A 143,803-nucleotide genomic window follows, 5' to 3' on the forward strand; every position below is an offset into this window, starting at 1 on the left:
ACTCCCAGGGCAGGTACAGCACGGGTTAGATACAGAGTAAAGCTCCCTCTACACTGTCCCTTCAAACACTCCCAGGGCAGGTACAGCACGGGTTAGATACAGAGTAAAGCTCCCTCTACACTGTCCCATCAAACACTCACAGAGCAGGTACAGCACGGGTTAGATACAGAGTAAAGCTCCCTCCACACTGCTCCATCATTGTGTTTCAGCCCCAACACTAGAGTAACACCTCGTATTGCCCAATGTAACATCATCCCATCCTATGCTGCCTGAGTGAGATTGTCGATTGGTGCTGAATGAGAGGGGGCGAGACCTCTTGAAACGCATTTCCCATTTACAGCCAGCTTTTCCCCCCAAATCCTCAAATTTAAGTCTAGCTGTCAAGTCCGCCGAGGTAAACGGACACTCGAAATGGATCCTCTTAATAATAGTACGTGAAGCAGTGTGTACTGTCCACGGTGCTCCCTAACGGCATCGAACGAACGGGTGCTGGGGCAGTGGGACTGGGACGTGTAAAATGTCAGCAGGAGATCAGCCGGTCCCTGTACCGGCCCAGGCAGCTCGGCACGGGTGCAGTCCTGAATCAGAACACCGAGGGCCTCCTGCCGAGCTCACACCAAGGGCAGGAATCTGATCTGTTACGAATTGCAACTCTTTGTGTGGCATCAAATAAAACCATGTCTGTGCTATTCATTATTAACACAGCGTCGCTGAGGATTTGTGCGTCAGAGATTCGGATATCGCCGTCGGGTCCAACGGTGCAGTTGAGATTAATTGACGGTGGGGGGGGGGGGGTGTCTGGGGGAGGGGGGGGTTGGTGAATGATGGATTCTTTCTCCCAGTTCCCTGAAGGGAGGGAGGAAGGAACGACAGCCAGGGAAGTACTTTTGAAGCGTAGTCACTGTTGTAAGGAAAGGCGGCTACCAATTTGCACGCAGCAAGGCCCCACAAGCGGCAGTGAGATAAATGACCAGATCATATGTTTCCGTGATGAAGTAATTTAGCAACGAAGGCAGGAGGCGGGGGATGGGAATCAGCTGCGCTGCCCCCCATGGTCGGACAGCCGGTCAACACTCTCTGTGTCCAGGCTCGCCCTGAGCAAGCTGCGGGAGAGGGACGCTGGCAACAAGAGCCAGCAGTTTCAAGGGAGGAACACAAGCTTTCCCTCTTGCTGCCCGTTTGCGGTCACTGGATGTATTGTGAAACACTTCTCTCCGAAGTCAGTCTCCCTGAAAGACGTTGAGCAGCCCCTCTGGCACTCTGCAACGTGTTGGAAAATGAAGGGAAAAAAAAACAAAAGATATTTTAACTGGTTAAGTGCCCCGTGTTATTCCCGGGGGGATGGGGAAGAGCGCAGGAGCACAGCCAGTAGGATTGCAATTCCACCTTAGAAAGGCCTTCGTTGTTACCACGACAACAGGAACCAAGAGCTGCGAATCAAAGATGGAGGCCTCGTTCGACGTGTGTCACTACAGAAGTTTCCTACATTACGGGGTTAAATTACGAGGACAGGTTGGATAAACTTGGTTTGTATTCCCTTGAGTTTAGAAGGTTGAGGGTTAATCTAATCGAAGGATTCTGATAGGGTAGATACAGAGAAACTATTTCCTCCGGTGGGGAGGGTCCACAACAAGGGGCCATAATTTTATAATGAGAGCTCGGCCATTCAGGGGTGATGTCAGGAAGCACTTCTTCACACAAAGGGGAGTGGGAATCTGGAACTCTCTCCCCCCAAAAGGCTGGGGATGCTGGGGGTCATTTGGAGCTTTCAGGACTGAGATCGATGGATTTTTGTTGGGTGAGGGTATCGAGGAATAGGGAGCACAGGAGGGTAAATGGAGTTGAGGTACAGATCAGCCATGATCTAATTGAATGGCAGAACCGGCTCGAGGGGCTGAACGGCCTCCGCCTGTTCCACTCCTCATTACCAAACGGGCTATTCTTCAACCACGAACCCGGGCAGTGAGTGCCAACAGTGTATTCGGCCGGGGAGGGCATCGCAGTTTGACCTTACCCCGGTCCCAGGTTCGACCCCCGGTCAGTGCCGAGTCACCTGATCTGAGGAGGGGCTTGGGGAGGAAAAGTAAATAACCAGCCAGGGTTCCTGCTCCTGGCCGCTGTCCAGCGATGCCTTCCACGGTTGAATACTCTGCTGACACCTGCCTGGGCTCAAACCACGAGTGAGGTACCCGAGTGCGGAACGGGGGCCTCCGTTGAACCCGGAAAACGGACCCAGTCCTTCTGGAGAGAACGGGAGAAAACCAAAGCAAAGGCGGAAGTTTTCTCCTCATCTCACCTCTGGCTCTTTTGCCAATGACCTTGAACCTGTGTCCTTTGGTTACCGACCCTTCTGCCATTGGAAAGAGTTCCTCTTTATCTACTCCATCAAAATCCTTCATGACTTTTGAACAGCTCTATCAAATCTCCCCTTAACCTTCTCTGCTCTAAGGAGAACAGTGTTCATGGACCTATCTCATTCCACGCCCCTGCCCCAGAAGGAGCCAGGCCCAGCCTGGCCTGACCTCCTTCCTGCAGAGGGACAGATGAAAGTTCTGACCTCAGAACGAAGCAGTGAACTTTATCAGATTTGATACCTGTTTTTACGATCTGGAACGCGCTGCCTGAAAGGGCGGTGGAAGCAGATTCAGTAGTAACTTTCAAAAGGGAATTGGATAAGTACTTGAAAAGGAATAAAATTGCAGGGCTGTGGGGAAAGAACGGGGGAGCGGGACTAATTGGATTGCTCTTTTCAAAGAGCCGGCACAGGCACGATGGGCCGAATGGCCTCCATCTGTGCTGATAGATCCGGTGCTAATATTTGGACGTTTTCCAGTTCCAGGTGTCACCACCCGCTTTGCGAAATGTCGCCTTTTCTTTTCGTGCGAATCTGAATCGTCTCAACTTTATCTCGTTCGAGCTCCCCCCACCCTCCCAGCGGCCCCTTGAGTTTATCCGGTCAGCGGTTGGGCAGTGGGAACGAGCGGGTTGGACCCCCCTCTTCTGCGTTGAGTTGGCTGCTTGCAGCTGGGTGATGGGGGGTCGCATATCGGGGGGGGGGTCTTCGCTGCCCCCCTGGGGTCTCCCAGCTCCTGATTGCCACCCAGCTGCTGGAAAAGTGCACCTGCCCGCGGAGTACGGACGCGAACCGGGCTGGGGCGGGCCGCGATGTCGAGTGGCCCGCCAAGGGCTCGGACCTGAGCAGCGGCCGCCTGGGCGAGGTGGTAGAGTTGGGTGGGGGTGGTGGGGGGGGGGGGCAAGTGGCCCGTAGGGAGCTGTAGCCCCAGTAAAGGGTTAACACCATCGCTCTGAGGAGGAGGGGCGAGGAGGAGGGAAACTCAGCATTTCAAACAGGCAAGGTATTCCGTAGCCATAAAAATATGCTGTTGTTCGTACACTACAGTCAGGAATTCAAAGGTTAAATTGCTGGAATTTATTCAGCCGAGCACCAAAGGCGCTTAATCCTGTTTTCAATTTTCTCAGGTGAAGTAAATCCAGAATTAAGACGTTCTTTACTGGTTACAATGCACCCCTGTCAACCCCGTCAGTCGCCACAAAATCCGCTGGCTCCTGGGTTGCTGTTTCACGGTTTAAGGCCTGAGACGTTTCCCTTGACACTCCCTCCCCCACCACGGCCCCGTGGGTAGAGGGGCACGGGGCTGGCGGGGGGGGTACTGAGCCACACATTGATTGGCCTGAGCGGGTTAGGGTTAGAGGGAGAGAGGGGAAGCAAAAATGCCAGGGCTCCTGCCCCCGATTATTTTCCAGTGATACCTGATGGAAAGTGCGTGTGTGTGTGTGTGTGTGTGCATGTCTGTTTTTGTGTGTTTGAGTGTCTGTGCGTGTGTGTGTGTGTGTGTGCGTGTCCTTATGTGTGCGTGTGCTTGTGCGTGTGTTTATGTGCGTGTGCTTGTGCGTGCACATCTGTTTTTATGTGTGTCTGTGTGTGCGTGTATGTGTCTGTGTGTGCGTGTGGTGTGTGTGTGCGAGCGTTTGTTTGCATGTGCGTGTGTGAGTGTGAGCGTGTGCTTATGTGTGAGTGCGTGTCCTGTGTCTGTGTGAGTGTGTGTGCGTGTCCTCGTGTGTCTGTCTGTGTGAGTGTGTGTCTGTGTGTGAGTGTGCATGTCCTTGTGAATCTGAGTGTGAGTGTGCGTGTCCTTGGGAGTCTGTGTGTGCTTGAGTGTGAGTATGTGTGTCTGTGAGTGTGAGTGTCTGTGTGTGAATGTGAGTGTGTGTGTCTGTGTGTGAGTGTGAGTGTCTGTGTGTGAGTGTGAGTGTGTGTCTGTGTGTGAGTGTGAGTGTGTGTGTGTGTCTGTGTGTGAGTGTGAGTGTGTGTGTCTGTGTGTGTGTGTGTGTGTGTCTGTGTGTGTGAGTGTGTGTGTCTGTGTGTGAGTGTGAGTGTCTGTGTGTGTCTGTGTGTGAGTGTGAGTGTGTGTCTGTGTGTGAGTGTGTGTGTCTGTGTGTGAGTGTGAGTGTGTGTGTCTGTGTGTGAGTGTGAGGGTGTGTGTCTGTGCGTGAGTGTGAGGGTGTGTGTCTGTGTGTGAGTGTGAGGGTGTGTGTCTGTGTGTGAGTGTGAGTATGTGTGTCTGTGCGTGAGTGTGAGGGTGTGTGTCTGTGTGTGAGTGTGTGTGTCTGTGCGTGAGTGTGAGGGTGTGTGTCTGTGTGTGAGTGTGTGTGTCTGTGCGTGAGTGTGAGGGTGTGTGTCTGTGTGTGAGTGTGTGTGTCTGTGCGTGAGTGTGAGGGTGTGTATCTGTGTGTGAGTGTGTGTGTCTGTGCGTGAGTGTGAGGGTGTGTATCTGTGTGTGAGTATGTGTGTCTGTGTGTGAGTGTGAGGGTGTGTGTCTGTGTGTGAGTGTGAGGGTGTGTATCTGTGTGTGAGTATGTGTGTCTGTGTGTGAGTGTGAGGGTGTGTGTCTGTGTGTGAGTGTGAGGGTGTGTGTCTGTGTGTGAGTGTGAGGGTGTGTATCTGTGTGTGAGTGTGAGTATGTGTGTCTGTGCGTGAGTGTGAGGGTGTGTATCTGTGAGTGTGTGCGAGTGTCTGTCTGTCGGGTGAGGACGGGATCAGGTGCTAGTGAACAGCCGGTCCTTGTGGATCTGTTTCCGAGGATTGACTCAGGAAGAAAATTAGAGAGGACTCAGTAAATTAAAATAAAAGATACTCAGTCGTATTATAATGACGGGAAGTTATACTATTTAATGTCAGCCTCAGCTCAGTGGGTAGCCCGCTCACCTCTAAGTCATGAAGGTTGTGGGTTTTAGACCCACTCCACAGACATGAGAGAAATGCTCCAGGCAGTACTGAGGGAGTGCTGCTCTGTCGGAGGCGCCGTCATTGAGAGGAGGCGTTAAGCCGAGGGCCCCGTCTGCCCCTCTCAGGTGGACGTGAAAGATCCCACGGCCACTATTGCAAAGAAGAGCAGGGGGGAGTTCTCCCCGGTGTCCTGGGCCAATATTTACCCCTCAACAAACATCATTCAAGAAACAGATGATCTGGTCATTATCACATTTGCTGTTTGTGCTGTGCGCGAACTGGCAGTCACGTTTCCCTACGTTACAGCACTTCGCAAAGTAATCCATTGGCCAAGAAGCTCCTTGGGATGTCCTGTTGGGCACTGTGTTATTGCAAGGTCCTTCTTTCTCCGACCTGCTGGCAGACGGTGGAAGTGGCAGCGCTGTGTGAGGCGACCAACGTCGGCTGTTGGTCGGGGAGGCGGCGGGGGAGCAATCCATTCGAGCCAGCGTCGTGTCGCTAAGCACCGTTGGTGTCGGGGTGGGAGTCGGGGGCGGGGTGGCCAGCGGGCGCCACATCGCCAGCTACGATTAGGATCAGCTGTTTCTCCATCCCCTTTGCCTTACACCAGCTGCCGTTGGATCGGATTAACAGTGTAAAGAGGGCCCTTTTTAAACCCAAGCGAAAATAGCTCAAGTGCCGACTTAATTCTCCCCTGAGCACTTTAACAACGATCTTACAACAGTGACTCCTGACTTGCAGTACTTCTTTCTTGAAGCACCTTGTAACCAGGGGGATAGTTTTTCCAGCCCAGAGAGACTCTGTTGTGATATATATATATATATATAAAAAATAACAGTCCTTGCGAAGAAAGAAAGCCAGTCGAGGAGGGGAGTTCAGAATGGACGGGCCAGACTGGTTTGATCTAGAGTTTGACTATCGAGGACGGGTGATATAAAAAGGGATTAACCAATAACTAGCAGCACACCTCCGGCTGCAAAGGCAGCGAGTGGAATCCAGGCCCTGAGCCAGGGTAAGGGGCCAGTCACGGCGAGAAACATAATCCCAGGCCGCCTGCAGATCGGAGATGCCTCCTTATTCGGAGAAGCAAGACTTGGACAAGGACGAAACGAAGGAGGAACCCGAGGTGACCGGCAGCCCGTCCCGGGCCAGCGAGAGGGCGAGGGGGGGTGGTGAGCTGGAGCAGGAGGTGGCCGAGGAGGGTCGTGGCCCTTACAAGCGCTGCTTTGCAGCAGACGAAGGGCAGGGTGCTGCCAGGAAGACGGCGCAGAGAATGCTCGAGATCTTAAAACGTAAGTGAGGCACTTCACGGTGCATCGAACGAGTTAAGAGTTTAGAGGTTCGCAGCACAGAAGGAGGCCATTCAGCCCATCGTGTCGTCCGTGCTGGCACTTTGCTACAGCAATCCCGAACCAATCCCACGGCCCCGCTCTCTCCCCATAGCCCTGTATCAATCCCAAACTAATCCCACTGCCCCGCTCTCTCCCCATAGCCCTGTATCAATCCCCAAACTAATCCCACTGCCCCACTCTCTCCCCATAACCCTGTATCAATCCCAAACTAATCCCACTGCCCCGCTCTCTCCCCATAGCCCTGTATCAATCCCAAACTAATCCCACTGCCCCGCTCTCTCCCCATAGCCCTGTATCGATCCCAAACTAATCCCACTGCCCCCCTCTCTCCCCATAGCCCTGTATCGATCCCAAACTAATCCCACTGCCCCCCTCTCTCCCCATAGCCCTGTATCAATCCCAAACTAATCCCACTGCCCCGCTCTCTCCCCATAGCCCTGTATCGATCCCAAACTAATCCCACTGCCCCGCTCTCTCCCCATAGCCCTGTATCAATCCCAAACTAATCCCACTGCCCCGCTCTCTCCCCATAGCCCTGTATCAATCCAAAACTAATCCCACTGCCCCGCTTTCTCCCTGTAGCCCTGTATCAATCCCAAACTAATCTCACTGCCCCCCTCTCTCCCCATAGCCCTGTATCAATCCCAAACTAATCCCACTGCCCCACTCTCTCCCCATAGCCCTGTATCAATCCCAAACTAATCCCACTGCCCCGTTCTCTCCCTGTAGTCCTGTATCCATCCCAAACTAATCCCACTGTCCCACTCTCTCCCTGTAGCCCTGTATCAATCCCAAACTAATCCCACTGCCCCGTTCTCTCCCTGTAGTCCTGTATCCATCCCAAACTAATCCCACTGTCCCACTCTCTCCCTGTAGCCCTGTATCAATCCCAAACTAATCCCACTGCCCCACTCTCTCCCTGTAGTCCTGTATCAATCCCAAACTAATCCCACTGCCCCTCTCTCTCCCCCTGTAGCCCTGTATCAATCCCAAACTAATCCCACTGCCCCACTCTCTCCCTGTAGTCCTGTATCAATCCCAAACTAATCCCACTGCCCCTCTCTCTCCCCCTGTAGCCCTGTATCAATCCAAAATTAACCCCACCGCCTCCACGATTGGTAACATCATTCGTAGCCTCACAGTTCACTAAATCTAATCTTAGTTTGAGGCTTAATGTGAAGCGAGGGATTCTGTCTGTTGTGGAATTGGCTTATATTCTGACGCCTGTTCACCAATCTAAAGACAACATAACACGACTGGATGAACTGAGTGATCCAAGTACTGATGATTAAACTCATTGTTGGATGGATCCATTCACGTTAACAGGAACCCGCTCAGCTCCTTCGTGCCGCTGAGGTTCTGGGAGTCTAGCCTGGGGCTGATCTGTCTCTTTGATTGCAGCGTTCATCCTGTCTGTACGGAAGCAGATCCTGAAGTTTGGAGAGGACTGGATTTTCCTCTTTCTGCTGGGTATGTTCATGGCCACCATCAGCTTCAGCCTGGACGTCATCATTTCCAAGTTCCAAAGAGGTATCACAAAGGATTTTTCTTACGGACGAGATGCTGTTTCATTTGCTTTCTGTTTGTAAAGCGACAACTAGGAAAATACAAACCCGGAAACTAACATGATATTCGAGAGCGAATTCGCTTCATTCTGACACAGAATCAAACAGCACAGAAGGAGGCCATTCGGCCCTACATGCCTGTGCCGGCTCTCTGTAAGAGCTATCCATTTAGTCCCACGCCCCCTGCTTTGTCCCCCACAGCCCTGCAACTGTTTCCTTTTCGAGTATTTATCCGATTCCCTTTTGAAAGTTATTATTGAATCTGCTTCCACCGCCCTTTCAGGCAGCGCGTTCCAGATCGTAACGACTCGCTGCGTTAAAAAAAAAATTCTCCTCATCTCTCCCCTCTGGTTCTTTTGCCAATTATCTTAAATCTGTGTCCTCTGGTTACTGACTCTCCTGCCAGTGGAAACAGTTTCTCCCTCTCTGCTCTATCAAAACCCCAATTAAATTGGAATACCTCAATTAAACCTCCCCTTAACCTTCCCTGCTCTAAGGGGAACAATCCCAGCGTCTCTTGTCTCTCCACATAACTGAAAACCCTTCGTCTCTGGTACCATTCTGCTAAATCTCCTCTGCACCCACTCAAAGTCCTTGACATCCTTTCCAAAGCATAGTGCCCAGATTTGGACGCGACACTCTGGCTGATTAGACATGGTAACTGTTTGCCCTCTAATATTATACAGAATAATTTCTAGGCTTCCAGTCAATCTCCCGGTGCGTTGCACACAGAGGGTTAAGATCAAGCATAGTCCTCAGGTGAAACGGGACCAGAATGCGGGGAGGTTAATTGGATCAAAGTGGCCAGATGTAATTCAGCCGCCTTTTGAAAAGTCATAAATTCTGTCCTTATTTTTATGTAACACTTTGATTTGATCTTATGACTTGTAGTTAAATAGCGAAACTTAGGGCAATTTGGAAAGCAGAGTCAGGTGGGGCGCATGAGATTCCCCACAGTACAGCTTGAGTTGCTGGGAGGTGCTACAACATCACCAGTGGCCGGAGGATGTAATTGCAGTGTGACATGTTTACATGAAAAAAAGACTTGCATTTATATCGCGCCTTTCACGTCCTCAGGACGTCACAAAGCACTTTCTAACCAATGAAATTCTTTTGAAGTGTAGTCACTGTTGTACTGCAGAGAAACACGGCAGCCAATTTGCGCACAGCAAGGTCCCACAAACAGCAATGGGATAATAACCAGACCATCTGTTCTAGTGATGTTGGTTGAGGGATAAATATTGGCCAGGACACTGCTCTTCTTCGAAATAGTGCCATGGGATATTTTACATCCACCTGAGAGGGCAGTCGGGGCCTCAGTTTAACGTCTCACCTGAAAGACAGCACCTTTGACAGTGCAGCACACCCTCAGTACTGCACTGGGATTGTCAGCCTAAATTTTGTGCTTAAGTCTCTGGGGTGGGTCTTGAACCCTTCTGACTCAGAGAGTGCGACCCACTGAGTCACTGATACCTGTGACATGTAGGAAATGGGGAAAAAGTTGACTCAAAAATGCCACAACAGGATGTAAGATATTGTAGACAGGTAGTGTGCACAGACAGTAATAATAAGATACATAGATAGGGCTTGCAATGTCCAGGCATAGACAATTTAAAAAAAAATTTGTTCATGGGATGTGGGCGTCGCTGGCGAGGCCGGCATTTATTGCCCATCCCTAATTGCCCTTGAGAAGGTGGTGGTGAGCCGCCTTCTTGAACCGCTGCAGTCCGTGTGGTGACGGTTCTCCCACTGTGCTGTTAGGAAGGGAGTTCCAGGATTTTGACCCAGCGACGATGAAGGAACGTCCGATATATTTCCAAGTCGGGATGGTGTGTGACTTGGAGGGGAATGTGCAGGTGGTGTTGTTCCCATGTACCTGCTGCCCTTGTCCTTCGAGGTGGTAGAGGTCGCGGGTTTGGGAGGTGCTGTCGAAGAAGCCTTGGCGAGTTGCTGCAGTGCATCCTGTGGATGGTACACACTGCAGCCACGGTGTGCCGGTGGTGAAGGGAGTGAATGTTTCGGGTGGTGGATGGGGTGCCAATCAAGCGGGCTGCTTTGTCCTGGATGGTGTCGAGCTTCTTGAGTGTTGTTGGAGCTGCACTCATCCAAGCAAGTGGAGAGTATTCCATCAGACTCCTGACTTGTGCCTTGTTGATGGTGGAAAGGCTTTGGGGAGTCAGGAGGTGAGTCACTCGCCGCAGAATACCCAGCCTCTGACATTAGGACATTACAGAGCAAAGAAAATAACCCAGTGCACAAATAATAACTGCAAATGCAGGAAATAAACAGCAGGCCCATCAACTCCTGTGACGAGATTAACTTTTCCAATGGAGAATGTGGACTGCCTTTTCTCTTTACAGTTGCTGATGGACCTGCTGGGGGTCAGTAATGGGGTCTTGGCACAATGGCTGCCAGGGCTACCGCCAGTACCTATGCTCAGCGTGACGTGGCCCCTAAATACGAGGTCATCTTATGGCATCATCCGACCTCCCCATCCGTAGTACCTCACGTGTCGGATGATCGGTAATATCGCACGGATCGCAGTGTCGGACACCAGCAGCTAGTAAAGAGGCGCAGGCTCCGCTGATAGGAACGTCTGGTTTTGGGACCCAGAAGAATGGGTTTTGGAGGCCATGGCACAGAAAGTCCAGGAGAGAGGGTTTCCCTGTATTGTGAGGAGGGGCCGCTCAGAAAGGCACAATCGGCAGGTTGAGGCAGGTGTTTCCAAAGGGAGAAAGAGTTCTGGGCACAGTTCTGGTCTCCATAGCGTAGAAAGGACATGGAGGCACTGGAGAAGGAGCAAAAAAGATTCACAAGGATTATATCAGAACTGAGAGGATATAACTTATCAGGACAGACTGAACAGGCTGGGACTCTTTTCTCTAGAAAAGAGAAGACCGAGAGGTGACCTGATAGAGGACTTTAAAATTATGAAAGGGGTTTGATAGGGGAGACGTAGAGAAGATATTTCCACTTGTGGGGGAGACCAAAACAAGGGGCCATAAATATGAGATAGTCACTAATAAATCCAATAGGGAATTCAGGAGAAATTTCTTTACTCAGAGAGTGGTGAGAATGTGGAACTCACTACCACATGGAGCGGTTGAGGCGAATAGCGTAGATGTATTTAAGGGGAAGCGAGATAAACACATGAGGGAGAAAGGAATAGAAGGATATGCTGATAGGGTGAGATGAAGTAAATAGAATGGGAGGAGGCTCGTGTGGAGCGTAAACACCGGCATAGACCAGTTGAGCCGAATGGCCTGTTTCTGTGCTGTAAAATCTGTGTAATCCAATGTAAGGTCAGCTCCTCTGGAGAAAGGCGGCCTCCTTACTCTCCACTCCTCTGCGGAGTGCAGGTACATTGTCCCGGGCCTATAACCCCAGTTGGGAGAGGTAAGGATTCCAGCGAGCTCTCCTCCTGCAAGCTGGTCTCCCTGCCGCCAAGGCCTCGAGTGATCCTCCTCCTGCCGCAAAGAGTTACACGTTACCTGGAGCCTACAGCACAGAAACAGGCCATTCGGCCCAACTGGTCCATGCCGGCGATTATGCTCCACACGACCCTCCTCCCGCCCCTTCTTCATCTCACCCTATCAGCATATCCTCCTATTCCTTTCTCCCTCGTGTGCTTATCTAGCTTCCCCGTAAATGCGTCAACGATCGCTGCTATCCCTCGTCTTCCTGCCAGAATGGGATTAGTGGAAGGATGCCCATTTTGAAAAAAAGAAGTGCCCTGCTGGTAGCCCCTCTAAGATTTCAGAAGGTTGCCCAGCCAAATCAACTAACTTGCCGAAAAGCACGATGAACTACCGGCAAAATGTTTCCCAAAACTCTAGCTGTGTTTTGTATTGGAGCGGCTGAGTATCCCTTTAAGTAGCGCTGGAAATGGCCGCCTCCTGCCTCGTACTGCCCGTGATTTGTGGCCGGGTTGAGGAAGTGGATTCTGATTGACATGAGCTGCGACCTCTGACCCCCCTATTTAAATATATTCTTTAGCCACTCCTCACCAAAACCGCCCCCCCCCCCCCCCGACCCCCATTTCCAACGGGAACGCTGGCCGCTTAAATCGGGATCAGCCTGAAAATTCACGTAAACGGGGGGCCGTGGCGGGTCGGGAATCTGCCCCAGTGACTCCCTCGATTTTAAAATTCTCGTCCTTGTTTTCAAATCCTTCCATGGCCCTCGCTCCCCCTTCTCCCTATCCCTGTAACCTCCTCCAGCTCCTACAACCCTCCGAGATCTCTGCGCTCCTCCAATTCCGGCCTCTTGCGCATCCTCCGATTTCCATCGCTGCACCGTTGGCGGCCGTGCACTCAGCTGTCTGGGCCCCAAGCTCTGGAATTCCCTCCCTAAACCTCTCCGCCTCTCTCTCCTTAAAACCTCCCTCTTTTGTGCAAGCTTTTGGTCACCTGCCCTAATATCTCTTTCGGTGGCTCGGTGGCTTGTTTGAAATTTTGTGTCAAGCGCCTTGACGTTTTACTACGTTAAAGGCGCTATATAAATGCAAGCTATTGTCAGTGTTGTCAATTGCCCCGGAGTCATTAAATACTTTCATGTCCCATATCTATCTCCCTTTTAAACACGTCAATTGATTCTACAAAAATGGCATTCCGGGCCATGTTCTTGGCTGCCTTTTGTGTGGTACAGTTTTCACGGGTTGGCTTATAATCAGCTTAGCTCTCCTTTTAAGATTGCGCCCAATCCCTCGGTCACCCCACTCCCCTGTGAATCGTGGGGTTCCCAGACAAAGGTCCCTCGAATTCCCTGGTCGGTCAGTGAGAGGATCCCAGGGAATCTCAAGGTTATCAGATTTTTGCCCGTCTGTGTTTTTCTACTTTTGTTGACTACACTGACGTTATCTCTGTTGCTGCAGACGAATAAAAACATGTTTTTTTTTTGTTGCAGTGATATAACTGTTTTAATTTGGGGCAGCTGACGCTGTCTTTTTGGACGGTTGTGGGGAGGGTGGGAGTCGCTGGGAGGTCGGTCAGAGTTCGCAGGATGACCCCGGGCAGGTGTTAACATTTGCAGGGCATCTGCCACAGATACGCCCCCTATATCCCATTGATTCTCTTCATTGTTTTTAAAACACCTCCATTGGAAAACCCCTTAACCTTCACATCCCCAGGGAATATAAGAAAGGCTGAAAGGAAGAACTCGCATTTCTACGGCGTCTTTCACAATCTCAGGACGTCCCAAAGCGCTTTACAGCCAATGAAGTACTTTTGAAGTGCAGTGTGGGAGACACAGCAGCCAATATGTGCACAGCAAGATCCCACAAACAGCGTTGAGATAAATGATCAGATAATCTGTTTTAACGATATTAGTTGAGGGATAAAAATTGGCCCAGGACACAAGGAGAATTCTCCTTCTTCCCTTCTCTTCTTCAAATAGTGCCTTGGAATCTTTTATGTCTGCTTGAGAGGGTAGACGGTTTAACATCTCATTCGAAAAACGGTACCTCTGACAGCGCAGCACTCTCTCAGTACTGCACAGAGAGCGTCAGCCTGGATTACGCGCTCATACCTCTGGAGTGGGGCTTGAGCCCACGGCCTTCTGACTTAGAGGAGGGATCGCTACCCAATGAGCCATGGCTGACGTACACCCCAAGTATAGCCAGCCTCTCATTGTAGCTCGGTCCCTTCATCCCAAGTAGCATACCAGTGAACCATCTCTGGACTCCCTCCGAAGGCCAGCGTATCGTTCCTCTGGCAAAGTGCCCAATACTGGAGGCAGTGCCCCACATGAGATCTGACCAGTGGTTGTACCTCTTGGAGCCTCCTCAAGTGGCTGAGATGGAGGCCAAGACTTTCTGCAGTGGTAACTACATGCAAATGAGGGCTATTCAGCAGAGGCCACATGAACTGCCCTTTCCACTCTTCCAACGCTGGACGCGGGGCGCTGCCGTGTACAGGCCCCATCATCCAAACAAAAGGTTTACGTCAAACAGCTGCCTCTTTCTCCCACAGTGGATGGGCCCTTGAGGCCTCTCTACGCAACCCACTCCCAGGTTAGCCTGACTCCCTAGCAGATGCCAGGAAGCCTGCTTCTTGTATCTAAATGACTCCGGGGCTGGAAATGTGCCAGGGGGGCATGAGGCGGGGGTGGGAATGTGTGTCAAAAGTCCCGGCCCACTAGTGACGGGGGAGGGGGTGATGGCGGGGAGGGAGTGGGGGGGGGGGGGGTGGGAATGTGTGACGTGGGGGGAGGGGGTGATGGCGGGGAGAGGGGGTTTGGATGGACACCCTATCGCTAAGCAGATGTTACCTTCATATAAAAGAAGCCATTGATTTTCACTTTTTCTTTCTCGTTTCCCCCCGCCCCCCCTCTTCCCCGCTCCAGCCAACCTGTGGGTGTACGACACTCTGGAAAACTACCGCTACCTCCAGTACTTCTCCTGGGTCCTTTATCACGTCCTCCTCACCATGGTGTCCGCTGGAGTGGCCAAGTACATCTCACCCCAGGCAGCAGGTACGCGATCTCCGCCGCTGTTCGTGTCTTGGTGCGTCGTGTGGGCGCGAGAGTGTCGCCAATGCCACCTGGGACCTTGGAGGTGCGTCGTGGGGGGGGATTTATTGCACTGTTTTGCTTCCCACTAAAGGGTAGTGCGGTGGGCAGGGGGAGTGGACTTCAAAGAGCAGGAATAGCCAAGGTTCACAGCCTTGGCTCAGTGGGTAGCGCTCTCACCTCGGTAGTCCGAAGCTCTTGGGTTCAAGCCCCATTTCAGAGACAAAGTCTAGTCTGACGCTCCCAGTGCCAGCACTGAGGGAGCGCTGCACTGTCGGAGGTGCCGCCTTTCGGATGAGACGTTAAACCGAGGCCCCCGTCTGCCTTCTCAGGTGGACATAAAAGATCCCGTTGCACTATTTCGGAGAAGAGCAGGAGAATTCTCCCTGGTGTCCTGGGCCAATGTTTATCCCTCAACCAACATCATTAAAACAGATTATCTGGTCATTATCACATTCCTGGTGGTGGGATCTTGCTGTGCGCAAATTGGCTGCTGTGTTTCCTACATTACAACAGTGACTACACTTCAAAAATACTTCAATGGCTGTAAAGCGCTTTGGGACGTCCTGACGACACTGTCTAGGGTGTCAGCAATGGCTCACTGGGCAGCTCTCTTGCTTCTGAGTCAGATGGTTGTGGGTTCAAGTCCCACTCCAGAGACTTGAGTACAAAATCTAGGCTGACACTCCCATGTGTAGTACTGAGGTAGTGCTGCACTGTCTGAGGTGACGCTTTTCGGCTGGACAGTGCGCATGTGTGGATGTTACGAGGGGGGAGGGGGTTGGGTTCAGCTGTGATGGCACCTCGGTCGTGTAGCCTGCCGACACATGAAGGATGGCCATTTGCATCCGGTATCTCGTGCAAGACTCAGTGCGGAGCAGAGAACAAATTAGTTCGCCGAAATTAGAAGTATGAACATATCACACTGGCTTTGAGGTAGTGCTTGTGTTTAGTCCATTACATTCCAGAGTTTATACTCCATACGTCACAACCCAGATGTCACACTTTGTTACAGATGTAGAACAGGCTTACAAGAAAGAGAGAGCTAGTCATTTCCGATCTGTTGAGAAAGTTTGCAATCAAGAGAGAATAGTTCCTAATTACTTCCAGGAGTCACTCTTAATAGTATTACAAAAAAAGAAAGATGGTGTGAGCCAACACCGATTGACCTCTAATTGACCAGAGGATCCGCCAACAGCGATTAACCTCCAATTGACCAGAGGATCCGCCAACAGCGATTAACCTCTAATTGACCAGAGGATCCGCCAACAGCGATTAAGCTCCAATTGACCAGAGGATCTGCCAACAGCAATTAACCTCCAATTGACCAGAGGATCCGCCAACACCGATTAACCTCCAATTGACCAGAGGATCCGCCAACACCGATTAACCTCCAATTGACCAGAGGATCCGCCAACAGCGATTAACCTCTAATTGACCAGAGGATCCGCCAACAGCGATTAGCCTCCAATTGACCAGAGGATCTGCCAACAGCGATTAGCCTCCAATTGACCAGAGGATCCGCCAACAGCGATTAACCTCTAATTGACCAGAGGATCCGCCAACAGCGATTAACCTCCAATTGACCAGAGGATCCGCCAACAGCGATTAACCTCCAATTGACCAGAGGATCCGCCAACAGCGATTAACCTCTCAATGGCCAGAGGAAGGCACATCAATTACACTTTGTGATTTGAAAAGGACACTCCAAGTTACACATAACTCTGCCTGAGCAGCAGAATAATAAATTGTGAGTCACAAGATGTAATCTTCCTCTCCTTATAAACGAGAGTGTCGTCCACCACAGATGATCTGTTGAAAAACAGTAGAAAGCATAGAATGGGAAATTGCCATTTGACCCATCAAGCCCCCTCCTTCCATAAACCACGTTCAGTCTAGCCTCTCAATTCAGGGAGCATTTACTCTACAGTTAGAGATCGGTGCTAGATGGTCTCGCTTCACGCCGATGCTGCACTTATAGTGTAAATGCAAGCTAAATCCGGAGCAGGGATTCACTCCGGGTATTAATACCCAAGTTGCACAACATTACGTGGGGCCTCGCACATAGTGGGTGGAATTTCGCAAAATCTCGGGTTTATACATTATACATCCCGCATTATATATCTTACATTATACATCCTGCACTATATATCTTACATTATACATCCCGCATTATATATCTTACGTTACACATCCCGCATTATATATCTTACATTATACATCCCGCATTATATATCTTACATTATACATCCCGCATTATATATCTTACGTTACACATCCCGCATTATATATCTTACATTATACATCCTGCACTATATATCTTACATTATACATCCCGCATTATATATCTTACGTTACACATCCCGCATTATATATCTTACATTATACATCCCTCATTATATATCTTACATTATACATCCTGCATTATATATCTTACGTTACACATCCCGCATTATATATCTTACATTATACATCCCGCATTATATATCTTACGTTACACATCCCGCATTATATATCTTACGTTACACATCCCGCATTATATATCTTACGTTACACATCCCGCATTATATATGTAACAATATACTCCCTACATTATACATCCACATTATATATCTTACATTATATTCCCTACGTTATACATCCCGCATTATATATTTTACATTATACTCCCTATGTTATATATCCCGCATTATATATCTTACATTATACATCCCGCATTATATATCTTACATTATACTCCCTATGTTATATATCCTGCATTATATATCTTACATTATCCATCCCGCATTTTATATATTACATCCTACAGCCTACATCGTGGGGGACTTTAATCTTCATATAGACTGGACAAATCAAATTGGCAAAGGTTGTCTGGAGTTTCCTAGAACAATATATCGTGGAACCAACCAGGGAGCAGGCTATTTTAGATCTTGTCTTGTGTAATGAGACAGGGTTAATTAATAATCTCATAGTAAAGGATCCTCTGGGGAAGAGTGATCATAATATGATAAAATTTCACATTGAGTGAGATGGATATACTTAAGTCTGAAACTAGAGTCTTAAACTTAAATAAAGCTAATTACATAGGTATGAGGGACGAATTGGCTAAGGTAGATTAAGAAATTAGATTGAAGGGTATGATGGTAGATAAGCAATGGCAAACATTTAAAGAAATATTTCAAAATCCTCTACAAATATACCTTCCATTGAGAAATAAAAACTCCACGGGAAAAGTGATCCATCCGTGGCTAACTAAAGAAGTTAAGGATAGTATTAGATTAAAAGAAGAGGCTTATAATGTTGCCAAGAAGAGTAGCAAGCCTGGGGATTGGGAGGGTTTTAGAAATCAGTAAAGGATAACCAAAAAATTGATGACGAGGGAAAAAATAGAATATGAGAGTAAACTAGCAAGAAATATAAAAACAGATTGTAAGAGCTTCTACAAGTATGTAAGAAGGAAGAGAGTAGCGAAAGTAAACGTTGGTCCCTTAGAGGCTGAGACAGGAAAAATTATGATGGAGAATAAAGAAATGGCAGAGATGTTAAACAAATATTTTGTATCTGTTTTCACAGTAAAGCCACAGAAAGCATACCAGAAATAGTGGGGAACCAAGGGTCTAAAGAGAGTGAGGAACTTAAAACAATTAATATCAGTAGAGAAAAAGTACTGGAGAAACTAATGGGACTAAAAGCCAACAAATCCCCTGGACCTGATGGCCTACATCCTCGGGTTCTAAAAGAGGTGGCTGCCGAGATAGTGGATGCATTGGTTGTGATCTTCCAAAATTCCCGAGATTCTAGAACGGTCACAGCAGATTGGAAGGTAGCAAATGTAACCCCGCTATTCAAGAAAGGAGGGAGAGAGAAAACAGGGAACTACAGACCAGTTAGCCTGACATCAGTCGTCAGGAAAATGCTGGAATCCATTATTAAGGAAGTAGTAACAGGGCATTTAGAAAATCATAACATGATTAGGCAGAGTCAACATGGTTTTATGAAAGGGAAATCGTGTTTGACAAATTTATTAGAGTTTTTTGAGGATGTAACTAGCAGCGTAGATAAAGGGGAACCAGTGGATGTGGTATATTTGGATTTTCAAAAGGCATTCGATAAGGTACTACATAAAAGGTTGTTACACAAGATAAGGGCTCATGGGGTTGGGGGTAATATATTAACATGGATAGAAGATTGGTTACTGGACAGAAAACAGAGAGTAGGGATAAACGGGCCATTTTCAGGTTGGCAGGCTGTAACTAGTGGGGTGTCACAAGGTTCAATGCTTGGGCCTCAGGTATTTACAATCTATATTAATGACTTAGATGAAGGGACCAAGTGTATTGTATCCAAGTTTGCTGATGATACAAAGCTAGGTGGGAAAGTAAGCTGTGAGGAGGACACAAAGAATCTGCACAGGGATATTGACAGGTTAAGTGAGTGCGCAAGAAGGTGGCAGATGGAGTATAATGTGGGGAAATGTGAGGTTATTCACTTTGGTAGGAAGAATAGAAAAACAGAATATTTTTAAATGGTGAGACACTATTAAATGTTGGTGTTCAGAGAGATTTGGGTGTTCTTGTACAAGAAACACAGAAAATTAGCATGCAGGTACAGCAAGCAATTAGGAAGGCAAATGGCATGTTGGCCTTCATTGCAAAGGGGTTGGAGTATGAGAGTAAGGAAGTCTTGCTACAATTGTACAGGGCTTTGGGTGAGATCATAGCTGGAGAGCTGCGCACGGTTTTGGTCTCCTTATCTAAGGAAGGATATACTTGCCTTGGAGGTGGGGCAATGAAGGTTCACTAGATTGATTCCTGGGATGAGAGGGTTGTCCTATGAGGAGAGATTGAGCAGAATGGGCCTATACTCACTGGAGTTTAGAAGAATGAGAGGTGATCTTATTGAAACATATAAGATTCTGAGGGGGCTTGACAGGGTAGATGCTGAGAGGTTGTTTCCCCTGGCTGGAGAGTCTAGAACTAGGGGGCATAGTCTCAGGATAAGGGGTCGGCCATTTATGACTGAGATGAGGAGGAATTTCTTCACTCAGAGGGTTGTGAATCTTTGGAATTCCCTACCTCAGAGGGCTGTGGATGCTGAGTCATTGAGTATATTGAAGACAGAGCGATAGATTTTTGGACTCTAGGGGAATCAAGGGATATGGGGATCGGGCTGGAAAGTGGAGTTGAGGTTGAAGATCAGCCATGAACTGATTGAATGGCGGAGCAGGCTCGAGGGGCCGAATGGCCTACTCCTGCTCCTATTTCTGATGTTTCTTATATTATACATTCTCGGCCAATTGCCTTTATTGACCACCATTCTCCTTGGGCCCAGTAGCTCAGGCACACACGTCAATAATTATACTCAATTCTGTTGTTAACTGGATGTCCAGCCTGTTCTTTGTGTGTGCCTTAATCAACACAGCATTAAGCGTTTTAGCTGGGAGTCTATTCCACAAAAACCACTGCTCTGTGGGAAAGCTAAATCCTTGTAATCTCAAGCCTTGCTTTCTGAGACTTGCCGACTTTGTACCCACGTCCTCTCGATCTAGGGTGGCAACGGTCCTTCTGAATGGGGCAACTACAGCTCAGAGCCCCAGTGCACGATTGTGCGCGGGACTTTAGTACTAACTTCGTTCAAAAAAGAATTCACGAGGAGTCACCAGATAGGATTTGAGATTTTCTTCTGTGGATGGGTAAGGCTGCTCTGGCTAAGTAGATTTTCCGTCAACTTTTTAAGCTGGTGCTGGTGATCCGCAGCGGTGAAAATGTTGTTGAGTTTGGCTCCCTCTTCGGCCTGGGGTGATAGCAGTGTGCAAGCGAGCCGTTCGATTTCTGCTCTGTGCTGATCTCAGCTGAAGGGACAAGTTGGGATGTCACAACTGGACCGCTACGTCCTGAGCTACGCAGTCGGTGGGAGCGGGGGCGGGAATCAGACAAGACCTCCGCTCCGCTGTCTAATGACCTCTGTTGGAAAGTGCAAGTGTGGGGACTGTGGGCAGCTTGGGGATTGACTGCGATGCCCGCCACAGTTGAATAGCCCGCCGACACAAACGCCTTCTGAGCTTACAAATGATAGACAGCCACTTGGGCCAAGGTACTGTGGGACAGCCGGCACCTTTAGGAGGGAAAGGGGGGAAATTTCCAAAAAAAAAGTAATTGGTGCATCTAAATGGTGCTGATACTGAACTGCTCTTATCTTGTATCGTGCATATTTAAATTCTCCGGTTTGTGCATTTAGAGATATATATATATAAATATAAATCAATAAAAATGTTTTACAACAAAAAGGAATCCAGGCAGTTTTTATTTTTAAATTCAGAATCATAGAGCACAGAAGGAGGCCATTCGGCCCCTCGTGCCTGTGCCGGCTCTTTGAAAGAGCTGTCCAATTAGTCCCGCTCCCCCCTGCTCTTTCCCCACAGCCCTGCAAATTTTTCCTTTTCAAGTACATCTCCAATTACCTTCTGATACTTTAATTCCCATCTCAGATTCTTTCTCCCTGCCCCCAGTGGGATTGACTGAGCCTCAGTACCTTTGCTTCCCAGTCCTCCAGTGCCCTGCCAAGTAAGCCTCTCTTCCAGCCTGTACCTCGACCGTGAGTATTGGAAGGATAGGTTGGAACGCAAGAACCATCAAAGTCCGTCCTGAGCCTACCCTCGCCCACATCCGCACCTACATGGTTGTCCAGCAGGGGTTACTGGACAATGTTCAGCAGTACGAAAACACCTTTGTTTTCCCCCAGTTCCTTAGCCCACCACACTGACTCTGATCGTGGGGCCCCCCTCAACCACCCCGCCCTCCATCCCACGTCACTCAAACTCAGATCAGCTACCGACGACGCCTTACCATCGAAGAAATGTTTTGATATAGAGTAAATAGGGAGAAACTGTTTCCACTGGCAGGAGGGTCGGTAACCGGAGGACACAGATTTAAAATAATTTGCAAAAGAACCAGAGGGGAGATGAGGAGAAATTTTTTTTTAACGCGGCGAGTTGTTCTGATCTGGAATGCGCTGCCTGAAAGGGCGGTGGAAGCAGATTCGATAGTAACTTTCAAAAGGGGAATTGGATAAATACTTGAAAAGGAAAAATTTGCAGGGCTGTGGGGAAAGAGCAGGGGGAGTGGGACTCATTGGATAGCTCTTTCAAGGAGCCAGTATAGGCACGATGGGCCGAAAGGCCTCTTTCGGTGCTGTACAATTCTATGATTCTAAATGCTGTTGACTTCCAGAACTCCTGCCAATTATATCCTAACCTGCACTAAGTCACCTACTACCCCGATCTTGCCCAGGGCTGCAATAAGAATTATTGGGGCCTTGGGCACACCATTGAGGCCACTACCCCCTCGCCCCACCCCCCACCCCTTGAGGTAACAGCTCTTAATATCATTTCAACGAAGAAAAAAGCTAACATCAGCTCAATGAGAAGGGTGAAATTCTTGTATATATGAGAAGGAGTTTTTCTTCTGTGCTCCCCCCACCCCCCAGTTAGATTTTTATCAAGATAACAGGTAGTCGGCTGTTTTGTATACAGTGTCGATGTAGCTATATGTGATAATGGATCCTGTTTTGGTTCGCTGTCTCCTATTTCTGTGCCAGGGTCCGGTATTCCTGAGTTGAAGGTTACCTTGCGAGGTGTGGTGCTGGACGAGTTCTTCACCTTCAGGACCTTTGTGGCAAAGCTCATCGGCGTCATCTGCACCTTGGCGGCTGGTAGTACCATTTTCCTGGGGAAAGTGGTAAGTGGGCACTGGAAGGTGAAGTTTGGGGTACCTTAATGAGATCACCGTGACTTATGTGGGTTTGTGTTCAGTGCCCGTCATAAGTAAGAGTAGGAATAGACTAGATGTTGGGCGGTTCCTCTTTTCCCGGAGAGTAGGTGAGCCTCTGGAGTACGTTGCCGGCTGGTGTGGTGGGTGCTGACACTCTGCCTTCAAGAGGGAGCTGGACCCGCTCTTGACTGGGGCAGAGATCGCATCATAGAGAAGGTAAATGGTCTTTATAGATATAGATGGGTATAGAGGGATATGGGCCAAGTGCAGGCAATTGGGACTAGCTTAGTGGTATAAACTGGGCGACATGGACATGTTGGGCCGAAGGGCCTGTTTCCATGTTGTAAACTTCTATGACTCTATAACACTTGATCCATGTGATTTCCTGGACTGGTTTCGATCGCCCGAGAGGGTCGGAGAGGAATTTTCCAGAGTATCGTTTCCCTTATCCGCCCTGGGATTTTTCTCTTTTTTTTGCCTCTCCCAGCAGATTACATGACTGTGGAGGGGTGGTGTTGGAGGGGGGGGAGAGGGGCAGGGATGGAGGAAGTGTCAGTCACGATGCCCCGGCCATCATGGCGAGTGGGGCAGGCTTAATGGACCAGCTGGTCTTTTCCTGCCCGTTAGTTTCATACTGGCATTGCCAATGGGTGCCACCGTGGCCCATCTAACCATCTAATTTCTGAGCTCTGCGTCAGGTCAATCTTTGCAGATTGCTGCCCACGACTTCTCGACATGCACTGCCAACGGGCAAGCCAACGCCCGCCAACAATGGGCATTTTGTAAAGTTAGCCCTTGTGTCTCAAGTCACGACTGACGTGGGGTGGCCTGAGCAATAGTGGAAATAGTGGGTTTTAATTGACTTTAAAAAGGGGGAGGGGCATTTTTTAGCCAATCAGAAGCAGCACGGTAATGATTGACATGGACTCCGATGCGTTTGATGCCTCATTTGCCAACCGCCTTTCTTCCTGGCTCAGCATTCATTCCCAATCACCATCAGTGATGTTCCTTCGGATGCTTCTAACATTAAAGGTGCTACAGTTTTCATCGCACCACCATTGGCGGCCGTGCCTTCAGCTGCCTCGGCCCTAAGCTCTGGAATTCCCTCCCTAAACCTCTCCGCCTCTCTCTCCTCCTTTAAGACGCTCCTTAAAACCTACCTCTTTGACCAAGTTTTTGGTCGCCTGTCCTAATATCTCCATATGTGGCTCGGTGTCAAATTTTGTTTGATAATCGCTCCTGTGAAGCGCCTTGGAACGTTAAAGGTGCTACATAAATGCAAGTTGTTGTTGTTTATAGAATGATACAGCACAGAAGGAGGCCATTCCCAGGGTTCAAAGCAGGAAGGGGTCACTGGCAGACAAGTAAACTCATCAATGGCATATCGTTACCGCTCCCCTCATCCTACCCCACCCAGCCACCCGCCATTCTCTTAGTACTGAAGCTGGCTTTATGGCTTATGGGTGATAATATCTCACTGAATGATGTTCTTATTCTTGTTCGCAGGGTCCCTTCGTCCACATGGCGACCATCCTTGCCACTTTACTAGGAAAAGTCATGGTCAAATTCGCAGGAACCAAAGAGGTAAACTTGGATTGAGAAATATTCGCTCTGTAGTGGATGCAGATAAACACATAGCAGATCCAAGGCAGACAGTCTCGGCAGAATGAATCTTTTCTCAGTTGCTTCAGTTGTGTGGAATCCCAATGGCCCAAATTGCTCCCAATTCAACCCTGTTGCAAAAAATCCCATCAAAATTCCCACCACTCCCACTGACGTTACCCTCTGGCTGACGTTGACCACTGGCTGACGTTGACCTCTGGCTGACGTTGACCTCTGGCTGATGTTGTCCTCTGGCTGATGTTGACCTCTGGCTGATGTTAAGTGTCTCTGATGACTTCTTGTGCAGGCGGCCCACGTGTTTCCTTTTTGTCCTGCATGCAGAACAAAGGACGCAAGTATGAAATGCTGATCGCTGGTGCGGCAGTGGGTGTTGCCTGCTGCTTTGTGGCCCCTGTTGGAGGTAAGGACCTTCTGCCTTGCTTCCTCCCTTACCCTTCCCTGTCCTTTTTAAAAATCTGTCACCCATCTGGTCTTAAATTAGATGGTCCGCTTGCGTTTGAGAAGGGTTCGGAGACGAGTGAGCAGGTTGATGCCAGGTTTTAGACGGAGAAGTTTTGAAGCAAAGCTTAACGCGACCAAACTTATCCTTGCTGGAGGGAAGGCGACTGAGGGGAGATGTGATGCAGGTCTTCAAAGTGACGCAAGGTAGAGTTAAGGTCAACTTAAGATGTATAACTGGGACAGTGAGCATGAGACTAGATCGGGGGAGGAGGAAGGGAGTCATGAGACTAGATCGGAGGCGGGGGGAGTCATGAGAGTAGATCGGAGGCGGGGGGAGTCATGAGACTAGATTGAGCGGGGGGGAGTCATGAGACTAGATTGGGTGGGGGGGAGTCATGAGGCTAGATTGGGGGGCAGTCATGAGGCTAGATTGAGCGGGGGGGAGTCATGAGACTAGATTGGGTGGGGGGGAGTCATGAGGCTAGATTGGGGGGCAGTCATGAGGCTAGATTGAGCGGGGGGGAGTCATGAGGCTAGATTGGGTGGGGGGCAGTCATGAGACTAGATTGAGCGGGGGGGAGTCATGAGGCTAGATTGAGCCGGGGGGGAGTCATGAGGCTAGATTGGGGGGAGTCATGAGACTAGATCAGAGGCGGGGGGTGTCATGAGACTAGATCGGAGGCGGGGGGAGTCATGAGACTAGATCGGAGGCGGGGGGAGTCATGAGACTAGATTGGGCGGGGGGGAGTCATGAGACTAGATTGGGTGGGGGGAGTCATGAGGCTAGATTGGGGGGCAGTCATGAGACTAGATTGGGTGGGGGGAGTCATGAGACTAGATTGGGGGGAGTCATGAGACTAGATTGGGTGGGGAGAGTCATGAGACTAGATTGGGCAGGGGGGAGTCATGAGACTAGATTGGGTGGGGAGAGTCATGAGACTAGATTGAGCGGGGGGGAGTCATGAGACTAGATTGGGGGGAGTCATGAGACTAGATTGAGTGGGGGGGAGTCATGAGACTAGATTGAGCGGGGGGGAGTCATGAGACTAGATTGGGGGGAGTCATGAGACTAGATTGGGGGGAGTCATGAGACTAGATTGGGTGGGGAGAGTCATGAGACTAGATTGAGCGGGGGGGAGTCATGAGACTAGATTGGGTGGGGAGAGTCATGAGACCAGATTGGGCAGGGGGGAGTCATGAGACTAGATTGGGTGGGGAGAGTCATGAGACTAGATGTGGGGGGGAGTCATGAGACTAGATCGGAGGGGGTGGGGGGGAGTCATGAGACTAGATGGGGGGGAGTCATGAGACTAGATCGGAGGGGGTGGGGGATAGTCATGAGACTAGATTGGAGGGGGTGGGGGGGGAGTCATGAGACTAGATGTGGGGGGGAGTCATGAGACTAGATCGAAGGGGTGTAAACTGCAGCCTGTGGCCCCCCCCCCCCCGAGTACAGGCTGACCAGCTCACAGGGTCCAGACAGCGCGGTTTCTTTAGGGCTTATTTTCCACTCGCTGGTTTGTGTCGGAAGTTTGGAAAGGACTGTTTCCGCATCGGTGCATAAATGATAAATCTAAACACCAAGAGCGACTGGAGATACATGGGGATTAATGGGAACTTAGACCCCCCTCCCAACACCCCCCGAGGCTCCATGGGACCCAACTAGACTTGTATTCTCTTGAGTTTAGAAGGTTGAGGGGTGATTTAATCGAGGTGTTTAAAATGATAAAACGATTCGATGGGTAGGTACACTTTAACCCAGTGTTGTCCAACTGTAATCACTGACTAGCCACAGATGTGGCTCCAATGGCACCATTTTAGCCTCCTGCAGTAATTTTAGTAGAAAACGCCATGCACACAATACAGGTAAATATACCTCACGTGTGTGTATTTATTTAAACATCCATCACCATTCAGTAACCAAAAAAGCAAAGCAGCCACAAGGATCAAACAACACTTGCACAGGCTGCTTCTCGTCATACCAACAAACGCACAAAAAGGTTAAAGGTCATCCACTCACGCCATGCGACTATGAGTATTGAGATCACACGCCCAACAACGGTGTCTATTAACTCATTGTTTATTTACTCATCAGAAATGCAATTATCCACATCTGGATCCCCATTTAGCCACATGTGGCTAGCGGCGAATGTACTGGGCATTAACACACCCCTAACACGCTCCCCAACACACACAAGCTAACACACCCCCAACAGCCCCAGAAGACAACCCCTAACATACTCCCCATAACACAGCCCTAACACAGGCCCTAACAAACATTCCCTAACACACAACCCTGAACACATCCCCAAACACACCCCCCGAGAAAACACCCCGAGCACACACCCCATCCCCCAATGCACACCTCTAACACCCCCCCCCGAAACAGACTCCATGACACAGCCCTTAAAATGTTTAACACAGCCCCAAACTAACCCTAGCAAACCTCCTAACACCCTCCCCCCCGACACATCAACTGGTGTAACCCTAAAGTACCCCTTAACGCACCTTTACGCTGCCCAGTTTTGGACTTGCAAACAGAGGCAAGCCTAGTCTTACCATTTGTGGGCACAAGGCACTGGGGCCCTTCGTTATCTGAAGAATTATTCACGGCTGCTCCAAGGCAAAAACCCACGTTGTTGATGTTCTTCCCCCCCAGGTGTCCTGTTCAGTGTGGAGACAACAGCCACGCATTTTGCCGTGCGGAATTACTGGCGAGGGTTTTTTGCTGCGACCTGTGCTGCCCTGATATTCCGGGTGCTGGCCGTCGTGAATAACGAGCAAGGTACTGCATTGAAGTTACTCAGTGCCTGTGCAGTGAATACAACGCAAGGAAGATTGCAGCATGCCACGGGGCTGTACAGACCAGGAAAGTCCCAGGCTCAATCTTCGGCCTGTGCTGATCTCAGCCAGGGCAGCAGTGAGATATCGGGCCGTTCGACCCCTGTTGGATATATTCCTGGAGGTTTCATCACATGACCTCTCACCCCTAACCTCCCCACCCGGTCAAATAGCCTCTTATCCCATCTCCAATCTTTAAAGAATTAATAAACGAAAGAAAATGGGGGGGAACAAAAAAACACGCTTTTATGATTTATCTCTTGGTTTGCTCGCAGCAGTGCCCAGGAGATTAATCTGCAATTCCTTGGCTGAAGTACTTCATTGGTTGAAGAGCACTTTGGGATGTCCCGAGATTGTGAAAGGCGCTATATAAATGCAAGTCTTCAAGTCTATCAGATTTCTTCTTTTCCTTTTATGTTCTGATGAAAAAAGCCCCAATTTCTCTGGTCTCTTCTGAAATTTAAGTCTCTCATCCTTAGGATCATCCTCTTGAATCTCTTCTGTACCCTTTCCATGGATGCTACATGGAGGATTGAGTGCTTTATTGTAGTGTCGTGGTTATGTTACCAGGCCAGTAATCCAGTAGAACGTGAGTTCAAATCCTACCATGAGAATTTGAATTCAGTTTTGTAAATAAAAAGATGGGATCAGTAAAAGTGACCATGAAGCTGTTGGATTGTTGTTAAAAACCCAACTGGTTCACTAATGCCCTTTAGGGAAGGAAACCTGCCGTCCTTACCTGGCCTGGCCTGTATGTGACTCCAGTCCCACACCAACGTGGTTGACTCTTAAATGCCCTCTGAAGTGTCCGAGCAAGTCACTCAGTTGCATCAAAACCGCTAGAAAGTAGATGTAAGACTTTCAACATATTATATAGATTGTGTTGATGTAGCGCTTGAAAAATAAACTCTGCAACACTGCCTCTTCCTGTCACACTACATTGTCCTGATTGTGAGCAGGACCAAAACTAGGTGCAAACAGCAGCAGAAGGTGCCAGATCAATAAGTAAAACTTGCTACTGAGTGAACTGAACACAAGCCAGAAGGTTTATGCATTTTAATAAAAATGGTAGGTCTATTGGGTTATTTGGTACAAGGCTGTCACATGGTCATTGGGTCCAGATAATGTCTTAAACCACAAGAGAGGGGCTCAAGTACTTTCCAACAAAAGTGAGCAGGCCATTCGGTCTCTAAAAATTGTCCATTTTTTATAGATCTCCCCGCCATCCCCCCCCTGATCTACTTCCTCACTGTCTGCCTCAACCTTTCTCTCTCCAGAAGTGCATCCAATTGACTCCTAACCTCACTTATACTGTCTGATTCAATATTTTTCCCAGTTCTATTACCGAGGAGGACTGCGACAAAATAAACTTGCAGAATGGGCGTGTAACTGGCAAATGAATTTCAATATAGATAAGTGTGAGGTGGTACATTTTGGTCGGAAGAATAAGGAGGCCACATACTGCTTGGATAATAAGGGTCTAAATGGGGTAAGGGAGCAGAGGGATCTGGGGGTTACAGATACACAAATAGCGATGTAGGTTAATAAGGCCATAAAAAAGCAAACCAAGCTCTGGGGTTTATTTCTAGAGGGAGAGAATTGAAAATTCAGAGAAGTTATGTTAAACTTGTGTAGAACCTTGGTTAAACCACACTTGGAGTATTGTGAACAGTTCTGGTCTCCATATTATAAAAAGGATATAGAGGCACTGGTGAAGGTGCAAAAAAAGATTTACTAGGATGATACCAGAACTGAGAGGTTATAACTATCAGGAAAGACTGAACAGACTGGGGCTCTTTTCTCGAGAAAAGAGAAGACTGAGGGGTGACCTGATAGAGGTCTTTAAGATTATGAAAGGGTTTGATAGAGTAGACGTGGAGAAGATCTTTCCATTTGCGGGGGAGACCAGAACTAGGGGGCCATTAATATAAGATAGCCACTGATAAATCCAATAGGGAATTCAGGAGAAACTTCTTCACCCAGAGAGTGGTGAGAATGTGGTAATTCGTTACCACAAGGAATAGTTGAGGCGAATAGCATAGATGCATTTAAGGGGAAGCTGGATAAACACGTGAGGGAGAAGGGAATAGAAGGACACGCTGATATGGTTGGATGAAGTAGGGAGGAGGCTCGTGTGGAGCATAAGCCGAATGGCCTGTTTCTGTGCTGTCCATTCAATGTAATTCCATTACCCTTTGAGTGACAAGGATCCTCTTTCTTACTCCTAACTTACTCATCTTCAACTTGGGTTCCCCTGGTATTTTAACCCTTCGCCAACTTACCTGGATCAACTTTTCCCACAATTATTTTAATTGAAGTCTCCTTTCTTCTTCCCAAAGCGAACAAGTCCAGCTTCCCTGACCTTTTCTCGTAACTTGAATTCCTGACACCCAGAATCACTTTCATTGCCCCCTCAGTCTCCTCTCCAAGGGCAGCAGTGTTCTCCCCTGCTTCACTGGCCCTAAGTGCTGCACTGTCTTTGTGATAGAATTCCAAATCTGCGGCAGCACCGACATCCAGGCTCACCATCCACTCCGGCGTACTCTGCTCACACTGGCTCGGCAGCTGCAGCCGGCTCGGACTGTCGTGTCCCCTCTCTCGCCTCATCATTTTCACGCCGTCCGCTCCCAGCTTAGGGCCCGCACTGACACTTGTACATCAGGTTTGGGCTGGCTGTCTCTCCCCGTCTGACGCGCTGCTCCTTTCGATCAGATCGGCAACCCAGGTACTGAAATCGCCTGTGTTGCGTTACTCCTTCTCAGAGTGGCGAGAATGTGGAACTCGCTACCACAAGGAGTAGCTGGGGCGAATAGCGTAGATGCATTCCAGGGGAAGCTAGATAAGTGCACGAGGGAGGAAGGAATAGAAGATTATGCTGAAAGGGTGAGATGAAGTCGGCAGGGAGGAAGCTCGTGGGAAACATAAACACCGGCATAGACCAGTTGGGCCGAATGGCCTGTTTCTGTGCTGGCTGTAATTTCCATGTAATTCTACATGATACGGTAATTGTTTTTTTTTTATTCCCTCTTGTTTCTAAGCCCTCCCTTATCAGACCCACATGCTACATGCCACCTGAAGTCCTCCCCGTCCACTGTTCCCACACCCCAGGTAAAGCTCCTGATGCTCAGAAGCTGCCCATCCTCTGACTCACCATGAGCAATGCCACAGGAGATCCAATAGTGCTGGTTATTTTACACCAGCCCATATTTTAACTGCCATTTGCCACCTGTCACATGAAAGATCTAAATCTGCCTCATTCTCGATGGGTTGTCACCCATTATTTGCCCTGTGTTGGTATCGTCTGTCCCTGATAGAAGGTGACTGCCCAGGATGTTTGGGGCCCTCTGAGAAGGGTGAACCATTGCACCAACTCTTTTGTGCCGTTTATTATTTCCTCAGAAACAGTCGCTGTGCTCTTCACCACCAACTGGAAAGTGGAGTTCCCCTTCGATCTGCCAGAGTTCCTTTCCTTTGCTATTCTCGGGTAAGTGAGAACCATATTTACCCTGTCCAACAGAAGGAACAATCCATCTACCCGCCTTCGCTCCATACCCCTCGTTGCCCTTACCTCGTAAAAATCTGTCGATCTCAGTCTTGAGAATTCCAATTGACCCCCAGCATCCACAGCCTTCTGGGGGGGCAGAGTTCCAGATTTCCACGGCCTTCTGTGCGAAAAAAGTGCTTCCTGATTTCACTGCCGAATGGCCTGGCTGTGATGTTAAAACTGTGCCTCTTTGTTCTGGATTCCTCCCGCCAGACCGAGAATTGAATCTGGGATCTCCTGAACCCATGCAGCTGAGAATAACTCCCCCTCCCCTCCCCCCCATCCGGGGACTGTGTGACGCAGCGGGTCAGACACTGACCTTTCACCTAGGGAACCAAGGTACAAACGTAGTCCAGACTGATAGAATGAAAGTCCACCCAGTCAGCCGGTTGTAAGAATCCTCTATGAAATGAGATGGACGGCCCCAGCCCATTCTGACTGGGCATCGGCCAACAGCAATAATTTGGCAATCTCTCTCACAGTGACCACAAAATGGTTATAGAAAGAAAGAACCTGGATTTCGACAAACTCGGGACGTCCCAAAGCGCTTCACAGCCAATGAAGTACTTTTGAAGTGCAGTCACTGTTGTAATGTAGGGAAGCACAGCAGCCAATTTGCACACAGCAAGATCCCACAAACAGCAATGAGATAATGACCAGATAATCTGTTTCAGTGATAATGTTTGAGGGATAAATATTGGCCCAGGACAGTGGGGAGAACTCCCCCCCAGCTCTTCTTTGAATAGTGCCTTGGGATCTTTTACGTCCACCTGAGAGGGCAGATGTGGCTCCGGTTTAACGTCTCGTCCGAAAGACGGCACCTCCGACAGTGCAGCACTCCCGCAGTGTCAGCCTGGATTATGTGCTCAAGGCTCTGGAGTGGGGCTTGAACCCAGAACCTTTAGAAGGCAGAGGAGCAAATGGGACCGACTGAGCCCACTTAGAGAGAGTGGAAATGGGGTGAGGACAGGATTGTTTTCGGATACGATGCACCCCAAGGTTGACCAGCCTGCCGACACTATCTGCCGAGGCTCACACATGATTGAAAGCCTCTTGGGCAAGCTATGGGGGAGTGAGTGGCCCCTGTGGAACTGCACACGGAGCTGACACCTTCAGGACTGGAGGGGGAAGGGGGCGAAAATTGGTGAAATAAGACAAAGCGAAAATCCGCATGGCGTGAGTAACCTGCTGCCTCGAACTTTTCCAGGGTTGTCTGCGGATGTCTGTGCTGCGTTTACCTGTTTTGCCACCGGAACCTCACCATGTTCATGACCAACCACAAAAAGATCTCCAAATTCATGGCTGACAAGTGAGTATTTCGGAGAAAAGGCAGGATCATTACGCAGAGTCAAAGCAACGTGGCGTCACTCCTCGTACACAGTCCTCCTCCCCTCGCCCTTGCTGTGCTGAAACCAAGAGGGAAGAGCTTGCATTTATATAGCGCCTTTCACATCCCAAACTGCTTCACAGCCAATGGAGTAGTCCTCAAGTGTGTTATATAGAATTACACGGAATTTTACAGCACAGGAACAGGCCATTCGGCCCAACTGGTCTATGCCGGTGTTTATGTTCCACACAAGCCTCCTCCCACTCTATATACTTCATCTCACCCTATCAGCATATCCTTCTATTCCTTTCTCCCTCATGTGCTTATCTAGCTTCCCCTTAAATGCATCTATGCTATTCGCCCTCAACTACTCCGTGCGGTGGCGAGCTCCACATTCTCACCACTCTCTGGGTAGTAGTGTAGTCACTGTTGTAATGTAGGGAAACACCTGGTATATCTACAGATCTACAGAGGTGAGAGTGGGTATATCTGAGCCACAGCTGACACGTTCCATTGCACTTTCTCCGATCAAACCCATTTTTTTCCTGGGGACTTCAAAACTATGGGACTCTTCACCTCCTCTCCCTCGACAATCGGCAGCTTTTTGAAATCGATCTTGACATCACCCAATCATTTATTATTCCATTCAGTAAGATCATGGCTGATCTTCTACCTCAACTCCACTTTCCCACCCTATCCCCATGTCCCTTGATTCCCTTAGTGTCCAAAAATTTATCGATCTCAGTTCAACGACTGACCATCCACAGCCCTCTGGGGTAGAGAATTCCAAAGATTCACAACCCTCTGAGTGAAGAGATTTTTCCTCATCTTGGTCCTAAATGGCCGACCCCTTATCCTGAGACCATGACCTCTAGTTCTAGACTCTCCAGCCAGGGGAAACAATCTCTCAGCATCTACCCTGTCAAGCCCCCTAAGAATTTTATATGTTTCAATGAGATCACCTCTCATTCTTCTAAACTCCAGAGAGTATAGGCCCATTCTACTCAATCTCTCCTCATAGGACAACCCTCTCATCCCAGGAATTAATATAGTGAACCTTTGTTGCACCGCCTCTAAAGCAAGTATATCCTTCCTTCGATAAGGAGACCAAAACTGTACACAGTACCCCAGGTGAGGTCTCACCACAGCCCTATATAATTGCAGCAAAACCTCCTTACTCTTATACTCCAACCCCCTCTTCACGTGGGTCTCTTAGTAAATGTAAAATCCGGGTCGGACACTTTTTACCTCTGGGAGCTAAGAATTTGAATCCAGCCCAGCCAAATGGGTGCCCTCTGTCTGCTGGTTGTGAGACTCCTACATGAAATGAGTTTGTGACAATCTTGATTCAGGTCATAGCGGCACAAAACTATCGCTAATTCAGCGTAGATGGGCATTAAATTGGCAATCTCACTCAGACCACAGGGATGCGAAACAGTGGGGTGGCAGAAGAGTTCTTCTGATGTTGAGTGTTACCTGCTTCTTTTATTATCATCTGGGCATGGGTTAGTGTTGTCCAACCATTAACACCAAATAATGGCAAACCACTTACCAGAGAGCACATGGGATGACCACCACATTCTGCCATCATTTTAGAAAGAGGAAAGACAACATGCCACTAGACCACTCTATACAGGCTAAATCTAATGTCCGGATTTATTTATAGATAAAATTCTATATAAAAGCAGAAAGATCGGCAGGATGCAATTCAGCACAAAAAAAATCAAACTAGTACTAATACAAAAAGGATTGGCTATTTAAAAAAACAGGCAGCATCCATAATTGTCGCCTCTCGACTCAGCCTCTTCTTACAGACACACACATTCTCTGATGAAAAATTACATAAGATGATTTCTCATGAAGTTCCTACTGCCCCTTATGCAAAAGAGACCAGGCAAATAGAAAACTGAAGATTATAGGAGGGACCCTGTGTCTTTTCCTCTGAAGATTGCCTTTAGCGTCCTTTATCTGAGCAAACACAAATCACAATGTGTTAATGGTTCAAGAAATGTGTTTCTTCTCAGTAATGTTCACAACCTCCCAGTTGCACTGGTTTTCAATTAGCGGAAATTATATTTTGAGAAAGCTACCAACATAGAGCAGAGGAACCAATGTAAAAAGACGTCAGGTTCTGATTTAGGTGGCCGGACAGAGATAGAAGCAACAGTGAAAAACCATTTAGTGCAGATAACCATGGCAAATAAGTTGGCACGTTGTAAACTGCAATGCAGCTTGCCACATGTATTGGCCATCTACCTACAGACTTTGACACAGAACAAAGGGACCGTCACACAAGACGCAGCTGGTTATCCAGATTTACCCTGGCTACCTAAAATCAAACCAAATAAAGGCAGTTGTTAGGGCAGTGTAGAGGGAGCTTTACTTTGCATCTGGCTATGTTGTACCCAACCTGGCGGTGCCTGGTACTGATAAAGGACACAAGTCGCGCAAAAGAAATTGATTTATGAGCACTGGCATCTCTCACCTTGATAAGCACAAAAATAAAACTGTGATAGATTTGGACCAGCCGAAGGGGTCAGGAACACAGTAAGTAGGGATTGACGAGGTTATCCTCAGTGATTTCTGACGCAGCATTTTGGTGCTCCCATATACTGCTCTTTTTCTGTTACTTTAAACACCCACAAATCGATTAATTGTTAGCTCTTTCAAAGGGCCGGCACAGGCACAGTGGGCCGAATGGCCTCCTTCTGTGCTGTATCATTCTATGATTCTACGATTCCTAACGTAGAAGGCCAGCTAGGCCTGAGGTCATGGAACAAGCAGACTTTCCAACCTCCCCCGACTGTTCAAGGGACATGCCCTAATTTCCTGAACAATCTCCTGCAATTCTGATCTATTTCTTGGGCTCCCAGCTTTGGCTCAGTGATAGGACGCTTGCCTCTGAGTCAGGAGATTATGGGCTGAAGCCTCAGGACTTGAGGGCTAAATCCAGGCTGACATTCCAACGCAGTGCTGGCAGGATGCTGCATTGTCGGAGGTGCGGCCTTTTGGATGAGACGTTACAACTAAACCCTCATCCCTCTGTCCAGGTTTAGGTAAAATGGTTTATGTTTCAAATTAAAAACCAGGATTTTTGTTTCTTTTTAATCATTTTTGCAGCAAGATTCTATTTGCTGGATTTGTGGCTCTAGTATTGGCAAGCATTACTTTTCCTCACGGAGTGGGACAGTACATCGGTTCAAGGGTAAGTAGTGAACGCTCCTTCAAAGCTGATAGAATTTAGTATCAGAACCTAGTACAAGGTAGAAGCGTCAATCCAGTCCAAATCCAGATGGGAACAACCCAGTGGCAGCATGCGCCCAATGTTGATGAGGCCCGATGACCAATTTTCCACCCATGCTCGGGGCCTCTCGGTTCGGTGGGCGCATCGGGTTGCCAACCTTCCAGGATTGTCCTGGAGTCTCCTGGAACTCGATATTAATCTTCCGGACACTGCTGCTAGCAACCCGGGAGAAACATCATAGGGACCATTAAAAAAAAAACATTGTGTGTTTTTTTTGTTTTCTTTGAACACTTTTCTTCATTAGTTGTAAAAGTATTTGGAGATGGGGCAAAAAAGAGGCAGTTTGACTGGGGCAGGGTGGTCGGAAGCAGGAGGCCTTGAAGTGTGATGATCTCAGTCAAAGCTTTTACGTAGACTCGTTGATCCGCTGTCACACTGCACACGGGGAGTTGAGACTAAGGATCGGAATGTCCTCGGAGCTGTACCTAGTCGACCGCCATTACTTTGCTGGAAGTGCCCTCTTGCTCTGAGGAAATTTCCAGTCTTCTAGGTGAAGCGGGGTTAGCGGGCAGTGGATAATTGGACCAGGGCGCGCAGACATAATTCAGTCCCCATTTCATAGTCATACGTTCTGTCCTTATTTTTGTATTCCCATTTATAATGGGAACTGCCTATGTAAACTTATGATGCTGTAATTACATTCTCCTGCCAGTGGTGGCGCTGCAGTGCCTCCATTGGGTGGGGTGGAGGGAGACGTAATTACAGTGTGACAAGTTTACAGAGGCAGTTTCCATTATAAAGGTGGACGTCGGGATTTATAATGGGAAAAGTTGATTGGAAGTATGCCAGGTGTAAGATCTTTAATATATTAAAGATACGGACAGATGCAGTCCAAAATTGGACAAGGCAGAAGTAATCTCTCTGTTTTAATCACAAATCCTTTGGTCACAGCTCTCCATGAAGGAACACCTGGAAACGTTCTTCGACAACCGTACCTGGGGATCTGATGAGCAAATGTTGGAAAACAACACCAGACAGCCTCCCTTCCCAACCTACAACGCTAACTGGCTTCAGTGGACCCATATGAAACTTTCCTCTCTGGAAATGTTGACTTTCTTCATAATACTGAAGGTAATCGCTTCTATTTTAAAAAAAAATATGTCTTTAAGCAGGCTGGAAAGACTGAGCGGTGTAGTTGCTTAGCACTAGGGAACCTACCTGGTCTGTGTTTCTTTTTAGTTATTTGTTATTGGGATGTGGGCGTCGCTGGCAAGGCCGGCATTTATTGTCCATCCCCGAGTTGCCCCTGAGAAGGCGGTGGCGGGCCTTCTCCTTGAACCGCTGCAGTCCTTGTGGTGATGGTGCTCCCACGATGGTGCTCAGCTAGGGAATTAATGGTGAGCCGTTGGGGAGCTTGGTATAAGTGTTTTTATTGTCAGAAGCTTAACTAGCCCTTATGTTGACTTAAGGAACATTGTAGGATAAGCACAAGCATGGCTTTGATCCTGATTCTGGATAAAGTATTTTGTCCCCCGTATCTAGTTTATAGAATCATTGAATCTTACAACACAGAAGGAGGCCATTTGGCCCATTGTGCCTGTGCCAGCTCTTTGAAAGAGCAATCCATTAGTCCCATTCTCCCCTGTTCTTTCCCGATATATACTTTTCAAGTATTTATCCAATTCCTTTTTGAAAGTTACGACTGAATCTGCTTCCACCGCCCTTTCAGGCAGCGCATTCCAGATCATAACAACTCGCTGCGTAAAAAAAATTCTCCTCATCTCCCCCCTGGTTTTTTTGCCAATTATCTTAAATCTGTGACCTCTGGTTACCGACCCTCCTGTCAGTGGAAACAGTTTCTCCTTATCTATTCTATCAAAACCCTGTGTAATTTTGAACACCTCTATTAAAAACCCCCTTAACCTTCTCTGCTCTAAGGAGAACAACCCCAGCTTCTCCAGTCTCTCCACATCACTGAAGTCCCTCGTCCCTGTTACCATTCTGGTAAATCTCCTCTGCACCCTCTCCAAGGCCTTGACATCCTTCCTAAAGAATGGTGCCCAGAATTGAACACAATTCTCCAGCTGAGGCCTAACCTGTGATTTATAAAGGTTTAGAATAAATTACTTGATTGGTTAATGTTTTTTTAAAGCTGCCTGTACCCCGGCCATCCCTCCTGATTGGGACTGGCCATCTTTGTGGACCCTGCTGAAACCTGGGAGGTGAAGTTGCTCTCACTGATATTTTCAGGAACTGTGCTTACGTGAAATTCCTTAGTGCGCTATTTTAACCCGTCCGTTGGCCCGTTTAAAGGCAGAACCTTCAATCGGTGAAGCTCACATGTGAACAATTAATATGCTGGTATTACAACAACTGCAACAACTTGCATTTATATAGCGCCTTTAACGCAGTAAAACGTCCCGAGGCGCCTCACAGGAGCGCGACCAGACAAAATTTGACACCGAGCCACATAAAAGGATATTAGGACAGGCTTGGTCAAAGAGGTAGGTTTGAAGGAGCAACGTCTCATCCAAATAACGGCACCTCCGACAGTGCAGCACTCCCTCAGTACTGCGCTGAAGTGTCAGCCAAGATTATGTGCTCAAGTATCTAGAGTGGGACTTGAACCCACACCCTTCTGACTCAGAGGCACGAGTGCGACCAACTGAGCCACCTTATGGGGAAAGTTCATTTTGTGTCCTTATTATTTCTGTTTCTCCCTTTAGTTCTTCATGCTGTTGTTGGCCACTACAATGGTTGTTCCTGCAGGTTACTTCCTACCTGTGTTTGTTTACGGTAAGTGCTCCAAAAGCGAACCGTTATAAAGCAAGGCGCTTCACCCATATTTTGTGCCCTGTGTTTCTGTCGGGTGTTTTTCCAACACCTTTTCCTCTGTTTCGGACTAGAACCTGCATCTTCCACTCTCTGCCATATTGAGTTAGTGTAGCCCAGGTCTAACAATTGACGCTGATTGTGGTAAATTACTCACTGGGTTCCGTGAACGATGCCCACTATATCTCCTGCCAATATGGAATCACAATGCTAGAACAGGCTAAAACCACTAATTGGATTTATGTCCAATTATAAAATTCATAGACATGAAGATATAGAAGGTAACTTTCTGAGGAGTTTCTGAAGATATAGAGAGAGTTTTACTCTGTATCTAACCCGTGCTGTACCTGCCCTGGGAGTGTTTGATGGGACAGTGCAGAGGGAGCTTTATTCTGTATCTAACCCGTGCTGTACCCGCCCTGGGAGTGTTTGATGGGACAGTGTAGAGGGAGCTTTATTCTGTATCTAACCCGTGCTGTACCCGCCCTGGGAGTGTTTAATGGGACAGTGTAGAGGGAGCTTTATTCTGTATCTAACCCGTGCTGTACCTGCGCTGGGAGTGTTTGATGGGGCAGTGTAGAGGGAGCTTTATTCTGTATCTAACCCGTGCTGTACCCACCCTGGGAGTGTTTGATGGGACAGTGTAGAGGGAGCTTTATTCTGTATCTAACCCGTGCTGTACCCGCCCTGGGAGTGTTTAATGGGACAGTGTAGAGGGAGCTTTATTCTGTATCTAACCCGTGCTGTACCTGCGCTGGGAGTGTTTGATGGGACAGTGTAGAGGGAGCTTTACTCTGTATCTAACCCATGCTGTACCCGCCCTGGGAATGTTTGATGGGACAGTGTAGAGGGAGCTTTACTCTGTATCTAACCCGTGCTGTACCTGCCCTGGGAGTGTTTGATGGGACAGTGTAGAGGGAGCTTTACTCTGTATCTAACCCGTGCTGTACCTGCCCTGGGAGTGTTTGATGGGACAGTGTAGAGGGAGCTTTACTCTGTATCTAACCCGTGCTGTACCTGCCCTGGGAGTGTTTGATGGGACAGTGTAGAGGGAGCTTTACTCTGTATCTAACCCGTGCTGTACCTGCCCTGGGAGTGTTTGATGGGACAGTGTAGAGGGAGCTTTACTCCGTATCTAACCCCGTGCTGTACCTGCCCTGGGAATATTTGAACGGCTGGCATTCCCATTCCAGCAGCAAACTTTCTAAAACCCTGGTTCCTTTTGCAGGTGCTGGGCTCGGACGCCTGTACGGGGAGATAATGGCAAAGATCTTTCCAGAAGGAATCATTTCGGAAGGAATTCATATCAAAATTACTCCTTCAGGATACGCATTGGCAGGTAAATAGGTCTACTTTGTGTTGTACTTATCCTTCCTTTGCCGAGCAGTCAGGGGAGCTGCAATCAACCTCAGCAACCTTGGGCTGAGGACGCAAATAATCAGTGGCTTCAGAGGGGGAAGGGAGGTCATTACTATTAGTGGCACTGACATCCTTCATCCTTCTCCACAAACTTGAGCTCGTCCAAAACTCTGCTGCCCCCGTATCCTAACTCGCACCAAGTCCCGTTCACCCATCACCCCCTGCGCTCGCTGACCTACATTGGCTCCCGGTCCGGGAACGCCTCGATTTTAAAATTCTCATCCTTGTTTTCAAATCCCTCCCACTATCTCTGTAACCTCCTCCAGCCCTACAACCATCCGAGATCTCTGCGCTCCTCCAATTCTGGCCTCTTGCGCATCCCCGATTTCCATCGCTCCACCATTGGCGGCCGTGCCTTCAGCTGCCTGGGCCCTAAACTCTGGGATTCCCTCCCTAAACCTCTCCGCCTCTCTCTCCTCCTTTAAGACGCTCCTTAAAACCTACCTCTTTGACCGAGCTTTTGGTCACCTGTCCCAATATCTCCTTACGTGGCTCGGTGTCAAATTTTGTTTGATAATCGCTCCTGTGAAGCGTCTTGGGGACGTTAAACCAAGGGTCGGTTTGTCTGCTCGGGTGGATGTAAAAGTTCCCACGGCACTGTTCGAAGAAGAGTAGGGGGTCCAGGTCACCTGAGCAACACATTTGCCCCCACCAACACCACCCAAAGTAGATTAACTGTTTGAGAGACTATATAAATGTGTGTTGTTGTTGTTGTCATTGTTGTTGTTGTTGTAGGGGCTGCTGCCTATTCCGGAGCTGTAACCCACACCATCTCGACCGCAGTGCTCGTGTTTGAGCTGACGGGGCAGATGTCCCACATCCTGCCCGTGCTCATCGCCGTGTTGGTAGCCAACGTGATCAGCCAACGATCCCAGCCATCCTTTTTCGATGGGATTGTCATCGTGAAGAAGCTGCCCTACCTGCCCAAACTGACGGTGGGCAAGAGCGGGTAAGGGAAAGGATAAACAGACTGGGTCCGTGGTCTGAGCGTTCATTATTAGGTGTGTCGGCCGTGGCTCGGTGGGTAGCACTCTCACCTTCCGAGTCGGAAGGTCGTGGGCTCGAGCCCCACTCCAGCGACTTGAGCGCACAATCCAGGCTGATATTCCCATTGCAGCACTGAGGGAGTGCTGCACTGTCAGAGGTGCCGTCTTTCGGATGAGACGTTAAACTGAGGCCCCGTCTGCCCTCTCAGGTGGACGTTAAAGATCCCACTATTTGAAGAAGAGCAGGGGAGTTCTCTCCAGTGTCCTGCCCGATATTTATCCCTCAACCAACATCACTAAAACTGAACTGAACCAGCCACATAAATGCTGTGACTACTCGAGCAGGTATTCTGTGGCGAGTGGCTCACCTCCTGACACCCCACAGTGTCTCCACCCCCTACAAGGCACAAGTCAGGAGTGTGATGGAATACTCTTCCACATGCCTGAATCAATGCAGCTGCAACAACACTCAAGTGTGCATGGCTATTTGACCATGAGAGGCATCACAGCCAAGCCCGACCCTGTCCTCACCGAGCATCCATAGGCAAGTACGCACACACACGTGCCTGTAGATGGGGATGGGATCAGGCTTGGCTGTGATGCCTCTCACAGTCCAATAGCCAAACAAGGCTGGCTGTCCAGACTCACACTTGAAAAAGCTGAGGGAGGGAACTGTATCCCCATGAGAGGCGGTGCCTTCGGGAGCGGAGCAGAGAAAAGGAAGGAACAGAAAGTCAGAGAAATTTAGTGGATGAACTGAATGTGAGGCTTTTTATTCCAGTGCCCATGATATCTACGCGGAGGATTTTATGGTAACAGACCTGAAGTATCTGGCAAAGGACTTAAAATACAAAGACATCCGAAACTTGCTGAAGAACACGGAGTTGAAACAGTTCCCCCTGGTTGACTCGACAGGTACCGCTGTATAATTCTGTCTGTATTCGTTGTAGGTACGCTGGGCCAAATGGCCATAGCCACATAAACGGATTCCGTGGTAGTTGTAGGGGTCAGAGTCTGAAGGTTGTGACAGGCAGGACTCAACAACAGTCTTTGGGAAGAGATGAGAATGGTATGGGATGTTAACTAGCGGGCAGGGCACAGATAGTCTGGGCATCGGGAGGGAATGTTAACTTACGGGCAGAGCGCAGATAGTCTGGGCATCGGGAGGGAATGTTAACTAACGGGCAGGGCGCAGATAGTCTGGGCATCGGGAGGGAATGTTAACTAGCGGGCAGGGCGCTGATAGTCTGGGCATCGGGAGGGAATGTTAACTAACGGGCAGGGCGCAGATAGTCTGGGCATCGGGAGGGAATGTTAACTAACGGGCAGGGCGCAGATAGTCTGGGCATCGGGAGGGAATGTTAACTAACGGGCAGGGCGCAGATGGTCTGGGCATCGGGAGGGAATGTTAACTAACGGGCAGGTCGCAGATGGTCTGGGCATCGGGAGGGAATGTTAACTAACGGGCAGAGCGCAGATAGTCTGGGCATCGGGAGGGAATGTTAATTAACGGGCAGGGCGCAGATAGTCTGGGCATCGGGAGGGAGTGTTAACTAACGGGCAGGGTGCAGATAGTCTGGGCATCGGGAGGGAATGTTAATTAACGGGCAGGGCGCAGATAGTCTGGGCATCGGGAGGGAGTGTTAACTAACGGGCAGAGCGCAGATAGTCTGGGCATCGGGAGGGAATGTTAACTAACGGGCAGGGCACAGATAGTCTGGGCATTGGGAGGGAGTGTTAACTAACGGGCAGGGTGCAGATAGTCTGGGCATCGGGAGGGAATGTGAACTAACGGGCAGAGCGCAGATAGTCTGGACATCGGGAGGGAATGTTAACTAGCGGGCAGGGCGCAGATAGTCTGGGCATCGGGAGGGAATGTTAACTAACGGGCAGGGCACAGACAGTCTGGGCATCGGGAGGGAATGTTAACCAACGGGCAGGGTGCAGATAGTCTGGGCATCGGGAGGGAGTGTTAACTAACGGGCAGGGTGCAGATAGTCTGGGCATCGGGAGGGAATGTTAACTAACGGGCAGGGCGCAGATAGCCTGGGCATCGGGAGGGAATGTTAACTAACGGGCTGGGCACAGATAGCCTGGACATCGGGAGGGAATGTTAACTAACGAGCAGGGCGCAGATAGTCTGGGCATTGGGAGGGAATGTTAACCAACGGGCAGGGCGCAGATAGTCTGGGCATCAGGAGGGAATGTTAACTAACGGGCAGGGCGCAGATAGTCTGGGCATCGGGAGGGAATGTTAACTAACGGGCAGAGCGCAGATAGTCTGGGCATCGGGAGGGAGTGTTAACTAACGGGCAGGGCACAGATAGCCTGGACATCGGGAGGGAATGTTAACTAACGGGCAGGTCGCAGATGGTCTGGGCATCGGGAGGGAATGTTAACTAACGGGCAGGTCGCAGATGGTCTGGGCATCGGGAGGGAATGTTAACTAACGGGCAGGTCGCAGATGGTCTGGGCATCGGGAGGGAATGTTAACTAACGGGCAGAGCGCAGATAGTCTGGGCATCGGGAGGGAATGTTAATTAACGGGCAGGGCGCAGATAGTCTGGGCATTGGGAGGGAATGTTAACTAACGGGCAGGGCACAGATAGTCTGGGCATCGGGAGGGAATGTGAACTAACGGGCAGGGCACAGATAGTCTGGGCATCGGGAGGGAATGTTAACTAACGGGCAGGGTGCAGATAGTCTGGGCATCGGGAGGGAATGTTAATTAACGGGCAGGGCGCAGATAGTCTGGGCATCGGGAGGGAATGTTAACTAACGGGCAGAGCGCAGATAGTCTGGGCATCGGGAGGGAGTGTTAACTAACGGGCAGGGCACAGATAGCCTGGACATCGGGAGGGAATGTTAACTAACGGGCAGGTCGCAGATGGTCTGGGCATCGGGAGGGAATGTTAACTAACGGGCAGGTCGCAGATGGTCTGGGCATCGGGAGGGAATGTTAACTAACGGGCAGGTCGCAGATGGTCTGGGCATCGGGAGGGAATGTTAACTAACGGGCAGAGCGCAGATAGTCTGGGCATCGGGAGGGAATGTTAATTAACGGGCAGGGCGCAGATAGTCTGGGCATTGGGAGGGAATGTTAACTAACGGGCAGGGCACAGATAGTCTGGGCATCGGGAGGGAATGTTAACTAGCGGGCAGGGCGCAGATAGTCTGGGCATCGGGAGGGAATGTTAACTAACGGGCAGGGCGCAGATAGTCTGGGCATCGGGAGGGAATGTTAACTAGCGGGCAGGGCGCAGATAGTCTGGGCATCGGGAGGGAATGTTAATTAACGGGCAGGGCGCAGATAGTCTGGGCATAGGGAGGGAATGTTAACTAACGGGCAGGGCGCAGATAGTCTGGGCATCGGGAGGGAATGTTAACTAGCGGGCAGGGCGCAGATAGTCTGGGCATCGGGAGGGAATGTTAACTAACGGGCAGGGCGCAGATAGTCTGGGCATCGGGAGGGAATGTTAACTAACGGGCAGGGCGCAGATAGTCTGGGCATCGGGAGGGAATGTTAACTAACGGGCAGGGCGCAGATGGTCTGGGCATCGGGAGGGAATGTTAACTAACGGGCAGGTCCTAGATGGTCTGGGCATCGGGAGGGAATGTTAACTAACGGGCAGAGCGCAGATAGTCTGGGCATCGGGAGGGAATGTTAATTAACGGGCAGGGCGCAGATAGTCTGGGCATCGGGAGGGAGTGTTAACTAACGGGCAGGGTGCAGATAGTCTGGGCATCGGGAGGGAATGTTAATTAACGGGCAGGGCGCAGATAGTCTGGGCATCGGGAGGGAGTGTTAACTAACGGGCAGAGCGCAGATAGTCTGGGCATCGGGAGGGAATGTTAACTAACGGGCAGGGCACAGATAGTCTGGGCATCGGGAGGGAATGTTAATTAACGGGCAGGGCGCAGATAGTCTGGGCATCGGGAGGGAGTGTTAACTAACGGGCAGGGTGCAGATAGTCTGGGCATCGGGAGGGAATGTGAACTAACGGGCAGAGCGCAGATAGTCTGGACATCGGGAGGGAATGTTAACTAGCGGGCAGGGCGCAGATAGTCTGGGCATCGGGAGGGAATGTTAACTAACGGGCAGGGCACAGACAGTCTGGGCATCGGGAGGGAATGTTAACCAACGGGCAGGGTGCAGATAGTCTGGGCATCGGGAGGGAGTGTTAACTAACGGGCAGGGCACAGATAGCCTGGACATCGGGAGGGAATGTTAACTAACGGGCAGGTCGCAGATGGTCTGGGCATCGGGAGGGAATGTTAACTAACAGGCAGGTCGCAGATGGTCTGGGCATCGGGAGGGAATGTTAACTAACGGGCAGGTCGCAGATGGTCTGGGCATCGGGAGGGAATGTTAACTAACGGGCAGAGCGCAGATATTCTGGGCATCGGGGGGGAATGTTAATTAACGGGCAGGGCGCAGATAGTCTGGGCATTGGGAGGGAATGTTAACTAACGGGCAGGGCACAGATAGTCTGGGCATCGGGAGGGAATGTTAACTAACGGGCAGGGCACAGATAGTCTGGGCATCGGGAGGGAATGTTAACTAACGGGCAGGGTGCAGATAGTCTGGGCATCGGGAGGGAATGTTAATTAACGGGCAGGGCGCAGATAGTCTGGGCATCGGGAGGGAATGTTAACTAACGGGCAGAGCGCAGATAGTCTGGGCATCGGGAGGGAGTGTTAACTAACGGGCAGGGCACAGATAGTCTGGGCATCGGGAGGGAATGTTAATTAACGGGCAGGGCGCAGATAGTCTGGGCATCGGGAGGGAGTGTTAACTAACGGGCAGGGTGCAGATAGTCTGGGCATCGGGAGGGAATGTTAACTAACGGGCAGAGCGCAGATAGTCTGGACATCGGGAGGGAATGTTAACTAACGGGCAGGGCACAGATCGTCTGGGCATCGGGAGGGAATGTTAACTAACGGGCAGAGCGCAGATAGTCTGGGCATCGGGAGGGAGTGTTAACTAACGGGCAGGGCACAGATAGTCTGGGCATCGGGAGGGAATGTTAATTAACGGGCAGGGCGCAGATAGTCTGGGCATCGGGAGGGAGTGTTAACTAACGGGCAGGGTGCAGATAGTCTGGGCATCGGGAGGGAATGTTAACTAACGGGCAGGGCGCAGATAGCCTGGGCATCGGGAGGGAATGTTAACTAACGGGCTGGGCACAGATAGCCTGGACATCGGGAGGGAATGTTAACTAACGGGCAGGGCGCAGATAGTCTGGGCATTGGGAGGGAGTGTTAACCAACGGGCAGGGCACAGATAGCCTGGACATCGGGAGGGAATGTTAACTAACGGGCAGAGCGCAGATAGTCTGGGCATCGGGAGGGAATGTTAACTAACGGGCAGGGCGCAGATAGTCTGGGCATCGGGAGGGAATGTTAACTAACGGGCAGGGCGCAGATAGTCTGGGCATCGGGAGGGAATGTTAACTAACGGGCAGGGCGCAGATAGTCTGGGCATCGGGAGGGAATGTTAACTAACGGGCAGAGCGCAGATAGTCTGGGCATCGGGAGGGAATGTTAACTAACGGGCAGAGCGCAGATAGCCTGGGCATCGGGAGGGAATGTTAACTAGCGGGCAGAGCGCAGATAGTCTGGGCATCGGGAGGGAATGTTAACTAACGGGCAGAGCGCAGATAGTCTGGGCATCGGGAGGGAATGTTAACTAACGGGCAGGGCGCAGATAGTCTGGGCATCGGGAGAGAATGTTAACTAACGGGCAGAGCGCAGATAGTCTGGGCATCGGGAGGGAGTGTGGAGCATGAATAGAGCCCACTGTGAAATGTATCAAGAAGAGATGAGAGTAAAGACCACTTCATGGCTGCTCATGTAGAGAGAACAATGAACAGAGATCGATGGTATTGCACAGGTGCGTTTGAAGAAGGGACGTAGGAACTTCACTTAATGCGGTGACGTGTTAGGTTAACGCACTCACGTATTCATTAGACATATATAGGGTGTGCTCATGCAATAGTGGCACATTAGGGAGATGTAATTGACCCTATAAAGATACGGCGCACCAGAGCTCCTTCGGGACTTCTACCTAAGTCTTGCTGAGGCGAGCATGAGCAGTCAAGACGACACGCTTACAACACCCGATGAGTCCGTTGCGCGTGAGTTACTTTCGGTACCAGTCTCGTGGGCACTTCATGTAATGGGTTGTATCAATGATTTGACAAATAAAAGATATTAATCAGATGTCTCAGTGTTTCCTGCTCCTCAAGCTTGTATTAAGGGTAAGGATAAACGACTGGCCCACAAAGCCAACATTCGTGAGCAGGACTACTGTCCTCGGCCTGGTGTTCCAGTGGAAGGGGCATGTTTTGCACTGTCTGTCAATCCAACTACAACCCCGCCTCCCTCCCTCTCCCCGATTCACAATCCTCAATCCTAGATTTGGAGAAAATGCTTAAAAACCCTCCAATCCAGGAATCGTCTAACCGTTAGTTCCGGATTTTATTTGGGCCTTTAATTTAAGGCCCCCTAAGGGAGCTGTACATTGCTCCCCAATTCCCAGGGGTCAGTGTTAACTCGCCTTAAGGCTGCTCTACATTACGGTGGTCCTGTTCACTCCTGATGCCTCACGCAGTCGATCACACTCCCCGGCACAAATTGCCTTGTTCCAGCAAGGGTGAGGTACCAGAGGGTCGCTGGTGCCCATGGAACACTACCCCAGCAAGAGCTGACGTCTTCAGGGTGTTAATTGTATGATTTATATCAATTAGTGTCAATTGTATTCAGGTGGTGGGTATCAATTGGGGACTCTCTGGTATCCTTTTGATAGGAGAGTTGATCTAGGTGGTGTGGTGTGTGTCAGGGGGATCTCTGTGACTAAAGGCTTGGAAGCAACTGAAGACCAGGCTCCAGTATTCTATCCTTCACCACTTGGCCATCCAATTTTAACACAGGAGAGGAGGGGAGAACATGGGCGAGGGGAGGGATGTCACCATAAAACCCCGAGCCAACCCTCAAAAAAGGGAGGGGGAGGAACTGCAATTAGATGAAGACTGTTGAGGATATAAAGTGAAAACTTCTTTTCCTCCTTTGGTTTTTTAGAATCCAAAGTTCTCCTGGGCTCCATTAAGCGTAAAAATCTCGCCAAACTTCTAGCGGAGCAGCTGAGCCCGGAGAGAAGGCTGAGGTACATCCTGGAACAATCCAAGCAGCCCAAGGAGGCTTTATCAGAACATGAGGTGAGCAGTGGGGGCGGGGGGAGAGGAACTCACATTAAAAACGAAAGGAGGAACGAGAATGACAATTGTCTCAGAGAGTCCACGCCATCCAGAGACTCACCACCGTGTTGAGGGAGTCTCCGAATCAAAGTACTGAGGAATCTGCGCAGGGTGGGGCTTCAGTTGGCACAATATCGCGAGGGCATCCTCTACCCGTATGGGCTCACCCCGCTTAATCAAGCCCAGAGATCTTGGACACAGGCTGGCAAGAGTCAACACTCAGGGACCCCCAAGTATGTGGGGGCGCGTTGAAGAGCTGCTCGTCCGTCCAGGAACACCCTACCAGCTAGAGCGTTGGCTTTTGCAGGGTTGTCTGGAGCTGAGTGGGGACAATCCCAGCCCCCTCAGCGACAGGTCCCATCAATGAGCCAACCCCTGGCAGCGCCTTGGTGCTCGTGAGCAACAAGGTCGTAAAGATGCTGTGATGATCAGGCCTCTGGTTGCAAAACAAAAGGGACATGTTGTTGCCCCTAATGATGCAGCAATAGTGACTAAATATAAGGTGGCTGGGAAACAAGGACAGCATTGGGCTCGGTTGTGATGCCTTCCGTGATCAAATAGCCGGATGATATCCACTGTCCAGGCTCACACATAATGCTCATGGGAGGGTACCCCAGCAAGAGTCAAAACCTTCGGGAGAAGAGGAGAGCAAGCTGGAAATATTTTGCGTTAAAGGAAGTGAAATGTCAAATTTATTCTGGTTATCCCTAGTGAGAAGCCAGGTACAAATAAAATAGATCAAAATGTACTTTTAGGTTTCATAAGAGAAGCCATTAATTTATATTAATGTTTTATTTAATTCAGAATGGCTCATGTTCCAACACAAGTGGTTCTGAACGTGAGTAAACCATATCTGTCGTCCTGTGTGTATGCAAATCTGCATGTCTGTTTGTATTTATATCTGTCTGAGGGCATGTGCAGTTGTGTCTGTCTGTACACGCACTTGTGGGTGCATGTAATTTTGAATCTGTGTGTATGTGTACACTGTTTATATTTTAGGTTCTGTGTGTATCTGTGTCCATGAGTATGTATCTGTGTGTGTGTGTGTGTGTGTGTATCTGTGTATATATCTGTGTGTGTATGTGTGCATGTGTGTGCATATATATGTGTGTGTGTATGTGTGTGTGCATATATATGTGTCTGTGTGTGTGCATATATATGTGTCTATATGTGTGTATATATATATATGTGTGTGTGCGTGTACACATGTGCATTTGCATGAGCATTTAATTGTATCTGTTCACTCACATATCTACCTGTGTCCTCTCTCTGAAAGAGCTCTCCCCTCAGTCCCATTTCCCCTGCCCTTTCCCCCATATCCTTTAAAATTTTCTTTTCCCAATATTTTAAAAGCTATGATGGATTCTGCTTCCCCCGCTGTTTCTGGTCGGACACTCCACGTCCCAACGAGCCTCTGTGTAAACAAATTCTTCCTAACCTCTCCCTTTGTTCTTTTGGTGATGATCTTAATGCCCTGTAATTACCCACTCGCCGGCCAGTGGAAATAGTTTCCCCCCTGATTTACCTTCCTTTAATGCCTTTAGCTGAGGGTATGATTGCATACCGTTGTTACAAGAAGTGGGTAGATTGAGGGTTGGCCACCGTGCTGGTGCTGAGCTCAGCACATGGAAGGCGAGGCCTCCTGCAGCCTTCGCATCACCGCATGTGTTGTCTGCGAGTATCTTTTCCTCTATAAAGCGAAGACTTTACGTGTGGAACACTCATTCCCTGTTATAGGGGCAACAGCTCCAAGCCTGCCCCTAGCAGCATAACAGGATTGATCACCCTGCTCTAAGTACTTCCCGATATCAGTCTGGAACTTGCCTTTTCCCAATTTGTACCGATGCCCCCTTTGATCTGCATTTGCGGTTTAACTTGGTGTAGTGCTCTTTTATATTCCATTTACTTCCTTTTATATCTCTTTAAAGTCCCTTCTCATTCACCTCCTTTCATGGCTGAAGAATCAAAATGTTTCTAATCTAGTAACTCGGTCCTGTGACGCTAGGATTGGTTTTAAGAACATAGGAACAGGAGGAGGCCATTCAGCCCCTCGAGCCTGTTCCACCATTCAATTAGATCAGGGCTGATCTGTATCTCAACTCCATGTCCTTTAATACCCTTAGCTAACAAAAATCTATCAATCTCAGTTTTGAAATTTTCAATTGACCCCCCGCCTCAACAGCTTTTTGGGGGGAGAGAGTTCCAGATTTCCACTCCCCTTTGTGTGAAGAAGTGCTTCCTGACATCACCCCCTGAACGGCCTAGCGCTAATTTTAAGATTTCCCCCCACCTGAGGAAATAGTTTCTCTCTATCGACCCTATCAACTCCTTTAATCATCTTAAACATCTAAATTAGATCATCCCTTAATCTTCTATAATTAAGGGAATACAAGCCGAGTCCGTGCAACCTGTGCTCATAATTTAACCCTTTTAGCCCCGGCATCATTCTGATGAATCTGTGCTGCAAGGCCAATATATCCTTCCTAAGGCTCTTCTCTGGACTGCCTTTAGGGCTTGAATGTTTCCCTTGTGCCTCGTTGACCAGAATTGAACACAGTACTAAGTTATTCCATTGTAACACAGGTTCTAACTGTAAGGAAAGTCCACTCACCCCATCTTCATTGGGTTTCATTGCAGACGCCCATCCTCCTGAAACCCAGCCTTTCGATGGAGAAGACAACATCTATATCGAAAATGAAGAGGTAGGACCTCAGATACTTCTAGCCTATCTCCTGTGTTGATTAAAACATGGACGGTCTCACAAACTCAGCGCTGCTAAATCTCCTCAGTTGACAGAGGGTAGAGGGGGGATGGTAGGGGGCCAGGATCTGGGAGTGTTGTTGCTGAGAGCTGGTAATCCATCAGTAACGCACAGCAGATGACCCCCTCTTGTGGAGCAAACATCCAGCTTCCTCATGCTGCCTTATCCTACCTTACTGTAACCGTGTTCCCAGCACATAATCTAATACTATATAACACTGCTGTTACTCTGCCATTTTATTGGCCATTTATAGCCCACGTGCTAGCTCAGTGTTGTCCAAGATAGCCGCTAGCCACATGTGGCTACTTGGGGATCCAGATGTGGCTAATTGCATTTCTGATGAGTAAATAAACAATGAGGAACAGACACCGTCGTTGGGCGTGTGATCTCAATACTTATATTCGCACGGCGTGAGAGTGTGAACTTTAACCTTTTTGTGCGTTTGTTGGTAAAAGGGTAAGAGGAAAATCAGAGCGTGCGAGTGTTTTTGATCATTGTGGCTGCTTTACTTCCTCCGTCACTGAACGGTAGTAGATCTTTAAGTAAATATACACATTTTCCTGTATTATGTAAGTGTGTGTGACTGGATTTCTACTAAAATTAATGCATGTGGCCGTAGCCACACCCGTGGCTAGTCAGCAATTTCCATTGGACAATGTTGTACGAGCTGACCTCCCATGGTGTTGCTCATGGTAGTTTGGCGGCTACCATAAGGACAGGAGCATTACACCGAGTAACACACAGTGCATTATTCTGCTGCTAAAATGCTGCTGTGTGTAACCTGCCCCTTTAAGATCAGAAGGTATAATCGCTGTGTTTTCCTGAAGTCGATCACAGGCGAATTAATGTTCGTAGTTCCTGGGGTCAATCAGAGTTCAGCTGCCACAGTATCACACCTGAAGTATAATGGCATCTGAAAACTTTTATATGTACACTATCAGATCCTCCATGATCTTGCACGTGATAAGTTGAGTGACAGGAGTGTTCTACGATGTTATATAAATTTATTAACCTGCTGCTAAGGTGGAGCTTTGTTCCTTTAACATCTCTAAGTCTCATTGTGTTAAGTGAGCAGTTCCCTGGGTCAGTCGGAGTTTAATTGTTTGGTGAGGGATTCAGTGCCGGGTAAAATCATTCAGAGTTTAATTGCTCTCAGGCTGCAAGTCAGAACTCAGGATGGAGTGTCTGACTTTCATTTGTTTTTTAAAGGTTACGGAACCAAGGCTGGCAGATGGAGTTAAGATACAGATCAGTCATGATCTCATTGAATGGTGGAACAGGCTCGAGGGGCTGAATGTTCCTAAGTTCCTGTATTTTTCAGTGTTATTGCTGATATTTTTTTTTGAAGTGGCAGATTGCAGATATTCTGACTTGTGTGAATTGCACATGTCTGGCCTTTTTTCTCTATTTTTTTAAAGCATTTGAGTTAATCAGCTGCAAGAAATTTGTCTAGAATAATTTGCCTAGAATTAAGTGTGACACAGGCAGTGTGATGTTTTTATTATATTGTATACTGGCATTCCTCATGGTGAGTACAAGGATGCACTTTTTTGTAACAATCGGAATGTTGACCAGGAAGTGTTACAGGAAGCATGTGTGGTGCTGACAGGAAGTGCTTGCTATACGCAAGGATTTTAATATATTGTAAATATCCATATCTATCTAACATGATAAAAGCACGAATGGGCGATCCCCTGGTGTTTTAGTTGGTGAATTAAGCTGGAGAAAACAGGAAAATCCCAGGTCGGATCTGCACTGAGTTAACAGGTTGACGAATGTTGGCCTGGTGTTCTTTCTGAGATGTGGAGATGCCGGTGATGGACTGGGGTTGACAATTGTAAACAATTTTACAACACCAAGTTATAGTCCAACGATTTTATTTGAAATCTACAAGCTTTCGGAGGCTTCCTCCTTCCTCAGGTAAATGTGAGGTCACAGCCTACAGACTAAGGAGGGGGAAATAATCCTTCAGGTTCTTATCGCTATCTGGACACCCCTGCTGGAAAGTGCACACCTGCTTGACAAGTTTTTGGCTTGGCGACGGCATTCCCCTGCAGTCAAAAAGGATTCTGATGCCCACCATCTAGGCTGAGAAAATACACCATCCCGACTTGGACATACATCGGCCGTCCCTTCATCGTCGCTGGGTCAAAATCCTGGAACTCCCTAACAGCACTGTGGGAGAACCTTCACCACACGGACTGCAGCGGGTCAAGAAGAAGGCCCACCGCCATCTTCTCAAGGGGGGCAACTAGGGATGGGCATTAATTGTGGCCTTGCCAGCGACGCCCACATCCCAAGAGCGAATAATATGAAAAGGTTCCTCACTGGGCTGTGTGTCTATTCACTGTGCCGTTTGGGGATCCGCTGCATTTTATGCACTTGCAGGACTGCAGTGGTTCAAGGAGAAAGCCCATCGCCACCTTCTCAGGGTAACTAGGGACGGGCAATAAATGCCGGCCTTGCTACTGTGACTTAACCAACATCTCACACGGATTCATCATCACATAAAATGACCTAAAGGCGCTGCCTCTTCCCATCTTCACATCAACGGCTGACACGCCTCTGTAGTGTGTTCACGTTCCATGGTAAAGTTGGACGCAGGTTTTTTGCTCATTGGCCTTCAGGGCTCCATCGAGTTGTCAGGGTGAAGGCTCTCCGTGCGAGACAAGGAGGGAACTCGGGGTGGGGGGGGTGCGAGTTGCCCTCTGAGGAACCCCTCTCACCCACCTCCGAGAGGCTGAATGCTGGCAAGAGATGGGATTGGCCCACCCACCCAGCCACGCAGTAGGGGACACTTTAAAAGGAGACGGAAAGAAACAAAGTTGAAACGAGGTAAAAAGCAAAAGGGAAAAAATATATGAGAAAGAGAAAAAAAAAACTTTCTAATGTTTCTTTTCTTATTGTTGGCAGTCCAAGGTGGTTCCAGAAAGTCGCCCGTCAAAGTTGAACAAGCAGAAGCGTTTTCGCTGTCACACAATGGTAATCAGCCATGATCTTAATTAAACGTCACACTCCGACTACAGTCTGGGTTTCAGGAGGTTTTAATTTCCGTCTTTGGCTCCCGATCCGGGAACGCTTTGATTTTAAAATTCTCATCCTTGTTTTCAAATCCCTCCACGGCCTCGCCCCCTTCCCTATCTCTGTAACCTCCTCCAGCCCGACAACCCTCCGAGATCTCTGCGCTCCTCCAATTCTTGCACCTTGCGCACCCCCCGATTTTAATCGCTCCGCCATTGGCGGCCGTGCCTTCAGCTGCCTCGGCCCTAAGCTCTGGAATTCCCTCCCTAAACCTCTCCGCCTCTCCCTCCTCCTTTAAGACGCTCCTTAAAACCTACCTCTTTGACCGAGCTCTTGGTCACCTGTCCTAATATCTCCTTACGCGGCTCGGTGTCAAATTTTGTTTGATAATCGCTCCTGTGAAGCGCCTTGGGACGTTTTGCTACATTAATGGCGCTGTATAAATGCAAGTTGTTGTTGTTGTTCAGTTTTGGGAGGAACAAGGCAGGAAAGTTGAGAAGGAGCACTGGCCACTGAGCTATTGATGGGGCAGCTAGGCTATCCGCACTGCCTGGTGATGCCGGGACTGGAACGGCCTGGGTGGTGGGGTTGGGACTCGGTGCAAGGCTTCAAGAGACGTGCACTGCTACCATCCAGAGGCTCCCACAGGACGACCATATAGCCATGTGAAAAATAAAGGAGTGAATTCTGATTTGGGTGAGTCAGTCTGCCCTACCCACCCATTTGCAGAGTAGGGGCAAAGAATGTTGCATGTGGACCCGATCCACACATTGCATGAATGAAAAGATACTCATTGTCCCAATAAATAGTCTTGATTTGACTTCTATTTCAGGATGGAGAGGAAGTGATTGACACGATGACCACGATGGAGGTAATGGAGTTTATGAGTTGCAAAGAAGGAACCAGTTTTTACGTGGTCACATCCTCGGGACATTCCAAGGCGCCAATTAATTATTTCTGAAGTGCAGTTACTGTTGTGTAGGCTAATGTGGCGGCCAATTTTGTGTACAGCAAGGTCCCCAGAAACATCGAATGAGATAAAGAGGCGGTGTTGGTTGAGGGAGGAATGTTGGCCGGGACACCAGGCGAATTCCCCTGCTCTTCTTCCAAAAGTGCCACCAGAGAGGGGCAGACGGGGCCTCGGTTTAACGTCTCATCCGAAAGACGGCACCTCCGACAATGCAGCATTCCCTCAGTGCTGGAAGGGCAGCCGATGTGTGCGTGCTCAAGTTAGATTTGATCCCACTGATCAACCCTGAGAGTACTACGAGCCGAGCCAAGGCTGACACTTGGCAAAAGTTGTCATAAGTCGTAAGGAGATGCGACTTATCATCAGCTCCATCAAAACACCCCACATTCTTAGTCTCCACCTGCAACAGGAGCTGGAGTCAGAGCCAGGTTTCTGATGCACACGGAAACCTATCACCGTGTTTTTAAGAGTCACCGAGTCAAAGTACTGTGAAATCCACGCAGGTGGAGACTCTGTTTGCTTGCTGTGCGGTGCACACGCTCTCCCCGTGGGGACACACTCTCCCTTTACCCAAAACTCAGAGAATTTATACATGGGTTGGCAAGAGCTGAGACTTAGGGGCTCCCGAATGTATCGCTGGAGTTTAACCCGCTAATACCACACAGCTTACCCTCACACAAGACTGATAGGCCCAGGCAGGACCACCCTACCCGTGAGGGGATTGACTAGGGTTATCAGGAGCTGAGTGGGAACTCGGACTCTGCATTGAGGAGTCTTACTCCGATCCAATTTCCCATCCTCAGGTGTACCACCAATTGAATCTCAAACGGACCCTGCTCACAAGTAGGGTTGCCAACTCTTGTTGGACATATTCCTGGAGGTTTCATCACATGACACCCCCCGCACCCCCCCCCCAACTGCCCCACCCCTGCACTCCCGCCATTGGTCGCCCGACATGTCCATCCTCAAGATGCCCCGCCTTCCCTCGGCCAATCGGAAAGTGAATAGACTCTTTGTTACCCGATTGGATGATTCTTGACTGTTAGTCAAACAGACTTTTTTTTACCCCATGTCCGATATTTTTATAACCAGTAAACAAAAGTGTTCAAAGAAAATTTTTAAAAACACAATTTTCATTTGCCCCTGTGATTTTGCTCCCGTTTTTTTTGCTCGCAGCAGTGTCCTGGAGATTAGTCTTTAATTCCTGGAGTCTCCAGGGCAACCCTGGAGGGTTGGCAACCCTACTGACAAGAGGCCCATTATTTGTTCCATAACATTTTCATTACGAGTGAAATTAAGGATAATTGAAATGCCAGAAGGGGCCTGTCATTGCTTGAGAACTGCAGGTGATGCCTGCCGTTGCTGTTATACCATATTTATAGGAGTGGGACTGACTGTCTGACGCAAACACATTCATGACTTGTACAAATACAGTAGCTGTGGGGTGTCCTGTTAATACAAAGTGCTGACAACAGCCACCTCGTTCATTGTAGACGAGCTGCTTTCTCTTTCTCCCCGAATATTCCTTTTCCCAGTTTTCCCCTTTCCCCAGAAGTCCCACTGCTTCCAGATGCCAAATGGGGACTCTCAGGAATGGCAGTTTTACACGTGAGCCGAGACAGGAGGAGCCAGCAAGCTATTCGCTCATGGGGGGAATCCCCCACTGACTCAACGAGTTCATCCAAGGAGCAACTGAGTCATACAGAGCAGTAGAGGGCGCTGTTTAGAGGCTGGGGCTGAGGCTCGTTGTTCGGGGTGGGAATAGAGGGAGCTTCACTCTGTATCTAACCCTGTACCTGCCCTGGGAGTGTTTGATGGGACAGTGTAGAGGGAGCTTCACTCTGTATCTAACCCTGTACCTGCCCTGGGAGCGTTTGATGGGACAATGTAGAGGGAGCTTTACTCTGTATCTAACCCTGTACCTGCCCTGGGAGTGTTTGATGGGACAGTGTAGAGGGAGCTTTACTCTGTATCTAACCCTGTACCTGCCCTGGGAGTGTTTGATGGGACGGTGTAGAGGGAGCTTTACTCTGTATCTAACCCTGTACCTGCCCTGGGAGCGTTTGATGGGACAGTGTAGAGGGAGCTTTACTCTGTATATAACCCTGTACCTGCCCTGGGAGTGTTTGATGGGACGGTGTAGAGGGAGCTTTACTCTGTATCTAACCCTGTACCTGCCCTGGGAGCGTTTGATGGGACAGTGCAGAGGGAGCTTTACTCTGTATCTAACCCTGTACCTGCCCTGGGAGTGTTTGATGGGACGGTGTAGAGGGAGCTTTACTCTGTATCTAACCCTGTACCTGCCCTGGGAGCGTTTGATGGGACAGTGTAGAGGGAGCTTTACTCTGTATCTAACCCTGTACCTGCCCTGGGAGTGTTTGATGGGACAGTGTAGAGGGAGCTTTACTCTGTATCTAACCCTGTACCTGCCCTGGGAGCGTTTGATGGGACAGTGTAGAGGGAGCTTCACTCTGTATCTAACCCTGTACCTGCCCTGGGAGTGTTTGATGGGACAGTGTAGAGGGAGCTTTACTCTGTATCTAACCCGTGCTGTACCTGCCCTGGGAGTGTTTGATGGGACGGTGTAGAGGGAGCTTCACTCTGTATCTAACCCGTGCTGTACCTGCCCTGGGAGTGTTTGATGGGACGGTGTAGAGGGAGCTTTACTCTGTATCTAACCCTGTACCTGCCCTGGGAGTGTTTGATGGGACAGTGTAGAGGGAGCTTTACTCTGTATCTAACCCTGTACCTGCCCTGGGAGCGTTTGATGGGACAGTGTAGAGGGAGCTTTACTCTGTATCTAACCCTGTACCTGCCCTGGGAGTGTTTGATGGGACAGTGTAGAGGGAGCTTTACTCTGTATCTAACCCGTGCTGTACCTGCCCTGGGAGTGTTTGATGGGACGGTGTAGAGGGAGCTTTACTCTGTATCTAACCCGTGCTGTACCTGCCCTGGGAGTGTTTGATGGGGCAGTGTAGAGGGAGCTTTACTCTGTATCTAACCCGTGCTGTACCTGCCCTGGGAGTGTTTGATGGGACAGTGTAGAGGGAGCTTTACTCTGTATCAAACCCGTGCTGTACCTGCCCTGGGAGTGTTTGATGGGACAGTGTAGAGGGAGCTTTACTCTGTATCTAACCCTGTACCTGCCCTGGGAGTGTTTGATGGGACAGTGTAGAGGGAGCTTCACTCTGTATCTAACCCTGTACCTGCCCTGGGAGCGTTTGATGGGACAGTGTAGAGGGAGCTTTACTCTGTATCTAACCCTGTACCTGCCCTGGGAGTGTTTGATGGGACAGTGTAGAGGGAGCTTTACTCTGTATCTAACCCGTGCTGTACCTGCCCTGGGAGTGTTTGATGGGACGGTGTAGAGGGAGCTTTACTCTGTATCTAACCCGTGCTGTACCTGCCCTGGGAGTGTTTGATGGGGCAGTGTAGAGGGAGCTTTACTCTGTATCTAACCCGTGCTGTACCTGCCCTGGGAGTGTTTGATGGGACAGTGTAGAGGGAGCTTTACTCTGTATCAAACCCGTGCTGTACCTGCCCTGGGAGTGTTTGATGGGACAATGTAGAGGGAGCTTTACTCTGTATCTAACCCTGTACCTGCCCTGGGAGTGTTTGATGGGACAGTGTAGAGGGAGCTTTACTCTGTAACTAACCTATGCTGTACCTGCCCTGGGAGTGTTTGATGGGACAGTGTAGAGGGAGCTTTACTCTGTATCTAACCCATGCTGTACCTGCTCTGGGAGTGTTTGATGGGACAGTGTAGAGGGAGCTTTACCCTGTATCTAAGCCATGCTGTACCTGCCCTGGGGGTGTTTGATGGGACAGTGTAGAGGGAGCTTTACTCTGTATCTAACCTGTGTTGTACCTGCCCCTGTGAGTGTTTGATGGGACAGTGTAGAGGGAGCTTTACTCTGTATCTAACCCTGTACCTGCCCTGGGAGTGTTTGATGGGACAGTGTAGAGGGAGCTTTACTCTGTATCTAACCTGTGTTGTACCTGCCCCTGTGAGTGTTTGATGGGACAGTGTAGAGGGAGCTTTACTCTGTATCTAACCCTGTACCTGCCCTGGGAGTGTTTGATGGGACAGTGTAGAGGGAGCTTTACTCTGTATCTAACCCTGTACCTGCCCTGGGAGTGTTTGATGGGACAGTGTAGAGGGAGCTTTACTCTGTATCTAACCTGTGGGATGCCTGAAATGGGAATTGTTCTGTTCCTCAGCACTAACTTCAATGTGCGCAGAATCCATATAAAAACGATTTTTAAAAATTGTTTGAGCTGATGCTCCATGGTGTGGCGCGTTGCTGCCCATCGATGCTCCTACCATCCAGCGCAGATTCAAAACTCCAGGCTGTAAACACCAAGATTACTTTTTTTTTAAAATGATTTAATTTGTATTTCTTCTCTCGCTGCAGCTGGAAGAATGGGAGTACGCTCAACTCCAGGAGATCCTTAAACTGGATGAGTGCGTGATTGATCCAGCGCCATTCAGACTGGTGGAGAAGGAAACACTGTATGAGGTAAAGGCTTCGGCCTGGTCTCACGGTGGCTTCGAACCATTTACTGGTGTACCTGCTTGTCTTTGCGTCCCTGCTGGCTCGGTGAGTCGAGCTGAACTGGCTCAAACGGTCCCAAGTTCGACTCTTGGCCCGTACCAAGTCCAGGGTTGCCAACTCTGGTTGGACGTATTCCTGGAGGTGGCGTCATATGATCGCCCCGCCCCGCCCCCCGCGCTCCCGCCATCCCACGGCCAATCGGAAAGCGAACAGACTCTTTGTTACCCCATTGGATGATTCTTGACTGCCAATCAAGCAGCCTTTTTATCCCCCCGCCCCCCCCCCCCCAGCTCCAATATTTTTACAACTAATAAATGAAGAGGGTTGTCACATAAGGAGAGGTTGAGTAGAATGGGCCTGTATTCTCTCTGGAGTTTAGAAGAATGAGAGGTGATCGCATCGAAAGATATAAGATTCTAAGAGGGGGCTTGACAGGGTCGAGGCTGAGAGGCTGTTTCCCCCGGCTGGAGAGTCTAGAACTAGGGGGTATGGTCTCCGGATAAGGGGTCGGCCATTTGGGATCGAGATGCGGAGGAATTTCTTCACTCAGAGGGTTGTGAATCTTTGGAATTCTCTACCCCAGAGGGCTGCGGATGCTCAGTCGTCGAGTATATTCAAGGCTGAGATCGATAGATTTCTGGACTCTAGGGGAATTCAAGGGATATGGGGATCGGGCGGGAAAGTGGAGTTGAGGTCGAAGATCAGCCGTGATCTTACCGAATGGCGGAGTAGGCTCGAGGGGCCGAATGGCCTGCTCCTGTTTCTGATTTTTTTTTTTATGTTCTTATGAAAGCTTTCGAAAGAAAATGGAAAAAAAAAACATAAACACTTTTTTTTCCCGAAGGCCCCTCTGATTTTTCTCCAATAGTTGTTGTAAGCAGCAGCGCCCTGAAGATTAAATGTTTAATTCCTGAAGACTCCAGGACAATCCTGGAGGGTTGGCAACCCTCACTGAGTCAGCTGGGGCACTTGGTCTCATCGCACCTTGACGAAGGAAAGGGGGGGAAAAGAATCAGCCAGGGTTCCCGGTCCTGATCGCCATCCAGCACCCCCCACCCCTGCTGGAAAGTACCTGCCAGCGGACAGTTGGGCGAGGACAGGATTCAGGCTTGGCTCTGACGCCCTCCACAGTTGAATAGTCCACCGTGTTCATTGTATGATTTATATCGATGAATTGTATTCAGGTGGTGGGTATCAATTGGGGACGCTCTTGAATCCTTTTTATAGGAGAGCTCAGCGAGGGTGTGGTGTGTGTGTGTGTAGGGGGAATCTATGTGAATAGAGGCTCGGAAGCAACTAAAGACCAGGCTGTAATATTCTGTCCTTCACCACCACATGGCAATCCAATTTTAACACACTGTGTGGGCTGACGCATGAGCATTGGTCACTCAGACGAGGTACCAGCCTGGCTGGGTATCAGCTCCTTTCACAAAAGCTCGGGCGTCCAGGAAACCAGTCACATGCCGTCGACCGGGCTTAAGCGCGCGGAGCGATCCCCTCCGACGGACCGAATTTCTCGTCGGAGCGAGGCCCCGAAGCCTCCCTCGGGGAGCCTGCGCCTCACAGCTTGAGCCGTCTCTCGGAATCCCCCTCCGTGCCATTTCACTCTGCGCGGAGGGGTTCCCCTGTACGGGCCGCTCCTGCGCACTCCCGGCTTCCTCGCCCCTCGTCTCTCGTCCGGATGTGCCGTCTCCCCATTCGGCGGGTCCCCGATGGAGGGCTCTCCGCGCAGGAGTCCTCCCCCCCCGCGCACCATTGGGGATCTGGGGTGGGGAGTGCTGCACGGAGCAGTGCCGACCAATGGGTTTTTAAGCCACTACACAGAATGCGAGAGGTTTGCAGCCCCCGTTCCACTAACCGAAGGGGCTGCCCCTCAACCTCTGCCTCCACTTCAGTCCCACGCTCCCGATCCTTGGCCACGCGGTGCGGAGGAGAGTGGGGCGTTGGGGGGGGGGGAGGGGCGGGGGGGGGCGTGCAAGTCGAGGACCTCCCCCCCCCACCCCCCGTGGGTCTGCTCGTGGCCAAGGCGGCCATCCACAGGTCCAGGAGTGGCGGAGAGTCCATGGGGCGGGCGGGTGTAGCGGGTGGGGGGGCTGGTGGTGCGTGGGTGGGGAGAGTCGCTCCGACTGTCTGCCTCCCCGCTGCGGCATTCTCCGCGCCCGGGTGACCCTGGAGAAGGAGTGCACGGTGTCCGCTGGTATGCTTGAGGCTTTCCGTGACCGGTGGGCACCGCAGGGACTGGAGTTGTGGAGAATAGGAATAACGTCATTACAAGTGTCCTTTGTTTTATGGTTGAGTTCCGCATTAGTTGTTGCTCTTTTCGTTTTTATTTGATGATACTGGAGCAATCCAGTGTCCCCTTACAGTTTTATTAGAAAAGGCAAAACGTAAACCTCGACTCAACGACCACTTTAACTAACCGGAGTAGCTCTACCGACCGGTGGTCTCACCGTAATTGCTGGGCGAAGTTGAGGGCTGTGTCTGTCAGGATGCACCTCACGTTAACCTCCACGCCACGAGGCTCACTCCACGTTCGCTGCCGGGCTCGGTACAATTCACTATTTAAACAAAGAAATGAAAATAAAACAAAACCGCTCCTTTTAATTACAGTGCTACGACCTCTTCAATCTCCTTGGACTGCGGATTGCCTACGTGACCTCCACGGGCAGACTTGTCGGTGTGGTCGCCCTGAAAGAGGTGAGGGGGAGGCTGCAGGTCTGCGCCCTGCATCGCTCCATGACTCTGCCGGGTATTCTGATTCAAACCGTGTGGATTAAAGGAACGAGAGACCGTGCATTTATATAGCGCCTTTCACAACCTCAGGGTGTCCCCAGAGCGCTTCACAGCCAGTCAAGCACCTTTGAAGTGGAGTCACTGTTGTGATGTAGGGAAACGCGGCAGCCTATTTGCGCACAGCAAGATCCCACAAACAGCAACGAGAAAAATGACCAGACCATCTGTTTCAGTGACGTCGGTTGAGGGATAAATGTTGGCCCAGGACTCCCCCCCACCCCCCTGGTCTTCTTCGAAATAGTGGCCGTGAGATCTTTTACATCCACCGGAGAGGGGCAGACGGGGCCTCGGTTTAACACCTCATTTCGAAAGACAGCACCTCCGACGGTGCAGCGCTCCCTCAGTGCTGGCGCTGGGAGCGTCGGCCAGGATTGTGCGTTCACGTCGCAGGAGTTGGGGACTTGAACCCACAACCTTCTGACTTGGAGGGTGTAACCCACTGAGCCACGGCTGAATACCTGGAGTCACGTAGAACGCTGACCTTTCAGTCCCAGAGTCTGGGTTCAGACGGACACCTTCTGTCCCTGCTGATTGTAAAGGTGCGACGTGAAAGGTCTTTGCGGAGCCTCGATGCACAAAGAATGGGCCAGGAAGGATGCGTAAGGTGATCGATGGATCGGGGGTAGTTGGGGTCGGGGCACACCAGCAGGGCAGAGTAGAGGGAGCTTCACTCCGCATCTGCACCAGTCCCGGGACAAAAGTTCCCACAAACATTTAAAAAGGGACCAAACCAGCAGCGGGCGGCGGGTTTCACTGCATCTCGGAGACGTTGTGGCCAGTTAATCAGGTTGAATCACGTGGCAGAGAAGTGACTGCCCTTTCGGCTGTGCTGCTCCCCCTCGCCCCCTCTCCTCCCCCCTCGCCTCCACTCCTCTCCCCCTCGCCCCAACTCCTCCCCCCTCGCCCCCACTCCTCGCCCCCTCGCCCCCTCTTCTCCCCCCCTCGCCCCCACTCCTCCCCCCTCGCCCCCACTCCTCCCCCCTCGCCCCCACTCCTCCCCCCTCGCCCCCACTCCTCCCCCCTCGCCCCCACTCCTCGCCCCCACTCCTCCCCCCCCTCGCCCCCTCTCCTCCCCCCCCTCGCCCCCTCTCCTCCCCCCCCTCGCCCCCACTCCTCGCCCCCTCGCCCCCTCTCCTCCCCCCCCTCGCCCTCGCCCCCACTCCTCGCCCCCACTCCTCCCCCCCTCGCCCCCACTCCTCCCCCCCTCGCCCCCACTCCTCCAGCACACGAAGGGCAGGGACTCCTCGTTTATCGCATGTATTCGAGCAACACTGCCAGCTGCCTGCCATCAGTACGTGCTGTCCCTGTACAGAAAGTCTGCAAACACAATGTCAGTGTTGGAGGTTTATTTTTCCAATTGGTACCGGACGGGGGCAGTTAGGACACAGGAGGGGTCGAATGGTCTTCGCCTGACCCTGGCTCCATTGTGTTCTTATACAATACAGGGAACAAATCCACCGAACCTAATCCACTTCCCTGCTGTACAACATGCACATTGTGTATTACTCTGAATCGATCCCCTCAAATACTCCCACCCCCACCGACAGACCTGTACCCACCAGTCCTGTACCCCAGTGTTATACTGTGACAGACCTGTACCCACCAGTACTATACCCCAGTGTTATACTGTGACAGACCTGTACCCACCAGTCCTGTACCCCAGTGTTATACTGTGACAGACCTGTACCCACCAGTACTATACCCCAGTGTTATACAGGGACAGACCTGTACCCACCAGTACTGTACCCCAGTGTTATACAGGGACAGACCTGTACCCACCAGTACTGCACCCCAGTGTTATACAGGGACAGACCTGTACCCACCTGTACTGTACCCCAGAGTTATACTTTCTCCAGCTACAACCCAAGTTTGGAGGGGCAGAATCCAGAATTGTACAGCTGGGTGTTTTTCTCAGTAGACGGTCACACAGTGAGCAAGTTTCACCCGGCCACCATTACCCGTCCTGAAGTGCTGGCGGTGACCGTGCCTGTCGGGCAGCCTTGTCACTTACTCAAACTTTCTTTGCCATCCCCTGCAGCTAAAGGCAGCCGTTGAGAGTTGCGTGAAGGGAACGTCCACCAGGGGGAGCTCAGCGAAGCTGGAGGACCTGTCTCAAAAAATCACACTGATCCAGAACGAAAACGCCAAAGACAACTGAATAGTGGAAGGATGCAGAGATTAGCAGATCCTCGAATCTTACTCACCCCACCGGCCTTGATCTGCACGTTGCTCGAGTGTTACAGCTTCCTCTCGTTTTGCAGGAATAATCGCCAAAAAGCTCCTTGCAATGGATCTGTCGATCAGCTCTGGATAGCTTCACACTTCCTGCACTGTTGCTCTAAATCCCTCCATGGCCTCACCACTCCCTATCTCTGTAATCTCCTCCAGCTCTCTGAGAACTCTGCGTTCCTCAAGCTCTGGCCTCTTGTGCCTCCCCCACTTCCTTCGCCCCTCCATTGGCGGCCCTCCAGCCCCCACGCTCTGGAATTCCCTCCCTCAACCTCTCCGCCTCCCTCGCTCTCCTCCTTTAAGACCCTCCTTAAAACCTACCTCAATGACTCAAGCTTTTGGTCACCTGTCCCAATATCTCCGTATGTGGCTCGGTGTCAATTCTTGTTTGATTTCGCTCCTGTGAAGCGCCTAGGGGGACGTTTTACTACGTTAAAGGCGCTATATAAATGCAAATTGTTGCTGATAGTAAACCTGTGAATTGTAGCGACCAGACTCGATGCCCTTCCCATCAGCCAGTCCTGCACAACATCGCTTGGTTCTTCCCAGCACCTTCGGAGCACGCACTGCGTGCCTTAAAGCCTTTCGCATTGAGAGGGGGGAGAAAGCTGATCCGCCAAACAAAAGATTTAACCTTACGAGGGGCTCGACCGAGCTCCTTTGTCAGACTTTCGCCCACAGCCTGCGTAGCGCAGACAAAATCTTCCGAGGCCGAGGCGTAGAGTTGGCTCGCGACTCTGCGGGGCCGCACCGCGAGAATTGTAATCCAGTTTCCTTTCAGGGACGTGATTCGCGGGGACGGCTCAAAAAATGTCTTCGGCCCTGAGGTTAAACCGGGCGACTCGTGTCTGTTTGAGATTCCTCGCTCTGCTGATTTGACAGGACCATTGGCCCCTTTTATCTCGAAGGCTTAACATCTCCGCTAAAACAGTGGAGAGAAGAGCCTTGGACAAGTTGAGTTCAGTGTCGGTGTTCGATAGGAGCCTTTTCAGGCTCTTTGCTAATTAGGGAGGAATCCTTTTTGGATCTCTGCTGGGTGGCAGATGGGCCTGAGCACCTGAGCGAGGCAATGGGACAAATGTAACCTCAGTTCCTATTCCTGATCGCCGTTCAGCGATCGCTGCTACAAAAGAAAAATGCTCAAGTGGCACGGTGACCGGACTCGGCTGCGATGCCTCCTCAGTGGTCGAATAGCCCGTCCGCAGTCGCAGCTGAGACCCCAACGTGCAGAATGGCCGCTCGGGACTGGGGACTGGGGACCAGTTGCACCCGAGGAACCGTACCCCAGGCGCAAGCCGGTGCTTCTAGGAGAGAGGGAGAAGGGAGGAAATAAAATGGGAATGCACCTTGCGAAAGAGCATTGTCAATGCTGCGGCCGCCCGGGTTCACCCTGCGCAGTTTCTGGCTTCCAAAAACTCTTGGGGGTGTTTTTAAACTTCTGTAGGCTGCACTCCCTGGCATCAACAGCCCCGGCTTCCAGGAACCAACAGAGTGCAGGTCCAGGGTTCTGCCCTGGGGATAAGAGCTGGTCCCAGAGACCTGCCCTCTGGGGGTCCCCAGTTCGGCAGGTCCCCGGTGCGCCAACAGTGCAGAAGTTGCTCTATCCGAAACAAGGGGCCCTGTAATTCCACGGGCTGTGATCCCGCCAATTACGCTGAACCCCCGCTGGATTTTGCGGGGAGCCCGGTGGGTGGGCACCCCATTTGCGTGGCGAAGGCGGGTGTAAGTGCCACATCGGCCGCATCGGGAAACTCGGATGCCTGTGGAGGGCGGGCCGCCTCTGGAGCATCGCCCGCCTCCGCCGATGAAACTCCCCCCCCCCAATCGTGCCTTTGTCATCTTCAGACTCCACTGTTCTAATACTCCCCTGGCCGGCCTCCTCCGTGAACCTCAGCTCATCCGGAACTCTGCTGCCTGCAGCCTATTCTGCACCGAGTCCCCTCACCCCAGTCCTTGCTGACCTACATTGGATCCCAGACTCCCAATGCCCCCGATTTTCATCCTCACGTTGCAATCCCTTCATGGCCGCGCCCCTCCCTGCATCTGTTACCACTTCCAGTTCTGTAATCTCCACCACCCCCTCCGAAATCTCCGTTCCTCCAACCCTGACCTCTGGAGTGCCCTCCCCCCCCCCCTTCACCCCACCATTGGCGGCCGTGCCTTCAGCCATCTAGGCCCCAGGATCTGGAATTGCCTCCCTCTATCCCTCCGCCTCTCCCTCACCTCCTTTTTAAGACCCTCCTTAAAACCCACCTCTTTGATCAAGCTTTTGGTCACCCTTCCTAAAATCTCGTTCTTTAGCTCAGGTCCCTTTATTTCTGATTACACCTCTGTGAAGCGCCTTGGGACGTTTTTCTATGTTAAAGTTGCTTTATAGATACATGTTGTTGTTGTTGTTGTTGTTGTGATGCCTGCTATTCTTAGTTTCTCCACATGATGGCAATGTTACCTCCAGGAACAATATTACAAGAGCTGCAGTCCTTGTTTCTCCAGGTGTGGCTCTGCAACCTCACTGAACCTGTCGCAGAAAACACAGCTAAAAGACATGTCATTTGAAGTCAGTGGGGATCAGAGGGGAAACCCTCCAGTGGCTGAAGTCACACCTGGCACAAAGGAAGATGGTAGCGGTTGCTGGAGGCCAATCATCTCAGCCCCAGGACATCGCTGCAGGAGTTCCTCAGGGCAGCGTCCCAGGCCCAACCATCTTCAACTGCTTCATCAATGACCTTCCCTCCGTCATAAGGTCAGAAGTGAGGGTGTTCACTGATGATTGCACAGTGTTCAGTTCCGTTCACAATTCCTCAGAAAAATGAAGCAGTCCGTGCCCGCATGCAGCAAGAGCTGGACAACATCCAGGCTTGGGCTGATAAGTGGCAAATAACATTCGCGCCAGACAAGTGCCAGGCAATGACTATCAACAAGAGAGAGTCTAACCACCTCCCCTTGAAATTCAACGGCATTACCATCGCCGAATCCCCCACCATCAACATCCTGGGGGTCACCATTGACCAGAAGCTGAACTGGACCAGCCACATAAATGCCGTGGCGACAAGAGCAGGTCAGGGGCTGGGTATTCTGCGGCGAGTGACTCACCTCCTGACTCCCCAAAACCTCTCCACCACCTACAAGGTGCAAGTCAGGAGTGTGACAGCCCGTCAAGCTGCAACGCCGCCCACTTCGTAATGAGCAACTTTTCCCATGGCCGGCAAACACCGGCGATAGAATCACCCACCTCCATAAGGCGGGAGCCTTTCATTTAAATATTAATTTGGGGCGGGGTTGTCGTGCATGCTAATTCCTTATGACTTGTGTGCGGTACATCGGTTTTAAACGATGCCAGTGTGAAATGGGTTGCTAGGGAATGAGCTGTGAGCGGTAGTGATGAGCTCACATGGCACAGAAGGAGGCCATTCGGCCCATCGTGCCTGTGCCGGCCCTTTGAAAGAGCCATTCAATTAGTCCCACTCTCCTGCTCTTTCCTCGCAGCCCCTGTAACTGTTTCCTTTTCATTGTGGGTATTGGGGAAGTGGGTAGTTCTTGGGTTTTGAAGGCTCCCTCCAGTATTTGTTTGTGGTGTCAGCTGTGGTTGGAGTGATTAGCATTTTCAGCTCGTTTTATTTTTTTAAAGTCTTTTTATTTATTAATTGACTTTTTTTTCTTGTGGCTGTCTTGGATTAACACAGCTGTTTATTGTTTAAATTTTGCTTCTGTGCGGATTCTCCAAGTATGTCGGGGGAAGGGGGAAGAGGCTGGCTGTTCATTGCTTCCTTGAGTTGGTGTGCAGAGGGGTTAGTCGGAAAGTAGTCACCAGGGAAAATTAATCCCAACGGGAACGATCCTATTGGATAAGTGCTCGCAGTGGAGGTGTAAGAGCAAAGCAACGGGGCGTCAGAACACCAGTGTGTTCATTGACACCACTGTGTCCGCCAATGAGTTGGAGGTGGGGCGGGACTCACAGCAAAGTCTATTTTATAGCAAACAGTCTATTTACTCAGCAACGTGGCCTGTTTAATCAGCACACTGCAGCAAACAGTCCACAGAGTCTATTTAAAAAGAGCCTCTACGAACTACAGCAAACCGGACTCATGACCGACACCGCAGCAACTTCTCCCGATAAAAGCAGGATTATTTCTCCAGCAAAATGCAGTGAGTGGAGGATAGTTACATGATACGAATTTATGTGCGTAAAATCAATCCCAGTCACTTACAGCAGTGCAGTCTCCGGGCGTGATTGACAGGGGAAATTACATAATTATCTCCATTCTGGCCGGGAATAGTGGTGTCACTATATGCAGCTTCAGAACACCAGCACTCTGCCCCATTAGAGGGTGGTGTCTGTGTTCACACCTGCAGTCTGCCCACAACAATTTCAACGGATGAAAGGAGGAAACTCACCGAATGCCTGCGAACAGGTTCAACTGCCCTGTGGGGGGTGCAGGAGCCTGGGATACTTGGAATTGTGCCTTAAATAGAGGGAGTCTTACTCGCAAATCGCATATCAATGGCCTTTGCCTCGTAACGCGATGTATCATTATGATTAACTTCTGGTTTCACAAACCCGAGGTGTACAAAATCTTGATCAGTTGATAAAAGTACATTTAAATACATAAAATCTTATTGGTGTAGCAGGCGCGCTGTTAAATAAAATAAACGTTTTTGTTTAATTTTCCGTTACATAGTAAATTGCTGGATTTTGTTTTTAAAAACTGTAAATGCTGGAAATCTGAAATAAAGATTAAAAAATGCTGGAATTGCACAGCAAGTCTGTCAGGGTAGGATTATCAGAGTGGTCCATCAGTGTTTTGATTAAAGGACCCTCCTAATCCTGAAGTGTTAACCTGTCCATTCTGTTCTCAGATGCTGACTGACCTGCACTGCGATTACAGCATTTTCCAAACTTATATAAATTATATTTTATTAATCTTGCAAAGATATTCTTGCACTCACCTCCCTTCCAATGGGCCTGAGCAGTGTCTCTGCTGGCCATCGAACCGTAGAATCATAGAATAGTTACAGCACAGAAGGAGGCCATTTGGCCCGTCGAGCCCGTGCTGGCTCTCCGCGAGAGCAATCCAGCTCGTCCCACTTTCCTGCAATTTTTTTCCCTTCAAGTACTTATCCAATTCCCTTTCGAAGGCCACGATTGAATCTGCCTCCACCACCCCCTCAGGCAGTGCATTCCAGATCATAACCACTCGCTGCGTAAAATAACTTTTTCCTCTTGTCATCTTTGGTTCTTTTGCCAATCACCTTAAATCTATGCCCTCTGGTTCTTGACCCTACCGCCAATGGGAACAGTTTCTCTCTATCTACTCTGTCAAGACCCCTCATGATTTTGAATACCTCTATCAAATCTCCTCACAACCTTCTCTGCTCTAAGGATAACAACCCCAGCTTCTCCAGTCTATCCACGTAACTAAAGTCTCTCATCCCTGGAACCATTCTAGTAAATCTTTTCTGCACCCTCTCTAAGGCCTTCACATCTTTCCTAAAGTGCGGTGCCCAGAACTGGACACAATACTCCAGTTGTGGTCGAACCAGTGTTTTATGAAGGTGCATCATAACTTCCGTGCTTTTGTACTCTATGCCTCTATTTATAAAGCCCAGGATCCCGTATACTTTTTTAACCGCTTTCTCAAACTGTCCTGCCACCTTCAATGATTTGTGCACATATACCCCCAGGTCTCTCTGTTCCTGTACCCCCTTTAGAATTGTACCATTTAGTTTATATTACCTCTTCTCGTTCTCCCTACCAAAACGTATCACTTTGCACTTCTCTGCGTTAAATTTCACCTGCCACGTGCCCATTCCATCAGCCTGTCTATATCCTCTTGAAGTCTATCACTATCCTCCTCACTGTTCACTACACATCCAAGTTTTGTGTCACCTGCAAATTTGGAAATTGTGCCCTGTACACCCAAGTCCAAGTCATTAATATATATCAAGAAAAGCAGTGGTCCCAGTACCAACCCCTGGGGAACACCACTGTACACCTCCCTCCAGTCCAAAAAACAACCGTTCACCACTACTCTCTGTTTCCTCTCACTCAGCCAATTTCGTATCCATGCTGCCACTGCCCCTTTTATTCGATGGGCTTCAACTTTGATGACAAACCTATTATGCGGCACTTTATCAGACGCCTTTTGGAAGTTCATATACACATCAACCGCATTGCCCTCATCGACCCTCTCTGTACCTCAGCAAAAAACTCAATCGAGTTAGTTAAACACGATTTGCCCCATCGCCCTGCATTTTTTTTTCCTTTTTAAGTATGTCCAGTTCCCTTTTGAAAGTTACTGTTGAATCTGCTTCCACCTCCCTTTCCGGTAGATCATTGCAACTGTCCGCTAAGTGTAAGGCTAAGCCCTTGTATTCTCGTTGACTATGCTTCATTCCACTTTTTTCTTCCCCCACCCCCCACTTCGGCTTGGTGCATACTCTGAGGCCGAGTTCTCCTCGGCTGCCATGCTAGAGTCCCACCGTAACTCCGGTGGGAGTCCAGCGGAACGACCTGGAGAAAGGCCCTTCTTGGCCTTGTAAGGGGTGGAACCTCTAGGCCGGCCATGCCACAGGGGTTGTGGGGGGGGGGGCAGGGAAGTGGGCCAGAAGCAGGGAGTCCCTGGTGTATCTCTGAAGGTTGGTACGTATTGGACTCCAGAAGGACGTAAATGAGCTCATTGGACTGGGGCCAGGCATGGGATGTGGGTCTGGACACCAGTGGAAAGCCAATTTATTCTTCATAACGTTGTACTAATTGGCCTCCTTACACTGGGAGCTGAAGTGGGCAATAAGTGGAGTCTCTAGGTGGAAGTCCACCACCTTGGACAGCTGGAGGGCACAGGCTTTTCGGGCAGCATGGAGCAGGTGGGTGCCCGAGATATACCCATCGTGGTACGGACACCCACCATCTCCCAGCAAATGAGGTGCGCCCCCACTGACCCTGCCAGTTCCGGTGAGGGCAGAGCCAAATATCACCACTGTAACTGCTGGCATCGTTGCCCCCCCTGGGTTTTCAGCCCCTCTTTGACCACTGCTCTGCCAAGTGCCCTGAGATATATCTCAGTATGTAAGGAGTGCTATAGGATTATAAATTACTGATGCAGAGTATCCTGTGACATCTGACAATGCACCTGTGTGGTCATTGAATGAAAAGAACGAGAAAGAAGTTGGATTTACGCGGTGCCATTCACATCCTCGGGATATCCCAAATGGTCAATTAATTACTTTTGAAGTACAATCACTGTTGCTGTACAGGCAAATGTACAACAACAGCAATTTGCATTTATATAGCGCCCTTAATGCAGTAAAACGTCCCAAGGCGCTTCACAGGAGCGTTAATCAGACAAAGAGCAAAAGCTTGGTCAAAGCGGTAGGTTTTAAGGAGCGGCTTAAAGGAGGAGAGAGAGAGAGGCGGAGAGGCTTAGGGAAGGAGGAAATAGTAGCTACCAATCTGTGCACAGCAGGGCCTCGCAAGCAGCAAATGGGGGGAGTAAATGGCCAATTCTGTTTTTTTGGTGGTGTGGGTTGAGGGAGGAACGTCGGGGGAGACATCCCTGCTTCTCCTTCGAACAGCGTCGTGGGATCTTTCACGTCCACCCGAGGGGTGGGGGGGGGGGGGGGGGGCCTCGGTTTTTGACGGCACGACGGCGGCGACCTCCGACAGCGCGGCGCTCCCTCGGTCCCCGCGCTGACGTGTGAGGGTTGGTGCTCGGACGCCGGATGGTCAGACTCGGGAGGCGAGAGGGCTGCTCCCGGACCGAGGCCAGGGTCAGTTGCCGGCCGCCACACCGCGGGCGAACGCCCCCGCTGCCTGGCGAGGGTGAGCCGGAGGGCGCCCGCCGCCCGGTGGAAACGGCCAGCGGCTTCGAGCACGAGGAGGAATATTTGGCGGGAAAACCCTCCTCGACGGTGGAGGGGGGGGGGGTCACGTGGTGCAGAGCCCCCGCTGGCATCCGGGTCCTGTTGGCGGGGGGGGGGGGGAGGGGGCGGGAGAGAGAGGAGGGGGTCACGTGGTTGCGGAGCCCGCCGGCCCGGGGGGGGGAGGGGTTTTGGAGGGGGTCACGTGGTTGCGGTGCCCGCCGGCATCCGGGTCCTGCTGGCCCCGCCCCGGGGGGGGGGGGGGAAGAGGAGGAATCACGTGACTCCTGTGCGCGCCGGCCATTTTGAGTCTCGGAGGAAGGCGCGGGTTTTTTTCTCGCCGCTTTGAGCTGAGGTAAGGCGCCCGATCGGCGGCACAGGGGAGTCGCGGCGTCCCCCGTCCCCAGGCACCGGGCACCCCCGAGCGACCACCCCCCCCCCCCCCCCCCGCTCCTCTGAGGCGAGGGGCCGGGTCCTGTCACAGAGGGGAGAGCGGCCTTGGGCCGGGGAGGGAGAGAGAGAGAGAGACTCTATTCACTTCCCTCCCTTTTAATAACTATTATATTCTAATGTTTGTTTTTTTTATTTTCCCTCATTATTTCTAAATTATTTTCAGTCTTTTTGTTAAAAAAAAAATCAATTTTGAATGTTGTAAATTAGCCTTGATTTATGTTTAATTTTACTTAAATAAATTAAAACCAATTGTTGAATCCTTCCTGTTGGAATTTGCGCCTTAAAATATATAATTAGTAGTTGGATGGTCTTTTTTTTTTCAGTGCCTTTCTGCCCAATAATTTCACTTAAAACAGACACAGAAATGGCTGGGGCACCCGGGAAGAATTGAGATATTCCTTTTCTCCCCCCACCCAAAGAGTGGTGAGAATGTGGAACTCGCTCCCACAAGGAGTAGTTGAGGCGAATAGTGTGGATTCATTTAAGGGGAAGCTCGATAAACACATGAGGGAGAAAGGAATAGAAGGATATGCTGATAGGGTGAGATGAAGGTGGGTGGGTGACTTGTGTGGAGCATAAACACCTGCACAGATCAGTTGGGCAGAATGGTCTGTTTCTGTGCTGTAAATTCTATGTAATTATAGTTTAAATCTATTCGCATGTAGAGCCCTGTTAAAATAAACTGGGTTTCATATGTTTAAGGGAGTTCTGATCTGTCCCACTCCTTTTGTTCGTAAATCTCCCAACATCGACAGATCTGATTCTTGTTTTGGGAGCATTAGTTACTCACAATGTTGGGTATTCATTATCTGAGAAATTTTGTTTACGTTAAGCTTATTTGCTTTCTGAAATACGTGGAAATGATCTAACATGAGTTACAGTGACTGAATTTCTCGTATAAAGTTAAATCCTGTATGAAGGGAATTGTGTGTGTGTGTGTGTGTTTTTGAAACTTCGTGACTGTACTTGACCTGGATGTACCAGTAACTCATCTCTAGAACGGAGACCAGTTCCAATGGCACCTGAAGTGGGATTCATAGCTTGGGGCTGTTTAGGACATAAGTATGATGTGGAGATGCCGGTGATGGACTGGGGTTGACAATTGTAAACAATTTTACTTGGTGTTGCAAAATTGTTTACAATAGGACATAAGTAATTAAGGAACAGGAAATGACCTTTGAGTGGAGACTTTGTTTGTAGATCAACACCATCTTCTGACCACTTATTACCCTTTGGATGAAAATATTCCATCTGGCTTCCCTTTTTGTCCCTAACTTTCAATATTTAAAAACATTATAGTGCTGATAGACCACCCTGGAATGCACTGTACAACTGGTTGATTGTATCACCTGTTATTACCTGGCTCTTTCTACTGAACCAAAAGAACTCGCTTTGTTGAATTCTCGTTGAGTAATTCAATGCAGTTAACCTGCACTTGTGGAACTGGGCCTGTGTATCTGATCAGTCACTGAGCTATTTGTGTGGTGTTCTCATGTAAAAATTGCACTTTGATGCGTGATTCTTCGAAAAATCCCCTCAAATTGCTCCCACCACCAGTGCTTCGCCCCTGCATTATGCAGCTCTAAATGCTGTCTCCAGTAACAATCTGTTTGTAAAATCTGTTGTACCTCAAGTGGACGTTAAAAGTTTGCATGTTTGGTGCTGTCATTAGTTTGGTAAAATGTCTCATTCACTCTGTACCTAGTTACAATACAGTTACCTCCTACAACCCTCCAAGACCTCTGTTCCATCATCTCTGGCCCCTTGTCCTTTCTCCCCCTTCTCCCCCCCCCCCCCCCCCCCCTTCTCCCCACCGTTGGCAGCCATGCCTTCTGCTGTCTAGGCCCTAAGCGCTGGAATTGCCTCCCTAAACCTCCACCTCTTCTTGAAGACCCTCCTTAAAACCTACTTTTTTGACCAAACTTTTGGTCACCCATCCTAATATCTCCCCCTTTACCTCAGTGCCAATTTTTGTTTGATTACGCTCCTGTGAAGCGCTTTGGGTCGTTTCCTTACATTAAAGGCGCTATAGAAATGCAAGTTGTTGGTTAATAAGCACACAGTTTTGTAATTGAAGATTTATCTTAATTATGCTGAGATTAGGTGCGAAGGCTTGATGTCCTTATTTTTGAACATTCTTTCTGTTTATATAGGGAATGGGGGGTTGGGAAAGGCTGAAGGGTTTTTTTTAAAATATCTTCCTTTCTTTGGTGAAAGCTGGTCAAGAATGGGGCTGGCAGGTGAGCTATCTGAATGTCTTGAGGCTGCTACTTTCACAAATTAACAGTGACAGTCTGTTAAATTCAGCTTTCAATGGCTGAAGAGCTGAGATTTCTCCAGTGTTTCCTCATAACAATCCTCTGACTCTAGGCATTAATATTGATGTCTCCCTAGAGGGTCAGCTAGCTGTCACAGAATCAGAGCAATTACCAAAAGGAAAAAGGGCCGCCTTGCCTGCAGTCTTACTGGATGCCCTAGCTGATGTCCTTGAGAGGTGCTGAGTTGATGCGTCACCAGGCACCTGCATTGGGTGATTCTGGACACTGAGCAGGAGGTGATGCTTGTTCTGAGTGCACATTGATCTGATATTCGCTTGGAGAATCATTAGTGGTCTCTGATCAGTAAGTAGAAAATCTATCTTGAGTGCTTTTTGCCAGAGCAGTGCTAGAATTCTTTATAATGCTAGTGACAAGACTGGATATTAACGATAGAAGTGTGAATTGTTATAAATTGCAGTCACTTGAACTGTGAAAAACACCCAGCGTTCTATTTATAGATTCTGTCCTTCCAAACCTTGGGCATTGAAAGGAGGCTATTTTAAGCTGGATTTAAAAACAGTGTTGCTCAGTTTGGGTAGGAGTTCTTGCTATAAGTCACTCAGAAAAGGCTGCGACTAATTCTGTCCCTGACCAGATGCCATTGCAGTGAGGGGCAGACTTGTCATTTTGAGTTGTGTAACACCAGGGTTGTATACTGAACATTTAAGGGGATGAGTGAAGAATGTCAGAAGTCAATGTTGTCCAATAGAAATCGTTGACTAGCCACTAGCTATGGTAACACCATTTTAGCCACATGGACTAATTTTAGTAGAAAACACCTCAAATGCACACACTTGAGCAATACAGGTCAGTGTACTTCACGCCTGATGTTTACTTAAATATCTACCACCATTCAGTAGCCAAGGAAGTAAAGCAGCTACAACGATCAAAAAACACTCTCACACTCTGCTTTGTGTCTTACCATTTTACCAACAAATGCAAAAAAAAAGTTAAAGTTCATAAAGTGCAAATATGAGAATCGAGATCACAGGCCCAGCAATGGTGTCTATTACTCACTATTTAATTACTGATCGGAAATGCAATTAATCACATCTTAGTTACCCACATGTGGCTAATGTATTGGACAACAGTGATTTATTGATTTAAGTGTAACTATTCCTATAGCATATTGGTATCAGAGCGCTAAATAATGACATTGAATATTCTATTCTCAATTGCAGAAGTGTTTAAACATTAATCACTGGCAGTGTGCACTTTTCCTTTAATCTTCCATTGATCCTGTCCTGCCGCAAATCAGAGAGAACGAAGACCTATGGCTCCCAGTGCATCCAATTTACAAGCAAACGTAAGTAAATATATTGTATTAAACGTTTGTTTGCTGACTTGAGCAGCCTTGAGATGATGAGGGATGTGGGAGAGAGGTAGAATCGGATGTCCAGTTTCAGCATCCTCACAAGCTGCTCCGGAGTGTTGCAAATCCTGAAATGGTGAATTGGGCAAACCTCTCTGCTGCACTTTTGGGTGATGATTTATATCTTTTGTATTGTAATAGCACACTGCCCTCGCTCGCTTACTATTAGTAAATTCAAGTGTAACGAGTCTGGTGTTCACTAACCTGGGGAATGGGAACTTGTATTGGATTGGATTCACCCAAGAACTTGTTGGTTCATATTACATGGGTTTAATTTATCTACACCAATGGTTTTCAATCTTTTCTGTGTGGGGTCCCCTTACAGATACTGATGGACTCTTGGGGACCCGCCTGTAAATATTGATGGTCTCCAGGGGACTGCCCCTTGGCAATGTTGACATACCCATTGGGGAACCTCTTGCAAATGTTGACACAGTCCCAGTGAGTCGGGGGTGACTGTCTTGCATACTCCTGTGTCCCCCTGTCCTAACACCTGGAAGATAGTGTCAGGTTCACAAGCTATCATTACATTTTTCCTTTTGCATACCAAAATAAAAGTATATGCGAATAAATCAACAAATACAGAAATCTGGTGAACTTGAAAACCTAAGATCTGTACCCCTTAAAATCTTTAATACTCCGGTACAATCTCCACCGAGGCTCTCCTCTCCAGTGCAGACTTCGATGGTTTCTGCAGCTTCTCCACATAGGTCAGGTGCCTATTTCAAGCTATTAATTTGGTTGCCCCTCTCTGCACCCTCTCCTGTGTATATTATAGAATGGTGCCCAGAATTGCACACTGCCGTCCAGGTAGAGCTGAACCAATACTTTCTACACACCCGTCGTCACGTCCTCGGGCTTGTACTCTAACCCTCTGACCATACAGTTCTTGTTCGCTTTCTTTACTGCTGCCAGGCACTGTGCGGATGGTTCATGAGTTGCCCCAGATCTTTCTCCTGTGTTAAGTACTGTAGACTAATATGGTTCACCTTACATTCCTGCTGCTTATTCCTTTTCCCTAAACTGTGTCCATATCTAGTTCTGAGTAGGGTTGAGGGCTTCCTATGAATCGGAACCCTTTGCAATTTACAAATGTATTATTGTATGTGAAATTCTAGTGTAACTACTGTAAATTATAAAAGCCATTTAATGCTTTTGTAGTTCATAAGCTTGATTTGTATTGTTGGTGATCATTCTACAGGTAATAAATTGTACTGATTTTAAGTCAAGGTGCTCGAGGACCAAGCACTAAACATGGAATTGGTGAAGAACATTCATTCTGGCCTTCCTCTCCCCGAGCCAGAGTCTGATATCAACCGCCTGTCTCTGATCCGGGGGGATTATCTCTACTACCATTACGGCTGCGATGGCACGGATGACTGCGGCTGGGGCTGCGGGTACCGGACAATGCAGACACTGGCCTCCTGGATTCTTTTGCAACAGACCAATATAAAGAATCACAGAGTGCCCGCTTTAAAAGAGGTGCAAGAGGCGCTGGTCGAAATGGAAGACAAGCCCCCTAATTTCATCAACTCCAAGACCTGGATTGGCTCCTTCGAAATCGCCTTGTGCATCGACAAGTTCTACGATGTCCCGTGCAAACTCATCCACGCGCGTCAAGGAGGCGAGCTCCTGCAAAAAGTCAAAGAGCTGTACTGGCACTTCGACACTTTGGGTTCCCCGGTCATGATGGGCGGTGATAATGACAATGCTTCCAAAGGGATTTTGGGACTGTGCACGGGATCGGAGAACCACTACCTGCTCGTCCTGGATCCCCATTATTTCGGGAAGACCCCGGATAAGGAGTACGCTCAAAGAAAAGGATGGGTTGCCTGGAAGAAACTGGATTTGTTTGACCAGAATTCGTTCTATAACTTCTGCCTCCCTCAGTGCAAAGGTGTGTAACCCTTCAACGTCGCTGGAGCACGCTTCCACTGTAAACCCGAATGTCGTGCCTCTTTCTGCTTGCTTTTGTGTTGAATATTTGTAGAGTAATTTATGAAACGTAGATGAAATGAAGCCTCGGTTAAACTAATCTTAGTAAAGCAAACACACCCTGCAAGGTTATTGTAAGATTGTTCTCATCATCCATTGTGTTGAGGATGCATGTGCTTGGGGATGGAGGAGTATTTTACCTTCCTGTGGCTGAGAATAAAAAGGGGGAAGGGACCAAGGATTGACCGATTGAAGCCTAAGGCTGTCCTGTTATAAATATGCTGGGGGCTGCCGACATAATCACTGTATACTGCCAGTACAGTTTGTGTAGTGTGTGTAATGTAGTAAAACACCCCAAGGAGATTCATAAATGAAGAGGCAATAAGCACCGAGCAGGAGTTGGAGGAGTGAACCTGAAGGTATGGCCTAAGAGGTATGCTCTGAGGCTTTGTAAGGTAGCCAGGTGGGAGGGTAAGATAAGAATTTGAAGGAAAAGAAAGAACTTGCATTTTTATGGTATTTTCCACGGCCTTAGGGCACCTCCTAAGCGCTGCACGGTCCATGCATTACTTTTGAAGTATAATCAGTATTGTTCTGCAGGCAAACATAGCAGCTAATTTGCATACAGCAAAGACCCATAAACAGCAGATGCGATAAGTGACCAATTAATCAGTTTTGGTGGTGTTGGTTGAGAGATAAATTGCAAGGTCACCGGGAGAACTGTACGTTCTTCAAATAATGCCATGGAATCTTTTACATCCACCTGGACAGGTTTAATGCATCATCCAAAAGCCAGCACCACTAACAATGTAATGTAGCACTCCCTCAGTACTGCACTGAAGTGCCAGTCTAGATTATATGGGGCTCCTGACTCGGTTGCGAGTACTGCCAATTAGAATCATAGAATGGTTATCGCGCAGGAGGAGGCCATTTGGCCCATTGAGCCTGTGCCAGCGCTCCAAGAGCAATCCAGCAAGTCCCACTCCCCTGCCCTTTCCCTGTAGCCCTGCAAATTTTTTCCCTTCAAGTACTTATCCAATTCCCTTTTGAAAGCCACGATTAAATCTGCCTCCACCACCCCTTCAATTTAGGAGGAGGGTTGAAGTGCCAGGCTATAGTGGCTGAAGGCTCTGTCAGCAGCACTGCTTAAGGACAGAGCAGGAATGTTCACAGCCCCTGACTTCAGGGTAGTTCCTTGCTGCTCATCGTGGCCTTTTAAAGCACAGAACTTTGCCTTTCTGGCTAAGCCCACACAGCCATGCTTATTAATGACCCACACTAGTGTCCAGATTTCTTACTTCGGTTGTCACCAGGATTTCAGTAAAGTTAAATGGTGGACACCACCCAGCAAGGGAGCCTCAATTGAAGCTCTTCGTCCATTTAAATACCAGACTGAGCCAGAAAGAGCCATACTGCTTTAGAACTGACCAGTAAAACGTCCATAACTGGGTGGAGGTTGGGTTCTGTACCAAACTTAAATCAGGAAGTTGTTTATTTCCCTCGGGATGTGCGTGCTGCTGGCAAGGCCCTCCCTCATTGCCCTGAGATTTTGGTAGTAGTGGGCGTCCTTCTTGGACTGCTGCAGCCATTATGGTGATGGGCTCTTCCATGATTGGTATTAGGTGGGGAATTCCAGGATATTGACCCAGCAACAAAGACGACACTTTTGTATCTAAGTCAGGATGTTGTGTGACTCAGAGGGGAATTTGAAGGTGATAACATTCCCACAAGATTGCTCTGTGCTGCAGGAGAGCCTGGAAGTCTAAAAGTTAAACCACCAGCACTATAATGTGTCAGTCTCAACAAACTTTAAATGCCTGCTTATATTACTGCTAATCCCATGCTGCAGAGCAATTAAAAAAATGTCAAATGTTCTCAGCACATTGTTGTGAAAGAGGCTGCTTTGCAGATGAATGTCACAGCGTCCTTTTCTTCCACAAGCTCAATCAATATAAACTAAGGACAGGAGTCATGCATATACCGGAGGGGAGTGAATCATTCCTTTTTTACTTTTACATACACAGGAGTTGACACTGAGATATATAGAGGAGCCGTATACCACAAGGGAGTACGGTATTCCTTTTTTTAATCAGGCGTGTACTGTATGTATATAAGAGCTGACTGAGCTGCGTACAAAGTACAGGCACCAAAAAATCATTCCGTCTTGCCTGCTTTCTACAGCGTGTGTGTGCGAGCTAACAGGAACGCTCTACAGTACCAGACAGAGGTGGTTAATTTTTATTGAGTGTATGCTACATATTCATTGTACTTTTGTCCATAGTTTATGGATCCCCACAACTCCATTTCTCTGCTTAAAAACATTCTTTTAAAAAAGACACCATCTTCAACATGGCTTCTGTAACTGCCAGCTTGCCAATTTATTTCTGTTCTTTTGGTCTTGCTCAAAGTGTATTGGAAAGCAGCCAAACAGATCGACACTGTTGATTATCAGACACCAGCGTAAGTGGAAGAAGCAATTCACGTCATCGACTATTAAGTAATATTGCAATCTAATCAGGATAGCAGTCGTCAGATTCCCCTGGTAGCCATAGTCACGCTTTTATGTATGCGTAATGGAACTGGCTGTTCATTGTGTAAGTAAAAGGCACAGATCTCGCAGATTGTTTTCTCCGAGGCGAGGCTGGGTTTCAAAAGGTTTTAGGAATGTAAGCATTGAACACTTTTTATATATTTCAGTGATGGTTTTGACCTAGTTATAGATGCAAACTCCAATAGGTTGGAATGCCTATATAATTCCGAGAAGGACTAGCCAGTAGGGATCAGGTGGCCACAGTCCTACCAATAAGTTATCAATCTCTGGGAAGATCTGCATCGAAAGACATTCAAAGAAACCCAACTGACTGGCTCATTTGATTAACCCTTTGATGAAAGCTGCTGTTACTGGAACTGACTTCAATAACTGCCTGTTCTGTTTGCTGCTGTAAATGACTTGATCTGTGAATAAATCCATCTGGTAGCTTAGTCTGCTACAAGGTTGTCTGGTGTGTGACTCATATTAATCCTCCTCTGAAGTGACGTGAATGGGCAGTGGCAATCCTCTGTAATTCAGGGACAATAAACTGATCTATTGTTCGCACCAGGCCATGCTATCGCAGATTACTTTACCCACAGGGTCACGGTTTGGTTTGCAAGGCGTGAGAGTGCTTGGTTATGAGAGCTGTCTTTTCCCATTGGGCATGACGAAGGTGCGGTAAGAAACTGGATCATAACATTAAGTATTCATTGCAGTGCAATGCATTGTGTTGCTACATGTATTCATTACTGTAACTCTATTAATAATGTCAGTCTCAAATGTCAAGCTCACCTTGCAGTTGGGCTCTGGGTAAATTCATGCCCAGAATAGTACTAAGTCATACATGCCAGAAGGTTCAAGGTTGGCTTGTGCTGCATTAGCTTCTCTTACCAGAGACCAATATAAGTGCTGGCCTTCCTCTCCGAGTCTGATATCCACCACCTTTGGTTCCGGAGGGGGGGGAATTATCTCTTGCCATTACAGTCTCCATGATATGGATGATTGCAGCTAGGGCTGTGGGTACAGGATGGTGCGGTCTCGGCGCTCCTGGATTATTTTACAATAGACGAGCCTGGTGACTGAGGTGTTGTCAGTAGTGGTTTCCCCTTTTGACAACACTCTGTCGATATTAATAAAAAAAAAAGGTTTCTTCTAATCCTAACCACTAACCCTAAATCGCACGTTGTCAATAGTGCAATGCAGGGGTCTGCGGTGCCAGTAGTTATCGTGGCATCGCCGATGATGCAGGTCAGCCATGTTGTCAATAGTCGAAAATAGTAGCATGGCATGCCCACATTGAGACACTAGTAGAAATGGAGGATAAGCCTGCTAATTTCATAGATGGAAATTTGTGCATAGCGCATCCCGTTATTATCTGGTCTGGTTGGTGAAACGTGTGTTCGTGGAATTGACTGCTGTGTAAAAACTATCTGAACCCCTGTTTTGGATTCCAGTCTGCATGCAACTCATTCCTGGGTGTCCATTATTCTCTCTCTCTCTCATCTGATGAAAGAAGCAACCTAAGCTCACACAGGAAAGGATAACAGGGTGGTTCCACCATTGCACATTGTTCTATTCATAAAGGGGTTCTGATGTCTGTAACTTGGACCTGTCTATGATGTCATGGTAACTGGGATTGGCGGACGTTCTCCATTATCAAGACATAAGTTGCCTAGTAACAAACTATTTTAGTGTTCAGGATTTGAGAGCGGAGAGATTAGATCGGGTTGAAAATGCCGTTTTCAATTATTACCCTGTTTGGTCTTGTTCATTCAAGTGTGCCAGCTCACACCCTCTTTAGCCCCCCAGCCTCAGTAGAGTGGAGATGGAAATGATCCCAGAGGACTAGGCCAGGATAAAGCTAGACCCTGTCCTTTAGCCTCTCTGTGGTAGTGTGCTTTGGAAACATTGGTGGGACACAGATCCAGGAATGGGTAACAATCCAGGACTTTTGCATTGCTGGTCCCTTGTTTAATATTTTTCGAGAAGGTGGAGGTTTCATGTGCCAATGGTAAGTACTCTTGTTTTATTGATCTTTGGTAAGGGGCCAGTGTTTGGAAACTTGAGCATACTGAATATTTCTTCTAATCATCCATGTCATGAAATATGTTATGGCCACAACAACCTTTGATTGAATTCCAATCTATAATCTCTCCTGTGTATCCATTATTCCTTATTCACTAGTTTTTTTCATCCTCTCCTCTCACTAACTTCATAACTGTAGATGGGGGAGATCAACCGTCTATGAGCCCTAATTTTGTAATCGTGTGTGCTGTGAACGGTTGCATGGATCAAGCTAGCCCAGAGCTAAGAATTTTGCCAGGACAGGTTATTTGACTAATTAGCATAAGCTGCCAGCACTGACAGGTAACCTAATGGAGCAGGTGGAAAATCTGGTTAGCAGCTCAAATTTAAAAGGATGAGCCCACCTAAAGGTAAGTGGTTGCACCTGAGGGCAAATATTCTTTCAGTCTTTATAAATACTCAAAATGGAAGAAGCCTGATGTGGAGGTACGAAATGGAGTCTATGGGCAGGTGATGAAGTGGTGCAGTGCTCAATTCCTTGATGAATTGTTAACGAAATGGATGTGCTGCTGCATGAAATGGGTGAAAGGTGGGTTGCCATTTTTGACAGTGTCCCCAGAAGAACCTTGCCTGTCAAGGTGGTGCCAGGCTTAACAATCTGTACAGTATATGGTGCCACCTGCAGTATTTTACACTCTTGGGAAAAGTTCTCTGCCATGTTAAATTCATGCCTCTTTTCCCCAAGGGAAAGTGATGAGCTTGTTGAGGCATCTGTTACATGCTTGATGTGTCTCTGGACAGCAGAGACAAATTTGACATGTCATCCTGTGGCGTTTTGGAAGGATCCCTAGCATATAAGTTTAATGTAGTCATGACCTTCATGCCCATGGCAAGTACCTGTGGTACAGGCTGTCAGCAGTCAGCCTTCGAGCAATGTCATTAGCTAGGTGGCGATCTTCTTCATGAAGCAGAGGTGCCAGAGACAGGTGTCCTGATATACCCATGTCTGGATTGGTGAACGCGGGTGCTGGGTAAGGATGGATGCACACAATGTAAGTTAAAGCCTCTTTTGTTCCCTCAAGAATTGCTTTACCTTGTCAAAATCTAAGATTGCTATTGGAACCTTATTAACAGCAAGTCCTGGCAATTCTGTGAATAGCCCGTCTTGCTGCCAATCCATTGTATTTATTTCTCTCTATATGTGTAATGGAGATACACACACACACACACACACACTGGAGATAGATGATATATATATATATATATATGGAACCAGTACATGCTAGGAACAGTATCCTGCAGCCTGGTCTGATGGCTCTAGAACCCATGTGAAATCAAGATTGAGGCTTTTCAGATAGGCTGAGACCCTCTCATCATTACCAACACGGAAAATGCTGCTGTACAGGTAAGATTAATAATTTTCATGTTTTTTTTTAAAAAGTTACAAACCTTGGGCCTGAAATTTCTGGGCGCAGAATTAGGTTGGGACCCAGTTCCACCAGGCCTCTGTCCAATTTTTGCAATGCCAAGTTCCGCCAATAGGTGAAACTGAGAGGCATGTGAATTTGGAAAATTATCCCCACTGCGCTCACTTGAACTGTGAAACACCCAGCTGTACAATTGTAGATCTTGTCCATCCAAACTTGGGTTGTGTCTGGAGAGTGCATTTTGAGCTGTGTAACACTGGGGCGAAGTACCGTTGGGTATAGGTCTGTGACTACAACCCTAAATATCCACGGTCCCCGCAGTTATGCAGGTTCAGCGAGAGGACACCTAATTTGCATGGGGCCGACGGGCAAATCATCGCATGCCTGCCTGCCGCATGTAACCAGAAAATATGTCTGCCCAACCAGACCCCATTGAGTAACCCCATGGCTCCCTGTTTAATAGGTCGATCTAAATTTTTAAGGAAAAACCTTTGTCTTAAGTGGTTTCCCCTCGCACCCACCTAGAGGACAGTATGCTTCGCCCCTCTCGGCTTAACAGCCTCAAGTCCTACTCAGTCCCAACTGAGCTGGGGTAGTGGAAGCTCCCAGCGCAGGGAATCGCTGCTCCCCCCGCTCGACGCCATTGGCCTTGTAAGTGGTAGACAGTGGCTCCGTCCCTTAACAAGGCTGACTGGTAGATCCTAGGAATGGCAGGGACTTGGTGCTACTGGATCTCTGCCGTTCCCCATTTGCTTCCGCTGGACTTCCGCCAGAGTTACGGCAGGAGTTCAATGGATCCCAAAGGCAATTGGAGTCAATGTGTCCCGGGTTCCATCCTTGGGCTGTGCTGAGTTAGTTTCTCTCAACTGCTGTGGCACTTGTGGGTGCTACAGTTGGCCTCTGCCCTTGAGATAGGAAGGGGGGGGGGTTGAAATCAGCCATGGGTCTTACTGCTCACTACTGCCCAGTGATCCCCTGCTGGAAAGTGTGTGTGTGTGCGTGCGCGCATGTGTGGCGGGGGGAGGAATTAGGTGAGATCAGGCTCAGCTGGGCTGGTCCCTATAATCACTGCCTAGAGTTAAGATGGGAGGAGAGTGGCCCTTTGAGATTCTGGAAGATGCCCTGGACCTGTGAAATTGTACCCCGGCAAGAGTAAGTGCCTCCAGGAGGAGAGGGGAGAAAACCAGAGCAACCAAATAAAGTTACGTTGACAATGAATAACTTTAAACACTTGTTTATTTGTGGATTAACACTGGGATCTGTTACTCTGCTCGGCCTCGACTTGTTACTCCTCTGCGCTAAAACTCATAACCACGGCTTCTCAAAGATACAAGAGGTGAGGTTTCACTCTCGTTTCATGGGCCAAAAATTCACCAAAGAGCAATCTATGTCCAAGTTTATTCTTACCCAACATATATATAAATGAGGTACTGTACCCCATAACTCGATTTTCATGTCAGGATTTGAAGGCTGCTTGCTTGCAGCTTGCAACATCCTTCATCCACTCCTCTTGCTCTATCCGTGCAGTTGATTCCTTGTGCATCCTATGCACTTAATGCAAAGTTTGTCACAAATGTATACATTTTATTTTAAAAGGGGGGGGGGGGGGGGGGGCTTGTGAACGTAGTGAAATATCACGTCATTCGACCGTGCGAGCCTGTGGTCTCACTGCTCGTCATTAGAAAGCACAAATCACAAACTTAACGAAATCACCTCCATGATCTCCACTTCAGATTAGATGCAAAATCAGGGGCTGCAGTATGATTCAAGGATGTAACATACTGTAACCTGGACTTGCTGTATGTGGATTAGGTGTCTGCATGTTTATTGCAAAATTAAATCTCATCAGCAAGGCCATTGGTTTATGGTGACTGAATAAGTCAAATTCCATTTTTATTAAATAGGATTTTGCAGCATCATTCCTGGTATTTTCAGAATTGTGTTCTACTGTTCTGTCCACGAGGATGTTTGTCCCTTATGGCCATGCACATGCCAGGCACCAAGAGTATAACGTGCAATTTGTCTCAAAACTCCCTCCCCCCAAAGATTAACCTCGAGTAAATTTCCCAGTTTATAATATCTCTGGGTTCAAATATGATTTATGAATGTTAAAACTTTGTACTACAATCTAGCCTGTACCCTAAATAATACAAACAGCATGGATTTGTGACTTCCCTGAACTTCACACATTCTGTTCATGCGATCAAGTTCTGATGTTTTACTCATTCATTATGCGGACTCTCAACTTTGTCTCAACAAATTCACTATTTCCTGACCTCACTTTGCTCGTACAAACACATTGAATGTTTTTTCAGACACTGAGATTCCACCTCGGTCTTGCCATTTCTCATTCAACTCTTTCATTAAGCTGAGCTCCTCAGTAAAGGGTCAGTGGACTGGTAGCTGCTGCTTCAAATTCCTCAGGGACATAAACTCCAAAAACAAAGCTCTTAACATCTCTAATCATTTCTGGGATTATCTCGGAATATCGACCACCAAATGTTTAACTTACTGACCAATTTTCTTTTTTGTCTGAATTCTTAAGACATAAAACCAGTAGAATCCAATTCAGTGCAATTATCGGGATCTACCAGCTGACTTCCTAATTGTAGATCACGTGACTGTCTCAGTACCTTTCATTTTACAGAAGGAAAGATTACAAATTTTAACTACCTCAAAGTGTCTCGGCCGAGTTAAGTCTGAGTGTACTGTTCCATATCACCCAAGTTCTCCACGATGCTCGCTAACGGGTAACTTGACAAACTGGGCAGAATTAACAAGTGTAACTTTGTCTTGTTGGGTTTCTGGAGCTAAATTACAAATAGTTTCAACATGGGATAAACACTTTGGTTGTTGATCTTTATTCCAACTGTCAACGTGATCTTTCTCAGCACATAATGATGCGGTTTCATTTATTTTTTCCATGGTCTGTATTATCTTTTCACGATCTTTCCCACTAATCTCTAATTTTTCAATGTGGCTGTATTAAGTGAAGAAATCACAACTGCTGATTTCAATTTCCTGAGCAACCTCTGGCACAATGTCCATGAAGTCTTGAGGTTGTCTCCCAGTGCAAAACGACCTTGCAGAGTCAAAAGTTTTAATCTCAGCCTCTGAGGCTGTGCTGGTCAGTCTGCCTTCAGCTTTCCTGGATGTCGGAGTGGAATCAATGGATATATGTTGCCAAGAGGAACGTTCATATTCAGGGTTGGGTACATGACAGATTTTATAAAGCTCTGTGTTTTGAGGAGGCTCTAATGAATTGCTCCAATCATTAAGACCCGAGATGTGCTTTTGTTTGGTGCTAGCACAGTCCTTAATTCCTGAGCATCCTGAATTGTCTGATAAATTAACACCATTAATTCCAAAATCCTGGAGATCCTCTGACGGCTGGTGAACACATTTACTCTTTGTTGTGCACTTCAGGCCTTCTGTCCCTGTGCTGTCTAACTGGCTGCATTGATTAAGTTCTAGCAAGGTGCTGATGGCATCATGCTCAGCTTCAGATGTGGGGCTGCTTTGCTCCTGGTATGTATTTGAAGAGTGAACAGCATGACTGGCCGGAGCATGATTCTCCCTCTGAACATTTGTCTGAGTTGGAGCCACACATGCAGACATGACTGGAGGAGGGGTATTGAGCCGTAAGCCTTGAAGCACCTACAGAGTTAATAAAATAATAATAGTTAATCATATAGTTAACCCTTTACCAACTCCAGTAGGTATACGGATAGGAAAAGATCCTCTGGTCCATCCAGCCTGTCCCACACAATTGTGATACCTTGTGTATCATAATATGTACACTCTCCACCCCACTTAAAACCATGTGAAAAAACAATAAAAGATTAATCATCGAAAATCTCACTGGGGTGACAAATCAGAACAGTTTGAAAACTGAGCTCCTGCTTGGATCTGCGTTTGTGATTTTGGCAGCTGGCAAGGGCAGAAAGACAGGGAAATAAAAAGATTGTGGCACCATTTGGGATAGTACTGAGTTACACGTATGACAAAACTCCTATTTTTCATTCCTGGTCTGCTGAGCTAGCTGACCTCAGCTGGGGCAACTGTTGGGGCTCTACAATTGGCCTCATTGCCCCATGCTAAGCAGGGGGGAAATAAATCAGCCACAGTTCTTGCTGTGGACATTGGGTGAAGATAGGATTGGGTTTCACTGAAGCCTTTCGCATTCAAATTTACCTCCCAGCACTAAGGTCTATATTCGTACTTAGCCAAGGTACAGGAAGGCTGTCAATCCCAATGGAAAAGAATTGGTACCTTCAGGATAGGAGGGAAGAAGGCATTGTAACATCTCTCCTGTGTAATACAAAAAATTGTAATTTCATTAAGTAGAATAGGAGTCTGGAGTTGGTAATTGATTTTTTGGTGTGCCTTTAGGGCACATTAGTGTTCTCCTTTGAGCAGAGAAAGTTAAGGGGAGATTTAATAGAGGTGTTCAAAATTATGAAGGGTTTTGATAGAATAAATAAGGAGAAACTATTTCCACTGGCAGGAGGGTCGGTAACCAGAGGACACAGATTTAAGATAATTGGTAAAAGAACCAGAGGGGAGATGATAATTTTTTTAGGCAACGGGTTGCTATGATCTGGAATGCACTGCCTGAAAGGGCGGCGGAAGCAGATTCAATAGTAACTTTCAAAAGGGAATTTAATATATACTTGAAAAGTACTACAGGGAAACAGGGGAGTGGGACTAATTGGATAACTGTCATAGAGCTGGCACACACACGATGGGCTGAAGGCCTCCTGTACTGTATGATTCAAGTGCAGTAAATTCTACTTAGCTGAAACACCAGAAAGGGAATTAGATACTCTCTGATTCAGTGGACTGTTGAGGGGTATGGTTTTGGGGCTGAAAAAAAGGTGAAAAGCGCCTGAAACCAAACCTAGGCAACAGAGCAACCTAGAGGTGTTTTTACATTGTTGATTGTTCAGCTTTTATCTTAGGAAAACAGCATGATTGAAACAGGCTCTCTTATCCCAACAGCAGAATCCTCTATCCACATTTTGTAGGCCTACAATTCTACTATTGGAATCAGGGAGATGATTTTAGCAATGCAAAGAGGCATTCCCCAATCCAAACTAAACAAACGCCTTTAGTGACCTAATTTTACTTCTGGATTCTCACATTCTGAGACTCTAATCGTTTTATCAATTATCAAATAGCTTAAACATTATCATACCGTCGGGCAGCTTGCTGGTGTCTTTCAACCAACCCAAGCTGACACAAAGGCATAGATGTTGATGTTTGGGCAGCCGACTGGCGGAGTGTGCCCATTCCAGCCAACGCAGTTCGCCAAATCGAACACTGGAAATCAGGCTAGAGCTGCCACCAGCAAGGTAAGTTGGAGGGTGGAGGGGGCCGTGATCGTGGAGGGTGGGGGGTCCCATTCCTGCAGCGGCCCAAATTATTTTTATGGGCCCCAGAGGTGCACCTCTGCTCCTCCAGGTCTCACAAGAATAATTCTGGAGTCTTCTCTTCCATCCCCCACGGAACTGATCGAAGTCTGCACTGCGTAAGTTCCAACCAGTTCCTACTTAAAATGGTAATCGGGGTCCTATTTACATCACAGGACCCTGATTTCCATATTAAAAGAGAACTATCGCCTGAAACAGGCAGACGCTTTGGACATCCAGCAGAAGGCCCCTTTTAAAATGGAGCCGGCCGCATTGCCATTTTGAGGTCATTACCGCCAGGCAAGGGCACTCAAAATTGACCTCAGCGAACATAATCCTGGAGTGTTCAAGACAACAATAACTTGCATTTATATAGTGCCTTTAACATAGTAAATGTTAAAGGCGCTATTTAACATAGCGCCTTTGTTTGATAATCAAACAAAATTTGACACCAAGCCATATAAGGACAGGTGACCAAAAGTTTGGTCGAAGAGGTAGGTTTTAATGAGTGTCTTACAGGAGGTAGAGAGGTTTAGGGAGGGAATTCCAGAGTTTAGGGCCAAGGCAGCTGAAGGCACTGCTGCCAATGGTGGAACAATGAAAATCGGGGATGCGCAAGAGGCAAGATGAAGACACACGATGAAAATTCTCCAATCAAACCACCTGCGTTTTCCAACTGTTATATCATTACCTGGCGTGTGGGAAGTGAGAGATGGTTATAAACCCGATAACCAGATGGCAGCAATGGGTCTGTGTAGAAAAACTCACATTGATGGATAGCTGGCACTAAAATAGAAATGCAGAAAGGTCACGAGACAGTGAGTTAGACGTTCTCTTTTTTTAGGTCTCAGCAACAATTTACATTTAAATAACATCTTTCATGGAATTTTATCTCCCTCATAAGGGGGATCAAAGAACACCAAGCAGGGAGTGGGGGAAAGGTGAGGGGAAGCAGCTAAAGCCATAGTCAAAGAGGTAAGCTTTGAGAAGGATTTCAAAGGTGGAAGAGGGGGAACAAAGCTGAGAGTTTTCAAAGTGTCGATTGACACCATGTGTCAGCCAATGACTTGGAGGCAGGGCAGGACTTACGGCAGGACTCACAGCAAACGGTGTATTTACTCAGCAAACAACAAAACGAACAGGGTCTATTTAAACAGAGTCTACGAACTTGAGGAGACAGAACTCGTGACCAAAATTACAGCAACTTCTCCTGATTAAAGCAGGGTGATTTCTCCAACAAAATGCAGGGAGTGGAGGATAGTTACATACAAATTATGTGCGTGAAATCAATCCCTGTCACTTATAGCAGTGTGGTCTCCAGGTGTGATTGACGGGGGAAATTACCCAATCATCTCCATTCTGAACGGGAATAGTGGCATCACTGTATGCAGATGAGAGTTTTAGGATGAGAATCCCAGAGGATGTGGGCATTATAACCGCCACCAAAGAGATTAACGGGTCATTTACCTAATTCTTTGTTTGTGACACGTTACTATGCACAATTTGGCTGCTACACTTACCTACATAACAGTAACTGCACTTCAAAAAGTACTTTATTGGTTGTGAAGTGCTTAGGGGTACCCTGAGGAAGTGAAGAGCACTATATAAATGCAAGCTCTTTCTTCCTTCTAACATTGACAAAATAGAAATGGGGAAGAAAGATTGAGATGAAAAGCAAGAAGCTGGAAATGAGAGAAGTTCCCCAATCAGAATATAAAATGTCGCTTGGTTACAAGTCACACACTAGAGTATAACAACATGCAGTGACAGCTGTGACTTATACAACTGATTTCACAGTTTTTGATGACATAATTGCAAAGTTCTTGGTTGAGTCTTACTGTGAATTCCTTGGGAACGGAGGATGCTGGCTTCAGATTTCACTGTGAAGTCAGGCAAAGAGTAGGAATCGACGGTGCCTTGGTTCTTGAATCTGGAACCATCAACTTCAACAGGTAAGTTCTGCGAGTGCTGAGATGAAACAGCAGCATAAAAGGAATGAAAAGATGGATGTGACAGGGTTCTCATGGAGAATGGGGCAACGACACCTGAATGCTTCACCTAAAAAAAAGACACACGTAAATAATCAGGCTGCAGTGTTATTTTTGCCTTAAAATCAAACCAAGAGAATGATTTATGGCCAAGAGCCCAGTTAGATCTAGGTCTCTGAAATTAGGAATCCATTTAGGCGGCCGTGACCAACATTAGACTCTAAGGGGTAGAAATTCGTCTTGGCCGCAAAACAGGTGGTATATCGGCCGCCTGTTATACACCCGGTCCGATATTCAATGGAACTGGATATTGGGCGGGGTGTATAACGGGCCGCTTGTTTTGCGTTACCACGCAAGGCGTGTTTCTACCCCAAGGAGTCAGAGTGAAGAAAAGCTCAGGATGGCGATGACATTCTGCCACTAACTGTCTTTGGCTTCAGAAAGGTGACCTGACATTTAATTGGTTCATTTATGCCTCCTGTCAACGGCCTATTCATTGGTGGCAGTGCAGTTGCTAAGGGGGAAAAAAGCCTGAAATTGCGAAATCGGTATTTTTTGCGATTGCGCCTAACAGGGATGCAGCTGCGGCTGCAGCAACACCAGGAGGGTTTCTCTCACTGAAAATTGTAAAGCGAGCTCCTCCTACCAAGCTCCCAACTCTCAACACCTAGAAAAACAGGTGTTGGGAGCTTAGCCCAACAATCAACAATGCTGCAGGAAAACAAAATACTGGGAATGCACAGCAGGTCAGGCAGCATCTGTAAAGGGAAAAGATGGGTTATGGTATTTCAGACGCCTGTCATTGAAATTTAAATGATGGGAACTCCCACTGACTCCGCATACTCCAGCGGGATCAATGTTGGAGGTCCGTGGAAGGTGCGGTGTGGGATCACTGCCTGAATTTGTTGGGGCTACTGTGGCATGGAGCGTAACATACCAGTTTATGGCCATGGCTTTCTATGAGTTCCTTTTCTCAAGGGGAAAATCTCTGTGCGGGGGCCGGATGTTTCCCCCACAGGGACGGAGGGAGGGAGGGGCAGCCATCCAGCTGCTTTATTACACTTCCAAGGCTGATTACAAAGTGACATTAGTGAAGGCCTGGAAGCCCATGGTCTTGGCTGGAAAAATTGTGTCGGAGAGCCAATGAAATGAAAAAAAAAGAGAAAAAATATCAGAAAATAAAGCAAAGATGGACATGTTCAAACCTTTCTGTACTGGGAAACATTTCCTAAACTGGATGTGTCTGCCTCTTCAATGCTGTCAACTGTCGAAGATTTATCTTTGTCAGATGACAGTGTAGCATACTGACCATGGACTGACTCTCCTTCTCCTCTGCAGTTATCCTTCCTGGAACAGACTAGGTGAAAAGGTAGCGTTATTACCCGAGTGCTGCATGGCACGTAAAAGCGTAGAATAAAAACAGAAACTGTTGGACATACACATTGGGTCTATCAATATTCAGCATCTGAAAGAAAATATACAGGGTGACATTTTAGGTGGATACTCGATCAGAGAGATATTAAACTGCCTTTTCCAGATGCTGACTGACCCACTGTGTGTTTCCAGCAATTTATTTTTTTATTCCGATTTCCCCTTTTTATTTAAGATGAAATATATTATGGAATTGGTAACTGTGATTATGTATAGGATTCAATATTGTTTAGTTTATGTATCCATGAAGGCCCATATAGGCTCACCCCTTTCCAGTGGGGAGACCCAGAAATCACTGAGCTTGATCCTCTGTAAGACCAGTCTTACAGATTGCAATCCAGAATGGCTGAATGCCGAGGCATGACCAGAATATGTGTAGCAAGGATCGTATCTGGCCAGAGCCCCTCCAGGAGTCATCTGGTCTGGGAGGATGAAATTTGTAGAGCTTGTGTGGATTGCAGTATGTGCAATGTATGATCTTTGTGCATTTAGCTGCAAGCGGTAGTATTGATTCTCAGTCTCCATCCTTCCCTTAACTAACGGCCTAGATCTCATTCAGGGCCATTCCTGAGGTTTCCTGTACTGTCTTTGTCTTTTTTTATTATCCATTCTTGCTGGCCATTCCTAGTTGTCCAGAGAAGGTTATGGTGGACCTTCTTGAATTGCTGCAGTCCATGTGGGTAGCAGTTTTTTTTGATACAACTGAATGCCTTACTAGGCCACTTCAGAGGACAGTTATGTGAAATCACACATAAGGTCACCAAGTTTCCTTCCCTAAGGACATTAGGGTTTTTACAACAATCTAACAGCTTTACGGTCACTTTTTATAACTGAATTCAAATTCTCAAACTGCCCATGGTAGGATTTGAACTCACAGTCTCTGGATTATCTAGTCCAGTAACATAACCACTATACTTCCACACTCAATGCTTGGTCACAGAAGTCAGCAGATTGCATTAGATGGCGATATGACTGGAGGAGAGGAGAGGAGAGGAAATGTTCTGTTAGGGAGTAGGGGAAGAGTTCCAGAGCAGTTGGCTCATGAGGTCTGCAAGGTATTGCAGGTTTCTTGACAATAATGCCTTACCTGCAGATGGAGGAATTGGTCGAGCGACCAGAGGTGAAATTTGTCAGCTCAGTGATGAATTTGGGTAACTATCTGGTTACAGACTCAACTACTCTAAAACAGAGGGCATGTTTCTCCTGCAGGACGTTCTCATAAGAACATAAGAAATAGAAGCAGGAATAGGCCATACGGCCTCTCGAGCCTGCTCTGCCATTCAATCAGATCATGGCTGATCTTCAACCTCAACTCCACTTTCTTGCCCAATCCCCATATCCCTTGATTCCCCTAGAGTCCAAAAATCTATCTATCTCAGCCTTCAATATACTTAATGACTCAGCATCCACAGCCCTCTGGGGTACAGAATTCCAAAGATTCACAACCATCGGAGTGAAGAAATTCCTCCTCTTAAATGGCCGGCCCTTATCCTGCAACTATGCCCTCTAGTTCTAGACTCTCTAGCCGGGGGAAACAACCTTTCAGCATCTACCCTGTCAAGCCCCCTCACAATCTTATATGTTTCAATTAGATCACCTCTCATTCTTCTAAACTCCAGAGAATATAGGCCCATTCTACTCAACCTCTCCTCATAGGACAACCCTATCATCCCAGGAATTAATCTAGTGAAACTCCTTTGCACCGCCTCTAAGACAAGTATATCCTTCCTTAGATAAGGAGACCAAAACTGTACACAGTACTCCAGGTGAGGTTTCACCAAAGTCCTGTACAATTGTAGTAAGACTTCCTTACTCTTGTACTCCAACCCCATTGCAGATACAGGAGGTGTACTCTTTGCATGGCCCTGGGTCTGGCTTTAGATACCTTGTCACACTGAAACTTGCAATCCTGTACAAAAGTAACCCCATTCCCACCCTCCAACAGTGTTGATGTCAACCTAACTAGAGGAAATAACTTCCCCACATCACTCCTGGGTAGGGTGAACATGATAACAGTGAACATTCTTGCTCAACTCCTCTATTTCAGATGCTGCCTGTCAAGGTACCGACCCAACAGTTCTGTAACCCAATTGCACCTCCAAGTTCCGATTGGCAGGTAAGAGGCCACGAATACGCCACAAGCATCTTCGGCTTCCAAAACAAGGGGGTGGTGTTGATCTCCCAAACTTCAGACACGACTATTGGTTTGCCGAGATCCAAGTGATTGCGGCCTGGTCGTTAGCTTTCCAGCAAAACCCATGGCTGGGAGTGCACACCAAGATCTCCCTACCAACTTCCCAGCACAACTTATCGTTCATATACCCTCAGAAGAGACGAGCAGGGAGACGGAAACGCCCCATTGTCACTGCAACTGTCTCATGCAGGAGCCTTCCCAAAAATTCCACTGGGTCTATCCGCCCTCCCAATCTGGCACAGCAAAGGACTCTCAGGAGGAGTCTTCCACAAGGCCCAGATTATACTCTTCCATCAGTTAGGTGACAACTGTTTATAAAACAAGGCTTCATTCGTGCTTTCCGAACAATGTGATTGAGATTCCCTCCCCAAAAAGGCCCTGATTTACTGTTGATCTTCAAATTTTCTATCAGGGAAACATTAATTCCTGTGTAATTAGCAATTCCCACAGTACATTAAGCTTATGTGGTGCAGTGCCACCTGTACTAGTTGTTGTGGTGCACCATCACCATCAGCTGGCTGCACTTGGTCACTACAATGTGTAATATTTAACTTGAGTCTTATAATATGTAGGTAATACAGCACGACCTAGTGGCATGAACAAGCATTATAACTAGAGTAATTACAGCGGAATTTCCATTATTGTCAGGGCAACTAGGGATGGGCAATAAATGCAGCCTTCCCAGCGTCATACACAGCCCACAGAAGAACAAATGTGAAACACATCGATTTCCTAATACTATAATCAATCAGATATGTATCAGAAAACACACTGTTACATCCCTATCATCAGTTCTCTTACCTCCGGCATGCAGAAATGAGAAAGAACTTTCTGTTCCAGGACCATTCATAGCTTTCTCAAACTCACTGTAATACTGAAACGGAGGAGGTTCCCCAATAATCTGCAGCAGAGACCTAAAACCAAAAGAAAATGATCAGTCGTAAGCCTATTTGATCGTATCCTTCCAAAACACCAACCCTACCCTAGCTGTTCTGGCAACTCAATCGAGTGTCCAATTTGCTATTTTTATCGATACCTTACGTTGTTTAGACCTAGTGAGCCATGAGTCAGTAATACCCATAAGTTTTTTTTAAATCTCACCTCTTGGCCAGTTCTATCCCAACCATGGAATGCAGTCGGTCCGCACCCAAACCGCTACGTTGCCTGTTTCTCTCTCCACAGATGCTGCCTGAGCTGCTGAGTGATTTCAGCATTTTCTATTTTTGTTTTTGTAAGGGTCATAAATATAAGATAGTCACTAATAAATCCAAATGGAAATCTGGGGAAACTTCTTTACCCAGAGAGCGGTGAGAACGTGGAACTCGCTACCACAAGGAGTAGTTGAGGCGAATAGCATAGATGCATTTAAGGGGAAGCTAGATAAGTACATGAGGGAGAAAGGAATAAAAGGATATGCTGATAGGGTTAGAAGAAGTAGGGTGGGAGGAGGCTCGTGTGGAGCATAAACACTGGCATAGACCGGTTAGGCCGAATGGCCTGTTTCTGTGCTGTAAATTCTATGTAATATGTATGAGATTTCCAGCAACTAGTTTTTTGCTTATTGTTCATGGATGTTTCCTATGCTTGCTTCCGATGTACAGTTCCTTGAATTTGTCCAAACTTAATTTGCCACTGATCCTTGCAGACCCTCTCCTTGTGAGATCTTGACTGCCTCCTCTCAGTCTAATGTGCCCCCCCCCCCAAATTTGGTGCCATCTACAAATGTAACTACTTTGCATTGAGGCCATTAGGTTCTGGGCAGTGATGTTAATCTAGAGGTCAAGTAGAGTCTATGGCGAATAATAGATACCCAAGAATGATAAAAAGGCAGTAAATTTTTCTTCATTTTTCTCCCCATTACTCCTTAAAGTGCTGATTCTTGCTGGGGTACAGTTTCCACAGGCACTGCAGCCCTCCAGTATGTGTGTATCCTTCACATGTGAACCTTCAAATTGGGTGTCGGGCCACCCAGCACTTCAACTTGTGCTTTTCCCAGCAGGGGTTACGGGACACTCGACAGGGGCAGGAACCATAGTCGACTCTCCCCTGTCCCCCATCCCCGGCTTCCACCCCTCCTCCTCTAGCTCATGGCTGCAGAAGCCAATTGTAGCACCTTACATGCTTTCACGTAACAGAACTAATACAGCATAGACCAGTGGATTTCAGACTTTACCCCATGAAAATATTAACATGGCTCCAGTCAGCTACACAGAGGAAAACAGTGCAATTAAGGCAGAGAACATTTTGTGTTAGTATATAGCAACAGAAATAATGTGGGTTGTGAATCTTTGGAATTCCCTACCTCAGAGGGCTGTGGATGCTGAGTCATTGAGTATATTGAAGACTGAGAGCGATAGATTTTTGGACTCCAGGGGAATCAAGGGATATGGGGATCGGGCTGGAAAGTGGAGTTGAGGTCGAAGATCAGCCATGATCTTATTGAATAGCGGTGCAGGCTCGAGGGGCCTTATGGCCTACTCCTGCTCCAATTTTTTATGTTCTTATATTGCAGTTCGGACAGGTCAATCAACAAATACAGAAAAATTCAGAAATTTGATGCCGGACCGACAAAAATCTGATGACCTCACAGACTCTTCAGGATCTCACCAACCTCCCAGGGTCCAGACAATCCAGTGTGTGAACTGGGCATAGAAAAAAAATAGACCCTGGGACCTTCTGCTTTGTATGGTGATGCCTTTACCCACCTGGCCATCAGGAAGCTAAAAGGCAGTAATCTACATGGAAGTGGCTCAGGTATTACACAGAACAGCTAAACTTGACCTGTCCGAACTGCAATGTAAGAACATAAAAAATAGGAGCAGGAGTAGGCCATAAGGCCCCTCGAGCCTGCACCGCTATTCAATAAGATCATGGCTGATCTTCGACCTCAACTCCACTTTCCTGCCCGATCCCCATATCCCTTGATTCCCCTGGAGTCCAAAAATCTATCGCTCTCAGTCTTCAATATACTCAATGACTCAGCATCCACAGCCCTCTGAGGTAGGGAATTCCAAAGATTCACAACCCTCTGAGTGAAGAAATTCCTCATCTCAGTCTTAAATGGCCGACCCCTTATCCTGAGACTATGTCCCCTAGTTCTAGACTCTCCAGCCAGGGGAAACAACCTCTCAGCATCTACCCTGTCAAGCCCCCTCAGAATCTTATATGTTTCAATGAGATCACCTTTCATTCTTTTAAACTCCAGAGAGAAGAGGCCCATTCTACTCAATCTCTCCTCACAGGACAACCCTCTCATCCCAGGAATTAATCTAGTGAACCTTCGTTGCACTGCCTCCAAGGCAAGTATATCCTTCCTTAGATGAGGTCTCACCAAAGCTCTATACAGTTGTAGTAAGACTTCCTAACCCTTGTACTCCAACCCCCCTGCAATAAAGGCCAATATGCCATGTTGCTACTATATGTTACTCGACATCTCTCTCTACTGTAAAAGAACACACAGGGATTAGGGGAGCATTTTAGAAGCCAGGGACAAGGGAAATGACATGTCCCTTACAGGCTCCCACAACACCTTGTTCATTTCTTGTAGGGAATACCTGAGATAGTCATGTTCCTCAGTTAGCTCCTCTTCTAACACATCGGATACGATGCTGTCCAAATCAGAACTGTATTCTTCTGACTCCGTAGCTGCAGACACTGGGCAGTCCGAGGTTTGATTCCCCACACTCCCTGTAAGATTGCCACTTCTTTCTTCCATTGCCGACTCACAATTCCATAGATGTTCCTTCTCTACAACTGAACAGAAAAAGAAATTAAACTTCTAAATTAAATTGTGCTAATAACTGTAAACAACTATTTAAAAATGACTACAGCATTAAACATTATTCAGGTAAATACTTCAACAGTTTGCCAGCTATAGAATGGTGTAGAAATTGGTTTGGTTAGAACCCACCAAATAGAAGGAATTATAGGGGAGATCCTGCGTTTCTGCACCAGAAGCGTGAAATAGGAAATTGTGCATTTCCCAACTTGTGATTTTCTGCTCATTAAAATCAGTGCACCAAAAATCACAGGCTAGTGTCACAATTTCCCGATTATGCGCTCCCAGTACACGCGGGGAATGCTGAAGCAGATAATCTCCCCTCATGAGCTGCTGTAACAAAATATTCGCAAAGTGGTCCATAAGCTCCCACAATAGCTCAGTAGGTAAAAGCACCACGTGCTGTGGTACTGAACCATACAGACCAGGGAGGTCCCCGGGTTCAATGCTCTAGGCTGTGCTGATTTAGTTGGTCTCAGCTGGGACAACGGTACTACAATTAGGGTCAATGCCCGAGCGAGGGAAGGAAGGAAAAAAAATATCAGTGAGGGTCCCTGTTCCCCATCACTATCCAGTGACCCCTGCTGGAAATTGCAGGTGAGGACAGGATCAGGTGCGATGCCCTCCACAGTTGAATAGGCTGGCAACACTCACTCTTTATGCTCATTCTTGAAGAATGGCCAAGTTGCTGGTGCCCATGGAAACAACATGAGTCATTGCCATTAGGAGAGGACAAATACTCTAGGAAGAAAAAAAGAACATGTTGAAAAAGAAAGAGCGATTTTGTTTTTCCAGCTGTCGAACTCCAGTTTGCAAATATTGCTGCACACTCCACAAAGTCTTCTTGAACAATATATGGATCAGAATATGGAATCACTTACCTCCACCGCATGCAGAACCGAGGCTAGCTTCCTTTTCCGGTGTGCTGTGACTGCCTTGGCTTGGAGTGGCATTGCTGGCCGTGACACAGCCAGAAACCCTTACATCGGTCCCTTGGTTGCCGACATCATTATTGTTGTCTTCCATCTCTTGGTCAAAATGTCAGCAAATCCAGAAGTTGCATCATGAGAGGAGGTACCAGCACCAGGAATCTAAAGGACAATGGCAAGTTACCAATCTCCACCCACATCCTAAACTTCTTTGCCAAGTAGCACATGGTACAGTGATCTGGAGGTAGGACCAGCTGGACTAAAGTTGGCATTGGATCAACTCTTAAGATATTTTTAAAGCAAGTAGTTTGTTTTGTGTAAAGTGATGCAGAGCTGCTCAGATGACTCAGTGCACTGCTCAATGTGGTACTGAGAAACACAGACGAGGAAGATCACAGGTTTGATTCCCTGATCTGCGTTGCAACTGATCTCAACCAAGGCAGTGGGTAGGACCTAATACTGAAGTCAGTGTCCCCGAGGTAGGGAAGGGAAAAACATCAGCAGGGCACCCGCTCCTGATCACTATGGGGTGACCCCTAACTCTTGACACTCCACCATGTGTGTGGATGTCAGGTGAGGCCAGGATCAGGCTTGGCTGTGATGCTTCCTGTAGCATGTTGATGGTCACGTTATAGGGTCATATTCGCACACGAGAAGCGGCCATGTGGGTCACACACGAGGCACGGCCCCATGTGGGTCGCACACGAGGAACGGCACCACGTGGGTCGCACACGAGGAACGGCACCACGTGGGTCGCACACGAGGAACGGCACCACGTGGGTCGCACACGAGGAACGGCACCACGTGGGTCGCACACGAGGAACGGCACCACGTGGGTCGCACACGAGGAACGGCACCACGTGGGTCGCACACGAGGAATGCCCATGTGGGTGAGGTACCTGCTAGTTGCTGCAACTAGTGGAGTGTCAGGAGTCGGTGACTTCAGGGACAGGACAGGAAATGATACTGTCATGAAAATCCTGGTCTTCATTAACTGGGGAAATGGTGGAGGGCGGGGGGGATGATGGTGAAGATGAGTGGAGCGGTGGGCGGTGGGCGCCGGGCGGGCCGGAGCCCGGAATCGCGCGCCACCAGCTGCAAACGGCCGTTGGCCCAACTGCCGCCACGCGCACCTTTCAATTCGAGGCCGGACGGCGCGTGCGCCAGAGGTGGAGACCGGCGCCAAATGGAGACCGTTTTGGAAGAATGGAGGACGCCGGACCCCCAAAAACAAGGTCCTTTCCCCGCTTAACAGCGCAGCAATCGCCCGATCTCATTAATGTTTTTATAATATTATTCCTCTCTTTCCTCACCCGCAATTTTCCCGGCTGTGTGGCTCACTCTCTTTCAGTGAAAATGTCCTAAATAGCTTTGGCCGCTCTCAGATCTGTAAACTGGCCGAGTGGTTCGGAGCCAAAACAAACACTGAAGCAAATTAACTTCTTTTTAAAAAAACAAATTTTATTTCCGTCAGGAACCTGGCTGGAAATGGGCTTTATACGAGTTTCAGTTACCTGAGGAAAAGTCTGAAGTAGAAACCCGTGGTCAGAAGAGACACATCTCCAGACAGACAGACATTCACACTCTGCCCACCTTTATTATTCTTAAACTAAACGCCACTTTACACCGTTGCAATTCTGTCAGGTGTTCTCCCCTCGAAGAAAGTGCATGAAACACATATCCCAAACTCTGGAGTAAAAACAGGCCATCAAACTTGCTGTATCCAGAGACTATGATTTTTCTAATGTAGACTTCCTCCCCCACCTGTGGATCCCTTACTGTAAGGAACACTAAGGCCCTATCATTACACTGTGGGATAGCAATCTGAACGTTTGAAATTCTTGGTTTCTTCCTATTTTATTGGAAGCATTGCTGCTTAAAATAAGGACGTGTCTAGTGGTGATGGTGTTGTCAATAATAAGTAATAAAGAAAAGGTTTCTAACCCTAACCACTAACTAACCCCAACCACTAACTCTAACCTTAACCACTAACCCTAAATCGTGCAGTCTCACTAGGCAGTTTGACGTCATCTATAATGCGGGTTGGCCATGTGACTCCGTAAAATAAATGGACCAACGCCTACATTAAAATAGTGAAGAGAGGAATTTCAGATCAACATTTCAAGCAACCCTCTCAGGTGGACGTAAAAGACCCCATGAAACTATTTGAAGAAGAGCAGGGGAGTTCTCCCCGATGTCCTGGCCAATATTTATCCCTCAATCAACATCACCAAAACAGATTATCTGCTCATGTATCTCATTGCTGTTTGTGGGACCTTGCTGTCCCTCAATCAACATCACTTAAAACAGATTATCTGGTCATGTATCTCACTGCTGTTTGTGGGACCGTGCTGTGCGCAATTTGGCTGTCGTGTTTCCCAGCATTACAACAGTGACCACACTTCATTGGCTTTAAAGGGCTTTGGGACATCCTGAGGTTGTGAAAGGCGCCGTGTAAATGCAAGTTCTTTCTTTAAATAAATCTCCTTGGTCTTATCGTTAACTAATCTGAGTGACTATGACATGTACTGCAAGAGTTCACTCCTTTAGATGTAAATCACTTTGAACAAATGTCAAGGAATTGTAATGAGCCCTTGTTCACTATATATAAAAAGACAGGTCACAGGGTAGGTTTACTTCCATTGTCAGCGTTCAGTAGCAAAGAGACTACACAATTCCAGTTAAAGTCTCCTGCCATGTTGGGCTGTATTCTCCCCTGCAATCCCACCTGAAATGGGGCGGGTTAGTAATAAGGAATGAGATAAAATCTGGCGGCGAGGCTTATCACCACCTCAATTTCCCTCCCTCTGCCCCTGTCGGGACTACCTCTGGCTGCCCCTTCCCTGCCCACCTGAACAGGATTGGTGCATCACTGTTTTGTGCACCTGTGTATTTGTGCCATGACACTATTCCGCATCATGGCTCCAGCAAATGAATGCATGGAACCAGTTCCCCACACTTAATGGCCGAGAACAGGGTGCACATAAACTAACAGTAATCACAGAGACGCATGAGTATCTGGGCCCTGATGCCCAGAGATTGCTTCCTATATATCTGTGAGTGCTGGCAATGACAGGAGTAGTGTGTCTGCCATCGCTAGCCCTTCCCTACATATAACAGTGATTACACTTCAAAAAAGTACTTCATTGGCTGTAAAGCGCTTTGGGACCTCCTGAGGTTGTGAAAGGTGCAATATAAATGCAAGTTCCTTCTTTCTTTCCTCAATCAAAGTAACAGCACAATAGCAGGCCTGCAGCGACAAAGAGCAGGATCAGCAGCTGTGACCAAAGCCACTGGTTTGTGGATTTCACAGAAAAATGGGGCCAAAGAGGGGGAATTTGCCCTAAAACAAAACAACAACAACTTGCACCTATATAGCGCCTATAACATAGTAAAGTTCCAGGTTTGTTCCTGGGCAGCAGTGAGAATACCACAACTGAGATTGCAGAATGCGATCTCAAAACACAGGTAAGAATCCCGTGTATTTGGCTTGTTAACTGGTAATTTTTCGGTTTGTGGAAACTTGCTGTGCGCAAATTGGATGCCACGTTTGCCCACGTGACAAGTGACTGCACCTTAAAAAGTAATTCATTGGACGCAAAGTGCTTTATGACGTCACGAGGACGTGACAAAGCACTAAATAAATGCTTTCCTTTTTTCATATTCACTGTAAACCAGTGGCCCTGCCTATGACTCATTTACAAAGCACTCAGTCTGATCAGATCTGGAACTGCTTTAATAAGTAATAGGTTACAATTGTGTGAATGTGACCTTACCTACATCCATGAGTACATTAAAGCAAACATCTCAACGTAAGCTGGGGCTGTGATGGACTTGACTGTGGAGCGAGTTCCCTGCTGTCCGGCAGACACTTGAAGTTGGCTGCGACTTTGCAATGACCGACCAGAGAGGAACTCCTGTCTAGGATTTAGTGTGCCAGAATCCAATCAGATTGACAGCAAGGAAACTACCTAGATCACCCGAACAAACAATCAGCAACCTTCCTTTCCCAAAACCAGTCAGACGACTGAGGGAAGGAATGGAAGATAAATGAGCTGCTAATGGCCTCATTGTCTCAGAGAGGTGACTCCAACAACCATGGTGACCTCCTAGTTAAATGGCTTCCCATCCCCCAAAGTGGGAGATCTGTAGTCACACAAAACCTTTTTTTTAAAGAAATGTATCAGGGCCAATGACACAATTGGGCACTGCGGGAGAGGGGGGGGGGTGCGGAAGGAAAATCGTAGGTCCACAGACTGGATTTTCCATTGATTAATCGGGAAAATCAGGAGCTGTGGACCTGTAATTTCCCGAATTGTGCTAGTTGGCACACGCCACTCCTCGTCAGGAAAACCCGATCGTGGAAGCAGCCTTAGGTTTTTACATTTTTTTCCCCCTCTCCTGAAGGCAATGATTCCTTCACTTGGGGTTCGGTTCCGCAGGGTTCAGTCATCCTTTGGTACTTCGCACAAGTCACCGTTGTTCGGGTGTGAGCCTCGACAGTGAATGTGGGCAGGCTACCCGACTGCAAAGAACAGGACACCCAATCCTGATCCTGACCTAACAAACCGTCCACATCCAGTAAGGTTGCCAACCCGCCTGGATTGTCTGGGGAGCCTCCCGGGAATCGACGATTGATCTCATGGGCGCGCTGCTGGCGACCCGGGAGAAAATGCATTAACGGAGTTGGCTTCCAACAGCTTCCAAGTTCTGGGGCCAAACACTTCCTGTCCCCCATTTTGTCGTGAGGGAGACCTCGTGAGAATCTGCAGTCAGCGGAGCGGTCAACACTGGGGAAACGTGTGGGGTCGCCAAGTTTGAATCGAGTCCAAAACTGGAGAAGAGGAGAGATGGATTTGCAAACTATGTTAAGGCACAAATAAAGGACTGATTTAATCAAATTTTAAAAACAGAATTAATTTCAAACTGTGGGGTAGAAATTTGTCTGGGGCAGCAGCGTAAAACAGGTGTTATCACATGGGCCGCTCATTATAACCCTCACCCAACTATTCAGTTCTACTGTCTTCAATTTCTGCCTCTACATTTCTTAATAAAGATGTGTTCTACAAATAGAATACAAAAAAACACACAAGCATAATCACTGGACTGCACGACTGTTATTTTATTTTCCACTTACAGCACTTGATAAAACTAGGAATCTTCAAGTATTTGTGTCGCTTAAACAAACTTCATTTGAAGTCGATGTAAAACCTTTCCATTTCAAGAACTGTACAAATATCAACATGTTTAAAAATGAATCAAAGTGCATAGGAGATAAGGCTGGCCTATTTATGATTTTTTTTTTGCTAAATAAACTGCTGTAAAACCTAGTACATGACTCATATCTTCTAAATTTAGGAAAATTACTCAGACTGATACAACTTCTAACTTTTCCAAAGGAATAAGCCTAAAAATGTAAGTATGCTGTACAAATCTTTGCCTTTGTAATAGATAAGATGGTTACATAAAAACAGAATTCATGACATTTTATTTTTACACAAAATGGGTTTCTTTTAACTATTCTTATATTATTTTCTAAAAAAATACTGTTGTTATGCACAAGCAAGGACACTCAACTACAGGGGACCCAACCTTTATAAGGTAAACACAAAACCATTTGCAAACAGCAGGAATATGTCACGTGATCAAATGTCACGTGATCGACTGCCGTGTGATTGCCTGTCACATGATTGAACGTCATATAATCGAACCTCCAGGAATACGTCCAACCAGAGTTGGCAACCCTAACTTCCAGAAGTGGGGCAGTATAGCATTCAGGAGTGGGAGCCTGGGCTAACTTTTCCCCTTCCCTACCCCAGGGGTCACTGCAGCCAATTGTAGTGTCAGCTACCCAACAACCAACTGGTGACTGACTGTCTTCTGTGTGGAGGAGGTAAGCGGGCTTTATTTGGGATTGAGATGGCTCCAAGATGGTAGTCTGGAACTGAGTCAACTCTCCTTGGAAGACTCAGTAGTCCGATAGTTAAACCAGGCAGCTCCGTTGATGATCGACTAGGGTGCCTGGCCCATTAATGGGTGTTGGAGGGGTCACTGGGGGCTGGAATTCTGGCCACGGGCTCCAGACCACCCTACAAGCCAATGCCCTAATGGGTATGAGAGTTAGTGGGTACTTAGTGCTGGTAAACTTAGCTGTACACAGTTAGGGATCGCTAAGCCTCAGCTAGATAATGATCAGGGGCAGGAACCCTGGCTGATTTATCTCCTCTTCTAGGCTTATGAAGTCAACTGTGGCTCCCCAGCTGCTCATCTACCTGAGATCAGGTAATTCAGAACTGAATGGGTCTTAAATGTGGTACCTTCCTGGTCTGTATGCCTCAATACCAGGCTATATGGCAACTTTGCCAACTGAGGTATGAGGAATCTCAATAGTTAAAAGTGTCAGCCTTGGCTCATTTGATAGTACACTCACCTCTGAGTCACAAGGTCATGGGTTCAAGTCCCGCTCCAGTGACTTGAACACACAATCCATGATCTCACTCCAGTGCAGTACTGAGGGAGTGCTGCACTGTTGGAGGTGTCGTATTTCAGATGAGACGTTAAGGTGAGGGCCCCGTCTGCCCTCTCAGGTGGAGGTAAAAGCTCCCGTGGCCCTATTCAAAGAAGGGCAGGGGCGATCTCCTGGTGTCCTGGCCAATTTTTATCCCTCAGCCACTAAAAACAGATTAGCTGGTCATTATCTCATTGCTGTTTGTGGCACCTTGCTGTGCACTGATTGGCTGCCACGCATCCCTACATTACAATAGTGACTACACTTCAAAAGTACTTCGTTGGCTGTAAAGCTTTTTAGGACATCCTGAGGTTGTGAAAGGCGCTATATAAATGCAGGTTCTTTCATTCTGTAAAGCCCCTGTCTGCAAAGCAGGGTTCTCATAAAACTTATCCCTGAATTTTAACTCCAAGCAACATTTTTTATAAGTAGCGCCAACTGCCCACATCCAAGCCCGTATTTTCTGATTGGATACATCCAATATCTGGGTGCAAGTCGGGCAGACCCAATTGGAAACATTGGGCGGCGGTCTGTCAAACTGAAACGCTGCCTTTAATTTAAATATTAATTTGGGGCGGGGTCGTTGTGCATGCTAATTTCTGACGCTCTGGTGTGCACGACATCGGTACCAAATGATGCCAGTGTGAAATGGGTGTCTAGCTTGCTAGGGAATGAACTGTAAGTGGTAGTGATAGAATGATACAGCACAGAAGGAGTCCATTCGGCCCATCATGCCTGTGCCATCTCTTTAAAAGAGCTCTCCAATTAGTCCCATTCCCCAACTCTGTCCCCATAGCCCTGCTATTTTTTTCCTTTTTTTAAGTATCTATCCAATTCCCTTTTCAAAGTTACTATTGAATCTGCTTCCACTGCCCTTTCAGGCAGTGCATTCCCGATCACAACAACTTGCTGCGTAAAAAAAAATTATCCTCATCTCCCCTCTGGATCTTTTGCCAATTATCTTAAAACTGTCCTCTGGTTACCAACCCTCCTGCCAATGCTAAGTTTCTCCTTATTTACTCTATCAAAATCCCTCATAACTGTGAACACCTCTATTAAATCTCCCCTCAACCTTCTCTGCTGTAAGGAGATCAACCCCAGCTTATCTGGTTTCTGATTGATTTAAAGGCACACTAAGTAAATTGACTCTGCAGCTTTAAAGCCATTGCTTAACCATTTTCTCTTTTCTTGTTTCTGCTGGCACTCAGGTTGACACGAGTCTTTGTACCAATTGCAGTAATTGTTTGTTCTCACGCACCAAGAGATTTCCCAGTGAGAATCAACCTATCTGAGATACTTGGCAAATAGGAGAGGAAGGAGGACTAACAGAGGAACTCAAAGGGGTGTTCTGCGATCATCCATCAGTACGTACACACCTGCACCTGCAGACAGAAGTGAATATGCTTTGACAAACGATTAGCACATGCCGAGGCTCCTACTCCCACAAGAAGCTGGGACAGCAGATCCAGTGGCACCACTATTACAAGATGTGAAGACCTGACTAATTGTAGTGTTTGGTGCTCCCTCACCAGCACCTCCATCACTGCATGTCATGCTTTCTGTGGCACTGCATGAAGGAAGGCATGCCAGGGTGACCAACAGCCAGCATACTTTCACAAAGAAGATAATCTTTTCTAAATAGTTGGCTTCTCTATTTCGTGAGGGAGCATCATGCTCCCTCTTTATTTTCAAGATTTGTGCTGCACCCAGCTCTTTCTGTGCTAATTTCCTCGCGGCAAACTGCACTATTTTAATGATGGTGTTAACCCTTTTATTTCAGACAGGTTAGGTTTAAGTGTGCATGATAACAATGCTTCTGCCCTATATATGTAGACCCAAAGCACATCAATGTCCCATAATGTTTTGGTCACCCACTATGCTATATCTTTGCAGTGCTGCTGTTTTGGTTTAGGATTCTTTGTCCATTTTTTTCACTAAAAGGACTTGTACACGAGCTATTATAAGATGTGTGATTTTTTTTTAGCAAAAGCTTGCCTAAAATAGGTGCTTGCCTAAAATTGCCAAGACAACTGAGGTGTGGATGGGTAGACAGACAAATGATATTTACAACACGAGATGGTAAGTTGTTTCTCTCAGACACCCAACCAGTGGACACATCATTAGCCATATCTGGTTATTCAGAAGGATCCTTCGCACCTGGGTGTTGGAATCCTTTTGTGTTCCCTTTGGAGCTATAAGAGAGATTTTTAAAAATCAGATCTAAGTCACCAGGGTCAGGACTGACCTCCCAGTGATGGTGTTCAAGCAAACAGGACTTCTGCCCAGTCCCTCTGTCACCACTGGAACCTCCAACCAGTTTTCATCCAGTATGCAAGGTGGGCTCCTGATGAGATTCCTGCCACCAAGAGGGAGCCCGTCATTGCTGGTGGTGCTTTAGTGGTAGGGCCGCCACTGCAGAGAGTTGTCCTGGCACTGAAAGGGGGCAGATGAGCCCAGAATGTCTCTAAAACGTTGTCCTGTTAGGCCTCAGCAGAGACCAAGGCCTTTAAAATTCTCATCCTTGTTTTCAAATGGCCTTGCCCCCTCCCTATCTCTGTAACTTCCTGCAGCCCTACAACCCTCCGAGATCTCTGTGCTCCTCCAATTCTGGCCTCTTCTGCATTGGCAGCCGTGCCTTCAGCTGCATAGGCCATAAGTTCTGGAATTCCCTCCCTCTGGTGGCTTTTTCCATCAACGCCCTGATTTCAAAATTCTCATTCTCGTGTTCAAACCCCTCCCTATCTCTGTAACCTCCTCCAGCCCACCATTGGCGGCCGTGCCTTCAGCTCTGGAATTCCCTCCCTAAACCTCGCTACCTCTCTCTCCTCCTTTAAGACGCTCCTTAAAACCTACCTCTTTGACCAAGCTTTTGGTCACTTGTCCTAATATCTCCTTCTTTGGCTCGTTGTCAAATTGTCCGATTACACTCCTTTGAAGCGCCTTGGGACTTTTTACAACACTAAACGCGTTAAAGAAATGCAAGTTGTTGTTCCATAAAAAAAGTAAGTGGCGCCAATATTGGGAGGAAGGGAGGCCGTACAAAGCCTTTCCCTCCATGGGGGAGACCTCTGGGTCATTACCTCCGCTCCCCCATGTGGCGGGTGGGGAATGAGTGGCCAGCAGTGGGCCTGCCAGGGATGGGAGGAGGTAAATCCTGATTGGGCTGGTGAGGTGGTGGTAGGACTCACTGCCCAGATTTCCTGTCTTTCTATGCTGAGTTTGGGCAGCATGGCGGAGGAGAATCCCAATCCAAGAGTCGGTCTAGCAGCAGAAGGCTGTGAAGGGAGCAAACCGCTCTCCTGGATGGTGGCGCAGGATACAGAGAGACTGTGCTTTTATGTCGAGTTGGATGACCCACCAAAGTCAGTTGGTGTGCATGTGTTCTTTGTTTGTTTCTGACCTATATTGGCTTCCGGTCCACCAACGCCCTTATCCTCGTGTTCAGATCCCTCCATGTCCTCACCCTTTCACTATCTCTGTAACCTCCTCCAGCTCTACAACCCTCCAGGAACTCTGCGTTTCTCCAATTCTGGCCTCTTGCGCATCCTCCACTTCCTTTGGCCCACCATTGGCGGCCGTTCCTTCAGCTCTGGAATTCCCTCCCTAAACCTCTCCACCTCTCTCTCCTTCTTTAAGACGTTCCTTAAAACCTACCTCTTTGACCAAGCTTTTGGTCACCTGTCCTAATATCGCCTTCTTTGGCTCAATGTCAGATTGTCCAATTACACTCCTGTGAAGCGCCTTGGGACGTTTTACTACATTAAAGGCGCTATATAAATGCAAGTTGTTGTTGCTGTGTAAAAGTACATTCAAGAAGTTGTACTGATTGTACCAAGAGTCTCAGGTTCAGTGTTGTGTATATTTTGTTTACTGTGGAATGAAGCAGCTCACAAATAGAACTGAACATCGCCATACCTAGTGTTAGTTCCGTCCGCCTTCGGTCAGATTGAAGGAGCAGATATGTGTAACACACAGTGATCCAGCCCATGCTCTGGTCAGACCCCATCTAGAGTACTACATTCAGTTCTGGGCACTGCATCTCAGGAACGGTGCAGCGCACATTCACCAGAATGATACCCGGGCTAAAAGGGTTAAATTATGAGGACAAGTTGCGTAGACTAGGCTTGTATTCCCTTGAATATGGAAGATTAAGGGGTGAACTAATCAAGATGTTTAAGATGATGAAACGATATGATAGGGTAGATAGAGAGAAACTATTTCCTCCGTTGGGGGGAGTCCAGAACAGGGGGGCATAACCTTAAAATTAGAGCTCGTTCAGGGGTGATGTCAGGAAGCACTTCTTCACACAAAGGGTAGTGGAAATCTGGAACTCTCACCCCAAAAGCTGTTGAGTCTGGGGGTCAATTGAAAATGTCAAAATTGAGATTGATAGTTTTTAGTTTGGCGAGGGTATTAAGGGTTACGGAACCAAGGCGGGTAGATGGAGTTAAGATACAGATCAGCCATGATCTCATTGAATGGTGGAACTGGCTGGAGGGGCTGAATGGCCTCCTCCTATTCCCATGTTCCTATGGAAGACAAGGGCGTTTTATTGTTAAATGTAAGGAGTCTTACAACACCAGGTTATAGTCCAACAGCTTTATTTGGAATCACAAGCTTTCGGAGCATTCCTCCTTCGTCAGGTGGCCCTGCCACCACATTAACAGATAAAGTGCAGTGGGAGTGAACTTCCATAAGAAGCACGCGACCAGAATGCTAAGGGAATCACGAACAGCACTAAACCCAAGTAGATATTTGGAACAGACCTAAATTCGTAACGACTGTACTGCAACTTTGCATGCCTGCCATAGCCGTTTATATAGTGAAAGTCCTGAGATAATATAGTAAAAGTGTTGTCTATGAGTACACTTCCTGTAAATGCAACACTTAGTTCCTATTAAAACCTTTCCTGTCACGATTTTGTGTCACATTTTGCCGTAATGCTTCAATTTTCCAACGAGGTGTGATTTAGTCCTCCGGGAATGTCTCAACAGCAGGTGGCACTGTGGCACTTACCTGTTGCTTGTACTTACCTCTGGTTGGCTGAGTTGATGATGTGATCAATTGCAGCTTTGGTCCTCCCAGTCTCAACTCAGTCTGTTGTGGCTGTCCCTTATTGTTTCCTCCACCCCCTGCTCCTGTTGGTATTTTTCCACCCTGCCCACTGCCCAGCCAGTTTTCCCACTGCCTCTCCTCCTTCCTGTCAGTCCTGACTGCTGCTGCCATGATGATGGGAGAACATCTCATCTCACAAACTGCTGTTAGATCCTTCACCGGTCTAATCTCTTCCGCCTCCCACTGTCTTACCCCTGACCTCCTGCTCCCACCACCATTGACGATAAACTTCCTGGAGGATGGGGATAATTGCAGCACCCCAGCCTGAGCCCAACGCACAGGATCCCTCGGACTCTTCCCCCCAGCGTGAGAGTCAGGGCCCAACACACAGGTGAGGTTTTAAAGGGCATTTTAAAGGAGGATACAGAGGCGGAGAGGTTTAGGGAGGGAGGGTCGTGATTCAAGTCCTACTCTGGAGACTTGAGCACATAATCCAGGCTGACACTCCAAGTGCAGTGCTGAGCGTGTGCTGCACTGTCGGAGGTGCCGTCTTTCGGATGAGACGTTAAACTGCCCTTTCAAGTGGATGTAAAAGATCCCGTAGCACTATTCGAAGAAGAGTAGGGGAGTTCTCCCCGGTGTCCTGGGCCAATATTTATCCCTCAATCAACATCACTAAGACAGATTATCTGGTCATTATCACATTGCTGTTTGTGGGATCTTTCTGTGCACAGATTGGCTGCCACGTTTCCTACATTACTGCATTGACTACACTTCAAAAGTACTTCATTGGCTGTAAAGCATTTTGGGACGTCCTGAGGTCGTGAAAGGCGTTATATAAATGCAAGTCCTTCTTCCAAACCTCAGCACCCCCCATCCCAGTTGAGAGCACTGTTCTTGGCCCAGTTGCAGTGTGTAGGGGGTGGCAGCAGTGGGACTCTGAGCCCAAACACCCATTCTCTCAAGCCCCGAAACTGCCCTCCTCAGTGCTTAATATATATTTTTACTTTCCTCCATACCTTCCCCTCCATCACTTAACCCTCTCCTTCTCACTCTCATCTTATCGCACCAATCTCTTTCACATTCACCACCAAACTCTGTAACCCCTAACCTTCCCCCTCCCATCTTGTTGCATCAATCTCACATTCACCACCAAACTCTGTAACCTCTAACCTTCCCCCTCTAACCTTTCACTGCTCCCTCTCACTCAAGCCAAACTCCCACTTTACCATTCACTCACCCCATCTTCTCCGCAGCCCCATTCATTCCTCCTCTTTCCTAACATTTCATACCTCTCAACGCTCAACCCTAACTCCCTTTCTTCCTCCTCTGTCCAACACACATCCAACTTCATATTTGCATAACAAACTCCAATGTTGAAAAGAAATCACCTAAACACCACACCTCTACTTCTGACACACCCACTGTTAAGAAACTCACCAACATTAACATAACCTTCCCCAGCGCACACACACAATTTTTTTTATGTCTATGCAAAATACTCCATACAACTACACACAGCATTAAAAATGTTAACACAAATTTTATATATATATATGTGAGAGATTTTAATACATTATTTCATATATTTCACACTCATTTATTTCAACTCCCAACAGGTTGGGGATAGTATGGGGGATCCTCCGCTGTCTCTGATTTGTCACACTGCTTGTCTGACATCCAGTACCAGATGAGCAAAAATTTCCTCCAACGAAATATTGGGAAGACCGAAGCCATTGTCTTTGGTCCCCACCACAAACTCCATTCCAATGCCACCGAATCCATCCCTCTCCCTGGCCACTGTCTGTGGCTGAACCAGACCATTCGCAACCTTGGCGTCCTATTTGACTCTGCTTCCAACCACATATCTGCTCCATCACCAAGACCGCCTACTTCCACCTCCATCGCCCGTCTCTGCCCCTGCCTCAGCTCTTCTGCTGCTGAAACTCTCATCCATGCTATTGTAACGTCTAGACTAGACTATTACAATGATCTCCTGGCCGGCCTCCCATCTTCCACCCTCCATAAACTTGAGCTCATCCAAAACTCTGCTGCCCGTATCCTAACTCGCACCAAGTCCTGTTCCCCCATCACCCGCTGTGCTCGCTGACCTACATTGGCTCCCAGTCTGGGAACACCTCGATTTTAAAATTCTCATCCTAATTTTCAAATCCCTCAATGTCCTCACCACTCCCTATCTCTGTAACCTCCTCCAGCCCTACAACCCTCTGAGTTCTCTGCACTCCTCAAATTCTTGCCTTTTGTACATCTCTGATTTTCATTGCTCCACCATAGGCGGCCGTGCCTTCAGCTGCCTGGGGCCTAAGCTCTAGAATTCCCTCCATAAACCTCTCTGCCTTTGTATCCTCCTTTAAAATGCTCCTTAAAACCTCACCTGTGTGTTGGGCCCTGACTCTCAAGCTGGGGGAGAGTGCAAGGTATTCTCTGCGTTGGATTCATGCTGGGGTAGAGAGCGTGAGGGATTCTGTGAATTGGGCTTAGGCTGGGATGGAGAGTGTGAGGGATCCTGCGCATTGAGCTCAGGCAGGGGGAGAGCGTGAGGGATCCTGTGCATTGGGCTCAGGCTGGGGGGTGGAGAGTGTGAGGGATCCTGTGCATTGGGCTCAGGCTGGGGGGTGGAGAGTGTGAGGGATCCTGTGCATTGGGCTCAGGCTGGGGGGTGGAGAGTGTGAGGGATCCTGTGCATTGGGCTCAGGCTGGGGGGTGGAGAGTGTGAGGGATGCAGTGCATTGGGCTCAGGCTGGGGGGTGGAGAGTGTGAGGGATGCAGTGCATTGGGCTCAGGCTGGGGGGTGGAGAGTGTGAGGGATGCAGTGCATTGGGCTCAGGCTGGGGGGTGGAGAGTGTGAGGGATGCAGTGCATTGGGCTCAGGCTGGGGGGTGGAGAGTGTGAGGGATCCTGTGCATTGGGCTCAGGCTGGGGGGTGGAGAGTGTGAGGGATCCTGTGCATTGGGCTCAGGCTGGGGGGTGGAGAGTGTGAGGGATCCTGTGCATTGGGCTCAGGCTGGGGGGTGGAGAGTGTGAGGGATCTTGTGCATTGGGCTCAAGCTGGGGGGTGGAGAGTGTGAGGGATCCTGTGCATTGGCCTCAGGCTGGGGTGCAGAGTGTGAGGGATGCTGTGCATTGGGCTCAGACTGGGGTGAAGAGTGTGAGGGATCCTGTGCACTGGGCTCAGGCAGGGAGGCGGAGAGTGTGAGGGATGCAGTGCATTGGGCTCAGGCTGGGGTGGAGAGTGTGAGGGATGCAGTGCATTGGCCTCAGGCTGGGAGGTGGAGAGTGTGAGGGATGCAGTGCATTGGGCTCAGGCTGGGGGGTGGAGAGTGTGAGGGATGCAGTGCATTGGGCTCAGGCTGGGAGGCGGAGAGTGAGAGGGACCCCGTGCATTGGCCTCAGGCTGGGGTGGAGAGTGTGAGGGATGCAGTGCATTGGCCTCAGGCTGGGAGGTGGAGAGTGTGAGGGATGCAGTGCATTGGGCTCAGGCTGGGGGGTGGAGAGTGTGAGGGATGCAGTGCATTGGGCTCAGGCTGGGAGGCGGAGAGTGAGAGGGACCCCGTGCATTGGCCTCAGGCTGGGGTGGAGAGTGTGAGGGATGCAGTGCATTGGGCTCAGGCTGGGGGGTGGAGAGTGTGAGGGATGCAGTGCATTGGGCTCAGGCTGGGGGGTGGAGAGTGTGAGGGATGCAGTGCATTGGGCTCAGGCTGGGGGGTGGAGAGTGTGAGGGATCCTGTGCATTGGGCTCAGGCTGGGGGGCGGAGAGTGTGAGGGATCCTGTGCATTGGGCTCAGGCTGGGGGGTGGAGAGTGTGAGGGATCCTGTGCATTGGGCTCAGGCTGGGGGGTGGAGAGTGTGAGGGATGCAGTGCATTGGGCTCAGGCTGGGGGGTGGAGAGTGTGAGGGATGCAGTGCATTGGGCTCAGGCGGGGGGGTGGAGAGTGTGAGGGATGCAGTGCATTGGGCTCAGGCTGGGGGGTGGAGAGTGTGAGGGATGCAGTGCATTGGGCTCAGACTGGGGGGTGGAGAGTGTGAGGGATCTTGTGCATTGGGCTCAAGCTGGGGGGTGGAGAGTGTGAGGGATCCTGTGCATTGGCCTCAGGCTGGGGTGCAGAGTGTGAGGGATGCTGTGCATTGGGCTCAGACTGGGGTGAAGAGTGTGAGGGATCCTGTGCATTGGGCTCAGGCAGGGAGGCGGAGAGTGTGAGGGATGCAGTGCATTGGGCTCAGGCTGGGGTGGAGAGTGTGAGGGATGCAGTGCATTGGCCTCAGGCTGGGAGGTGGAGAGTGTGAGGGATGCAGTGCATTGGGCTCAGGCTGGGAGGCGGAGAGTGAGAGGGACCCCGTGCATTGGCCTCAGGCTGGGGTGGAGAGTGTGAGGGATGCAGTGCATTGGGCTCAGGCTGGGAGGCGGAGAGTGTGAGGGACCCCGTGCATTTGCCTCAGGCTGGGGTGGAGAGTGTGAGGGATGCAGTGCATTGGGCTCAGGCTGGGGGGCGGAGAGTGTGAGGGATCCTGTGCATTGGGCTCAGGCTGGGGGGCGGAGAGTGTGAGGGACCCCGTGCATTGGCCTCAGGCTGGGGTGGAGAGTGTGAGGGATGCAGTGCATTGGGCTCAGGCTGAGAGGTGGAGAGTGTGAGGGACCCCGTGCATTGGCCTCAGGCTGGGAGGTGGAGAGTGTGAGGGATCCTGTGCATTGGGCTCAGGCTGGGGGGCGGAGAGTGTGAGGGATCCTGTGCATTGGGCTCAGGCTGGGGGGCGGAGAGTGTGAGGGACCCCGTGCATTGGCCTCAGGCTGGGAGGTGGAGAGTGTGAGGGATCCTGTGCATTGGGCTCAGGCTGGGGGGCGGAGAGTGTGAGGGATCCTGTGCATTGGGCTCAGGCTGGGGGGCGGAGAGTGTGAGGGATCCTGTGCATTGGGCTCAGGCTGGGAGGCGGAGAGTGTGAGGGATGAAGTGCATTGGGCTCAGGCTGGGGGGTGGAGAGTGTGAGGGATGCAGTGCATTGGGCTCAGGCTGGGGGGCGGAGAGTGTGAGGGATGCAGTGCATTGGGCTCAGACTGGGAGGTGGAGAGTGTGAGGGATGCAGTGCATTGGCCTCAGGCTGGGAGGTGGAGAGTGTGAGGGATCCTGTGCATTGGGCTCAGGCTGGGGGCGGAGAGTGTGAGGGATCCTGTGCATTGGGCTCAGGCTGGGGGGCGGAGAGTGTGAGGGATCCTGTGCATTGGGCTCAGGCTGGGAGGCGGAGAGTGTGAGGGATGCAGTGCATTGGGCTCAGGCTGGGGGGCGGAGAGTGTGAGGGATCCTGTGCATTGGGCTCAGGCTGGGAGGCGGAGAGTGTGAGGGATCCTGTGCATTGGGCTCAGGCTGGGAGGCGGAGAGTGTGAGGGATGCAGTGCATTGGGCTCAGACTGGGGGGTGGAGAGTGTGAGGGATGCAGTGCATTGGGCTCAGGCAGGGGGGTGGTGAGTGTGAGGGATGCAGTGCATTGGGCTCAGGCAGGGGGGTGGTGAGTGTGAGGGATGCAGTGCATTGGGCTCAGACTGGGGGGTGGAGAGTGTGAGGGATGCAGTGCATTGGGCTCAGGCAGGGGGGTGGTGAGTGTGAGGGATGCAGTGCATTGGGCTCAGACTGGGGGGTGGAGAGTGTGAGGGACCCCGTGCATTGGCCTCAGGCTGGGGGGTGGTGAGTGTGAGGGATGCAGTGCATTGGGCTCAGGCAGGGGGGTGGTGAGTGTGAGGGATGCAGTGCATTGGGCTCAGGCAGGGGGGTGGTGAGTGTGAGGGATGCAGTGCATTGGGCTCAGACTGGGGGGTGGAGAGTGTGAGGGATGCAGTGCATTGGGCTCAGGCAGGGGGGTGGTGAGTGTGAGGGATGCAGTGCATTGGGCTCAGGCAGGGGGGTGGTGAGTGTGAGGGATGCAGTGCATTGGGCTCAGACTGGGGGGTGGAGAGTGTGAGGGATGCAGTGCATTGGGCTCAGACTGGGGGGTGGAGAGTGTGAGGGATGCAGTGCATTGGGCTCAGGCAGGGGGGTGGTGAGTGTGAGGGATGCAGTGCATTGGGCTCAGACTGGGGGGTGGAGAGTGTGAGGGACCCCGTGCATTGGGCTCAGACTGGGGGGTGGAGAGTGTGAGGGACCCCGTGCATTGGCCTCAGGCTGGGGCAGAGTCGCAGGTGCGCCTCAGGCCTCGGCTTATTTCCGAAGGCCTGTGTTGTTTTTTTTTCCCGCGCGGCACGTGGTGCTGGGCTTCTCGCATCCGGGTCCCTCCGGCCGCTGGGGTCACGTGACCCTCGGCGCGGCGGCCATCTTAGAATCGGAGAATCCGCAGAAGCGGCGGCGAGAGAGAGGCGGAGACGGACTTTCCTGCTTTACCCAAGGTAACGAGTCCCAGCCCTGGGGGTGGGTCCCGTCCAGGACGCCGCACATCACCCGGGACTGGGGCAAAGAAACTCCCCACCCGACTCCGCCTCCCACCCCCCCCCCCCCCTCAATTGGGCCACTCGGTACCCGGCGCTAGGCCGCGCCGCATCCCCCCGGCTCGAGTGACTGCGGCGTCCGTGCGCCCCCGCACTCAGGCAGGGCCGGGGCTTGCCAGGCCTGCGTCGAGAGCGGGAGAGCGGCCCTTGGCCTCGGGCGAGAAGAGGCTGCGGACGGAATCCGCCCCCCCCCCCCCCCAGAGCCGGAGTCAGAAAGAAAAACCAATTAAATTAAAATTAATATTTAAACCGAAAGGCACATTTTCATCAATTAACGTGAGTTTGGGTTAAAATGTCTCAAAATAAACCAGAAGGGAAGGTGATGGAACAGACGTGGCAGCTCTGATTCAAGGAAGGTTGTTTAGAAGTGAGAGGTGTTACCACTGTTTTGAGTTGTGATAATTGCCAGGTTTTATTAATATTCGTTCATAATTAATATGCTAAACCCCTTTCCTCCCCCAAAAAAGCTGCTTCCCACTCCTCCCCCTCCAAAATCGTAGATGACAGTTTGAGTTACTTTGCATCTTCGAAGTGTGATGCTGCGGGATTTACATAAACACAAAGAATATCTTGTGTTGAAAATTAATTTGCAATTTAATTTTAAATGCTGTTGTGAACGGGTATTATTTGTTTGGTGTGTACCTGCCAGCAAACACTTTCTACTGTGACCTTAGTCCCCTGTACTTGAAGCAGTCCCTGGCATATTTGTGTCTCATTCAGAATAGATCTAGCTAGGTTGTGTTTTTGCTGATGAAAAGCTGTGAATTATCTGTGCATATTAGACTACTCCCCTGTGTTTGACCCCTTTTTTTTCTTTGGGATTGGGGGAAAGAGGGCAAATTGCCTTTTTGTAGAAGGTAAACAATTCCATGGTTCCTGTCTGTTTACTTGAAAATGTTTTGAAGGATTGAGCCTGGTTTGAGTGGGGCCTGTTGCAGGCTTTGCAACTGAAGAAGATTAAAAATGTCTTCCTTGTTTGCAGCCGTTTGTTACTGTCTCGTTGGGTCTCGGTGGGCTTTTTAAAAAAAAGTGTAATTTTAACTTTAGTGCGTCCTGACCGTTACCAGAAATCCATATGCTGCAGATGGTGACTGTTTAAAACTGGGATATGTGTTCTGCAGTCTAATTGTTTTTGGCATTGTGCCATGTGAAAGGGTATGGTTATATTTTAAAAACTTTTTTCTTTTGTAATGTAATTGTAATGTTAACTCCTGAAATGTTATAAGCTGATGTGCTGCTGACTGAATAGGTTTTGCCTGTGTATGTGTAATATTTTGTGGTTAAAAAGTGATTATTGAAAAATTACTGTCTGAATTAAACTGTTCCTTTGCCTGTTGCTAGAATGGTTGACCTGCAACATTCAATTTCTTTTTGCGTATATTTGTAACGCTGTCCTGTAGTGTTGACGTTATGGCTCAAGTGCCATTTAACCATTGGCATTGTTTGTTCGCAGAGAGTCTAAGTGGTCCAGTTGTCAGAATTGAACTATTGACTGATGTTAAGATTGATTCCGAAGAATCTTTAGCTAAAATGGGGAGTGAAGAAGTAAGTGTACGGAGATAAGTTGATGTGCATGACAGTAGTGTGTACACAAGACTATTTGAGGAGCAGCTAAATTTAGTTCTTGGTGGAAAGAAAAGTAAGAGCCACAGGTTTGTTGAAGCTATTTAGCACTTAGGTTCCCATCTTTAGCATGATGCCACAGCAGTTCTTTGTGGTTCCTGAAAGTGGTGACTTATGTGGGTTATGGTTCTGTGTGCACCATTGCACCAGCAGTGCCCTGGTATGTTGACAGTGATTGTCGATGTGAGTTTAACGGGTTGTCACGTTAGCATCATAGCCTGTCTTGCTGCTGTCAACGTGTATTTTCCAGTGCAATCTGGATTGTGATCAAGAATGGCTGATTTCCTCCCCCCATTCTAGGGATACCAGTGTAAATTATGGTGTCCCATTGCTGCTGTGGCTGAGATATCACCAAATTCAGCACAGATTGGGGTGAAGTCTGCATGGTGCATTTGTGCTCTCTGTTAAAACAAGCACCCTGTCCTTTTAAATCTCCATACGATTACAGTTTGACTAGTTACAATGACCTAACTAACTGTCATTTGTTTAAAAACTGAAATCTGTAAAATGCAATGCTCTGAGTTCAAGATGTTGCAGTGTAAAATCTGAGGCCCACCTGTATCATAAATAAAAATGCAAAGTTTTTTTGAGTGTGAAGTCTCTTCCCTTTGTCCCTACTTGACCCCATGTGACAGCAAGGTATCTGAGTTGTCTTAGACTGGAAACATCCCAGCCCTCCTAATTTGCTTGTGCAGATGACATTGTCCTATGCATCTCTTGTGACTGTGCAGGTAGCTTATTGGTGTTTGCCATTGCAGCTCTTCTCCTGGCTGCCAGGAGGCTTGCGGCAGTGGTATAGTGACTACTGTTGCCGGTTTTCCCATTTCCTTTGCCTGTAAGTGCCTGGCAGCCATTTGCCCTCCTAACATGGCTGTGATTGGGCCCTCACTGATGAGGAATTGAATCTGCATTGTCCACTGTCACAGCGTCTGTTAACAATCTTTATTTTACCTACTTTATAGCATTTTTTTTCTTCTGAGTGCCAACTCTTATGGGATACAGTACCTTGAGTACTGCGGCCCTGCCATATCTTGCCCAAGTTTCCATTCTTCATGGCCTTTATATTTACAGGACTAGAATACAAGGTGGTATGGCTACAGCTGTACAAAGCCCTGGTTAGACCACACCTGGGCACCGCACCTTAGGAAGGATGTATTGGCCTTGGAGGGAGTGCAGCATAGATTTACTAGAATGATACCTGGACTCCAACGGTTAAATTACGAGGAGAGATTACACAAACTTGGGTTGTGTTCCCTGGAATTTAGAAGATTAAGGGATGATTTGATTGAAGTTTTCAAGATATTAAGGGGAGCTGATAGTTTCTCTCTATCTACCCTACTTCCACTGGTTGGGGTGTCTAGGACTATGGGACATAACCTAAAAATTAGAGCCAGGACTTTCGGGAGTGAAGTTAGGAAACACTTCTACGCACAAAGGGTCGTAGAAGTTTGGAACTCTCTTCGGCAATGTTGATGCTAGCACAGTTGTTAATTTTAAACCTGAGATTGATAGATTTTTGTTAACCAAAGGTATTAAGGGGTGCGGGGCTAAGGTGGGTATATGGAGTTAGGTCACAGATCAGCCGCAATCTCATTGAATGGCGGAACAGGCTCGAGGGGCTAAATGGCCTACTCCTATTCCTATGTTCACATGAGCGTAGGCTGATGGCTGTTTGACTATGGAAGGTGTCACAGTAGTGCCCTGGTCCATACAGATCAGGTATGTCTCTGGCCTGATTCCTGGTTTGTGCTGCGTTAGCTGTTCTCAGAAGTATGCCTGAATTTCCATCGGCTAAGGAGGGGCAAATCAACCTGGGTTTCTGCTCCTGATTGTTACCCAGCGACCCCAGCTGGATGTTGAGACAGGATAGGGCTGGGCTTGGCTCTGATAGCTCTCCATGGTTGAATAGCCTACTGAGATTCAGCGCCTAGGCTCACACAAAGAATGGCCATCTGTTTAAGGTACCTGAGGCCATTTGTACAACTGTACCCTCCCATGATTTGGTGCCTTGGGTGGGGGAGAGGTCTTCAAAACATGATGTTTAATAAGGGGTCCTGTTGATGAAGCTGGCTGTAATGCTGGGTTTTACTGATTTAAATTCTTTAGTTTATGAATGGATGTAATTTCTAACATCCATTACTTTTTTCTCTCTACAGATCTATTTCTTTTAGGTGGTGGTGAGACATCAGGTCATCAGAATAATACTCTGCAAACACATTTCTGGCTGTGGCGCAGTAAGTAACAGTTCTATCTGAATTCAGTTTGCACTGTGGAAGCAATGTTTTAAATTTAATGTCACTGGGATTTCAGTGAAATTTAGTGACGGGTGTGTGGAATATTTGTACGTTGTCCACTTGAATTGAAAACACCTAGTTCCAAGCTTGGATTGCTGTTTGGAGGGAACGCTTTGAGCTGGAGGATGAGGTAATGGACGGCCTCATCATGCAGTTTTAAAGCTTCTGATTTCTCTTCCTCCCCATAGTATATCGTGACCAATGTGCTATATGGACCCAATGCCGTATGTTCATATATTTTAACATGCGGGAATGTTGCACTGTGCTTAAGCACGACTCATTTGCACTGTATGTCTTTATTTAAAGGTTTCATTAACGGCTGGAATCATATCCTGACACAAACCAGAAGGGACGCAGAGTTGATACCCAGAGCCTTCTGATGCACTAGTCTCTATGGCTGCCAGCGCTAGACTCCGAGTCAGACGCTGTCCCCACCAATATTTGAACTAAAACATTAACTGCAAATACACGTAAGTAAATATGATAGAACAAGTTGCTGAATTCCACACTATAAGATGAGGGCAGGCATAGAACTAAGATCTATATTTACAGTGCCGTTATTGGTGTCCCAGTGTGAGACAAGCCGCTGTCTTGCATTTCTGATTTTAAAGCCGCTTTTACACTTGTTAAAATTGCTTGTGTGTCGGGAGAGAACCTCTGTGCACGCTGTCTCCCATTTTATAGCATTTCAGTCAGGTGCTGAGCTGTGGGACAATGAAAATTCCAGGCTAATTTGTGTTAGCTGGGGTGGAGATAAGGGCCTTACAACTGGCACCTATGTTAGGGAGGGGAACATTGTCCAGATTTTTGCTTCTAATTGTATCCATTGTCCTCCCCCACCCTCCCTTTCGCTGGGCACCTGTCAGCACTGGTATTGGAAAAGGACAGGATGGAAAAGTTGGTTGTGATATCTCCTACAGTTGAATAGCCTCATGGCACACACATGAAGGATGGCCACTTTGGCGAGGTACTGGAGAGCTGTTGGCATGGAACTATTCCCCAGCAAGAATGAGTATGTTCAGAGAAGGGATGGAATTGCTTTTTTTGGGGTGGGCGGGGGAAGAGAAGATACGTTTAACACTGAAGCAGCACTGGGGACATGTGTGAGCTGGGAATAAAGTTCAGTTGCAATCTACCCAGAAAATCAATGTATTTTTATCATAAAGTATCTGTATAAATTTAATCTCGGTCCTTTTCAAACATTATGATTAACCCTGTACCAGAGCTTACCCCAGGCTTCTTAAAATGTAGGAATATTGTTGGATTGAGGAAGAAGGCTCACTTACCGAACAGATGAGATGATTATCAAAAGGTGCGAGACTCCGCTCGAGTGGTTTATGCACATTGTCCGACCCTCTTATTTAAAATATGTTACTACTCTAGCTGTTCTACAGTCAGGTTCTGGAATTTTTGATTTTTTTTTTTCTCCATTAGAAAGGATTTTACAATTGAGTTATGTTTTAAAGTCAAGTCAATTCACACAGGTTTAAAATGAAAGGCCACATGCTGCAGGCATTGGAAAATGTGTTAAACCCAGACCAGCCAGTTTGGGGATGTCGCAACTCGCAATCTATTTCATACTGATATTATCTGTTGTCTCATCCCAGGCCCATTAGCCAGGATGACCAGGGACGCTGAGCCATTTGTCACCTCGTTTCAGGTAGCCAGACAAGTAATCGTGCTCATTGTGATGACGACAATTCTATTCATGTGGGCATGGCGCGTGATGCCTACAGAAAATATATTACTGGGAGAGGGAGGTAGTTGGTTTGGTTGACAGGCCTGCTGGTCTACCCCAGTACGGGGACACCGTTATGCTGCTTCCTGGGGCCAGAATGGCTGGGAAAAAGAGGCATGGGCAGACCGGTTTTAAACAAGAGGCTAAGGGGTGTAGGCCTGAGGCCAGGTGCTAGAAGCTGAGCATGCACAAGGTCAGCTTTTGCAGCAAGGAGTAGTCTGAAAAAAAGGTAATAACCAAAAACAGGTCAGCCAGCCCATGAAAGGGAGAAGGCACCTGGTTTATTATTTTTTTCTTGTGTATTTGGCCTTGTCTTACTGAGTGTTTCTTAGTTCAACTTTGAAAGGATTGGTGAAACACACATGAGGGTGTGTGTGAGGGGCACAGTATCCAGTTCCAATTGCAAGGGGTCCTGTTGTTACACCCCTAGGTTACGCTATCATATAGTTAAATATTGGGCGACCTAGGATGCATCCTGTCTGGGCCGGATGACTTATCTACTTTAAGTACAGCCAGTCTTTCTAGTACCTTTGTCAATTTTTAGCCCATCCGGTATCTCAACTACCTCCTTTTACTGTGACTTTGGCAGCATCATCTTCTTCCTCGGTAAAGACAGATGCAAAGTTCTCATTTAGTACCTCAGCCGTGCACTCTACCTCCATGCATAGGTCTCCTTTTTGGTCCCTGATCGGCCCCACCCCTCCTCTTACTATTTATATGCCTATAGAAGACTTTTGGATTCCCTTTTATGTTAGTTGATTGTCTATTCTCATACTCTCTCTTTGCCCCTCTTATTTTCTTTTTCACTTCCCCTCTGAACTTTCTATGTTCAGCCTGGTTCTCACTTGTATTTCTACCTTGTATCATCAGCAGCTGAGATTGCAGACAACTTGAAACTAAACACTGGGAGGTTTAGGAAGGCAGATCTTGACTGTTTAATAGACCTGTGGCTATTGCTATGGCAATGTTCAATTGGGTAACTTATTTTTCAAGTTCTTGAATTTAAAATAAAAAGTAATTTTCTGACTGCCAGCAAAATAGCAGTCTCCTAACTGTAATTTTTTTCCTCAGGCTTCCTTCTAGAATTTACAGGCTTTTAAAACCTAAGCTTGATGTTACCTATTCACTATTTCATAGTTTCTTTTGTCTCTCTTACTCTTAACCTTGTTGTCCCGCATTATAGATTTTATGGGTTTCACCTAGGTTTCTTGTGTCCTGAGACACCCTGATTTTAGAGGACCAGTAATATCCTTGCATTGGAGAATCTTTGAGTAGGCTCAGTTCCAAAAATTGCCCAGCTAAAGCAACTGCAAGGACGTCCGATTGGCTGCCGTGGCAATCTTCAGGAATATCTTGCTCTTGCATTGAGCTGGCATGCACTCGATGGGCCGAATGGCCTCCTTCCATGCTGTAACCGTTCTATGATTCTATTTGTGGTTGTAATTTTTTTAATTTGCTCTTGGGATGAAGGCATTAAGAGTCAACCATGTAGGGTGGCATTGAAGTCAGACTGGGTAGAGGTGGTAAGAACCCGTCCACGTAGGACGTTAGTGAACCTGTTGGCTTGTTAAGAAAATCTTGACAGTTTTCATGGTCATTTTTTGTGGATGTTGCCCACAAATTGCCAGTTTTATTGAATTAAATTTCCATGGGGGCATTTGGATTAGTCAAGTACCATGACCACTGCACTACCGTACCTCTTGCATGAAGTTGGATCATGGCAGCAGTAGTCCGATGAGCTGTTTATCCACTTGTGACGTTTTTGTATTTCCTTTTACTTAGGATATTTGAGTACTTTGTACTTTTCTGCCCATTCTTTGTTGGCCTTGCTGGATGCCTGCAGCTAAAAAGGAAGATCCACAGCACTTCCAGGTATTGGTGATCCCTTTAACTGGCCAGGCACGTTCATACCATTCTCTTTTTTTCCCCCCCACCACTCAGCACTTTCTTTCTCAACATGGTTAGGATTGTGAATGGAGTGGGCCTCAAGGCTATGTTCATTCTGTTGCTGTGGCACTAGGACATTATTTCCCCATGATCTTTCAAAAAGTTTTTTGTTTTGCTTTCTCCCCCCGTGCTCTTACTCTGATTTTTGCCACGTTGGAGTATCCCCATCTGAGTGAGCACAGAGTCACCTACTTCCAGCTGTACCATTGTTTCCCTAATTGATGATTAACATTTGAGCAACTCTTGCTCAGGTTCTTTCTTCTCCTTGCTCCCATCAGTAATCTCCTGGCTGTTCCACTGCAGTGAGGATGAGTTTTGCTGATAGTGCAGTACCAGAACTCGTTAAAGAATTGAGTGTGTGCTACAGAACTCCACAAGTTCACTTACCGATTAATGTATGTACTGTCAGTTGTATCTGAGGCCACGTTTTGGCCTCACTGATGCTCGCGCACTTTCTGGTTAGCAATCAGGAGTGGGAACGGGAACCGTGGCTATATTCTCTCCTTAGTGGCAGTGAGACCAATTGTCACATTCGTACTACCCCAGCATAGATAAGGAATTGAACTTTGGTAGCCCTCCTAATTCTTTGCTCATTTGGCTTGGCATCTGTTTTCCTTTATATCTCGGTGAAGCGCCATGGAATGCTTCCCTACTTCAACAGGGGCTATGTACGTGCCAGTAGCTGTCTTCATCATCCATCTTTGCCTTCTGGTCTATGTGTCCTGGTGCTACATTGAGCTGCCATTCGGGAAGTTGGGTGAAGAATGTTAAGCTATTTAACCTTTTGGCTGGATTCAGATTTTAGGCTGTAGAAGTGGCTTGTCCACCAACACAATCTTAAAGTACATCCTGCACTAGACGTAGAGAAGATGTTTCCAATTGCAGGGGAGACCATAAATATAAGATAGTCACTTAACAAATCCAATAGGGAATTGAGGAGGTAACTCCTTCACCCAGAGAGTGGTGAGAATGTGGAACTCGCCACCACAAGGAGTAGTTGAGACTAGCATAGATGCATTTAAGGGGAAGCTAGATAAATACATGAGGGAGAAGGGAATAGAAGGATATGTTGATAGGGTGGGAAGAGGCTCACATGGAACATAAACACTGGCATGGACCTGTTGGGCCAAATGGCTTGTTTCTGTGCTGTACATTTTTTGTAATTCTACTGATGTTGAGATGGCTTTTAAAAATAACCTTGATTTTCCTGTGTGAGTGTTCAACCCAGTGAGTGTATGTTGGGCGTTGAATCCTCTTTAGAAGTTCGTTGAACCAGTTACACCCCTATTGTCTCAGTTCTGTTGTTAAGTGTACTGGCCTTATTCAAGTAGACTGTTTCTGGAGCCGTGTAATCAGTTAATAGAATGTTTACTGTTGCAGAGACAGTGAGCAGGAATAACCTTTTCAAAAGTGCCCATTCTTCACCTGTGATCCTGTATTGCCCAGTATCTGCACATGGACACTTGCCAGCAGGGGTCTTTGGATAGTGATCAGGTATGGTAACCCTGGTGATTTCCCTTCCCGAACCAACAGGTGCAGAGTCCCAATTGTAGAACTTTCTGTTGCCGATATGATATCGGCTAACCTGGCACAGAATCAAACCTAATTTGTACGGCTCAATTACACACTGCTTTTACCGTAGCGAGTGGGGAGAAAAGAGCTCACTGGCCCCTCTTTTATTCTACTGGGCCAAATACAAGCTCGTCTTTTAACAAATCCATCCAACATCACAGCTAGGTGAACAGTTCATCTCTGCAATGTTTCAATAGTGATGTTTTGTAGGCCTGTTACTGGGACTTTCTAAAAAAAAAAATTGTCAATTTTGTGCATTGCATATGGGATGTTACTGTTGGGGAATGGAACATAAAAGTTGTCTGTGCTCTGACCCAGCAATTTATTTCAGTCCCAATCTCAGCAGCACATCTTACTGCACCAGTGTGGCATTTTTCAATTTTCCACAATGCCATTCCCTAGGAATTGGATTGCAATAGCTATCACGTAGAATTCTCGCAGTCAGCAGAAGGGATTTTCATCTCATCAGTTTGGGCTGTAATAAATACCAAAGGTGAAAGGCAAGTGTTGAGCCCGCTGCAGCACCCAGTTCCATAGCTTTATTCACTTACAGTTGGTACAGTCCCCCCTGCTTACATTGAGCACGTTAACACGGCTTACCTGCTAAATGAGGTGGATGGTAAAACATTGTGGTGCTTTTTAAACGTTAACCTGACACACCTCCCCAAATCACCAGTAGGCCAGAATGTATGCAAATTCACAAACTTATTTAAGCCACACTTGTTAAGAAAAGTCAAAAACAGTAACTTCTCATTTCATTATATGGTTTTCACCACAGCAGCCCCACTTGTCTCCGATGAAGAACTCCTTAATTCTGTCAGTATGGGCGCCAAGCCTTTTCCACCTTTCTTAGCCTGTCCCAGTCCAGTGTCTCTATCAGGATGCTGCTTCATAGAGCACTGCAGTGTTAAAACAGCAGAGCGCACGTCGGCTGGTGATACTGTGACCTCTTCACTGTTTCATCCAGTCCTGATCTCCCTCGCCGTCATTGTTTGTGACGTTGGCCAGCCGCGCCTCCTATGTTATTGGTGTCACTTTCAGGCGGAGCGCCGTGGTCGCCAAAGCGACACAGCTGGGAGAATTCTTCCTCTCGTATCACTACTGGTGCTATCGGTGTTCATTTCTGCCACAGTTTCATCTGCGCTTTCCACGTCAACCATACAACGCCCAGCTTTCTTGAAGATGTGCTGGATTGTTTATTGACTGACAACGCCCCATGCATGCTTCAACAGGCACATGACATTTAACCGATTTTTTTTAAACACTGGGATGCACTAAGTTGTGTGTTAGAGTCCAGTTCTTCAACGACTCTCTCGCTCATTGATCTAATGTGATGCCTCTTCATACAGCAAATCCATACCCCAGTCCAAGGGCTGGATTATATAAGTTGTATTGGCAGGGAGGAATACACGGCGTATGTTCCTTCGCCCAGATACGTGAGGCTGTTCAGTTTGCGATCCCACAACCGTACCCATTCAGAAAAAATGTGCGCATTTATCCAGGTGGTTCTGTCTGTGTGATGAACTCCTCTAAAACGATAAGGGTTTCGTGATTTTCCAACCATTAGAAGATCGTAATTTTAATTATTATCCATATTGCAGCAGACCATGTCAGAAATTCTTTCCTTAGCTTTGTTAGCCAAGCAGGGCTTCACTTCTGAAGGCGAGTGTGCTATATCCAATGTAAAAGGAATCCAGTCTCGTCATAATTAAAAATGTTTCTGGGTTCATAACCTTTTGAGCAGCTCAGGCAACGCATTTTCTAACCACTGCTCTGCACCCGTGGCATCGGAATTAAGCTTTTCTTCATGTGGGGAGACTTCCATTTCTGAAGCTACCCTTCAGGGGGATTAGAATCAGGACTGCCAAGTGCTTCAGCCAACGGTTTGCCTTTTTGGGCTAGAAGTGGGCCATTGATGCGTCCATATTTTCCACGCACGTTCTGAAACCAGCCTCCTTGACTTCCCCGTCCTTTCCCTCACACTTCTTTATTCTGCCTGGGTTGGAATTTTGATGCCATCAGTGAATAGCTGTTCACGCTGCCTCTAAGTCGACGCCAGTAGATTTAGGTAGACCGAGGTGCTACGCTAGGTTGCGCTGGCTCATTTTTGGTCGCACATCCATCTTGTTTAGGGGGCCAGTTTTTGTGCTGAGAGTCATTCATGGCTTTTCTCTTTCCAGTCATGTTTGCCGGTACTGTTAGTGAAAACTGTAACCCGACACCAGTGACAGTAGATTAAGTAGCCATGGTAATCGCACCTTAACTAGGTGCGAATAGCTGATTGAACAGCTGAGTGCCTGAAATAGCCAGAGCATGCAATACGGTATAATCAATGCCTTTGTCGTTGACAGCTACGGGAATGGTAAATGGTGAACGTTAGTTCCCCGGCGTAAACAGCTGGCCACAGTAATCAGAGAATACAAATAGAATGGTGGGGTCTGTAATCGTACCATTATTGCTGTTTTTATGTACAGCTTCATGAGCAGCGCTTGTGCACTTAGCACCAGAGACAGTCTTTACAAAAGCTTGCTGAACTTGGAAGAACAATAGATGCCTAAACAGTCATTTGTGTTGTATGTATTGCAAATTACTAATTGTGCAATATAATATTTCATGAATGTCTCTGCTTCTGTGAATTATTTTATTTGTGAATTCAAGTGGGGCAGTAGTTTTCCTTCTGCCAAGTAGTCTAGTGTTAATAATTTTTGCCTGCCGAATCGACAGAAGGCTTAGATGATGGTCCAATATAGCGCCTTCAACATAATAAAACGTCCCAAGGCGCTTACTCAGTCTGGATGAGAGTAAAAAAACTGAGTTTCTCGTTCGGGGGAATGTGGTCGTCAAGCTATTTACATGAGAAATAAGTGTTGCTTCTAACAGTTGTTGGCACTTGCTTCCCCCTCTCTTCCTCCCATCCTTTGAATTTTTGCCCTCCAAATTGAGGAATGTCATTGTGTGGAGAATGGAGCAGTTTCCGTTTCATGTATTGCCAGTTTTACATTATACACTCCGTGATCAGGTGCAGCACAGGTTACACGCAGAATAAAATTCTTTATTTTGCACTGCAACTTCAGAGGAGACCCTTTCCCCCACAACCTGGCTTAACTGCACCAATGTGACCAATTTTACCATGTTACAATTTGGGCATGACGATTTTTTTCTAATTTTTGTACCAGATTACCCATGAATCGGTTGTGCCCCTCACGCTCAGGTAGTATCAATCTTGGGTTGTGTAGCCCAGGGCTGATAGTTACCCTATTTAGCAGTAACTTTGTCTCCTGTTCAGCGGAAATGTGGGACACATTAAATGCTACACCCATTTTGTACAGGCTAAAACTAATCCTGTTTATTTACAAGTGAATAACATTTTAGCAAAGATATAGATGAATACTATACGGCACAATAAAGGTATATTAAAGACCGAGAGAGAGCCTTCGCCTTTCCTCAAGTAAACATTCCAACAAAACTTAGTCCAGTTTTTTGGTTTCTTGGAGTGAAGCAGTTTTTTGGAATGAGCCGTCTCTTGGTAAACAGAATGCAGTCTCCAGGTGGATCTTTGCAGTAGAGGTATTGAGCCTCAATTGCTCATAGAATAATATGCATCTGGAAGGATATCCACCCTTATGCCAGAACTGACTAACACTGAAAGATTGTGTTTTAATTCCCAATGCTGTTACACATTGTGATCATAGCAGAGGTTCTTGTAAGAACGAAAGGCGCTATATAAATGCACAGTCATGTTCTCGGGATGTCCCATGCTTCACAGCGAGTGAATTACTTTTTGTAATGTAAGCAAACATGGTTGGCAATTTGCACAGAGTCAGGCCCCATAAACAGCAATAGCACATAACAGGCTGATATTTCAGTGCAGTGCTGAGGGAGTGCTGCATGTTCAGATGAGACATTAAACTGAGGCCCCATCTGCCCCCTAATGTGGAAGATCCCATGGCACGATTTGAAGAAGAGCAGGGTACTTATTCCAGTTCGTGGTCAACATTTCTCCCTCAACCAACATCACCAAAGACAGCTTTGCTGGTCATTTATCTCATCGCTTTTTGTGGGACCTTGCTGTGCAGGAATTGGCTGCCTCATTTTTCTACTTTACAACAATGGCTACACCTAAATCATTGATGAGTGATTTGGGATATCCTGAGGTTGTGAAAGGTGCTATATAAATGCAAGTTTGTTGCTTAACACGTATACAAAATTTAAGTGCTGAGGACTATTTGTTCCCTGGAAATTCAGAAGGGTTGGTTGGACCCCTTTGAAGTAAGAGGAAAAAAAAAAGTCTGAATGATGCATTTCTAACAATAAATCAGCATAAATTTTACAGTTTGTCACAGCCATTTTGAGGCCTGGTTATGCTCCCCATTTGCCTGGGGGATGCTGGTCAAACTGTTCAGTATGAAGCTGAGACATACATACTAGGAAGGACCCCGGTTCGATTCCTGGCCTGTACTGAATTAGTTAATCTGAGCTATGCCTGGCTGGGGCTGACACTGGGCTGGAGAGGTGGCAGAAAAGGATCAACAAGGATTTGCACTCCTGGTCATCACCCAACAACTCCTGCTAGATCTAGATAAGATCAGCTTTGGTTGTAATGGGCTCCCACAATCAGTTAGCCTGCTGATACCTGATGATCGTACACAATGAATGGCTGGGCGGCCACTGCACCCACTGAATCGTTGCTCAGCATATTTCAGGGGGTGAGGGGGTAGAGAGGGGGAGAAGGCGAAGAATGACAATTTAAAAATTATCTAAAATAGAGCATCACTGCTTTTAACTATTGCATTTTATTTGGTGGTAATTCTTTGACATTTGAGCTGATGAATGACTCACAAGAAGCAATTGATAGGTGTAAATACTAGACTGTATATGCAGTATTTTCATTATCACCACGAGGCACAAGTCCTGACGCAGGATTCTAGCTCTCTGCAGCATTAGCCAACTGTACAATAACAGTGCTCTCCATAATTCAGGATTTTGATCCCTTGCGTACGTCACAAAGCTGTTGGAATGAGCATTAAGTGCATTACTTCAGTTACTATTAGCCTGGTGGCTCCCTATGATTAATGTTCTATAACTGTCTGTAGTTCTCCACAATGCTGATCAGGTTCCAGGAGGGCAGCTTTGCAACAAATGCCTCCTCCTGAACTGCAGCAGACCCCAGCAAAAGGGAAGAGTTTGAAAGCTTGACCGTTTAACATATTAAGAGTTTGATCATCAAAATACGCACTGTCTCTACCGAGACTTTTAACATCGATTTGTTTTCGAGAGGAGGAAATGGGATTGTTACCAGAGGGCTAATTTTCTGATACATGGCAATGTGCCACACTAAAATATGAATTCTGGATAATGTTAACTGGCCGTATGTTGTGTCAGGTTCAATTTTTTAAAAAAAAGTGCCGATATTTGAATTGTTCCAAATATTTTGTTGATCAAAAGTGATCGGGTGATGGGTGCCTTTGGTTTGGAAGTTCATGGAAGGTCTTGGGTGCAAGCCCACATTGTACCAGTTGCAGGGCATTGAAGCACCAGTATGTAAACTTGGTGCAAAATCGCCTGTATAGAGTTTAGCACAGCTGAGCTTCCAACCCCATAAACTCTCCATCACCAAGACCGCCTACTTCCACCTCCGTAATTTTGCCGGTCTCCGCCCCTGCCTCAGCTCATCTGGTGAAACCCCCATCCATGCCGTTGATACCTCCATACTCGACTATTCCAGTGCTCTCCTGGCTGGCCTCCAATCCTCCACCCTCCGCAAACATCAGCTCATCCAAAACTCTGATGCCCGTATCCTAACTTGCACCAAGTCATGTTCACCCATCACCCCTGTGCTTGCTGACCTATATTGGCACCCGGTCCGCCAAAGCCTCGATTTTAAAATTCTCATCCTTGTGTTCAAATCATCACCTTGCCCCTCCCTATATCTGTAACCCCCTCCACTCTGAGATCTCTGAGCTCCTCCAATTCTGGCCTCTTGTGCATCCCCAATTTTCATAGCTCCATCGTTGGCGGCCGTGCTTTCAGCTGCCTAAGCTCTGAAATTACCCCTCTCTACCTCTCTCCTTCTTTAAGACGCTCCTTAAAACCTACCTCTGACCAAACTTTTAGTCACCTGTCATATCTCTGTGGCTCTGTCAAATTCTTTTTGATAAAGCCCCTGTGACGTGGGAGGTTTTTACTTAGTTATAGGCGTGCTATAAATGCAAGTTGATGTTTACAGTTCTGTGGGTGCTATTTTGTCTTCAATACCGTGCTCAAATGGCCATTCTTTGCGTGATCCTAGGCATGGGTATTTAACCATGGTGGGGGAGGGGGGCACCATAGCCAGTCGCAATACTGTCCTCAAAAGCAAAGTACTGCGGATGCTGGAGATCTGAAATAAAAACAGAAAATGCTAGAAACACTCAGCAAGTCGGTAGCATCTGTGGAGAAAGAAAGAGTTAACGTTTCAGGTTGCTGACCCTTCGTCAGAACTGGAAGAAGTTGAAGATTAAACAGTTTTTAAGCAAATACTAAGCCAGGGAAAGGGGGGGGGGGGGAGAGGAAGGGGAGGAAAGAACAAAAGGGAAGGCTTGTGATGGGGTTGAGGGCAGGAGTGATTAAATGTTAGAAGGTGTAAGGTACGAAGGTGGTAATGGGACATGTAAAGAAACAAAAGATGGATCCAGAGGAGCAAAACTGTCCTCATTTGATAACCCCACACGTACTTTCCAACAGGGGGCAGTGGATCCCTGCCTAACTTTTTTTCCCCCTCCCTGGCTAAGGCCACTGAGGCCAATTGTAGCACCCCAGCTGCTGTCTTGCTGAATTTAATCAAGTCATAGTGGTGGGAAGAGATTAGGTTTCTGAATGCTCCCATTTTCAAGACTTACAGAACAGTTTCACAAGCATTGGCAGCCGTGCCATACTACCATGTAGGTGGCCATTCTTCATGTGAGAGTGCAGGCGGCAAGTGTTGGCAAACTATTTGTCTCCGGAGGCATCACAATGAAGCCCATTCCCGTACTTGTGGACTTTCCAGCAGGAATTGACTGATGGTGACTGGGTGCTAGAATTCTGGCCCAGGATTGTGGAGGTCAGTTAACTCCACATAGGCTGGGGGTGAAACATAGAAAATAGGAGCAAGGTTAGGCCCTTCAGGCCTGCTGCGCCATTCAAAATGATAATGGCTGATCGTCTAACTCAGTACCCTGCTCCTGCTTTTTCCCCATATCCCTTGATCCCTTTAGCATTAAGAAATATATCTAATGACTTGGCCTCCACTACCTTCTGTGGTAGAGAATTCCACAGGTTCACCACCCTCTGAGTGAAGAAATTTCTCCTCATCTCGGTTCTAAATGGCATACCCCATATCCTGAGACTGTGACCCCCGGTTCTGGACTCCCCAGCCATCGGGAACATCCTCCCTGCATCTAGTCTGTCTAGTCCTGTTAGAATTTTATATGTTTCGATGAGATCACCTCTCATTCTTCTAAACTCTAGTGAATATAGGCCTAGTCGATCCAATCTCTCCTCAAACGTCAGTCCTGCCATCCCAGGAATCAGTCTGGTAAACCTTCGTTGCACTCCCTTCATGGCAAGGACATCCTTCCTCCGATAAGGAGACCAAAACTGCACACAATACTCCAGATGTGGTCTCACCAAGGCCCTGTATAACTGCAGTAAGACATCCCTGCTCCTGTACTCACATCCTCTTGCAATGAAGGCCAACATACCATTCGCCTTCCTAACTGCTTGCAGCGACTGGTGTACAAGGACGCCCAGGTCTCGTTGCACCTCCCCTTTTCCCAATCTATCACTCTTCAGATAATCTGCCTTTCTGTTTTTACAACCAAAGTGGATAACCTCACATTTATCCACGTTATACTGCTTCTGCCATGTTCTTGCCCACTCACCCAACTTGTCTAAATCACATTGGAGCCTCTTTGCATCCTCCTCACAGCTCACATTCCACCCCAGCTTTGTGTCGTCTGCAAACTTGGAAATGTTACATTCAGTTCCCTCATCCAAATCATTGATATATATTGTGAATAGCTGGGGCCCAAGCACTGATCCCTGCGGTACCCCATTAGTCACTGCCTGCCTCCCGGAAAAAGACCCGTTTATTCCTACACTCTGTTTCCTGTCTGTCAACCAATTCTCAATCCATGTGCTTCAATTTTGCACACTAACCTCTTGTGTGGGACCTTATCAAAAGCCTTCTGAAAATCCAAGTACACCACATCCACTGGTTCTCCCCTATCCATTCTACTAGCTACATCCTCAAAAAACTCCAGTAGATTTGTTAAGCATGATTTCCCTTTCATAAACCCATGCTGACTTTGTCCAGTCCCGTTAATGCCTTCCAAGTGTTCTATTGTCACATCTTTTATAATTTTTAAAAAATTCGTTCATGGGATGTGGGCGTCGCTGGTGAGGCCAGCATTTATTGCTCATCCCTAATTGCCCTTGAGAAGGTGGTGGTGAGCCGCCTTCTTGAACCGCTGCAGTCTGTGTGGTGACGATTCTCCCACAGTGCTGTTAGGCAGGGAGTTCCAGGATTTCGACCCAGCGACGATGAAGGAACGGCGATATATTTCCAAGTCGGGATGGTGTGTGACTTGGAGGGGAACGTGCAGGTGGTGGTGTTCCCATGTGCCTGCTGCCCTTGTCCTTCTAGGTGGTAGAGGTCGCGGGTTTGGGAGGTGCTGTCGAAGAAGCCTTGGCGAGTTGCTGCAGTACATCCTGTGGACGGTACACACTGCAGCCACTGTGCGCCGGTGGTGAAGGGAGTGAATGTTTAGGGTGGTTGATGGGATGCCAGTCAAGCGGGCTGCTTTGTCCTGGATGGTGTCGAGCTTCTTGAGTGTTGTTGGAGCTGCACTCATCCAGGCAAGTGGAGAGTATTCCATCACACTCCTGACTTGTGCCTTGTAGATGGTGGAAAAGCTTTGGGGAGTCAGGAGGTGAGTTACTCGCCGCAGAATACCCAGCCTCTGACCTGCTCTTGTAGCCACAGTATTTATATGGCTGGTCCAGTTAAGTTTCTGGTCAATGGTGACCCCCAGGATGTGGATGTTGGGGGATTTGGCAATGGTAATGCCGTTGAATATCAGGGGGAGGTGGTTAGACGCTCTCTTGTTGGATACAGTCATTGCCTGGCACTTGCTTGGCGCAAATGTTACTTGCCACTTATGAGCCCAAGCCTGGATGTTGTCCAGGTCTTGCTGCATGCGGGCACGAACTGCTTCATTATCTGAGGGGTTGCGAATGGAACTGAACACTGCAATCATCAGCGAACATCCCCATTTCTGACCTTATGATGGAGGGAAGGTCATTGATGAAGCAGCTGAAGATGGTTGGGCCTAGGACACTGCCCTGAGGAACTCCTGCAGCTATGTCCTGCGGCAGAGATAATTGGCCTCCAACAGCCACGACCTTTGTGCTCGGTATGACTCCAGCCACTGGAGAGTTTTCCCCCTGATTCCCATTAACTTCAATTTTACTAGGGCTCCTTGGTGCCACACTCGGTCAAATGCTGCCTTCATGTCAAAGGCAGTCACTCTCACCTCAAATTCAGCTATTTTGTCCATGTTTGGACCAAGGCTGTAATGAAGTCTGGAGCAGAGTGGTCCTGGCGGAACCCAAACTGAGCATCGGTGATAGACTATAATAGAAACCTGCTACCTTTCTGGCATGTAGGGCTCAGGAAAGCAGATACTGGATTAACTTGACAAGTTTTCAGGAAAAGATTCTATTACTAGCCACACACACAACTTACTGTTGTGAAAAAGTGTATGGTGAACAATGGATGCCTGGAAATGATGGCATTGCAGTCATTTTATCAAGAGGTTCTAGTGACAGCATAGATAACAAGCAAGGAGTCCAAGCAGTTTATAACATGTAACTTCTAAGCAGAGCAGGTTGAGATCACAAGGCAGTGGTCGCTTCAGTGTATGTCAATTTACAATATATACTGCAAAGTTGGGGGATGGGCAGCAGCTTTGTTGGAGATGTGGCATACAGCAAGGATGCTCTGTGCCATGCTGAGACGTGATACACTCACTTCAGGATTAATGGTCGTAACGTAATCTATGCAGGTTCATCATTCAACAGTTGATCAGGAAATGACATGGTCCATGTATATTTTTAACTTTTGTATGGCAATTATGGTTGGTAATAAGCCAGCACTGAAACTGAATGACCTCTAGCAGAGTCTATTTCAGACAGCTGGCAGCAAGTTATTTTTCTTGCTTTTTTTGCCAGTCGACTCCTTGCTGGGTTACAATTCCAGTAGTGTCTGTTGCGTTCCGGTACCTTGCCTGAGTGACGGCTCTTCAAAGGTGAGTGTCAGTAGGCTATTTAGCTGTTGGAGCATCACACCCCAGGCGGATCCTATTGTCGCCTGAAATCTGTACAAGTGTAAGGGCAGTTGGGTCGTTATCAGCAGTGGGCTCAAGGTGATGTAACTTTACATTTGGCCTATCTCATCAGTGCTGTTTTTTCTGGAAGAGCTAGCCACTTAATCCCATTCTCCTCCCCATTCCCCATACCCTTTTCAAATTTTCATTTTCAGATATTTATCTACTTTTTTTTTAAAAGGACTTTATGCATTCTGTTCCACCACTGTTTGTTAACGGCATTCCATGTCATAACCCTTGACATATTAAAAAAAAATTCCAACCGTTCCACCATAAATTTATGCCTTCCAGTTACCAAACCACCCACCAATAGGAATAATTTATCTCTGTTTACTTTATCAAAGCCACTCTCAATTTTGAGCACCCACATCTGATCTCTTAACCTTCTTTTGTCCGAATGAAAAGATCCCCAGTTTCTCTATTCCTCGTAACTAAAGCCTTGCATCTCGGGTATTATCCTGGCTCCCATGTTAGCTGATATTGTTAGCGGATACTGTCCCCCTCCCCTTCAGATCTGCCATCAGCACCCCCCTCAAAAAAAAACCTGTCCTTGCAAACTACTGCACCATCTCAAACCTCACTTTTCTCTCAAGTCCCTGAACGTGTTGTCTCCTCCCATATCCGTGCCTGTCTATCTTGCAACTCCATGTTTGAACTTTACGCCTCCTGTCACAGTACTGAAATGGTCCTTATCCAAGTTGCAAATAACATTCGATGTGAATGTAACCATGGTAAACTGACCCTCCTCATCCTTCTCTACCTGTCTGCAGCCTTTGACACGGTTGACCGCACTATCCTCCTTCAACGCATCTCCTCTGCCGTCCAGCTGGGTGGGACAGCCCTCTTCTGGGTTCCATTCTTATCTATCCAGTCGTAGCCAGAGAACCACCTGCAATGGCTACTCTTCCTGCACTCCCACTGTTACCTCTGGAATCCCCCAAGGATGTATCCTTGGGCCCCTCCTGTTTCTCATCTACATGTTGCCCCTCAGTGACATCATCCGAAAACACGGTCAGGTTCCACATGTTAGCTAGCGACATCCAGCTCTATCTCGCCACCTCCTTACTCGACCTGCCCTCCCCCCAAATGCTGTGTCTCATTTGTCACACTGCTTGTCCGACATCTAGTACTGGATGAGCGTAAATTTCCTCCAACCAAATATTGGGAAGACTGAAGCCATTGACTGGTCCCCGCCACAAACTGTTCCCTAGCCACCGACTCCATCCCTCTCCCTGGCCACTGTCTTAAGGCTGAACCAGACCATTCGCAACCTTGGTATCCTATTTGACTCTGAGATGAGCTTCCGATCGCATCTGCCCCATCACCAAGACCACCTACTTCCACCTCCGTAACATCGCCTGTCTCTGCCCCTGCCTCAACTCTTCTGCTGAAACCTTCATCCATATCTTTGTTACCCCAAGATTCTACTATTCCAATGCTCTCCTGGCTGGCCTCCCACCTTCCACCCTTCACAAATTTGAGCTCGTCCAAAACTGCTGCTCATATCTTAACTCGCAGCAAGTCCTGTTCACCCATCACCCCTGTGCTCGCTGACCTACATTGGTTCCCAGTCCGTGAATGCCATGATTTTAAAATTCTCATCCTTGTTTCCCCTGCCCACCCCTCCCTATCTCTGTAACCTCCTCCAGCCCTACAAGATCTCTGCCCTCCTCCAATTCTTGCCTCTTGCGCATCCCCGATTTTAATCGCTCCACCATTGGTGGCTGTGCCTTCAGCTGCCTAAGCCCTAAGCTCTGGAATTCCCTCCCTAAACCTCTCCACCTCTCTCCTCCTTTTAAGATGCTCCTTAACCTACCTTTGGTTACCTATCCTAATGTCTCCTTATTTTGTTTGGTAACGCTTCTGTGAAACGCCTTGGATGTTTTACAATGTTAAAGGCGCTATATAAATGCAGGTTGTTATCCTAGTATTTTTCTTCTTACCCTGTCCATGGTCTTGAGATCCTCCCTAAAGAAAGGTAACCAAAAAAGGGTCTCAGTATTCTCACTAATGATTTGTATAGGTTTTGAAATACCTCTTTGCTTTAGTGCTCATTGCCCCTATTTTTTTATTCATTCATGGCTTGTAGGTGTTGCTGGCAAGGCCAGCATTTATTGCCCATCCCTCACTAAACCAAGGACACTTTTTTTACAGCTCTTATCACTTGTTCTCCCACTTTTGAAGATATGTATTTTAGCTCCTAAATGTCTGTGGCCCTCTGATCTTTTAAAGTTATACTATTCAGTGTGTATTGCCTATCCTTGTTCTTCCTCCTGATTCACCGTGTCAAAACCAGTTATAATTGTGTGCTCCTCTGATCTCTGGTTAACCTACTCTGTTAGTGTATCACCTCTTTTCCACATTACTTTTGATTGAACAAATAGCTGACCAATCTGCTAACCTGAAGTCTTCCTGGAAGTTGCTCACTGTCCTGTTGCCAATTTTCTTTTTCTCTTTTCTCCCACCCAGAGGTGCAGAGACCAATTGTAGTGCCCCTACTGCCATCCTAGGTGACATTGTAACCAGCTGAGCCATTGGGGGAGACTGTGAGTACAAATTTTACGTAGCCCTTTTGGAAGGAGGGTTTGACTGGTCTTTTCTTATTCCACACTTTGTTCTTCAAGGGTCTCCAACTACAGGTTTCCTGAAATTAAAGCTGACTTTAAAAAGTTAGTTTAAACACATTTGCCCCACAGCTCCCCTTCTTCCAGCATGGTTTCAAGTTTTGAAAGCCTTCTCTGCACAGCCCTCCATCAAGCTCTCTTGTGTTGTTGAGGTTGTGTGGTTTTAATCTCCTCCCCCTCTCTCTAGTTAATTTATTTATAGATTTGCAAGGTGTTGACTCAGTGATCAAATCGTGGGGATACCCAGGGTTAGGGCTGTGGGAATTGCTGCTGTGGTGACCTTCAGAGCTAGCTATAATAATTCTCCGTGAAAGCTTCAGGCAGTCTTTACACTTTGCACTACGTATTTATGTCGTGGTGGAGGCAAGGTTGGACCAGTTTAGTGGGGGCAGGGGGGCAGCAGTATTCTTCGCACTAAATGTATATTAGAAAAAAATTGACGTAATTTATTTTGGCATGGGTGGGTAGTGAGATTCCAAAGATTTGTTACAACTTCAGCATTTTGTTTTGTGTGAAACAACAGGGTGGATTGGAAACGTGTACAAGGTGACATATATTCTAACTTAAGTTGGATAAAAGCAAATCCAAAAAACATTTCTTCACACAAAAGGTTGAGAGAACATAGAATGCACTGCCCCTGAAGATGCAGAATCAATTGTGGTGCTTAAGAGACGGATACTTAAGAAGTAAGGGTATTAAGGGATAGGATATGGGTGGGCAGTTGGGATTAAAAAGGGTAGAGCTGCCATGGCTAGTAGTGTGGTGGAACAGGCTCAGTGGGCCGAATGGCTTATTCCTTTCCTAAGTTCCTACAGGTGCATGCAGCCCTATGTAAGGGATATGATATATAAGAACAAACAAAATTGATGGGCATCAAGCCTGCCCCACACCTCATGATGGCTGGACATTGTGACCAGACACTTCCCACCCCTGCCTTCCTTGCCTGCAGCCATGTGATCTCCTGGGAGAGGCAAAAAAACCTAGGGTTGGACTTGTTGAGCCTCAGACAGTGGCCAGAGAGAGGGATGGAGTTGGTGGCTCGGGAATGGAGTTTGTGGCGGGGACCAAAGACAGTGGCTTCGGTCTACTCAGTATTTAGTTGGAGGAAATTTTTGCTCATCCGGTATTAGATGTCGGACAAGCAGTGTGACAAATAAGGGAAAAAAATATCCTGGAAAATTCCTCCCCGACTCGCTCAGGTGATCGAAGCCAATCCAGGAGATCACACGATCATAAGGTATTTTTTATATTGATCCTGGGATGAGGGAGGCCATTGACCTCTGAGCACTGCTTTCCTATTTTTAATGTTTGCCAGCTTCCTGGTGATCCCAGTTGGACATTCTAGTGGACAATAGGAAGCAGTTCAGATTGGGGATGAGGAAAAGCTCGGCCTGGAATGCCATCAAGGCATTCGTATTATTGTGTTGGTAGGCTTCTGCATTTCTGCCCTGATGCCGTGCTATCACCGTAACGGTGCCTGTACTGAACGGTAGGAGCCCACAGAGCGGCTTCTAGGGTTTTTGAGAAGAGTGTGGGGCATGCATTTTGTTTGTGCCCAGAGATAAAAGGTGTAGCCAGAGTTTGTACTTAAAAAAAAATGCAGAAATTAATCACAAGAAACTTTTTTTCACCTGTTAAAACATTTCCGTGCACTATCGATGCATAATTGGTCATTCAACAGGTGGGCCATTTGTGTGCTGCTGCATCGCTCTGTTCCTTTGACTCCAGTGGGACTTGAGCGTGAGAGTATAGAGGATAACTGTTAACGGCCTCCTCCCTAGGTTCAGAAGCTGTAACTGGAGGGTGTGGAAGTCTATTTAGTCTGTCTAGAGTCAGTTGACTGCACCCTAAATACCGACCTTCACCCACTGGGCCCGAGTTTGATGCAAACCCAGATTCTAAAAGTGAATTAAGAATGCAAACTTGGTGTTTCACCCCAATTCTATTTCAGGGCAAATATAATGACTGCTTGTGAGTAGTTAGGAAAGGATAGTGTTGATCTCACGAAGCTGTTCGTAACTTATTAGAGTAATTCTTTCCCTTGTGCACCACACCACGGTCTGCAGGAGGGGCTGTAGCGTGCTACTGGCTACTTGGAGCTGCACAAGAGCAATCTTGAGTTGAATTGCTGTTAATTTTTTCTTGCCAATTTTTTCCCCCTCCCACTTTTCTTTCCCCATTCCCACCCCCGCCAATTAAGGCCCAATTGTTGTACCGCCCCTCCCCCCACCCCCACTGCTGCCCATGATGAGATTAGCTAACTCAGCAGAGAGCACATTTTGAATGTAGGACTTTTGTGGTCTGTGTGGCTCAGCCACTCACTGGATAAATTCCCGGAGCTTTCTGGAGGGAGCGTGCTGTCTATTTTTAACTTCCTCTCTGGGTGGTGCCTCTGCTTGACAGTACTGCTGACGGTGGTAAGTCACAGTGTGGGTGAATCGTGGGTCTGTTTCAATGGCCAAACTTCAATCCTTTGTAAAAGGACTTGCTGATGTTAGTTGGCTCATTTCCATATAGTCAGTGATTTGGCTGGAATGGAAAGTTGTATGTACTGTACTAAGTTACGTAGCTAGTTGTGCCTTTTGATTATGCTATTATTAAATGAGGAGAACAAAAGTCTGTGGCTTTGTGCCAGAATCATACAGCACTGAAGGAGGCCATTCGACCCATCATGCCTGTAGCGACTCTTTGAGAAAGCCATCCAATTAATCCCGTTCCCCTGTTGTTTCCCATAGCCCTGCAAATTTTTCCACTTCAGGTATTTATCCAATTCCCTTCTCAAAATCATTATTGAATCTGCTTCCACCACCCTTTTAGGCAATACATTCCAGATCATCATAATTTGCAGTGTAAATATTTTTTTCCCTCATGTTGCCTCTGATTCTTTTGCCAATTACCTTGAATCTGTCTCTTCTGGTTACTGACCCTGCTGCCACAGGAAATAGTTTCTCATTTACTCTATCAAAACCCTTCATGATTTTGAACACTTCTATCAAATCTCCCCGTAACCTTCTCTGCTCTAAGGAGAACAGTCCCAGCTTCTCCAGTCTCTCCACCTAACTGAAGTCTTTCACCCCTTGTACCATTCTAGTAAATCTCCTGACCCTCTCCAAGGCCTTGACATCCCTCCTAAAGTGTGGTACCCAGAATTGGCCACAACACTCCTGCTGGAGCCTAAATAGTGATTTATAAAGGTTTGGCGTAACTTCTTAATTTTTTTACTCTATGCCTCTATTTATAAAGCCCACGATCCCATATGCCCTTTTAGCAGCCGTCTCAACTTGTTCTGCCACCTTCTAAGATTAGTGTACATACACCCTCAGCTCTCTGTTCCTGCATCCCCTTCAAAATTGTACCATTTAGTTTATATTGCCTCTGCTCATTCTTCCTATCAAAATGTATCACTTCAAACTTCTCTGCGTTAAATTTCATTTGCCATGTGTCTGCCCATTTCACCAGTCTGTGTGTCCTCCTGAAGTCTGTTACTATCCTCCTCACTGTTCACTACATTTCTAAGTTTTGTGTCATCTGCAAACTTTGAAATTATGTCCTGTATACCCAAGTCCAGGTCATTAATATATAATCAAAAAGAGCAGTGGTTTCAACACCCA

General features: G+C 47.9%; 3 protein-coding genes across 15 annotated transcripts in view; all 3 read left to right on the forward strand.

Moving 5' to 3' along the window:
- The first annotated feature begins 6,234 nt into the window (after positions 1-6,234).
- On the forward strand, positions 6,235-69,040 carry LOC137302447 (chloride channel protein ClC-Kb-like). The gene is made up of 23 exons (XM_067972121.1): positions 6,235-6,540; positions 8,002-8,130; positions 14,508-14,636; positions 22,269-22,408; positions 23,948-24,025; positions 24,386-24,464; positions 27,165-27,290; positions 30,746-30,830; positions 32,098-32,199; positions 35,338-35,422; positions 36,413-36,592; positions 38,188-38,257; positions 39,522-39,632; positions 40,448-40,661; positions 41,480-41,613; positions 47,779-47,915; positions 48,759-48,792; positions 50,592-50,656; positions 53,629-53,697; positions 54,569-54,607; positions 59,122-59,226; positions 61,873-61,959; positions 64,094-69,040. The coding sequence occupies exons 1-23, from the start codon at positions 6,315-6,317 to the stop codon at positions 64,211-64,213; spliced, it is 2,544 nt and encodes an 847-aa protein (XP_067828222.1). The 5' UTR covers positions 6,235-6,314; the 3' UTR covers positions 64,214-69,040.
- Positions 69,041-72,400: 3,360 nt separating this feature from the next.
- On the forward strand, positions 72,401-81,212 carry ufsp1 (UFM1-specific peptidase 1). Of its 3 annotated transcripts, XM_067972117.1 has the most exons (4): positions 72,401-72,496; positions 74,989-75,215; positions 76,094-76,218; positions 77,486-81,212. In XM_067972117.1, exon 4 carries the CDS (start codon positions 77,539-77,541, stop codon positions 78,187-78,189), a length of 651 nt encoding a protein of 216 aa, XP_067828218.1. In that variant the 5' UTR covers positions 72,401-72,496; positions 74,989-75,215; positions 76,094-76,218; positions 77,486-77,538; the 3' UTR covers positions 78,190-81,212. The 3 variants fall into 3 exon arrangements, with proteins under 3 accessions (XP_067828218.1, XP_067828217.1, XP_067828219.1); XM_067972116.1 differs by lacking the exon at positions 74,989-75,215; XM_067972118.1 differs by lacking the exon at positions 74,989-75,215 and having other exon boundaries at positions 77,510-81,212.
- A 36,591-nt stretch (positions 81,213-117,803) lies between these two features.
- The window catches only part of LOC137302449 (GRB10-interacting GYF protein 2-like), a 103,590-nt gene continuing 77,590 nt past the window's right edge, over positions 117,804-143,803 (forward strand). For 8 of the 11 annotated variants that reach the window (XM_067972122.1, XM_067972128.1, XM_067972129.1 and 5 more), the window contains exons 1-4: positions 117,804-117,889; positions 121,768-121,845; positions 122,212-122,375; positions 140,038-140,114. The gene's annotated coding sequence lies outside the window, so the exon portion shown is untranslated. Of the gene's footprint in view, positions 117,890-119,446; positions 119,534-121,767; positions 121,846-122,211; positions 122,376-125,425; positions 125,516-140,037; positions 140,115-143,803 lie in introns of those variants that run through there. The other 3 variants (XM_067972123.1, XM_067972125.1, XM_067972124.1) reach the window with 3 other exon arrangements.

Source organism: Heptranchias perlo, chromosome 35 (assembly GCF_035084215.1).
Source record: "Heptranchias perlo isolate sHepPer1 chromosome 35, sHepPer1.hap1, whole genome shotgun sequence".
NCBI classification, from domain to species: Eukaryota; Metazoa; Chordata; class Chondrichthyes; order Hexanchiformes; family Hexanchidae; genus Heptranchias; species Heptranchias perlo.

What these genes read in the sequence shown, in the direction of transcription:
- ufsp1 (XM_067972117.1), top strand. Translation starts at nt 77,539, where the DNA reads ATGGAATTGGTGAAGAACATTCATTCTGGCCTTCCTCTCCCCGAGCCA.
- LOC137302447 (XM_067972121.1), top strand. Translation starts at nt 6,315, where the DNA reads ATGCCTCCTTATTCGGAGAAGCAAGACTTGGACAAGGACGAAACGAAG. An exon ending in CGTCGTGAATAACGAGCAAG is followed by an intron (nt 27,291 to 30,745) that starts GTACTGCATTGA and finishes TTATTTCCTCAG; the next exon opens with AAACAGTCGCTGTGCTCTTC. An exon ending in AGGCTTTATCAGAACATGAG is followed by an intron (nt 47,916 to 48,758) that starts GTGAGCAGTGGG and finishes TATTTAATTCAG; the next exon opens with AATGGCTCATGTTCCAACAC.